Source organism: Rousettus aegyptiacus, unplaced genomic scaffold, assembly GCF_014176215.1.
Source record: "Rousettus aegyptiacus isolate mRouAeg1 unplaced genomic scaffold, mRouAeg1.p scaffold_m13_p_3, whole genome shotgun sequence".
NCBI lineage: Eukaryota > Metazoa > Chordata > Mammalia > Chiroptera > Pteropodidae > Rousettus > Rousettus aegyptiacus.
Genome location: NW_023416306.1, coordinates 149,855,094 through 149,999,272, shown reverse-complemented (window position 1 = coordinate 149,999,272; position 144,179 = coordinate 149,855,094). Strand labels below are relative to the sequence as shown.

At 38.3% G+C, this 144,179-nt stretch overlaps 5 protein-coding genes, 1 long non-coding RNA gene and 3 pseudogenes across 6 annotated transcripts; 6 read left to right on the top strand and 3 right to left on the bottom strand.

Annotated features, from left to right (window-relative positions):
- Positions 1–4,382: 4,382 nt before the first annotated feature.
- Positions 4,383–4,501, bottom strand: LOC118601297 (annotated as a pseudogene).
- Positions 4,502–17,846: 13,345 nt separating this feature from the next.
- Positions 17,847–20,157, bottom strand: LOC107508213 (disintegrin and metalloproteinase domain-containing protein 21-like). Its single transcript, XM_016139889.2, has one exon. It carries the CDS (start codon positions 20,030–20,032, stop codon positions 17,867–17,869), a length of 2,166 nt encoding a protein of 721 aa, XP_015995375.2. The 5' UTR covers positions 20,033–20,157; the 3' UTR covers positions 17,847–17,866.
- Positions 20,150–25,932, top strand: LOC107508209 (annotated as a pseudogene).
- Positions 25,933–39,555: 13,623 nt separating this feature from the next.
- On the top strand, positions 39,556–41,837 carry LOC118615106 (disintegrin and metalloproteinase domain-containing protein 20-like). The gene has a single exon (XM_036239550.1). It carries the CDS (start codon positions 39,556–39,558, stop codon positions 41,755–41,757), a length of 2,202 nt encoding a protein of 733 aa, XP_036095443.1. The 3' UTR covers positions 41,758–41,837.
- A 3,171-nt stretch (positions 41,838–45,008) lies between these two features.
- On the bottom strand, positions 45,009–45,750 carry LOC118600397. Its single transcript, XR_004950034.1, has 2 exons — positions 45,523–45,750; positions 45,009–45,411 (listed from the first exon to the last, which is right to left on the bottom strand). It is a non-coding gene; the product is annotated as an uncharacterized LOC118600397 (long non-coding RNA).
- A 15,783-nt stretch (positions 45,751–61,533) lies between these two features.
- On the top strand, positions 61,534–96,309 carry LOC107507043 (synaptojanin 2 binding protein). Its single transcript, XM_016138033.2, has 4 exons — positions 61,534–61,720; positions 81,167–81,303; positions 90,510–90,605; positions 91,921–96,309. Exons 1-4 carry the CDS (start codon positions 61,657–61,659, stop codon positions 92,053–92,055), a joined length of 432 nt encoding a protein of 143 aa, XP_015993519.1. The 5' UTR covers positions 61,534–61,656; the 3' UTR covers positions 92,056–96,309.
- Positions 96,310–104,566: 8,257 nt separating this feature from the next.
- On the top strand, positions 104,567–118,242 carry LOC107507045 (cytochrome c oxidase assembly protein COX16 homolog, mitochondrial). The gene is made up of 4 exons (XM_016138035.2): positions 104,567–104,775; positions 106,663–106,734; positions 115,126–115,188; positions 117,867–118,242. Exons 1-4 carry the CDS (start codon positions 104,707–104,709, stop codon positions 117,981–117,983), a joined length of 321 nt encoding a protein of 106 aa, XP_015993521.1. The 5' UTR covers positions 104,567–104,706; the 3' UTR covers positions 117,984–118,242.
- LOC107507041 lies at positions 113,180–115,117 on the top strand (annotated as a pseudogene).
- A 9,297-nt stretch (positions 118,243–127,539) lies between the features above and the next one.
- LOC107508530 (disintegrin and metalloproteinase domain-containing protein 21-like) lies at positions 127,540–130,049 on the top strand. The gene has a single exon (XM_036217995.1). The coding sequence runs from the start codon at positions 127,701–127,703 to the stop codon at positions 128,970–128,972; it is 1,272 nt and encodes a 423-aa protein (XP_036073888.1). The 5' UTR covers positions 127,540–127,700; the 3' UTR covers positions 128,973–130,049.
- Positions 130,050–144,179: the final 14,130 nt, after the last annotated feature.

Genomic DNA, 144,179 nt, shown 5'->3' with positions numbered 1-144,179 from the left:
TGTTTTTTCCTGCAAAAACCGAATTCCTCCAGGTGAGAAATGCCTAGATTATAGCCCAGTTGGTGAACAATGACCACTACAAAATGAAAGAAATTATGAGGAATTTATAAACTGTTGGTCCAAATCCAAGGGTAGCATATTCCTGAGATCCAAGCCAATCCAAATATATTAGAAATATCCTTGCCCACAAACAGATGCCCAGAATAATGTGTTAAACAGAGATAAAAATGAACACTTTTTCATTCATCGAAACTGTCAAGTAGTTAGTTGACTTATGTCTTATTCAATATTGAAAAGATTTCCCTAGTTCTAAATCTGAAGAAATATGAAGGCCTATCTGTAGATAGATGGATTCTACTAAATTGATTACATTTAATATTCTGTTGCCTTTGAGACATTTCTATTTGAGTAATCAAAACTATAGTTGTTCACCACTAGGATCAGCTCCATTGTGAGAATTTTGTGGTGGTTTTGAATTCTCTGCCTCCAACTCTTGCTTCTGATGTTGTATTTCCTGTTCCCTTAAACCACATTTTATGGGTGGGAATTGAGTCTTGTTACTGTCTCTCATATAATTAATGTTCAGACATGGTAGAGTACCTCATGGGTTTGATTTCATAAGTGAAGTCATTCATCTGTAACATCCCTTGAAAGGCCCCAAACAGGTACAGACAACCATGAACTCAGGACCCCTTCACATAATCATGATAGTGGTTATTCTGGACAAAGTCTGATTCTCCTGGAGGGCATACTGCTCTGTGAAGGTGAACACTGACAGTTGTCTGGACACCAAAAGGTTCTTAGGCTATAGACAGATGCTGTGGGTGCAGCCCTCTAAACAGGCTTTAGGCTAGCTGGCACTGGGGGCCTTCCCCGTAATCACCACTTGGGTGGGGCTTGAGTACCTTTGAACTTGATAAGAATTATGCAATTGTTGGATATGTTTTATTTGTGGGTTATGTGTAAGGTTAATTTAATTAACTTTAAATCTTTTATTTCCTTTATTTTTTTACTTTTTGAGGTGGTGTCCTTTATTTTTTTACTTTTTGAGGTGGTGTCTGATTGTTCTATTAGTTTGTGAGAGGAGTGTTTACTACAAGTAGATTTTGGATTTTTTAATACCTTCTTTTTGATCTCTTAGCATTTGCTTTATATATTGTGAAACTATTAAGTAGATACATATTCCTGTTAAATTTTATCACGTTAAATATATATCTTTCTCTGTAACTACTTCATCTTTTCTATTAATATGGTTTGTTTCCTTAATTTTACCAATATAAATTAGTAAAATATTGTCATCATTTTGGAGTAGAAGTTCATTCTTTTCAATTTAGACATTGAACCTTGTACCTCTGGAACATGTTGAATTAGATTCTGATTTCCATTTAGAGCCAATAAAGGGTGGCAGGAGTGTGTTTTGAGGAGACTGTGCATCCTCTTGCAGGATAACTTCCTCAGCTGAGAGAATTTCAGGGTCTCAAGCCAGAGGAACCAGACTTCTTAGACAGGAGAGGTCTGGGTTCTCTCCCAGGTAAAGGAGAATCGGGGATACTTGAGTGGCTCTAGATATTCAGAATCAATCATCAAGTCCAGCTGGCATTCCCCTTTGCAAGCGTCAAGGTTTTGTCCTTCTCAATGTCCTAACTTTCCCACTTGAGTCTTGGCAAATCTATGTATTCATTTTACATTGTGATTCTGTAACTTCACAATTAAAATTTGATTTTCTCTGAGGTTGACCTTGTGTTTAAAACCATAAGAGATTTTTTTAGGTCCACCATTATCAGTTCTTTGAGCTGAGAATTTAGAACCTTGAGCCTCATTGTGCAAATGCTCCAGTAGAATTCAGTATAGCCATGCTGTCTTTTAGTCCTCGAGGTACTTATAGTCATCAGCCCTCGCTTGGTCCTCCATATACTTGCTTCAGTAGAGCATTTCATCACAGTCAATATTGCATGGTAATTTAATTAATTGTGATGCTGCCGTATGCCCGTTGCCCATCGGACAGGAGTTCAGCAGTGTGTTAAAAGCCATGGACATGCCCAGACCAATCCCAGAGTCCCATTTTGTTTGTCTCTTCACAGCACTCTTGGTACTAAGTCCTATGTCTGTCAAGATCTGGTTCAGAAAAGAGAAAAACCCACCAAGAATAATTAATATAGGGATTTTTTTTTTAAAGGTGCTAGAGACCTGAAAGATAAGAAAGGAACACTGAGATACACAGAGATATGAGTTGCCATAAGGAGTTTTCCACCCTTAAAAAGGGAAAACAAGGGGAAGAGGTTGGGATTGTCATAACCTAGAAACTCTCATAATGGGCCTCACAGAGCTAGACTTGGACTGTAGAAAATATGACACTGCTCAGGTGTTGCTGATAATTAGGAACTCAGAAAAAGGGCATTATGGAGCTGATAGCTGTACCTCTCATAAGGTAATGCTGAACTGGTGGCCGTTTCTTAGGGACTTGGAAGAAGTTCCTCCAAAACCATGACTCAGTTCCTAAAGAGAGATGCTATATATGGGGCACTTTGTGGTGTGGCCTGGAACATCTGAGAAAGGGCTGGTGTGAGTTGCCTAGGGTACTGGAGCATGACTCTCTCTATATATTTGGTAATCAGACTTCTGAGGAGTGTATACAGTCCACCAGGTACTCATACCTTTGATAGAGCTGGTTCTGGAATTGTAACCAGCTCTCACCACCAGAGCAAGGCACCATTGCTGGAGATTCACAGAAAGTAACCGCAGGCAAATAGGTAATAACAAGTCCCTTTTCCTCTTTTAGCCTTTTATTCTCCCTCTAGTGCCTTTTTTTTTAATTAAGTTTATTGGGCTGACATTGGTTAGTAAAATTATATGTTTCAAGTGTACAATAATACGTCATATGTATATTGTGTTGTGTGTTCACCACCCACAGTTAAATTTCCTTTCATCAGCATACATTTGACCCGCTTTACCTTTACCTCCACTTCCACCCCCGCTTCCCTCTGGTGACTACTCTTGTCCATGTCCATAAGTCTCTGTTTTTGTCATGTTTGTTTATCACTTTCAGTTTTCTATCCCACATATAAGTGCAATCATAGTACCCTCCTTGTTAAACCTTCAAGCTAAATAGCAACGGAGAAGTAACACCATGCAGAGTCTCAGTTCCAGCTTCATAGACAAAGTATAAATTTTATTTTAGAAAATATTTCATAATCAGCATAAGAAGTGTCAGCAAAACACTGTTAATAGCTTCTGTGGTGACAAGTAATAGCAGGTCATGACATTATCTGTGTGAAGCTGTCTGATATTATATATTTTTGTGATTCATTTAGCTGTGGCTCACTAAATCAATTTCACGCTCTCCTATGGTGTAAAACCCAAGTTTGAGAAACACTGAGTTAGGCCATGACCGAGAGTTAGTAAAGACATGATAAGGTAAGAGCTTTAAGGAGTTTCAAATAGCTGCTGGAAATATGAAAGAAAGACTGATGCAGAGGAAGATTCATACACCGCTTGAAGTGCCATTAATGTTAGAAGGAAGGCCTTTGGAGTAATACCAGTTTGCATAATTAATGGATATGTGATGTTCCTTCAGAGCTTGTCTTGGGAGTAAAGCAGTGGTGAAAAGACTGGTGTTTATTGCCAAGAATCAAGATTGGCAATGAACTTTTCTCTTACTACCACATCATATGTCTGACAAAGCGTAGTATAGTTTACTCTTTATAACTTGATTTTTAATAATCCTCTTCCAGCAAATGCTTTCCCATCTTAATATCCCCAGATTTGTAAGAAATACCCAAGATATCATGCAAAGAGACATGGAGAGGAAATCTGGTAATTAGGATTTCACCTCTGTCAGACATGCTTTCTCTAAGAGGTTTCACCTATTTTTCTTGGTTTTCAGTAACCCTCTATTAGTTCTGGAAAAGTATCCAAATGTACACAAGTGTTATTTTATCTTAAACATTAGGATATACTTTATATTGAATATAATTCAGTTTATATTGAATATAAACTGAATGTAATTCAGTTTAATGGTTTTTAGCATATTTACAGAGTTGTATAATCATTACTATAATCTAATTTTAGAACATTTTCATTATGCCAACAAGATATCTCTTTAGCATTCACTCCCCATCCCCTGACCCTAGGCAACCACTAATATGTCTTTTTTATTGATTTGCTTATCCTGGATATCTTATATAAATATAATTATACAGTATGTGCTCTTCAGAGATTGACTTCTTTTACTAATAACGTTTTGTGATTATATTAAGGTAGTAGTTTTAGAATTTTTTAACATATAATTTTTATTTCACTTTATTTTATTTTTAGGCAAGGCAACCCTTGGTTGACCTCACAGATTGCAAGGGCCTTATCAGCTTACAATCCCTTATTTTTTATGCCTACAGCACCTGGTCTTCCTAGGTGGTCTCCCATCCAAGTACTAACCAGGCCCGACCCTGCATAGTTTCCAAGATTAGACAGGATCGGGCTTGTTCAGGGTGGCATGGCCATAGACTAACATATAATTTTCAAAAGAAAATTAAAAACGCTTCTATCAAATCACTCCTAAGAGAACAACTTTAAATAATTTTGAAATTTTTCTTTAGTCTTTTTCTATTTGTTTGTTATTTTATTCATTAATCTGTTTAGCAAACATTTATTGAATATGTAGTATGGATCAGTCATAGTGCTGAGCACCGGCCACGTGGAGGTACATATCCAACAAGCAACCGTTGATGGAATAAGTATAACCATTGTAGTGAGTGCTACAAATGAGAAGTATAGACTCCTCGTACTATACAATGTGAACTTAATTTAATTTTTCTAAAGTTATTTAATACATGCCTGTGTATATGTAATATGTGCCTATGTATATATGTGTATTTTATTTTTTAATTTTTTTCAATTACAGTATTAGTTTCAGGTGTACAACATGGTGACTAGACATTTATATAATTTATGAAGTGATCACTCCAATAAATCTAGTACCCATCTGATACCATACATAATTGTTACAATATTATTGACTATATTCCTTCTGCTGTACTTTACATCCCCTTGACTGTTTTGTAACTACCAATTTGTACTTCTTGATCCCTTCCTCTTTTTTATATCCCCCAACCCACCTCTCATCCGGCAACCAGCAAAATGTTCTCTGTACTTATGAGTTTGTTTCTGTTTGTTTATTTTATTCTTTAGATTCCACATGTAAGTGAAATACTATGGCATTTGTCTTTCTCTTACTTACTCTAATCGGCACAATGTACTCTAGGTCCATTCATGTTGTCATAGATGGCAAGGTTTTATTCTTTATTATTGCTGAGTAATATTCCATTGTGTATATATTCCACCTCTTCATTCATCCAATGATGAACACCCAAGTTGCTTCCATATCTTGGCTATTACAAATAATGCTGCAGTGAACATATAGGTTCACATGTCCCTTCAAAGTGGTATTTTGGGTTTCTTGTGATAAATACCTAGAGGTGGAATTTACTGGGTCCTTCCTTGTCTCTTGTTATAGCCTTTGTTGTAAAGTCTATTTTGTCTGGTATAAGTATTACTACCATAGCTTTTTGTTTGTTTCCTTCTGTTTTCATGAAATATCTTTTTACATTCTTTACTTTCAGTCTGTGTGTGTCTTTCAATTGAAGTGAGTCTCTTGTAGGCAGCATATGTAAGGGTATTTTTTCTTGTCCATTCTGCCAGAAAATGTGGCTCAACGTTGTTTTCCCTAGCTCCATGTTCAGGCTACGTGACCAGAGACCATAAACCTGGACCAAAGAAACTTAATATACGATTTAAGTTTTAGGATGTCCTAGAATAGTCCAAAATATGGGAATGGAATTTAAGTCAGTAGTGACCTGATTAGGGAATGGAGGAATGGAGGGAACTTTCCGAAGTGATAGAAAATATCTATGTCTTCACCGGGGTGTGCCAGAGATCAAACGTTGGTGTCCCTCCAAAATTCATATGTCGAAACTTTAACCATGAAGGGAATGGTATTAGGAGGTGAGGCCTTGGAAGATGATTAGCTCATGAGGGAAGAGCCCCCATGAATGGGAATATCGCCTTTATAAAAGAGAATTCAGAAGGCTCTCTCACCCCTCTTGCCATGGGGGTTTACAGGAAAAAGGTGCCATCTGTGAACCAGGAAGGAGTTTTCACAAGACACAGAAGAGGCTGGTCCTTGGTCCTAGACTTTTAGTTTCCAGTGCTGTGAGAAATAAAATTGTCTTCTTCATAAGCTACCAAGTCTACAGTATTTTTTTATAATAGCCCAAACGGACTAAGGGTGGTGGTTACAAAGCAAACCTCATCAAGCAGCACCCTTAAAAATTTGTGTATCTTTTTTATGCTAATGTGACTCAAAGAAGTTAATTTTTTTTTAAAAGTTCTGACTTCACCTTTCTTTTGACCCACTCGAGAATAGAACACATCATTACGTATTCACACACGCCATTTCTTTACCTTTCCAAAAATCATTTCAACATTCAATTGCATGTGACTGTACTCAACTCAATATAAGGAAGTTACAGAGAATCCCTTATCTCATCTGCTTTCTTCTCTTGTGGCTCACATCTTTTAGTTGGGAAGAGTAACACCACATTAATATTTAGAAAAGAAGAACATACGGAGGAAGTTCTCGTTCAGATGGCAGGAGAGGCGAACGCTGTGCTCGATTCCTCTCATGAACACATCAACATTACAACTAATGTACAGAGCGACCATCATTAAGAATTGTCAGAAATGTAGCTGAGCCTTCAAAGTCCCACAACTAAAACCATACAAAAGAAGCAACCAGCAGTTTCAATGTGTTTCATGCAACACTGGAGGATTTTATAACATTACTGCAGTGAGGAATATTTGCAAAGTTACAGGCAAGCCTTGATCTCAGCCTGAAATGAATTGGGCCTGATGAAAACAAGTGATTTCTAAGTATATCCAAAAAGTGATTTATGAAAGCTATAAAGGCGAATAAAACTAATTGTAATGGTAAATATTCGAAAATCGATCAATTCAAACATTGGAGATGTCTTTAGGATTACTGGGAAATGGAACAAATAGAAAGGACCAGCCATTCGGGAAAGAGTAATAGTAAGTTAACCATGTACATTTTATGTGACTGGGAAATGTCGATTGTGAGGGTAGCTGTGAGGATAGGGGTGACACTAGGATGGTCGCGTTTGAAGGGTAATTAAGCTGCTTTTAGCGTTCAGGCCCTGGAACACTACAGCCAGCAAAGACACGAGGCAGAATGTTGCATGAATTCATAAGGCACCTGAATGACCTGAGCAGGAGTGTTTCTGAACACAATTCGGAAATGAGCAGGTTTCGCGTAGTCACGTGTGTATCTTTACCCTTTCAAAATTCTCCTTCACTGTAATTGATTTCCTGTGTCTCACCTCACAAAACTTGTGCTGACTTACATTATCTCCCGGCTTCAAGCAGGGTGGGGGTGGTGGGGGCCTTTTGGGAGGAGAAGGAGGTTGGTAAGTGTAGGTGTCTTTGATATGAGTGTAGAGACATTTGGAGGCTGTTTCATTTAGTTAATTGGAGAACTTCATGAGATCTTTAATCGTGGTTGTAAAGTAAGTAAGGCTCTTAAGAATGTCATGGATTTGAATATAAGTTACTATTTTATAAGCAAATATATACTTATGGTAGAAATAGTTTCTACTGCTATAACAGAAGGACAAAAAAAAAAAAAAAGGAGCAAGTGATACAGGAAGCCAAGCAAAACAGGACATGTGTAAAGAGGTCTGGCTGTATATGGAAATGAGACAGGATTTCATGGATTTTGTAATCATTATAATTCACACCATTGTCTATGGCAAAAAGTGGAATGTGACCATGTTTGCTCCAAAGTGGCAGTCCTGGAACAATTTGAGGGTTTTAATGAACTACCCTGTGTAGTACCCTGTGAAGCCGTGCTGATTTTGAAAGTTGCATGTTCAGAGTGACGTCAGTAAAATGGCAAACTGGGAAGCTTCGAGCTCTCTTTCCCTCACAGTAAACTGAAAAGACAACTAGAACTATCAGAACCAACTTTATAGGAGATCGAGGGAGGAAAATCAAAGGTCCACAACGACCAAGGAAAGGCCCGGCCAAGAATAACCTATCTTCACATTGCTCCAGGAAATCCACAGAAACCTCTGTGAACCCACTCCATTGGCTATGACAGGTCAGAAGGTCAGAGCCTTTGGCTCTAGTGCACCATCTGTGATGCGATAGGGTTAGGCTTGAGTATCGCCTGTGTGAGATGTCGGGCTTGCGTGGGCCTTACAAGGTGGGATCGTCCTGCTTACCGGCCCCTGCAGATAGTGGCTGGCACCCCCGGTTTGCGACCTTCCGATCACACCTTAAGGGCATTCTCCGTCCGTGCAAGTTGACATCACTGTCATGGCTCCCATGGAATCCACTTTGTAAAGACCAGAAAGGCCTCGTTCCTTTACGCTCAGTACACCTCCTCATTTCCAGGTCCTCAGTTTGAGGATGGGTATGTTTATCCTGTCTCACCACTGTATTCTGGAAGCACACAAGTTGTCTGGTTTCACAGGTTCAAAGCTGGAGAGGAATTTTGCCTTAGGATGAAACATACCTTCAGTGTCACCCGTATCTGATTCAGATAATGTTTAGATGCGCCTTTGGACTTTAGAGCCAATGCCGGAATGAGTAAGACCTTTGAGAATGTTGGGGTGGAATGAATGTATTTTGCATGCAAGGATGCAATTTTGAGGCGTCAGGGGTAGAATGTTACAAACCGAATGTTGGTGTTCCCCCAAAATGTATATGTCGAGGCTCTAACCCCCCAGTGTGGCTGTATTTGGAGATGGGGCCTCTAGGAAGTAATGAGGTTTAAATGCGGTCATAAAGGTGTGCCCCTGATGCAGAGGCCTCATAAGCAAAGACACCAGAGAGCTTGTTCTTTCTTGAGCAAATACCGTGTGCAGACAAAGGGAGAAGGCAGCATCTGAAAGGCAGGAAAGGTGTTCTTACTAGAAACAAAAAATCAGCCAGAAAATCGACCTTGGACTACTGGTGTTCAGAACTACGAGAACATAACTTGTCGTCGTTTATGTCACTCAGGCTGTGCATTTCCGGTGAGAATGTAAAAGAGAAGAGCCACAGTGAAAAACAATTGGGGCGTTTACAAAGTTAAATATAGAATTCCATATGATCTAGAAATTCTATTTCTAGTTATATACCCAAATGAACTAAAACCAGGGACACAGACCCTTGTACATCAGTGTTCGTAGGAGCATTACTCGAGATAGCCGAAAGGTGGGGAGAACCCCAACATCTGCCAACAAACGAATGGTTAACCAAAGCGTGCTATGCACATACAGTGAAATATTATTCAGCCTTAAAAATGAAATTTTGACACATGCCACAACCTGAACAATCCTTGAAAACATTAAGCTAAGTGAGATAGCCAGTCACAAAAGGCCCCATATTGTGTTAATAGCACTCATATGAGGTGCTGGCAATAGGCAAATTCGAAGACACAGACGTGTACTAAAGGATACCAGGGAGGGAGGGGAGATGGGAAGTTATTGTTTCACGGGCACAGAGTTTCTGTTTGGGATGGCGAAAAAGTCTGGGAAGTGGATGTTGGCGGTGGATGCAGAATATTGTTCTTCTACTTAATGCTAAGGAATAGTACACTTAAAACCAATTTAAATGGTTTTTAAAGTTCGAGTGGACTTCTCTGTGATTTAGCCTCCTTCTTCATACTTTTTGACAAAATAAGTAGTTCTAACTCCATGAGCCATTGCTAACAAAGTGAATGACCTAACATTAGTATTTTAGGTCAGGAGAAATTGTCAATGTTTTCTCAGCTATCCGACCTAGTCATGCTTTTTAAACGGCCATAGAAACACAATCGACTCACATTGCACTGAGGTTTTGGTGTCATCCTGTGCAATCGATTAAACGTCAGTGGGTCTGATGCAGATAGGAGGCTGCCAGATTCCTTCCTCCTTTCCTTTCCTCCCTTCATCTTTTTGTCAAAGATCGTTATTATTTACTTCTTTCATTATTTAGTTATTCTTACTACATTTATTGGGGCGGCATTGGTTAATAAAATTACATCACTTTTCAAGTGGACGATTCAGCCGCTGCACTTTCAAATGTGCTTTCACGTTCGTTGCCTTAGGTAGCGATTGCCCATCTCCTCTGGGTTCCTTTTGGCCAGTTGTGCTAATTTTGCCTTTCTACCAGCTCCTGGGGGTTCTGAAGCCAAAGAATCAGCAACATTACAGTGCTAACGTCCACAGTACGGAGAAGAGTGTTGTGATTATGGATGCACAGGGGCCAGAAGTACTCAACCTTTAAGGCAAGGTTGACCACACTTGATGGTCATATGGTTTTCATTTTTTGCTTCTGAAAATGGGGGATTACACGATTGAGTTTTAAGTGCTGTAGAACCCTTCCTCCCTACGGTAAACCCCATGTGCTGATGAAGTATTCCACTCTCTACGTATCATTGGATTCCTTTTGCTAATGCGTTATTAATGATGTTTCTTCCCGTATTCCTAAGGGACAGGTCTGGATTTTTCTTGCCTTATAATGTTTTGTCTGCTTTCGGTGATAAGGTAATCCTGGCTTGAAAAATGTGTTGAGAAGTTTCCCCTTTGCTTTTATTTCCTGGCAGACTTCGTATACATTTGGTATTATTATCTGTTATTTAAATTTTTGGTAGAATTATTGGTGAAGCAATCTGGACCAGATGTTTCTGACCATAAATCCAATTTCACACACATATGTATTACACACATATATATGTATAAGCATTTATTATGCTTATGCATACATACATAAATTTATGTTGTATATATACTCATATTTACATATTATATGTTTTCATATTCCATATACACATTATATTTAGATTATTAGTATGAGCACTTGGATTATCTCTTTCTTTGGTGATCTACGAACGCTTGTTTCAAGAGATTTGTCCATTTCATTAAAATAATCAAATGTGCTGATATCTGTTCATAATATTTTATTATTATTGTTTTACTAACAAGGATCTGTGGTAGTGGATGCTTTTTCATTGTGGATAATGGTGATTTGTTATCTGTTCTTTTTTCTCAATTTCTCGGGCCAGGCACTTATCGACTGCACTCACCTTTTTTAAAAAAAAAACAGCTTTCCGTTTTTCGGATTTTTCTCTACTGTTTTCTATTTCCTCTTTTCTTTATGTCCATTATGATCTTCATTATCACCTTTCTTCAGTTTACTTAGGGTTTTACACGTTCTATATTTTCTAGATTTTTAGGGTGAAAGCTCTGATGTTGACTTGAAACCTATCCTCCTTTGTAATATACAGCTTTTAGCGATATAAATTTACATCTAACCACCATTTTACTGCATCTCTCAAACGTCGATGTGCTGCTTTTGCTTTCATTGAATTCAAAACATTTTCTGTTTCCCTTGAGATTTCTTCTTTGTTCAGGAACGTGTCGCTCGATTTCTAAATATTTGCTTTCTGCGGCTGATTCCTTGTTTGATTCCATTGTATTGAATGAATGTGATGGGCATAATTTCAGTTTGTTTCAATTTTCTGACATTTGTCATTTAACCCAGAACATGACCGATCTGATCAATGTTGCGCGTGCACCCGAATATATAGATGTAGTCTGTCATTGTGTAGCATGCTCTGTAAATGTCAAGAGGGTCAGTTTGGTAACATTGCTCATGTCTTCCAGATGATTTTTGTCTAGTTGTCCTATCAGTTACTGGGGGCAGAGTGTTACAATAGTCACCTGTAGTTGTGGACCAGTCTATTTCTCCTTCAGTTTTCAGATTTTGCTTCACATACCTCAAGGTCTATTATTAGGTGCATATACAATATATGCAGGATTGTTATATCGTAAAGAATTAAACCCTTCGTTGTCGTGAATTTTCTCACTTTATCTCTGGCAGTGTCCTTTGTTTTGAAATCTAGTTTTTCAACACAAATTTCACATTTCCAGCATTCTTTGATGAAGGTATTCATAATGTATCTTTTGCATATCATTTTAGTTTTAACTGGTACTTTATTTTTCTTGTTTTTCTTGTTGATAGCAAATACCTGGTTCTCGATGGTTTCATCCAAAATGATCACATCAGTTTTTCAAGTGGAGTGTTTATTATGCAGTTTCCACCCCTTTTTGGCTACAGCGTAAGAGATGCTTCACCAGTGTGCTATGAAGAAGTGAATATAGGGGTGACCAATCTGGAAACTGGGGAGAGGTTCAGACGATCATGCCTTTTGTGGAATGCTACACTGGGATGGTGTCAACCAAATTCCTGGTGGAGGTGCACACACTACATATCATCATATAAAAGTACAAATATCAACAAGAAAACCGCTTTAAACACAACGCCCATCTTGGGACGTAACTGCCAGAAATGGGGCTTGTGGTGTATAGTGTAACATGTGGCCTAGGAAAATACTGTTTTGAACAAAATGGTACTTCTTAAAATCAAGATATGAGTATTGTACGTGATGTGAAGAAATACAATTTCAGAGAGGAGTTCGACAAGAGCAACCGCTGTCACTGTCAGTGTGTTTGGAGACCATCATTATGTGAAGACAGAGGACTGGGTGGTAGTAGTGATGCTGCCCCCTGCCCCTTACAGAGAACGTGGTATCTGTGTCAACATACTTGATAATGTGAAGGATGCACTAGCTCCATGTCTGTTTAATTCTCTTACTGGTTTCATTCATCAGTGGAAGTGTTTCACAAATGCAACAAGGTACACAGATGAGAAAAGTGAGAAAACAGGTGAGCAGACAGTACCCTTTAGTGTGCATAAATACGAACTGGAACCCACAAAATGGTGATGCTCACAATGGCACTTACTAGGAGAAATGATCAATAATCGCTCTGATAATTACATGATGTAATAGCTATTCCGAGGTTGCCATCTTGAAATAAAATAAACTGGCAATTTAAAAAGGGTCTCTGTGTTTACATTCATTTAACATTTCACGTCTACTCATAAACTTAGATGTACAAAAGTATATGTATATGGCATCGGGACTCTCATATTCACTAAAGAGGACCTGTACTTATTTCACTGTTACTATTTGCACATGAAACCCCAAGACTCCACCCCAAAACTGTTTGAACTAATAAATGAATTCAGTAAAGTCACAGAAAAGGAAATTAATATACGAAAGTCGGTTGTGTTTCTGTACACTATAACAAACTATCAGAACGAGAAATTAAGAAAGCAATCCCACTTAACGATTGCATCAAATAGATGAAAATACCTAGGAATACTTAAACCAAGGAGGTGAAAGACTTGTGCGCTGAAAGCTATAAGACATTAATGAAAGAAATTAAGGAAGACACAGATACATGGAAAGCTACTCCATGCTCGTCAACCGGAAGAACTAATGAGGTGAAAATGTCCGCACTACCCAAAGCAATCTACAGATTCAATGCAATTCTTATCAAAATTCCAAAGGCATCTTTTCAGAGAAGGACAAACGATCCTGAAATTTGTATGGAAATAGAAAGTTTCTGAATAGCCAGAGCAATCTTGAATAAGAAACAGAGCTGGAGGAGTCACACTCCCTGATTTCAAAGCGTAGCAATCCAAACAATATGGTATGTAGTGGTTACTAGAGGGAAAGAAGGGACGGGAGGAGGTAGGTAAGGCTAACAGGGGACAACTATATAGCGATGGAAGGAAATTTAACTTTGGGTGTTGAACACACGGTGCAAAATACATATGATGTATTACTGAATTGCACACTCGAAACCTATATCACTTCATTAAGCAGCGTCTCCCTCATAAATTTAAATGAAACAGTATGGTACTGGCCTAAAAATAGACACACAGATTTGTGGAATGGAATAGAGAGCCCAGAAATAAACCCAGTAAGTTGCCTTTTTGTTTTGTTGATGGTTTCCTTTGCTGTGCAAAAATATTTAATTTCATGGAGTCCCATTTGTTAATTTTTTCTTTCGCTTCTCTTGCACGAGGAGATATATCAGAACAATATCACTAAGAGCACTTTCAGAGAGTTTATAGCCTCTGTTTTCTTCTAGGAATTTCATGGTTTCAGTTCTCACACTTAAGTCCTTAGTCCATTTTGGGTTTATTCTTGTATGTGGTGTAAGGAGGTGGTCCAGTTTTATGGTTTTTTGCATGTATCATTTCCAAGCCTCAAAGATACAAGAATTCCAGCAGCGCGTCAGGATAAGCCCTGAACATCTTTGCAGTAATGTTAAATGCTGAACACGCCCTTACAAAAAAAAGCTTTCCCCCCTGTCATCTTATATTGTTTCTCCCGAGACCATATCCTCAGGATCTATTCCTATATATTTTCTCCCGGCTCGTGATGGCGTTATTAGCCAGGTGCCAAAGCTCTCATGATCAGTGATGTAGTTCCTCTCATGCCAAGAACTGTACTGACTGTAGTTATTGGTCTAGATGCAATGAGGGAAAGTTAAGAACAGATCTTCAGGAAGATAAGCATCATCTTTGGTGAAGCAGGGTCGCCAGGTGATCGGAGGCTGCTGTCTTCTAGCAAATGGTAAGGAGTGAGTTCTGCCGGCCCAGGGTGTTCATGAGAATCTCAAGCTTCAAATTTTCAAATGCATCTACTCAAACGTTCTCATCCAAAATCTCAGGATAGCACTTCTTGCCTAATAGAACCTTTGGTTTTTACATAGGAAACATACTAGAGCTCTAAATTCTGTAATTTTTACACGAAAGCTCCGCATACTTACGACATGTCTCGGGCATTATTTTCAACACAGCCTGTAGGATGAGGTTCTCTTCAAACACTGTCATACAGGTCGTAGGACTTTCACACCATACTCATGTTATTTGACCTAGCCGGTCATTTTCTTTTTCATGTCTTCTTCACGAGTTACCTAACTTCATAATTCTCATACTTGTAATTGAAATGCGAGAGCTATTATATAAGCCAGGGCACCACTTCCATCCGTACCTCAGAGTCTCAGTTTCTGATGTTACAGCACACCAGTTGTCACAAATCTGCTGGCTGCAACTATGAGTCCTAGTTGCCATCAGACAACTGATCCAGTCCTAGAATCTCACGTCTTGTGGATCTGCCTTTTCAGGAACACTTCTGGTACCACCTGTCCCTGACCCTGAGGCACTGAGGCAAGGATTTGTGTATGAGCAGTTTATCTGGGATATAATAATTCCAAGATGGGAGTGCATGGTGAAGGAGTGGAAAACTGAGACGGGGGAGGCTTGAAGCAAATCCGGCTTACATTGATGGGTGAGTGACCTCGTGGGCAACCAGGATATAATTCTACGGTGGCCTCTCTGAGAGACACTGTCAGGTACCTCAGAATTCTCCCCTGAGGACAGGGGAAGCTGGGAGGTGTCTTCGCGAAACATCTCTCATTGGTTAAGAGTGGCTTCCAGTGACATTAACTCCCTCTGGCTCCTAGCTTGCTCTCTGAACGGGCTAAGCACCGTCCTGTAAAGTAGAAAGCCAGTACGCATATAGGAATTGTCACCAGTACAACAGAAGACACATTTACATGTAATCCCTGCCTCAGCATCTGTTTTTTCTAGGGAACCTGGGTACAGTAGACCTTTATGACTCACCTACATGCCCTAGTCCCACCTGAAGTCACTGGCAGCTGCAGTAGACACTGCCCATTCTTTGACGGTTCCCTACTTCAAGTGTTGTATCTCACTTTTTTCCTGACAGCTTTCTCCTGTACCAAGGAGAAATATTCTGAGGTGTGTTTCACACAACTTCTTAGAGAGTCCACAGGGGATGACCCCAGCAGCCCACAGTGGAAGCTTGCTCATTAATATACTCCTCTTTGTGCTTCCAAAGTAAACTAACCTCATCTAAAGCCTGGTCTCAGCATCTGCTTTTTGGGGAATCTAAATTAAGATAGTACCTAAGACTCTGTGTTCGTAATAAGGAGGCTAATTCTACAATATTAAATGTACATAAAAACATAAAACCCAGTAAATATAAAAGAACATTATATTGATAAATCTAACTATAGTCAAATTTAATTTTTTTAATTTTTATTTTATTTTACATTGTTTTAGGAAAGACAACTTCAAAAGAGAATAAATAAATTGGAGCATCTGCCTTTTGTCTCTGTATGGCCACATACGCTTAAAACATGTAGATCTTTCTCCAAGTTTAATCAGATCGTATTCCTGGCTCACATTTCCCTGTTCCTATGGCTCCACTAGACGACCTTTTCTTCTTTCTATCGGTGGCTGGTACATCGTTAGAGTCTCTCCTCATCTATTCCTCGAGTGGATCAAAGGGAGGAACACAAACTGACAGGAGCACACAAGTAGAACACATTTCACAAGGAAATCCTTTCCCAGAGGTATGATGTTCGTTTAACTTCTATTGTGAGAAAAATTGGAGTTTTTCAGGGCTGGGTGAAGGCACGCGGGACAGTGGCAGTGCAGTAAACAGCATTTTGGCAATGGGAACTGCACGTACAGATGGGCCGGCGCGCAACACAGCCAAGTATATTCAAAACAGAAAATAGCCAGAGGATGCAAAGTGTGCAAATCATAATGTAAAATAATAGCAAAAAGGCCATTTGACTCCATTTACAAAGAAGCTATGTGGACCCTATAGAGAGGGTATCTGCTTAGATCTGTATTTTCAAGAGAGGATTTCCAAAAGCACTAAGAATAGGCTGAGGAGAAGACAAGTGGGAGACAAAGAGATTGATGAAGGGCAGGTACCAAAGGGACCATTATAAATAAATGTGTGTATTTTAAACTTTTAGTGTTCAATTTTGAGCAAGAGCTGCAGTAGTTTTACAAACAGGATGAGGGCTTATTTTTACCTTTCCGAATAAATTTCATGTCTTAATTAATAATCCATTTATGTGAATTACTTCACTCAAATATTTGCTGCATATTAGGCACTGTTCCATGTATTGGGACACAACAGTGAGCAAAGTGGATGCAAAGACCCCTGCCCTCGTGGAGAATATTTTCTAGTATTCAAAGAAGGTACTCCAAGCGGATACCCAAACTTCCAGATTAAGGCAAAGAGAGCAGACGGGCTTGGGTAGAGAGTGCAGAGGGGACAGAGTCAGGAGTTGGCATTAGACACACCACGATTTGTTTATACCGTAAGTAGAATTTCTTTCTTTCTCTCTTTCGGTTACCAAAGAAACCCAAAAGGTTGGGTGAGACAAGCAATATTATCATCCTCGTTTTTAGCTTTTGGAACAGAACGTTAGACAATTTAAGCCATTTTCCCAACTTTATTACATCTCTTTTGACAGCAGTGGGGATTCCAGTTCTGCACATATCCATCTCCTGGGCACCGATGTGATGTCTTATTGTGCCCCTCTAGAAGGTCACATTCATTGACCTGATTTCTAGAATTTTCCTCATGGCATGGACTTGCAGTCTGTCTTGACTTGTTCTATGCTTATCATAGGGAAAACATTTCCACGATTGCAAATCTCAGACCCAATCAAAATCGCAACTGCTGGCAAATGGAATCCACTGCGTTGGCAACAAGACATGCGTCCTCTGCACCCTTGAGAATTTACTTTAGGAGTAAATGAAAAGAGGCAAGGCTCACCCTGAGTCCTCATAGGTCTGTCTCCTGCCCTTTCTACGCGTCATACCTGCGCTCAAGAAACACAGTGAGGACCTACGCAGAGGGAAAGCGGAGCTTTATTTGCTGCTTACAACAATGGACAGTAGTTAGTAAGATGTGAGGAATTACCTTTGCCTGACGGCAATGTTTCCGACACTGACGAAAGGGAAGGTTTCTTCATTTTTCCGTAAGCTGTCAGAAATGTGCTCAGTTTCAGGCATGCAATATTTCTACCTCCAAGAAACTAAAGCTTAATAATGCATAGGATATTAAGTAAAAGGCGTTTTCTTAATCTGAAGGGTGAGCCTTGGTCTCCTTGGGAGCAAAGTGCTTTCGAAGGTACATGAATACAGTAGTCACCAGTAAAATCAAAACAGACAAACTAAGAATCATAACTAGTGGAAAGAAAGCTCCTCTTCTGGCAGATGTTGGGCCACTGTCAACACTACCTCCATAGCCTCTGTGCAGGCAGGAGGGTGGGGACCATCCATAGCCACAGTGGCAATGATGTTTATTATTGCAGATCCCCTTCATGTTGCAGGTCTCAGGCAGGCAGATTTGTGACGGGCGAGAGAGACTGACACACTTCTTGCGTATGCAGATCTTCCCTGAACCACACATTGTGCCATCTTTCACTTCACCAACATCAGGTACGTCCACCCCTAAATGATAACCGATACCCCAGCAGGTGACGCCATTGCGGTGAATATGCTGCAAAGCAGAGCCATCTCTCAGGTGGGGAATAGCAACCACGTTTTCACACTGAACTCTCCCACAAAAGATATCAGCGGTATTACACTTTAGGTATGTCGTGCCATTTATACCGCAGTGGCCAAAACGGTTTCCCTGTGAGTTGATTTCTTTATAGCAATTCCGAGATGCACTCTTGGCCCCCTCGCCGAAGATCTCCCTGCACTGTTCGTCATGGTTATTACATCCCTTTTGATAGCAGTAGGCATTGTCACTACAGGGAACCCCGTCCTGCACATATCCATCTTCTGGGCACTGATGGGATGTCCCGTTGCACCACTCTGGAAGATCGCATTCATTGACCTCATGTCTACAGAGTGCCCCTGATGGCATGAATTTGCAGTCTTTGCAACAAAGCCCAGAAGCACAAGCAGCCCCGGGCCTCAGAGTGCAGTTCGACAGACAACAGGGATCTCGTTCACACTGCTTTACAGATCCACAGTCGCACTCCTCTTCTCCTTCGACCACACCGTCCCCACAGCGCTTCAGCATAAGGACCTCCCCTAGACTTGGAGGAGTGTGCAGACATGATCCCTGGTTGAAAGTGGTCTTTGCAAAATCCGCATAACTGCAGTTGGTGAATCTCTCTGCTGGCACTCTGACAGCATTCATGATGCAACCCCTTTGCCCACACAAACAGAATTCTTCATCATGCCGCATACCCAAAGTATGGCCTAACTCGTGGGCTACTGTGAGGGCAAAAAGAGACCAGGGGTCTCCTTGGAAATTATCAACTCCACAGTCAATAGGAGGACGACATATTCCTGCAACATAGGCTATACCAAGTGTACTTATAAGTGCATTTTTTATGAAAATATGTGCCGCATCGTATTGTAGTCGGGAAAGTCCGATTTGTTTCCACTGAGAAAAATCCTTCAGAACCTGCTCTATGGTTATCATTGGGAAAACATTTCTATGATTCCAAATTTCAATCCCAGTCAAAATCATATAAGTACCTAACTGCTGATAGATGGAATCTACTATGTTAACAACAAGAAATACATCTTCCTGCACCTTAGAGAAGTTCCTTTGGGAGTAAATGAAGAAATTTTCATCTACCACCACAACCAGCTCCAGAAACCATGAGTGGATTCTTTGGTTGTCAGTAGAAATATGTTTCAGAGTTTTTTTCTCAGCCTCTTCAAATTCCAACTGTTGGTGTGCTATTGCCTTCTTTGTTAAGCCACATCGAATAGGTGAGAATTGTGTCTCATTGTTGTTTATCTTATAAACCAGGTGTTCAAATGTGGTAGAGTGCCCTATGGGTTCAATTTCATAAGCAAGGTTATTTATCTGTAGCATTCCTCGAAAGCCCCCAGAACAGATACTGAGAGCAACTAGGGATTCCCGTACCCCCTCCACATAACCATCATAGAAGCAGTCATCAGGAACAAAAGGCTGATCCTCATTGAGGGCATGCTGGTCTGTGTAGGTAAACACCAGGAAGTGTCTGGGAACCAAGAGCTTCTTGACCCTCATGAGGACCACATGTTTCCATCCTCCAAATTGAATGCTGTAGGAGAGCCAGCCTGGATCTTTAGCATCTCTGCCACTGCTGGGAACCTTCAAGGGGATCACCACTTCTGGAGAACTTAGGTGTTGGGAGGGCCTAGCCTGGGATTTGCCAGAGGGCGACAGAGATACTCCAAGCCAGAGGAGCAGGATAACAACTTTTGTGGACACCCTGGTCTCACCAGATACCATTATGGAGCTGCCATTCTGGAGTCATCTGTCCAGAGATAAAGAGTGTGAGACTTTGCTGGTCTGGCTCCTTCCTCTGAGCTGTTCATTATGTAGAACTGACCTTTAAGGATCTTAGTTATGGCAGAGTTGGCCATCAGAGCTGCAGTGCTGAAATTAAAAATAAAAATAAGGGTGAAGAAGGTGGTGGAACTGGGTAAGGAAGGTAGGTGAGAGAAAGGAGTAGAGAAAAAGTGATTAATGAATCACAAAAGTGCTTTTTATTTGCTTTCAATAGATGAGGGTAGGAAGTTAGGAGGTTATCAATAAGAAAGTATTGGCCATACATGGATAATTGTTAAAGTTGGATGACAGGTACTTGGGTTTTCATTTAACCTGAGAAGCCTTGCATAGGAGATATGAAATGAAAATGTTTGACCCATTACCATTAATCTCCTGACTCTGAATCCATTCCTAGCCAATGCTTCCTTTACTGATTCAAATTCCTCTATATCCAACCCCTTTACAGAGCTCTATATCTACTTACCTTATGAAACTTGAGCTTCGGGAGAATTTATTGCTTTTCATAAAGCTGATTCTAGAAAAACCCTATTCTCAAAAGTCGATGGACCTCATGTCAAAAGGCTGAGTTCCTGTTCTCTACAGCTCATGAAGTCATGTCTAAAACACTAATTTTTAACCTTTCTTTATCACTCTCCCCACTAACCACTCCCTATCATTCTTGTATAAACTTCAAAGACTTTGACACCTAACTGAAAGACTTATTATTCTCCACCAAAAATCCTACCTTCATCACAAATAATGACAGCAAGTATACAGAAAACTCATCTGAAATCCAGAAGGGTTTTTCAATGTTTTTTTTAACATTGAATGTATTTCAGTTTACCTAGTCACAGTCAAAATCTATACTTTGTTATCACCAAATCAAACAAAAACAAAATCATTTCTTACATCCTAAGCAATTTGCCAATAATTTTAATTCAGCTTTTCCTTACTCCTATACCTATTCCTCAAACTCAGAGAGAACCCAAATGCTTTTGTATTCCATTATCTCCCATTTCTCTCAATCTTATCCCTCCCTCTGTGTTCAGGTCCATTTCATTTCAGTCTAGGCAACTAGTTCCATCACTTCACCACTTTATGCCAAAAACCCTGATTCCCTAAAGCTCAATTATAATACTAATTTTCAAAACAAATGGATAAACAAAACTGGATTAATTCTGCCACATACTTTTTCCAATTTTACATCACAACTACCAAAAACATCACTTGGGTGGTGGGGGGCGGGAATCTCAAAGCAATGTGTTTGTGAAAATCTTAAAAAGGGAATATATAATCGGAACTGGAAAGATTTGTGCTGCCTCCCCACCCTAAGAGATGGAGACAAGCCAGCTGATATTTCCAATCCTCCCACGTGTTATTGCTCTTTTCTTCATTCATTCTCCTGTGACATTATATTTACACATCCCTGATATTCTGAGTTCCTCATTTATATATAGTGTCTGGAGTAGAGACATTGGATTGCCTTTCAATCACAGAATCAAATACTTAACCAAGTAGGCTTCATCTTTTCCTTTCTAACATACAGCATTTAAGCTTATAATTTATTCTAGATTTGCTATGTAGATGCTGTTAGATGGGGAGGACTTGTCTCAGTCTGAACAACATCCTTAGCATTAACCAGCCTAGATAGCTTGGATCCATCTCAGTACATTCCATTGTGAATGAATAGGCACTTTATTCCAGGTACAAGTAGCTTACAAGAGAAAGGCAAAGTTTATAGACAAATTCAACTATATAAAAACTTCCAAGGATAAAGATCTTTTTATCCTTGGGTGAAATTCTAACTTCCAGATTTACTCTGTATCTCTCTAGATATGTTTGTTGCTTATTATCAAGTGGGAGCTGTGGATGAGAAGGTGGAAAGGTGGAAGGGCTAATAAGCTATACAAACCATGTCATATTATTTTTCTTAGAGCTCATCATGAGAGCAGGCAATAATAGGGAAATGCTTCAAAGAATCTTCGAGCCATACTCTTTGCCCTCATTATATTATTCCTAGGACCCCAGAGACCCAAACTCCTAAAGGAATATTATTTTACCATTAATACCATAAAGTGATGTTGTTAAAAATCCATATACTCTAATATTATGGGAATCTCAAAGTAGAAACATCCCTCCATGTTTTATCAACTTTTCCTTCTTTCCCCACAGTTATTTCAAATTTCTCAAGACCTCTACATACCCATTTCTCCTCTTATTTTATCATGCTCAAATGCACTGTTTTCCTACCTGTCACTAATACTGACTCATTAGTGAGTCACAAAATCAGTTTAATAGGTCATGAGCTACAGTTTTTCTTTAAGGAAATTGAATAAAAAATCAGAGGATATTCCTAGAAATTCCTTAGCAACTCTTAAACATCTGGTGCCAAAATTTGGGGAGTGTTTGTATGTGTGTGGCTACTGGAGCACAATATAAAATGTATTTCTTGCTCTGTAACATAGTAAAAAAAAAAATTATATATATATGTGTGTGTGTGTGTATGTATGTGTGTGTATGTATGTATGTATATATATATGTGTATATATATATATATATAGCGATGGCAAATTCCAAGACAAAATGTTTTCTGGGATTTACACCATTACGAACCTTTCTGAATCCACGCCTATTTCTACTTCTCTTCTCTACTCCTCATCCCGGTCTCAGTGGAAAAGTGATCCTCCCCCCAATTCAGATGGCAGCCTTTGATCTGCTGTTCCAGGATCACATCTCCTACCTATTCGAAGACTGATCCTGTCAATTTTTCCTACTTTCAACTCTATTTTCTCCTATTTTACCTGTTATTACTTGGCAATTAGAGTAAGTAAATCATTCTGGTCGGCCCAGGACTGTCCTAGCTCCTGGTTTTTAAAGTGCAAGTCTCATATTCCAGCAACCCCTTCAGTCCTAGGTAAACTGGAGCAGTTAGCCATCCTACCCACAATACTTTACCCTACCCATGCTCAAGTCTCTCCCATCTTTAAAAAGTAAGACAAAACAAAAAATAAGAAACTTCACATTATCCAACATACTATTCTGGATACCAGCTGATACATAGAGCCAAACTTGATCAATGACTTACCAACAGAAGAAAGAGTATTTTCCATGGCCATTTCAAATGATATGGTTTGTACTATACTTATCAGTGAACAAAGATTGGTAGTTGAGACCTCACATAACAAAAGGAAACTTAAGGCCACCCCCTTTTGTCTCTCAGGTGACTAAGTTCTAGATTTAGCTGCTTAGCAACAGGGATCTTTTCATCTCTCCTGAAACAACTGGCTCTCAAAGGATATCTTGCTTTGGCTCCAACATTTCTATACAACTTAATATCTGACTTCATTATGATTAGAATTAGATAGCCTACTTAGCTCTATTCTATGTCCTCCTACAGTGTAGATTCATCATCATAATTTTGCTCATGTTATTGCACTGGCCTAGACTATTAATCACTTTTAACTCTTGGACTGAATTATAATAACTTTCCAGGTAAAGATCAAATTCTATATCCAGCTTCAAGTCTTTTCTAAATAAAATGACATTGATAGTCTGTAATTTCCTTTATAATTACCATATTCAATAAATTTTTGTATAACACAATTTATAATCTTGCTATTTTGTTTTATATATAACTTTTTAAAATTACGTATCCTATTAAACATCAGTGTTTTTGAGAAAAATATGCTCAAAATCACTTGGTAGAGAGTTTATGGTATAGTGTTTGGGAAAATATTTATCCATAATATTTCAACTATATAAATATTGCATAGAATAAAAACTAATTCAATAAAATATTAACTCTAACTCTGGATTGATTCTGCTTTAAAGGGTTCCTTGGCTCATGAGCCTTGCCACCTCATTATTTAACTAGTAGATTCAGAGCTCTGTGAGATAACTCTGAATTAGAAGCATTTTTAATGACAGACTCCTTGTATTTCCTCTCAGAAAAAGTTTCTTCTATCCATGCTGGTTTCCTCTTAAATCTGGTTCGAGGTTCCTTTTCATAAAATATTTTATTTATACAAGCAGAACTAGAGATACTTCTTTCTTAGGAGGAGGTAGATTTTTTAAAAAGAGGCCTCCTGCAGCTAAACTCAGTGGATGAAATCTCTTTCTATACCAGAGATGATTAGCAATGAAGAAAATGTTCCCCAAGAAATGAGAGTGGGAAACTACAAAAGCCCACTCCCGGAAAAGATTTAGTGGCAAGCCAAGTTAAACCACTAAGGAAAGCAAAGAAACTCAATCCAGGAAGATAGATAACTAAGGAAGACTTACATCCCTGCTCCACATAGATTAGCATCCTGGGAATTCTAAAGGTGGAAAAGGATTGAAAGCTTCCGAAAGTAGACTTGGCTTGGTTTATCTTGTACTAATTTAAGCAGTACTAATTATTTCTTTTTCAAAAACTATTAGGAATTCTAGTTATAGAGAGAGAGTAAACACTCACTACTATTGCCCCTACTAAGTGCAGATAAAAACACTATATTTTATTTAAAAACAAACATTAAAAGGGTCAGAAAGGGGGAGCAAAGAATACAAAAATATGCAGCACATATTTTCATAAAAAAATGCACTTATAAGTACACTTGGTATAGCCTATGTTGCAGGAATATGTCGTCCTCCTATTGACTGTGGAGTTGATAATTTCCAAGGAGACCCCTGGTCTCTTTTTGCCCTCACAGTAGCCCACGAGTTAGGCCATACTTTGGGTATGCGGCATGATGAAGAATTCTGTTTGTGTGGGCAAAGGGGTTGCATCATGAATGCTGTCAGAGTGCCAGCAGAGAGATTCACCAACTGCAGTTATGCGGATTTTGCAAAGACCACTTTCAACCAGGGATCATGTCTGCACACTCCTCCAAGTCTAGGGGAGGTCCTTATGCTGAAGCGCTGTGGGGACGGTGTGGTCGAAGGAGAAGAGGAGTGCGACTGTGGATCTGTAAAGCAGTGTGAACGAGATCCCTGTTGTCTGTCGAACTGCACTCTGAGGCCCGGGGCTGCTTGTGCTTCTGGGCTTTGTTGCAAAGACTGCAAATTCATGCCATCAGGGGCACTCTGTAGACATGAGGTCAATGAATGCGATCTTCCAGAGTGGTGCAACGGGACATCCCATCAGTGCCCAGAAGATGGATATGTGCAGGACGGGGTTCCCTGTAGTGACAATGCCTACTGCTATCAAAAGGGATGTAATAACCATGACGAACAGTGCAGGGAGATCTTCGGCGAGGGGGCCAAGAGTGCATCTCGGAATTGCTATAAAGAAATCAACTCACAGGGAAACCGTTTTGGCCACTGCGGTATAAATGGCACGACATACCTAAAGTGTAATACCGCTGATATCTTTTGTGGGAGAGTTCAGTGTGAAAACGTGGTTGCTATTCCCCACCTGAGAGATGGCTCTGCTTTGCAGCATATTCACCGCAATGGCGTCACCTGCTGGGGTATCGGTTATCATTTAGGGGTGGACGTACCTGATGTTGGTGAAGTGAAAGATGGCACAATGTGTGGTTCAGGGAAGATCTGCATACGCAAGAAGTGTGTCAGTCTCTCTCGCCCGTCACAAATCTGCCTGCCTGAGACCTGCAACATGAAGGGGATCTGCAATAATAAACATCATTGCCACTGTGGCTATGGATGGTCCCCACCCTCCTGCCTGCACAGAGGCTATGGAGGTAGTGTTGACAGTGGCCCAACATCTGCCAGAAGAGGAGCTTTCTTTCCACTAGTTATGATTCTTAGTTTGTCTGTTTTGATTTTACTGGTGACTACTGTATTCATGTACCTTCGAAAGCACTTTGCTCCCAAGGAGACCAAGGCTCACCCTTCAGATTAAGAAAACGCCTTTTACTTAATATCCTATGCATTATTAAGCTTTAGTTTCTTGGAGGTAGAAATATTGCATGCCTGAAACTGAGCACATTTCTGACAGCTTACGGAAAAATGAAGAAACCTTCCCTTTCGTCAGTGTCGGAAACATTGCCGTCAGGCAAAGGTAATTCCTCACATCTTACTAACTACTGTCCATTGTTGTAAGCAGCAAATAAAGCTCCGCTTTCCCTCTGCGTAGGTCCTCACTGTGTTTCTTGAGCGCAGGTATGACGCGTAGAAAGGGCAGGAGACAGACCTATGAGGACTCAGGGTGAGCCTTGCCTCTTTTCATTTACTCCTAAAGTAAATTCTCAAGGGTGCAGAGGACGCATGTCTTGTTGCCAACACAGTGGATTCCATTTGCCAGCAGTTGCGATTTTGATTGGGTCTGAGATTTGCAATCGTGGAAATGTTTTCCCTATGATAAGCATAGAACAAGTCAAGACAGACTGCAAGTCCATGCCATGAGGAAAATTCTAGAAATCAGGTCAATGAATGTGACCTTCTAGAGGGGCACAATAAGACATCACATCGGTGCCCAGGAGATGGATATGTGCAGAACTGGAATCCCCACTGCTGTCAAAAGAGATGTAATAAAGTTGGGAAAATGGCTTAAATTGTCTAACGTTCTGTTCCAAAAGCTAAAAACGAGGATGATAATATTGCTTGTCTCACCCAACCTTTTGGGTTTCTTTGGTAACCGAAAGAGAGAAAGAAAGAAATTCTACTTACGGTATAAACAAATCGTGGTGTGTCTAATGCCAACTCCTGACTCTGTCCCCTCTGCACTCTCTACCCAAGCCCGTCTGCTCTCTTTGCCTTAATCTGGAAGTTTGGGTATCCGCTTGGAGTACCTTCTTTGAATACTAGAAAATATTCTCCACGAGGGCAGGGGTCTTTGCATCCACTTTGCTCACTGTTGTGTCCCAATACATGGAACAGTGCCTAATATGCAGCAAATATTTGAGTGAAGTAATTCACATAAATGGATTATTAATTGCATGAAATTTATTCGGAAAGGTAAAAATAAGCCCTCATCCTGTTTGTAAAACTACTGCAGCTCTTGCTCAAAATTGAACACTAAAAGTTTAAAATACACACATTTATTTATAATGGTCCCTTTGGTACCTGCCCTTCATCAATCTCTTTGTCTCCCACTTGTCTTCTCCTCAGCCTATTCTTAGTGCTTTTGGAAATCCTCTCTTGAAAATACAGATCTAAGCAGATACCCTCTCTATAGGGTCCACATAGCTTCTTTGTAAATGGAGTCAAATGGCCTTTTTGCTATTATTTTACATTATGATTTGCACACTTTGCATCCTCTGGCTATTTTCTGTTTTGAATATACTTGGCTGTGTTGCGCGCCGGCCCATCTGTACGTGCAGTTCCCATTGCCAAAATGCTGTTTACTGCACTGCCACTGTCCCGCGTGCCTTCACCCAGCCCTGAAAAACTCCAATTTTTCTCACAATAGAAGTTAAACGAACATCATACCTCTGGGAAAGGATTTCCTTGTGAAATGTGTTCTACTTGTGTGCTCCTGTCAGTTTGTGTTCCTCCCTTTGATCCACTCGAGGAATAGATGAGGAGAGACTCTAACGATGTACCAGCCACCGATAGAAAGAAGAAAAGGTCGTCTAGTGGAGCCATAGGAACAGGGAAATGTGAGCCAGGAATACGATCTGATTAAACTTGGAGAAAGATCTACATGTTTTAAGCGTATGTGGCCATACAGAGACAAAAGGCAGATGCTCCAATTTATTTATTCTCTTTTGAAGTTGTCTTTCCTAAAACAATGTAAAATAAAATAAAAATTAAAAAAATTAAATTTGACTATAGTTAGATTTATCAATATAATGTTCTTTTATATTTACTGGGTTTTATGTTTTTATGTACATTTAATATTGTAGAATTAGCCTCCTTATTACGAACACAGAGTCTTAGGTACTATCTTAATTTAGATTCCCCAAAAAGCAGATGCTGAGACCAGGCTTTAGATGAGGTTAGTTTACTTTGGAAGCACAAAGAGGAGTATATTAATGAGCAAGCTTCCACTGTGGGCTGCTGGGGTCATCCCCTGTGGACTCTCTAAGAAGTTGTGTGAAACACACCTCAGAATATTTCTCCTTGGTACAGGAGAAAGCTGTCAGGAAAAAAGTGAGATACAACACTTGAAGTAGGGAACCGTCAAAGAATGGGCAGTGTCTACTGCAGCTGCCAGTGACTTCAGGTGGGACTAGGGCATGTAGGTGAGTCATAAAGGTCTACTGTACCCAGGTTCCCTAGAAAAAACAGATGCTGAGGCAGGGATTACATGTAAATGTGTCTTCTGTTGTACTGGTGACAATTCCTATATGCGTACTGGCTTTCTACTTTACAGGACGGTGCTTAGCCCGTTCAGAGAGCAAGCTAGGAGCCAGAGGGAGTTAATGTCACTGGAAGCCACTCTTAACCAATGAGAGATGTTTCGCGAAGACACCTCCCAGCTTCCCCTGTCCTCAGGGGAGAATTCTGAGGTACCTGACAGTGTCTCTCAGAGAGGCCACCGTAGAATTATATCCTGGTTGCCCACGAGGTCACTCACCCATCAATGTAAGCCGGATTTGCTTCAAGCCTCCCCCGTCTCAGTTTTCCACTCCTTCACCATGCACTCCCATCTTGGAATTATTATATCCCAGATAAACTGCTCATACACAAATCCTTGCCTCAGTGCCTCAGGGTCAGGGACAGGTGGTACCAGAAGTGTTCCTGAAAAGGCAGATCCACAAGACGTGAGATTCTAGGACTGGATCAGTTGTCTGATGGCAACTAGGACTCATAGTTGCAGCCAGCAGATTTGTGACAACTGGTGTGCTGTAACATCAGAAACTGAGACTCTGAGGTACGGATGGAAGTGGTGCCCTGGCTTATATAATAGCTCTCGCATTTCAATTACAAGTATGAGAATTATGAAGTTAGGTAACTCGTGAAGAAGACATGAAAAAGAAAATGACCGGCTAGGTCAAATAACATGAGTATGGTGTGAAAGTCCTACGACCTGTATGACAGTGTTTGAAGAGAACCTCATCCTACAGGCTGTGTTGAAAATAATGCCCGAGACATGTCGTAAGTATGCGGAGCTTTCGTGTAAAAATTACAGAATTTAGAGCTCTAGTATGTTTCCTATGTAAAAACCAAAGGTTCTATTAGGCAAGAAGTGCTATCCTGAGATTTTGGATGAGAACGTTTGAGTAGATGCATTTGAAAATTTGAAGCTTGAGATTCTCATGAACACCCTGGGCCGGCAGAACTCACTCCTTACCATTTGCTAGAAGACAGCAGCCTCCGATCACCTGGCGACCCTGCTTCACCAAAGATGATGCTTATCTTCCTGAAGATCTGTTCTTAACTTTCCCTCATTGCATCTAGACCAATAACTACAGTCAGTACAGTTCTTGGCATGAGAGGAACTACATCACTGATCATGAGAGCTTTGGCACCTGGCTAATAACGCCATCACGAGCCGGGAGAAAATATATAGGAATAGATCCTGAGGATATGGTCTCGGGAGAAACAATATAAGATGACAGGGGGGAAAGCTTTTTTTTGTAAGGGCGTGTTCAGCATTTAACATTACTGCAAAGATGTTCAGGGCTTATCCTGACGCGCTGCTGGAATTCTTGTATCTTTGAGGCTTGGAAATGATACATGCAAAAAACCATAAAACTGGACCACCTCCTTACACCACATACAAGAATAAACCCAAAATGGACTAAGGACTTAAGTGTGAGAACTGAAACCATGAAATTCCTAGAAGAAAACAGAGGCTATAAACTCTCTGAAAGTGCTCTTAGTGATATTGTTCTGATATATCTCCTCGTGCAAGAGAAGCGAAAGAAAAAATTAACAAATGGGACTCCATGAAATTAAATATTTTTGCACAGCAAAGGAAACCATCAACAAAACAAAAAGGCAACTTACTGGGTTTATTTCTGGGCTCTCTATTCCATTCCACAAATCTGTGTGTCTATTTTTAGGCCAGTACCATACTGTTTCATTTAAATTTATGAGGGAGACGCTGCTTAATGAAGTGATATAGGTTTCGAGTGTGCAATTCAGTAATACATCATATGTATTTTGCACCGTGTGTTCAACACCCAAAGTTAAATTTCCTTCCATCGCTATATAGTTGTCCCCTGTTAGCCTTACCTACCTCCTCCCGTCCCTTCTTTCCCTCTAGTAACCACTACATACCATATTGTTTGGATTGCTACGCTTTGAAATCAGGGAGTGTGACTCCTCCAGCTCTGTTTCTTATTCAAGATTGCTCTGGCTATTCAGAAACTTTCTATTTCCATACAAATTTCAGGATCGTTTGTCCTTCTCTGAAAAGATGCCTTTGGAATTTTGATAAGAATTGCATTGAATCTGTAGATTGCTTTGGGTAGTGCGGACATTTTCACCTCATTAGTTCTTCCGGTTGACGAGCATGGAGTAGCTTTCCATGTATCTGTGTCTTCCTTAATTTCTTTCATTAATGTCTTATAGCTTTCAGCGCACAAGTCTTTCACCTCCTTGGTTTAAGTATTCCTAGGTATTTTCATCTATTTGATGCAATCGTTAAGTGGGATTGCTTTCTTAATTTCTCGTTCTGATAGTTTGTTATAGTGTACAGAAACACAACCGACTTTCGTATATTAATTTCCTTTTCTGTGACTTTACTGAATTCATTTATTAGTTCAAACAGTTTTGGGGTGGAGTCTTGGGGTTTCATGTGCAAATAGTAACAGTGAAATAAGTACAGGTCCTCTTTAGTGAATATGAGAGTCCCGATGCCATATACATATACTTTTGTACATCTAAGTTTATGAGTAGACGTGAAATGTTAAATGAATGTAAACACAGAGACCCTTTTTAAATTGCCAGTTTATTTTATTTCAAGATGGCAACCTCGGAATAGCTATTACATCATGTAATTATCAGAGCGATTATTGATCATTTCTCCTAGTAAGTGCCATTGTGAGCATCACCATTTTGTGGGTTCCAGTTCGTATTTATGCACACTAAAGGGTACTGTCTGCTCACCTGTTTTCTCACTTTTCTCATCTGTGTACCTTGTTGCATTTGTGAAACACTTCCACTGATGAATGAAACCAGTAAGAGAATTAAACAGACATGGAGCTAGTGCATCCTTCACATTATCAAGTATGTTGACACAGATACCACGTTCTCTGTAAGGGGCAGGGGGCAGCATCACTACTACCACCCAGTCCTCTGTCTTCACATAATGATGGTCTCCAAACACACTGACAGTGACAGCGGTTGCTCTTGTCGAACTCCTCTCTGAAATTGTATTTCTTCACATCACGTACAATACTCATATCTTGATTTTAAGAAGTACCATTTTGTTCAAAACAGTATTTTCCTAGGCCACATGTTACACTATACACCACAAGCCCCATTTCTGGCAGTTACGTCCCAAGATGGGCGTTGTGTTTAAAGCGGTTTTCTTGTTGATATTTGTACTTTTATATGATGATATGTAGTGTGTGCACCTCCACCAGGAATTTGGTTGACACCATCCCAGTGTAGCATTCCACAAAAGGCATGATCGTCTGAACCTCTCCCCAGTTTCCAGATTGGTCACCCCTATATTCACTTCTTCATAGCACACTGGTGAAGCATCTCTTACGCTGTAGCCAAAAAGGGGTGGAAACTGCATAATAAACACTCCACTTGAAAAACTGATGTGATCATTTTGGATGAAACCATCGAGAACCAGGTATTTGCTATCAACAAGAAAAACAAGAAAAATAAAGTACCAGTTAAAACTAAAATGATATGCAAAAGATACATTATGAATACCTTCATCAAAGAATGCTGGAAATGTGAAATTTGTGTTGAAAAACTAGATTTCAAAACAAAGGACACTGCCAGAGATAAAGTGAGAAAATTCACGACAACGAAGGGTTTAATTCTTTACGATATAACAATCCTGCATATATTGTATATGCACCTAATAATAGACCTTGAGGTATGTGAAGCAAAATCTGAAAACTGAAGGAGAAATAGACTGGTCCACAACTACAGGTGACTATTGTAACACTCTGCCCCCAGTAACTGATAGGACAACTAGACAAAAATCATCTGGAAGACATGAGCAATGTTACCAAACTGACCCTCTTGACATTTACAGAGCATGCTACACAATGACAGACTACATCTATATATTCGGGTGCACGCGCAACATTGATCAGATCGGTCATGTTCTGGGTTAAATGACAAATGTCAGAAAATTGAAACAAACTGAAATTATGCCCATCACATTCATTCAATACAATGGAATCAAACAAGGAATCAGCCGCAGAAAGCAAATATTTAGAAATCGAGCGACACGTTCCTGAACAAAGAAGAAATCTCAAGGGAAACAGAAAATGTTTTGAATTCAATGAAAGCAAAAGCAGCACATCGACGTTTGAGAGATGCAGTAAAATGGTGGTTAGATGTAAATTTATATCGCTAAAAGCTGTATATTACAAAGGAGGATAGGTTTCAAGTCAACATCAGAGCTTTCACCCTAAAAATCTAGAAAATATAGAACGTGTAAAACCCTAAGTAAACTGAAGAAAGGTGATAATGAAGATCATAATGGACATAAAGAAAAGAGGAAATAGAAAACAGTAGAGAAAAATCCGAAAAACGGAAAGCTGTTTTTTTTTTAAAAAAGGTGAGTGCAGTCGATAAGTGCCTGGCCCGAGAAATTGAGAAAAAAGAACAGATAACAAATCACCATTATCCACAATGAAAAAGCATCCACTACCACAGATCCTTGTTAGTAAAACAATAATAATAAAATATTATGAACAGATATCAGCACATTTGATTATTTTAATGAAATGGACAAATCTCTTGAAACAAGCGTTCGTAGATCACCAAAGAAAGAGATAATCCAAGTGCTCATACTAATAATCTAAATATAATGTGTATATGGAATATGAAAACATATAATATGTAAATATGAGTATATATACAACATAAATTTATGTATGTATGCATAAGCATAATAAATGCTTATACATATATATGTGTGTAATACATATGTGTGTGAAATTGGATTTATGGTCAGAAACATCTGGTCCAGATTGCTTCACCAATAATTCTACCAAAAATTTAAATAACAGATAATAATACCAAATGTATACGAAGTCTGCCAGGAAATAAAAGCAAAGGGGAAACTTCTCAACACATTTTTCAAGCCAGGATTACCTTATCACCGAAAGCAGACAAAACATTATAAGGCAAGAAAAATCCAGACCTGTCCCTTAGGAATACGGGAAGAAACATCATTAATAACGCATTAGCAAAAGGAATCCAATGATACGTAGAGAGTGGAATACTTCATCAGCACATGGGGTTTACCGTAGGGAGGAAGGGTTCTACAGCACTTAAAACTCAATCGTGTAATCCCCCATTTTCAGAAGCAAAAAATGAAAACCATATGACCATCAAGTGTGGTCAACCTTGCCTTAAAGGTTGAGTACTTCTGGCCCCTGTGCATCCATAATCACAACACTCTTCTCCGTACTGTGGACGTTAGCACTGTAATGTTGCTGATTCTTTGGCTTCAGAACCCCCAGGAGCTGGTAGAAAGGCAAAATTAGCACAACTGGCCAAAAGGAACCCAGAGGAGATGGGCAATCGCTACCTAAGGCAACGAACGTGAAAGCACATTTGAAAGTGCAGCGGCTGAATCGTCCACTTGAAAAGTGATGTAATTTTATTAACCAATGCCGCCCCAATAAATGTAGTAAGAATAACTAAATAATGAAAGAAGTAAATAATAACGATCTTTGACAAAAAGATGAAGGGAGGAAAGGAAAGGAGGAAGGAATCTGGCAGCCTCCTATCTGCATCAGACCCACTGACGTTTAATCGATTGCACAGGATGACACCAAAACCTCAGTGCAATGTGAGTCGATTGTGTTTCTATGGCCGTTTAAAAAGCATGACTAGGTCGGATAGCTGAGAAAACATTGACAATTTCTCCTGACCTAAAATACTAATGTTAGGTCATTCACTTTGTTAGCAATGGCTCATGGAGTTAGAACTACTTATTTTGTCAAAAAGTATGAAGAAGGAGGCTAAATCACAGAGAAGTCCACTCGAACTTTAAAAACCATTTAAATTGGTTTTAAGTGTACTATTCCTTAGCATTAAGTAGAAGAACAATATTCTGCATCCACCGCCAACATCCACTTCCCAGACTTTTTCGCCATCCCAAACAGAAACTCTGTGCCCGTGAAACAATAACTTCCCATCTCCCCTCCCTCCCTGGTATCCTTTAGTACACGTCTGTGTCTTCGAATTTGCCTATTGCCAGCACCTCATATGAGTGCTATTAACACAATATGGGGCCTTTTGTGACTGGCTATCTCACTTAGCTTAATGTTTTCAAGGATTGTTCAGGTTGTGGCATGTGTCAAAATTTCATTTTTAAGGCTGAATAATATTTCACTGTATGTGCATAGCACGCTTTGGTTAACCATTCGTTTGTTGGCAGATGTTGGGGTTCTCCCCACCTTTCGGCTATCTCGAGTAATGCTCCTACGAACACTGATGTACAAGGGTCTGTGTCCCTGGTTTTAGTTCATTTGGGTATATAACTAGAAATAGAATTTCTAGATCATATGGAATTCTATATTTAACTTTGTAAACGCCCCAATTGTTTTTCACTGTGGCTCTTCTCTTTTACATTCTCACCGGAAATGCACAGCCTGAGTGACATAAACGACGACAAGTTATGTTCTCGTAGTTCTGAACACCAGTAGTCCAAGGTCGATTTTCTGGCTGATTTTTTGTTTCTAGTAAGAACACCTTTCCTGCCTTTCAGATGCTGCCTTCTCCCTTTGTCTGCACACGGTATTTGCTCAAGAAAGAACAAGCTCTCTGGTGTCTTTGCTTATGAGGCCTCTGCATCAGGGGCACACCTTTATGACCGCATTTAAACCTCATTACTTCCTAGAGGCCCCATCTCCAAATACAGCCACACTGGGGGGTTAGAGCCTCGACATATACATTTTGGGGGAACACCAACATTCGGTTTGTAACATTCTACCCCTGACGCCTCAAAATTGCATCCTTGCATGCAAAATACATTCATTCCACCCCAACATTCTCAAAGGTCTTACTCATTCCGGCATTGGCTCTAAAGTCCAAAGGCGCATCTAAACATTATCTGAATCAGATACGGGTGACACTGAAGGTATGTTTCATCCTAAGGCAAAATTCCTCTCCAGCTTTGAACCTGTGAAACCAGACAACTTGTGTGCTTCCAGAATACAGTGGTGAGACAGGATAAACATACCCATCCTCAAACTGAGGACCTGGAAATGAGGAGGTGTACTGAGCGTAAAGGAACGAGGCCTTTCTGGTCTTTACAAAGTGGATTCCATGGGAGCCATGACAGTGATGTCAACTTGCACGGACGGAGAATGCCCTTAAGGTGTGATCGGAAGGTCGCAAACCGGGGGTGCCAGCCACTATCTGCAGGGGCCGGTAAGCAGGACGATCCCACCTTGTAAGGCCCACGCAAGCCCGACATCTCACACAGGCGATACTCAAGCCTAACCCTATCGCATCACAGATGGTGCACTAGAGCCAAAGGCTCTGACCTTCTGACCTGTCATAGCCAATGGAGTGGGTTCACAGAGGTTTCTGTGGATTTCCTGGAGCAATGTGAAGATAGGTTATTCTTGGCCGGGCCTTTCCTTGGTCGTTGTGGACCTTTGATTTTCCTCCCTCGATCTCCTATAAAGTTGGTTCTGATAGTTCTAGTTGTCTTTTCAGTTTACTGTGAGGGAAAGAGAGCTCGAAGCTTCCCAGTTTGCCATTTTACTGACGTCACTCTGAACATGCAACTTTCAAAATCAGCACGGCTTCACAGGGTACTACACAGGGTAGTTCATTAAAACCCTCAAATTGTTCCAGGACTGCCACTTTGGAGCAAACATGGTCACATTCCACTTTTTGCCATAGACAATGGTGTGAATTATAATGATTACAAAATCCATGAAATCCTGTCTCATTTCCATATACAGCCAGACCTCTTTACACATGTCCTGTTTTGCTTGGCTTCCTGTATCACTTGCTCCTTTTTTTTTTTTTTTTGTCCTTCTGTTATAGCAGTAGAAACTATTTCTACCATAAGTATATATTTGCTTATAAAATAGTAACTTATATTCAAATCCATGACATTCTTAAGAGCCTTACTTACTTTACAACCACGATTAAAGATCTCATGAAGTTCTCCAATTAACTAAATGAAACAGCCTCCAAATGTCTCTACACTCATATCAAAGACACCTACACTTACCAACCTCCTTCTCCTCCCAAAAGGCCCCCACCACCCCCACCCTGCTTGAAGCCGGGAGATAATGTAAGTCAGCACAAGTTTTGTGAGGTGAGACACAGGAAATCAATTACAGTGAAGGAGAATTTTGAAAGGGTAAAGATACACACGTGACTACGCGAAACCTGCTCATTTCCGAATTGTGTTCAGAAACACTCCTGCTCAGGTCATTCAGGTGCCTTATGAATTCATGCAACATTCTGCCTCGTGTCTTTGCTGGCTGTAGTGTTCCAGGGCCTGAACGCTAAAAGCAGCTTAATTACCCTTCAAACGCGACCATCCTAGTGTCACCCCTATCCTCACAGCTACCCTCACAATCGACATTTCCCAGTCACATAAAATGTACATGGTTAACTTACTATTACTCTTTCCCGAATGGCTGGTCCTTTCTATTTGTTCCATTTCCCAGTAATCCTAAAGACATCTCCAATGTTTGAATTGATCGATTTTCGAATATTTACCATTACAATTAGTTTTATTCGCCTTTATAGCTTTCATAAATCACTTTTTGGATATATTTAGAAATCACTTGTTTTCATCAGGCTCAATTCATTTCAGGCTGAGATCAAGGCGTGCTTGTAACTTTTCAAATATTCCTCACTGCACTAATGTTGAAAAAATCCTCCAGTGTTGCATGAAAAACATTGAAACTTCAGGTTGCTTTTCAATGGTTTTAGTTGTAGGACTTTAGGGCTCAGCTACATTTTCGGCAATTCTTAATGATGGTCGCTCTGTAGATTAGTTGTAATGTTGATGTGTTCATGAGAGGAGTCGAGCATAGATTTCACCTCTCCTGCCATCTGAACGAGAACTCTCTCCGTATGTTCTTCTTTTCTAAATATTAATGTGGTGTTACTCTTCCCAACTCAAAGATGTGAGGCAGAAGAGAAGAAAAGAGGTGAGATAAGGGGTTCTCGGTAACTTCTTTATATTGAGCTGAGTGCATTCACATGCAATTGAATGTTGAAATGATTTTTGGAAAGGTAAAGAAATGGCGTGTGTGATTACGTAATGATGTGTTCTATTCTCTAGTGGGTCAAAAGAAAGGTGACGTCAGAACTCTTATAAAGTTCTGACCCTAAGTTTTTTGAGTTACACTTAGCATTAAAAAGGATACACAAATTTTTAAGGGTGCTGCTTGATGAGGTTTGATTTCTATCCACCACCCTGCCTTAGTCCATTTGGGCTACTATAAAAAAGTACTGTAGACGTGGTAGCTTATAAACAAGACAACTTTATTTCTCACGGCACTTGAGACTACAAAGTTTAGGATCAAGGCACCAGCCACTCTGTGAGAGCTTATGAAACTCCATACTTGTAAACGTTGAGAGGGCACATTCATTCTCTTTCGAAGTGCCCTCCTTTGGTGCAACAGGCTATTCCTTTTATTTTATTTTATTTTATTTTATTTTATTTTATTTTATTTTATTTTATAATGTAACAGTACATTTATTTTACAAAATATATCCAAAAGATTATTGCAACATGTAATCAATATTATTTTTTTAGATTTCACTTTTATTACTTCTACTTTTTTAGAATTAATTTTTTTTATGATGACATTGCTTAACGCAATTCAGTGTTTTAAAGTACACATTAACAGCAAGGCATATATAGATTTATACTGTGTATTCACCTCCTATTGTAAGATTTCTTTCTGTCACCACATATTTAACTCCCTTTACCTCATCTACCTCTTCCCTCCTCCTGCAACCCCTACCCTCTGGTAACCCCTAGTCTATTGTCCATGTCCATGCATCTCTGTTTGTTTGTTTTTTTGTTCATTTGGTGCTTTTAGTTTTATATCCCACATATAAGTGAGATCATCTAATTTTCAACTTATTCTGTCCAGCTTATTTCACTGAGCATGATTTTCTCGAGGTCCATCCATGTTGTCACAAATGTCAGTATTTCATCTCTTCTGTGGCTGAGTAATATTCCATTGTATATACGTCCTACAGCTTCTTTAACCAATTATCTATCGTAGGACACTTCAGTTGCTTCCATATCCTGACCACTGTGAATAATGCTGCTGTTAACATCGGCGTGCAAATATCTTTTCAGATATGAGTTTTCAAGTCTTTGGCAGTAAATAGCCAGTAGAGGGGTTGCTGAATCATATGGTAGATCAGTTGTTAGTTTTTTGAGGAGCCTTCATACTGTTTTGCATCATGGCTGTACCAATTTGCAGTCCCCCCAGCAGTGTACGAGGGTTCCTTTTTCTCCGCATCCTCTCCAACAATTGCTATTACTTGTCCTGTTGATTATAGAGATTCTAACTGGTGTGAGATGGTATTTCATTATGATTTTGAGTTGCATTTCCCTAATAGCTAGCGACGTTGAGCATCTTTTCACATATTTGTTGGCCATTTGTATGTCCTCTAGGGAAAGCTTTAGCTTTAATAAAACATTTCTCTGCAAAACTTTCGCCCACTCTCTTGATTTTTACCTTGAAAGGGAAACGTATCCCTGCTCTAGTAACATTATCTTTCCAACATCATGTCTGTGAGATACATTCTTATTACATGCATCAGAAGTTTGTTCTGATGGTCCAAGGATTATTCCACTGGACAAACGTACCAATTCCTTTATCTAGTGCTGGTTGTTTGTTTCCTGCTTGTGGAATAAATTTAAAAACAATACTGCTATGAACATTCACATACAAGTCTAGAAAATCTGGATTGGAACAACTGGGACATAGGGAGGTGCAAGTTTCACTCTACAAGAAACTATTATTATATACTCTAATTTTTCTACTCACGACATCTATTTACTCTATTTCCATCAGTCACCTACAAGTGCATTCAACTTTTATAAAGTATAAGAGTATATAATCCTCTCCTTAAAATTCCACTCTCCTCTCCAATTGTTATTTTAATTACATGTAGATCCTTTACCTTCTCTAGGCTTGAGAGGAAAAAAAACAATAACACCAAATTGTTAAAACTGCATGGAAACCACTTATTTCTTCCCCTGTGGTGTTTCCAAAGCAAGGGGATCTTTAGGCCCAGATCCCAGAGCACTGAGCACAGCCTCTCCCAGTGAGCACACCATTGTTATGTAATAGCTGCCCCCTCCTTCCTCCACCCCGTATGGGGGTGCCCAGTACCCAGCCTCTCTCTGCTCTCCTCCTGACTACACTGCTGGGAAGTTGCTGTTTCAGAGTTAGTCTTCCCTGCCTCCCACTGGACTGAAGTTTCTGTGGTAAGAGGCTCCCTCTCTCATGGGGCCCGCCTGGGCCCAGGCCCACCTGACTGGTAACCTCAGGCTGCCTTTGCTCTGGCTGCTCCTGTCCCAGGTTTGCTGCTTCCATGAACTACCAGGCTGGCGCTTCACTTCCTCTGAAGTTGTGATCCCCAAGAAGGTGTCTCACAGGGTGGGTGGAGCTGGGGTACCAGCCCAGCTCTCCTACAAGATTCGCTTCAGGGGCCGCAGACATGTGGTTCACATGAAGGTCAAGAAGAGCTTGCTGCCCAGGGAATTTCCTGTTATCACCGATAATGATCAAGGTGCCATGCAGGAAGACTACCCCTTTGTTCCTCGAGACTGTTACTACTACGGCTACCTGGAAGGGGTTCCTGGGTCCCTGGGCACACTAGACACTTGCTATGGGGGTCTGCATGGCATGCTGCAGGTAGATGACTTTACTTATGAAATCAAACCTCTGGCGGCTTCGTCCAAATTTGAGCATGTGATTTCTCTGCTCGTGTCAGAAAAAAGATCATCGGAGGTTGAAAGGTGTAACGTTAAAGCGGGATATCCAAACCAAGCATATGAAGAGGCAGTACTTGCTGAAACCTCTAGAGCAGGCCCCGTGTATTTGTGGTGGCCGCATCGGAAATTCTTAAAACTTCACTATACAGTTTCTAACTCATTATATAAGATGAGGCCTAATATGACACAAACGATAGAGAGTGTGGTGATGCTAAACAGCATATTACATACCATTTACCAACAAGGTCTTCTAAATGTCTACATACGTGTTTTATGCATATGGACAAACAAAGATACGATAGACGTAACATCGGGAAATGCTTACAGCGTTACAGAACAGTTCGGTTTGTGGAAATGGCACTCGTGGTATAATAGCATTACTCATGATACTTCAGTACTTCTCCTAGGACACAGACTTCCTGGAGGTATATATTATGGACATAATGATGGAATATGCAACCCCAACTGGGGGTCAACATATGTATATGTAGGAAGATATCATATATTTTTTGCTGCTGGTATTGCAGCGCATACATTAGGTCATAGTATGGGTTTCCGTCATGACAGCCCTGGTTGTATATGTTTTCGAAGAGCCTTCTGTGTCATGGCTCCTACGCCTGGTCTTAATGATATGTTGAGCAATTGTTCTTATGAGAGATTGCATCGACGGGTTAACATGTGGGATCCTTGTTTGAGTGTGAAAAATGTACCATACAATAATTTTCCTTATGTAGCTCCTCGTTGTGGTGACAAGATCATAGATCAGAATGAAGAATGTGACTGTGGCTCCCTAAGAGAGTGCGCTGAGGAAAAATGTTGTGAGACTGATTGTACCCTCTCCTTTGGCAGTAGTTGCAGTGAAGGAGATTGCTGTATTAACTGTAAGTACGCTGCAGCTGGATGGATTTGCAGAAACGTACTTGGCATCTGTGACCTACCAGAATACTGTACCGGTGAATCTCATATTTGTCCAGATGATTTCTACATCCAGGATGGAACCCCATGCTCAACATTAGCAGTTTGTGTGAAAGGAAACTGTACTGATCGTAATACGCAGTGTCAGTCCCTGTTTGGCTACAAAATAAAAGACGGTTCTCCAGCGTGCTATAGCACATTGAATGTGCTGGGTGACCGATTTGGAAATTGTGGGGTGAGATTGTTACGAGGAGGAGGAAAAACTGTTAAATGTGAAGCAAAAGATGTTTTGTGTGGAATGTTGCACTGTAGTGGTGTCAAAGAAGTTCCTGGTGTAGGTGAGCACACTACATTTCATCAACTACTAGTACAAGATGCTCAACAAGAAAAATGCTTTGGGTTCGATGCACATTTCGGGACTGAAGTGCCAGAATTTGGGCTTGTAGTGGATGGTGCAACCTGTGGACCAGGACAATTCTGTCTTAGACAGAACTGTACTTTTTATCAAGACATGGGTTTTGACTGTGATGTCAAGACATGTAATTTCCGAGGGGTGTGCAATAACAAGAAACATTGTCACTGTCAGCGAGGATATGGACCACCAGAGTGTAACAGAACAGGACCAGGTGGTAGTATAGATAGTGGCCCTCCTCCACCTGTCAGAGAACGAGGTTTCCGCGGCAGAATCATTTCTCACGTAAACCACTTACTAGTCCTGATGTTTATTCGTTCAATGCTTTTACTGCTTTCAGTCATTGTTGGAGGCCTTATACGATTAAGTATAGAAGATGAATAGTGAACATTACACCGGGAAAGAAACATAAACCATTGAACCTGACTCAATGCTAACTGGAAGCAACAGAATTGAGAAAATCACACTGGCACTTACAGGTAGTAATAATACTTGCTCTATTAATTACTGTATTCTATAGGTATTCTGAGGTTGTCCTCTTGAAATAAAATGACTTGGCAATTTAATAAGGATCTATGCTTTCAATTTATTGAATATTTCATGTGTGGTCACATTGTTCATATTCTTCTAGATGATAGTAGGAACTCTTAGATTCACTAAAAATAGGACCAGTCCTTATTTAAGATGTTGATTCAAAGTTTTACAGATGCACGCATAGCAAATCTTGTATGCACTTTTTACAAAAAGTTCTCCTAAATGATTATGTGCTAGATTTTTGTCATTTGCTCATTTTATTTTCATGATAGATAAGTAGCATACAAAGTAACCATTGGCAGATACCGTAGGAAGATCATATTTTGTGTCATAGGCACCTGAACTTCAACATATCTACTGCTTGGTAAGTATATGACCTCGGACATTCTCCGTCGAAGTTTTTGCATCAAAATGTTACATGGAGGGGTGAAAGGCACTTATCCAGGATTTTGTGATGATAAAAGAAAGCAGCAAAGAAGGGCAGTTAATACATGCCAGCTGTCAACATTCCCATTATTCTCGTTATTCTTGGATTGTGCTAAACACAGGTATTAAAATATGATGATTTTAGCACTTTATCTTTATCGTAAAACAAAAATATAAAAAGCCATACATTACTGATATATCACATCATAAAACTTCTGGTTATTAATGCCGTAGTATCTCACATGTAAAATCTCAGTAACTGCCTAAGCACAATAGGTCTATAAATACAAGAAACTGACTGATATATGCACAGGGACAAAAATGTGGGTAGAAAGAAACAGGAAGCAATCACTTCAGAGAAAGTACACTACACCAGAGGCTGATAAATGATCAATGCTACATTTATGCTATTTAGATGCCTTGGGCAGTTTGAAAATGTGGAGTCCAGATGTGGGTAGCCGCCAATAAGAGGGATGCAGCAGTAGAAAATCAATAGGATGGACACTCTGTGACACCGCAACTTGTCCACCTTGTATCGAGCTCTCGAGACCATCACTTCTTGTCCAGGTAGCTTATCTGGTGGAGTGATCAGGATCTTCATCCAGGACAGGTCAGAACCCCTGTTTACTGTGTCCGTGTCAAACACGTATTAATGCCCTTACACTTGGTACCATGATCTACAAAAATCGGAGCCTTTCAACAAAGGCAATTTTCGAAAGTAGCCAGGAAGGGAGTCATTTTGTTTCTGTTTCTACAACCTCTTTGATAACTGGACCAGTGACCTTTTTTCTCTTTTTCACTTTGATCTAATCTGTGTTTGAATCTGTATTAATATGTTGTGCATTTGTGAGGTCACTTTTGTTTTTCTCGGGCTGTTTAATTTGTAGTGCCATAAATTTGAGTGTGTGTGGTTTTGTCTTTATGACTTTGTTCCAGAAACTGAACAGAGATCGTGTTTTCATATTGGTGCAACCGTTCCCACCTCCTGGTCCTCCAGTTTTGCTTCCTTCTGATTGTAGATGGCAAGCAGTACACTCTTTGATTACTCATCTGGGTGCCACTGAGATCCCATGCTCTGTCACCACCTCAAAAGTGTCTATAGGCAATACCTTTAGCTGCCTCTCCAACTCTGACAAATTTTATGGTAATTGTGGTCCCCTAGATGCAGTTTATAAAGGTACAGGCACTTGACTTCTGCTACCATGGGAGACCTCGTTATTTCCATAGCTGTTAGCAAACCGATCTGTGAAAATATGTCCTAATGTCGAGCTGGACGACAGATGAGAGATTCAGCTGTACTTTAGAGATGATATTGTCCTTTGCGCCAGTGCGCTTTTCAAAAGTTTCGCTAAGGTATAGTTGACATGTAAGGTTTTATCAGTTTTAATTATAATGATTCGGTATTTGTGTATTTTGCAAAATGATCACCACAATAAGACGACGTAATACCTGTCAGCGTCCATAGTTACAATTTTTTTTTGTTATTGTAAGGAGAACTTTCACTTAAGATCTAGTCTTTTAGCAACTTTAAAATATACAATATAGTATTATGAATGATAGTCACCATGCTGTATGTTATACCTCCTTTATAACTGGAAATTTCTTTTTGTATAACTTATTTTATTTTATTACTGGAAATTTCTACCACTTGTCTTCCTTTACTCATTTTTCCAAGCCTCAAAACTCCACCTTTGGCAACCTCCACTCTGTTCTCTTTATCTTTACCAGTGTATTCGTGATGGGTCCTCTGTTTTCATATAATAGATGTAATGAGCAGGCCTACTTCTCTCAGCCTTCGTCTGCCACTTCCATGGAAGAATAAGCATTTACAGGAGCCTAGCATAAGCTGTTCTTTATTCCTCTTCTAAAATTCACTTTAGAAGTGAGTACACCCCATCTCTTAGGATGACGTCTTTGGCAAGGTGATTCTTGAAACTACCTGTGTGTAATCTCATTTCTTTCATAGCAAGGCTTGTAAGTGTCCAGCCTGGTAATGCCCAGTATGGCACAACGGTTCAGCCACAGAAGAGCAGCCAGTAAGAAAAAAGGAAACTCCTTGTCAGAGGTAAACTCTGAGGGTTCACAAGGATCTGCAGAACCAATATCTTCATGGGCAGCTACTCAGGTGTCACCATCTCTTAAAATATCTGTGTTTTTGAAGCATGACAGACTAGCTCTGGATGTGCATATAAAGTCTCTGGAGCCCTTGGACTCTGTATAATCCTGTGATTGCTCCTCAAGTACAATAAATCTTCCCTACCAGGAGACAGAATCTCTGATACGCAACCAAACAGCTTTCTAAAATTTACAAATAACCTTGAACTTTCAACAAACAAGGGTAGTTACCCTAGTTCTCATAATCTTTTACAGGGTATCAAACCAACTTAGTATTAACCAGTCAAGTCGGCCATTCTTGTAGGCATTGTTATTTTCATATCTTTCAAATGTTTATACAAGTACACATGAAAGAGTATTGCCCTGTCCCTGAAACTTTTCCTATGTGATCATTACTACATTCTTCAGCATTGGACTACCACTTTGTGCCCAGGATTAACATTTTCTCACAATCTTCTTTGATAGGGCTGTCGATGTCAGCTGAATTTTGATGTCAGACCACCCTCAGCACTGCTATGTGAATCCAGGTGTTTTGAGAAAGAGATGCCAAAGAGAGTTAGACATTCAAGATGTTTACTGAGAGAAACATATATGAAGATAAAGGGGAAGGGGAAAAGACTTTGGTAAAGATGGCAGAGTAGGTAAATGCTGTGCTTGCCTTCTCTCATGAACACATCAAAAACACAACTAAACTACAGAAAAACCATCACTGAGCATTTCCTGAAGTCTGGCTTCACACAAATTTTCCAACTAAGAACATGTAAAAGAAGCTGCTTCGAGACCAGCAGGAGAAGTGGAGATGCAGAACACGTCGGTCCCACATCCGCATGTGGTGGTTAAAAATTGGGTGGTATATGTCGGGTATGGAGATCCTTCTGAAGGAGGAAGGGGTCCTAGCCCAACACTGGGCTCTCTTGACCAGAGTTCCAATTCCTCGGGAGGAGAAGTCCCCACAACTTCTTTCTATGAAAAAGAGAGGACATTGTGGATGAGTGAGTTAGAAGGCACCTGGAATCCCAGGCAATCCTCTTAATAAGCCCATGCACAGACTTACTTACTGACAAGCTCTCTCACACTGAGCTTTAGTGCTGGAGAACTAGGTACAAAGCACCAGGGACACACAAGGAGGAACTGAATAGTCTGGCTTCAAGATGAGGGCTGGAGGAGCAGCTTTCTCCCAGACAGAAGTTTTGGCACAATCCATTGTCACTCGTTGAGCTCTTCATGCTCCCAGGATGCAGACCCAGGCAGCCACCATATGTAAGTCTCCATCACCCTGGCTAACACTGGTGATTCCCTAAGACCGCACCCAACTGAACTAAAGGGCCCATCTGTGCATCTTTCAGTGGCTTTTTCATACAAATGACCTGTTTTGGCTCATGTTGCCTCATGCTGTTGATTTCCTCAAGTCTCTCAAAGGCTCACAAAATGCCAACAAATAGCATCTAGCCTCAGCGTGCCCCATAACTCATGCAGTGCAGCCCCAAGCCTATCATTAGTGGCAGCGTCCTTGGATCATGGCTTGGACTATTCAGGAACCTCTAAGCCCAGAATGGGTGGTGGTTATCTGCAGATTGCTTGGTGGCTCATGTCAGGTTGCCCTGGAGTATGAAAAGTTTGTGGGTGAACTTGGCCTGAGCCAGGGTCCCTCCCAGGAGACCTTATGTCTGGTGTACTCTATCGCCGGATTTTGACTACACAGGGGTCCAGACCAGAGATCAAATAAGGATGACAACCAAAGGGCACACTGGGCAGGCACCAGAGATCTGCTAATGTGAATCCTATTCCACAGGACCCCGGGCACAACAGCTCCTCCATTGTAATCCCTGGCCAGTCCTTACAACCAATCAGCTTGATTGTAAATCCTTCTCATGGACAGGCAAACAGCAACGGAGTCTCAAAGACAACAGGAAGGCACACAAGATCCACACAAGGAACACACCTGGAGCACCCTGCTCTGGTGACCAGGGAGACTGCTCTTGTGTCTCCCACATGACACCTACTACATAAATCCACGCTGCTAAGCCTGGGAGACTCGGCAGCCCTACCTAATATACAGAAACATAGGGAGACAGCAAAAATGAGGTGGGCAAGACACATGTCTCAAATGAAAGATCAGAATAAAGCTCCAGAAAAACAACTAAACAAAATGGAGATGAGCAATCTACTCGATGCAGAGTTTAAAACCCTGTTTACAGGGATGCTCAATGATCTCAGTGAGTATTTCAGCAAATAGATAAGAAACATGAAAATGGAGATAGAAACAAAAAAAGAAGCAGTCAGAAATAAAGACTACAATGACTGAAATGAAGTCTACATTACAGGATCCATCAACAGGAGGGTAGTTTAAGGGGCCTCTGGGACAACATAAGATTTCCCATATTTCCATCACAGAAGAACCAGAAAGAGAAGAGAGAGAGCAACAAATGGAAAACCTATTTAAAAAAATATTGGCAAAAATTTCCTAAGCTTGTGAAGGAAATAGACATACAAGTCCAGGAAGCTCAGAGGGTTCCAAAGATGATGAACCAAAAGAGGCCCACATCAAGACACATCATAATGAAAATGGCAAAAGTTAAGGACAAACGGAGAATCTTAAAAGCAGCAAGAGGAAAGCAATTAGTTATGCTAAGTGAAAGGAGTCAGAAAAAGACAAGTACCATATGCCTTCACTTATATGTGCAATCTACAGAACAAAATAAATGAACTCTAAAATGAAAACAAATTCATAGAGACAGAGAACACAAAGGTGAATGCTAGATGGGAGGGGGTGTGACAGGATGAAAAAGGTGAAGAGATTAAGAGGTATAAATTGGTAGTTCCAGAATAGTCTTGGGGATGCGAAGTACAACGTAGAGAATATAGTCAGTAATATTGCCGTGATTATGTATTGTGCCAGAGGGGTGCTGGACTTACTGGGAGGAATCACTCCGTAAAGTATACAAATGTCTTATATTTATGCTGGACACCTGAAAGTAATATAGAAAAAATTTTATAGGAATTAGTTACATCAAAGAGAGTTTTCATAAGACTATTAGTTGATTTGTTAACATAAACTTTGCAGGCCAGAAGGGATTGGCATGAAATATTCAGAGTGATGAAAAGAAGGACCGACAGTCAAGATTACTCTGCCCCGAAAGGCTATCATTTAGAATCAAAGAACAGATAAAGGGCTTCCCAGAGAGGAAATAGCTAAAGGATTTCATCACCACCAAACCGATATTACAAGAAATGTTAGAGGGACTTAAGAAGAAGAAAAAGAAAAACTATGAAAAATAACATGGCAATAACTACAGATCTAGCAACAATTAGTTTAAATGGAAATGGATTAAATGTTCCAATCAAAAGATAGGTGGCTGAATGGATATGAAAATTAGAACCTTACACATGCTGCCTATGAGAGACTCACTTCTGATCCAAAAACACACAGACTAAATGTAAAGGATAGAAAAAGATACTTCGTGAAATGATTAGCATACAAAGAAACAGGAGGATAGCAATACTCCTACCAGACAAAATAGACTTTAAAACAAGAGACAAAGAAGGATCCAGTTTTCCACTTCCAGGTATATATCCAAAGAAACCCAAAACACTACTTTGAAGGAACATGTGCATCCATATGTTAAATTAGGCATTATTTGCCGTAGCCAAGCTATGGATACAATCTGGGTGTCTATCAGTGCATGAATGGATAAAGAAGAGGTGGTACATATATACAGTGGAATATTAGTCATCCATAAAAAGTATAAAATCTTGCCATCTGCTATAACATGAATCGACCTAGAGGGTATTATGCTGAGTGGAGGAAGTCAGACAGAAAAGGACAAATGACATAAGATTTCACTTACATATGGAATCTAAAGAACAAAATAAACAAACAAACAAAACAGAAACAAACTCATAGATACAGTGGACATTTTGATGGTTCCCAGATGAGAAGTAGGTTACTGGGTAGATGAAAAAGGTTAAGGGCTTAAGAAACACAAATTAGTAGTTACAATGGGAAGTTACAAAATCGTCCTGGGGAATGTAAAGTATAGCACAGTGAGTATAATCAATAATATTGTAATTCTTGGTGTCTGATGGGTATTAGATTCATTGGTGTGATCACTTTCTTAGTTATAAAAATGTCTAATCACTATGTTGTATGCCATAAATTAATATAATATCATGAGACATCTATAATACAAAAAATGAAAAGTATTGTAAAGCTGAAAAGAAAGATAAAGGTGAAAGGGTCAGAGTAGATGGGGGGAGACGTAAAGGTGCAATGCGTTTCCTGAGAAAGGAGGGAGAAATAGCAAGAATTGTGTTGGAAGAGTCTCAGATCAGGAAGTAGGTTTAAATCAGATTCATCTGGACTGGGGAAGAGCCCTTGAGCCACAATGACCTATTATACTTCCTACGATGGGCAGCAATGGCCCTGTTCCAGTGCCACATGCTCAAACATTGGCTGGAGCTTCCCAAGAGAAACACACCCTGGAGTGAATGTCTTCACGTGTGCAAAAGTGTGACAGCTGCGCTCTGGTCAAGATGGCAGAGTAAGTAAATGTTGTACTCATCCTCCTCCCATGACCACATCAAAATTACAACTAAATTATAGAACAAGTCAATTCAGCAATACATTAAAAAGATCATCCACCATGATCAGGCGGGATTGATTCCTGGGATACAAGGATGGTTCGATATGTGCATATCAATTCATGTGATACACCACATATTTAAAATGAAGGATAAAAATCATATGATCATACCAATAGATGCAGAAATGCATTTGACAAAATCCAGTATGTATTTCTGATAAAACTTTCAAGAAGGTGGGAACAAGGGGGACATACCTCAACATAATAAAGGTGATATATGACAAATGCACAGCTAACAGCATTCTCAATGGGGAAATGCTAAACACATTTTCCGTAATATTCAAAACAAGAAAAGGATGCTCACTTTCACCACTTTTATTCAATATAGCATTGAAGTCTCAGCTACAGCAATCAGAGAAAGAGAGAAAAGTCATTCACATTGCAAAGGAAGAAGTAAAACTGTTGTTATTTGCAGGTGACATGACACTACATATAGAGAACCCTAAAAAATCCACCAGAAAAAAACTATTAGAACTCATAAATGAATTTAGTAATGTTGAAGGATACAAAACTAATATTCAGAAGTTGGTTGGATTTTATACACTAGTAACGAACTATCAGAAAGAGGAATTGGGAAAACAATCCCATTTACAATTGCATCAAAAAGGACCAATTTCCTAGGAGTAAATTTAACCAAGGAGGTAAAAGACATGTATTCAGAAAATTATAAAACATTGAAGAAACTAACTGAAGAACATACAAATAAGTGGAAGCATATACCATGCTCATGGATAGCAAGAATGAAATCGTTAAAATGTCCTCACTACCAAAAGAAATCTACAGATTCAATGAAATCCCTAACAAAATACCAATGGCATTTTCACAGTACTCAAATGTAATCCTCATTTGTAGGGTACCACAAAGAACCTGAATAGCCATAGCAATCTTGAGAAAGAAGAACAGTGTTGGAGGTATCAATCTGCCTGATATTAAACTATTCTAAAAGTCTACAGCATTCTAAAAGTCTACAGCATAAAAACAGACCCATAGATCAATGGAACAAAATACAGAGTCTAGAAAAACCCATGCTTCTAGGGTCAATTAAACTATGACAAAGGTGGCAAGAACATTCAATGGGGGTAAAAACAGTCTCTTCAATTAATGAGGTTGGGAAGACTGGGTACATAAAGGCAAAAAAAAAAAAAAAAGGGAAAAAAAGGATAAAAAGGAACCAGGCCAATTTATTACACCATCTACAAGAATAAACTCCAGATAGATTAAAGGCTTACTATGGGAAACCTGAAGCCATAAAACTCCTAAAAGAAAAAGTAGGCTGTAAACTCTTTGACATTGCTCTTAGCAATATTTTTGTTTTGTGTAAGAGACCTTGGGCAAGGGAAACAAAGAAAAATTAAACAACAGGACTATATCATCTATAAAGTTTTTGCACAGCAAAGAAAACCTTCAACAAACAAAAGACAACCTACTCAATAGGAAAAGATGTTTGCCAATGATACGTCTGATAGGGAATTAATATCCAAAAATATATAAGGGACTAATGCAACTTAACGCCTAAAAAATGAATAAATAAATAAAAACCCAAAACAATCCACTTTAAAAATGGGTAGAGGACCTGAATCGACATTTTTCCAAAGAAGTTATCCAAATGGCCAAAAAGCACATGAAAAGATGTTCAGCATCATTCATTATTAGGAAAATGCGAATCAAAACTACAGTGAAATAGAACTTTTCATTCACTAGTAAGACTCTGATCAAAAATCAGAAAGTAACAAGTGTTGGTGAGGGTTGGGACATTGCCATTGGGAATGTAACATAGTGCAGTAGCTATGGATAGCAGATTGGTGGCTCCTCAAAAAGTTAAACTTAGAATGATCAGTCCTAAGTATATACCCCAAATAATTGAAAACAGGTATTCAAACAAATGCATGTACATGCCTGTTCATACCAGCATTATCCACAATAGCCAAAGTTGGAAACAACCCAAATGTTCATCAGTGGATAAACAGACTATGGTCTTTCCATATAATGGACTATCATTCAGCCATAAAAAGAACGAAGTACTGATACATGCTACGACCTCAAAAAGATTATGCTAAGTGAGAGCAGTCAGACACAAAAGCTTATATATTGTATGATTTCATTTATATGAAATAGAATGTGTAAATCCATAGAGACAGAACGCTCGGTAGTAGCATGGGGCTTTGAGTGGGGATTAACTGGCTTAACTGGACAAGGTTTCCCTAAGGATGTTGAAAATCGTTTGGAACGAGAGAGAGGTGATGGTTGCACCATATTTTGAATGTCCTAAATGCCACTGACATATTTATTTAAAATTTTTATTTTATGAGAATTCCACCTAAAAACATTTTTTTTTAAAAAAAAAGAGATATAGTTCATTAAAAAAACAAAGTCACTCGCATTGACCGTGAATAAGTCAACTTCTTGCTTTCTGCAGATGGCATAATTCCGTATACAGAAAACCCTAAAGGCTCCACCAAAGAACTATTAGAAACAAGAAATAAATACAACAAAAGTAGCAGGATACAAGATCCATGTATAACAATTTATTGCATTCCCATATGCTAACAATGAAATTTGAGAAAAAAGAAATTAAAAAAAAACAGGCCCTTTTGCAATTGAGAAAATAAATAAATTAATAAGTAAATACAATATGATACAACACGACACGACACGACACAACACGACACGACACAATACAATACAATACAATACAATACAATACAATACAATACAATACAATACAATACCTAGGAATAATGTTAACAAAGCATGTGAAGGACCTATATGCTGAAAACTCCAAGGCATCATTAAAAGAAATTGAAGAAGACACTAAGAAATGGAAAGATATTCGTGTTTATGGATTGGGAGACTCAACATGGTTAAAATGGTCATATTATGCAAAGCAGTATACAGATTTAATAGCATCACCTTCAAGACCCCATTAGCATTTTTAAAAGAAAAAGAACAAAATGGTCGTCAGATTTGCATGGAATCACAAAAGAACCCAAATAGCCAGAGCAATCCTGAGAAAGTAGAACCCTGGAGGTATCACACTGCCTGGTTAGAAATGTGACTACAAAGTGACAGTAATCAAAACAGCATGATATTGGTAGAAGAACAGACACACAGACCAATGGAACAGAACTGAGTACCCAGAAATAAACTCACATGTATGGGAAAATAATTTTTGACAAGAAAGCCAAAATCGACAATAGAGAAAAAAAGTCTCTTCAATAAATGGTGCTGGGAAAATTGGAAAGCCACATGCAGAAGAATGAAGCTAGATTGCTATTTGTCACCGTATACCAAAACTAACTCAAAATGGATCAAAGGCCTAAATATGAGACACAAAAAAAATAAATCGCATGGAAGAAAACATAGGTACTAAGCTCATAAACCTTGGATTTAGAGAGGATTTTATGAATTTGACGTGGTAGGCAAGGGATGTAAAAGCAAAAATAACTAAATGGGACTATATCAAACTAAACTAAAAAGCTTCTACACAGCAAAAGAAACCGTGAACAAAGCAAAGAGGCAAACAACTGACTGGGAGAAAATAGTCGTAAGTGATGCTTCCAATAAGGGGCGAACCACTAAAATATGTAAAGAACTCATAAAACTCAGCAACAAAAAACAAACACTCCAAATAAAAAATTGGGCAGAGGACCCGAACAGGAAGGCACATCTTCCAAAATATGAAAATGGCCAACAGATGTGTGAAAAGATGCTCAGCTTCACTAGCTATTTAGGGAAATGCAAATCAAAACCACAATGAGTTACTGCCTCACCCTTGTTAGAATGGCTACCATCAACAGGACAAGAAATATCAAGTGTTGGAGAGGTTGTGGGGGAAAAGGAACCTTCAAACGCTACCAGTGGGAATGGAAATTGGTATAGCCACTATGGAAAGCAGTATGGAGGGTCCTCAAAAACTTAAGAACAGAATTACCATGTGACCCAGCAATCCCTCTTCTGGGTATCTACCCCCGAAATTTGAAGACATTCATACATAAAGATATATGCACTCGCATTACTCACGGTGTCCCAGACATGGAAACAACCGAGGTGTCCTTTGATAGATGATTGGGTAAAGCAGATGTGGTACATATGTACAATGGAATCGTACTCAGCCATAAGAAAAGATGAAATACTGCCGTTAGTGACGACACGGATGGATCTCGAGATTATCATGCCAAGCAAAACAAGCCAGACGGAAAAAGTTGAGCACCACATGATGTCACTTATATGTGGAAAATAAAAGGAACAAGACAAATATAAACACATAGACACAGACAATAGTTTAACGGTTACCAGAGGGAAAGAGGGCAGTCGGGGAAGTGGATAAGTAAAGGTAAAGGGGTTCAAACATATGGAGACAAAAGGAGATTTGTTTTTGGGTGGTGAACACACAATGCAATCTATAGCTGATATATTATCTCATTGTACACTTGAAACCTACATAATTTTGTCAACCAGTGTCACCTTGGTAAATTTAATTAAAAAATTAAAATTAAAAAAATAATACTCTTCCCGATGATGAACAGCTAGGAACCTGGTTTATCCACGAACTCCTTCCTCTCCGTGGTCGCTGGCTGCTGCTGGGTACACTGACTCCATAGCCCGTGCTGGCCTGTATTTCATGCACACTGAGCAATCTTCTGTAGCTTTAACAAACACGACAAACAAACTAAGCTCTTAGGCAGAGAATCACAGTTAGATGCCTACACGTACTGAAAAAAAAAAAGAGAGACAAAAAGAGGCTAGGAATGAAGCATAGACCTACTGATCTGAGATATCACCATTATCACATATAATATTTCCTTATGAATTTAATTTTACTTCTGAATCTTCTATACTGACCAGGGATTATCTTTCAGACTATTCATTTGCCATTCTGTTTTAATTACAAATGCTTTATTCAGAATTTGTTTTAATACCAAGTAGGGCTATCCTCCCCCTCATTATCTTCTTCAGGAATTTTCTAGCTGGTTTATATTAATTTTTATATAGATTTTTCAAAGTTTTTTAAATTGGTTTCAAGTACTGTACATTGGTTAGACATCTATATAGTTCATAAAATGATCCCCCCAATTGCTCCTTCCCTTCCCGACTCTCTACCTAGCCAACATATTAATGCTAACTGCATTCCCTATGCTGTGCTCCTCATCCCCGTGACCATCCATCAGTTAGTAATTTGAACTCCCGGCCCACCAGCTCCCTCCCCTCCTTCTGTCACCAGATTGTCCACTCTCTCTGTGAGTCCATTTTGGATTAGTTTGTTCTTTTTATTCTTTAGATTTTGCATATACGTGAAATCATATAGTGTTTATCTTTCTCTGTCTGACTGAAATACCTTCTAAGTCCATCAAAGCAATATCTTTTTCCATCCCCTTCTTTTTCGAAGTGAGTCTCTTGAAGGCAGCATATGTAGGATTCTCGTTTTCTTATCCATTCAGCCACTCTACCTTTGGTTGGAGCACTTAATTCTTTTCCATTTGAGGTACTTATTGATAGAAATGCAGTCGTTACCATTCTTTATTCCTGTTCTTCATACATGTTTTTTCTTCTTAAAGAAATCCCTCCAACATTCCCTGTAATAGTGGCTTGGTGGCGATAAAGTCTTTTAGCATATTTTTGCCTGGGAAGCTCTTTATTTGTCCTTCAACTCTAAATGACAGCTTTGCTGGATAGTGTCCTCGGTTGTAGATACAGGGTCTTCATCATGTCGAATATTTTGTCCCAGGCCCTTCTGTACTGCATAGTTTCTTTTGAGAAATCAGGTGCAAATCTTATGGGTCTTCCTTTGTAAGTAGTTATCTGTTTTTCTCTTACTGCTTTTAATATTCTTTCTTTGTATTTAGCCTTTGGCATTCTAATTATGATGTGTCTAGATGTGGGCCTGGCTTTTGAATTCACCAACCTTCCTGGGGTTTTATGTCCATTTCCTTCAGCAGGTTAGGGAAGTTTTCCATCATTATTTCTTCAAACAGCTGTTCAACATCTCGATTTTCTTCAGTTACACCAATCAGACGGATATTTTGAAATGTAAGTATGTCCCATATGCACCTTAAATTATTTTTATAGTCTTGGCATCTTATCTGTTGCCATTCAGATTGCACGTCCTTGGCTTTCCTGTCCTCTACATAGGGCATTTGATCCTTTTCTTTATTCACTTTGTTTATTCTATTTAATATACGTCTCATCTCAGATAATGTGTTCTTCATTTTAAAGTGGTTCCTTTTTATAATTTCCATTTTTTTTTATGGTTTTTATCTCGTTGTCGGAGTTCTCTACACTTCCCAAAAGTTCTTTGAGCAAATATCTTAATAAACAGTGTCTTGAACTCTGCATCTATTAGATTTCTTGACTCCATTATAACTGGATCTTTGTTCTCTTCTCTCATACAGTTTCTGCTTCGTTGTCTTCCCATTTTGGCTGTTTTTCCGTGTCCATTTCTATGTACTAAGAAAACCTCCTAAATGTCCCAGTCTTAGTGTGGATTTGTGAAGTAGGTGTCCAATGGCGCAGTCCGAGAGCGGTTTAACTGTAGACCGTACTCAGCCCAAGACTGTGCCGCTCTGAGTCCACCCGTTAAGATTCAGCAAGCAATCCAGAGATGCTGTGCTTATAGTTGCCTCAAAAGGCCACACCAGAAACCGAGGCCAACTGCTTCCAGTGTGAGTGTAGGTGCTGCAGAGCAAAGAGCACCTGACTCGCAGAGAATATACCTGGATGTGGCTTGGGTTGGGGCTGCGAGATGGGGAAGGCCGGGTTTCAGGGAATCCTCTGGGTGGAGCGAACTCTGTTACCCACTTTGATGACATTACAGCTGTGGCAGCGCTTTGTGTTTGGCGCACTGGTGTGGAAGAGGGCTAAACAGGGAACAATGAATATAATATATAACCATCTTTACATATTCGGAATGAAATCTACTTGATCATTCTGATTTTATTTTAATAAACAGTGAATTTTAGATTGCTCACTTTACAATTTTTGCACTGACATTCATAGATTAGACTATTTCCTTTTGTAAAATTTTCATCAGGTTTAGCTACTGATACTCTATTTACCGTTTTTTTTTATCAAATAAATTGAGGTATAATGTACATGAAATTTAAAACATGAATATTTCAGTGTGTAATTTTGTGAGTTTTGAAAAAAATGTATACCCATGTAACAACTACCCCAAATAAGATAAAGAATATGTCAATCACCACAAAAATCTCTCATGCTCATTTTTACGCAACCTCCCCTCTCTGACCCACACAACCACCGATATGATTTCTTTTGTGAAAGATTAGTTTTTCCTGCTCTAGAAATTAGTGTAAATTGATAACTTGCATGTAATAAAATTTCTATGAGATTCATCCATGTCGTGTGCTTCCACAATTGTTCATTGTTATTGCTGTGTTATATTCCATTTCATGGATATATGATGTTCTGCTTAGCATTACATTTTTGGTGAACATTTTGTTTATTTCAGTTTTTGTTAATTTTTCCTGGAGTTATCATGAGGATTCTGCATAAGATGTATTTGAACATACGTTCCTATGGCACAGACTGTTGCGTCATAGGGTCACATAAGTTTAGCTTTAAAATAACTGTCAGCTTTCCAAAGTGGTTGTACCAGGTACAGTCCCACAGAAATGTGCGTGAGTTTCATTTGCTCCACATCCTCGCCCAAAACAAACTAATGTTAGGCATGCTAGAGGATGGCAAGGAGTATCTCAATTGCACTTTTGTCTACGGGTTTATTGCTGGACTCTCTTTTTGTCAGTTGACCCGTTTGACCATTCTCATGACAATATGCATCTTCTTGATCACTGTGGCTCCACAGTAAGTCTTGATATCAGCAATATGCGTACAAGGGATTACTGTGAGCATCTGTGCAAACTACCTCCCTCAGTGGTAATGTAAAAGACATTGTTTATTAAATTAAACTTTCCAAATGTTTATTATAAGGATGTGGAAATACGGTGTTTTATATTATACTCAGCTCGGGCAAAATTTCCTTAGAAAGTCAATGAATTTTGAATAGATATCTTAGGGTTTCCTGAACAAATAATCATGTCGTCAGTGAACGATAGCAACAACAGTTTTACATGTTCTTTTCAATCTCCACGTTATTTTTATTTATTTTTCTTGCCTTTTTACACTGACGATCTTCCCAGGAAAATGTTCAATAGATGACATCCTTACTGTTTCCAGTCTTAGAGAGGAAGCATTCAATATATCTCCATTTGTATAAAGATCGCTGTGTTTGCTTGTTTTGGATGCATGCCCTTCATCAAATTGAGAAAGCTCTCTTCTATTCCTAGTTTGCCAAATCTTTTTAAACCATGGCAAGTGCAGAAATTTTTCAAACACTTTTAACGCATTTCAGAATTTTATATGATTTTGTTCACCTTGAAGCGTCCTATCGTTTTGTAGCATATTTTGAATTAATATTGTATCGTGTCAAAGGTAGGAGAACTATATCAACATGCTTTCTTTCTTTTAACCACTTCCACCATTTGTGTGATTGTGGCTGTACATTTCACGTCTTCATACTTTATGAATCACATAATGTTGTTAATATTTATTGGAATAATCAGATGTTTTCATAGAATGTTAAAATGCAAAATAGTCAGTCCTCAATTTTTACCCTTCTGATACACTATTCATTCTTGGTATCATTTCACTTCCAGTAAAGAAATTCCTTTAGCATATCTTGTAGTACAGATTTTCAAGTAACAAATTCTTAGCATTTATTTACATTAAAAAAACTGTTTATATACTATTTTATCCTTGGTTTTATTGAGGTATAAAATAGATATGATAAAACCACTCATTTATAATATACAAGAGAGAGAGTGAGATCATGCAGTATTAATCTTTTTCTATCTGACTGATTGCACTTAGCATAATGTCCTCCAGGTCCATCCACATTGTCACCAATTGCAGAAAATGGCACTCTCAAGAAGCAAAGGATCATACATCTGGGTCTAATATTGGAATAATAAGATTTTATCCCCCAACAGCAGATAAGGTCAGTTACCATGAAAGCATGAAATGGTGTCAGAAGTGACCAGAAGCAACAAGCTCTAATTTTAAAGAGACTGTTGACAGTGTGTATAAAAGGTGCAAACAAACGAAGGTGCAGAATATATACATTAACCAGTTGTTAGCACTGGGACAAAATTTTCCTCTTTGAAAAATGAGGCTGAAAAAATGAGGCTGCCTTTTGGAGGCGAATTTTCTGGATTCATTTGGAGGGCATTGGCACATCAGTGGGGATAACTGAAAGGTAAACTGGCAGCAGAGCTAGGGCACAGAGTTAGTGGCTGCAGCAGGTGACAAGACAGCAAATGACAACTGCAGTGTGACCTCCAGCAAGTGACTGAGTTTTAGTTTTGATCATCACTGAAATACATTCATTCATTGAATGCCTGCTACCAACTCTTCTAGGTAATGTAGACAATGCACTGAACAAGAAATATTGGGAGCAGGTGGCACAGCAAATGCAAAGATCTAGAGCAAAATCAAATTTATTTGTTTGAAGAGTAGAGAAAAGTCCAGGGAGTGTGCAACGTAGTGACTGGAGGAAGAGGGTTGTAGTGCTGGATGGATGGGAGAGCTAGACAGAGGCCAGATCATGTGCGGTCTTGTGGGCAATATTAAGGGCTCTGACTTTTATTCTAAGTCAGATGGAATCGATGGAGGGATTTCAAGCAGGGGCATGACACTATCTGATTTACACTCTTGCAAGGTTGCCCCAACTTCTATGGGAAGAATGGATTGGGGTGGGGAGTGGCAACAGGGCAAACTGTTAGGAAGAATAGCGGAGGTCCAGGCAACAAATGCTGGTGATTTTGAATAAGACGGTAATAGCAGAGATGGTATGATACAAGCTATATATTTTTTGTCTTTAGAGACAACTGGACCTTCTGACAGGTGGTATGTGGATTAGGAGGGAAACAATATGATCAGGAAGGATTCTGGAGGCTTTTATCTGAACCGGGTAAATCAAGTTCCCCGAGGAAGGGGAAAGACTAAAGGAGGGAGGTATAGGTTTGGAGGCGTGGGGATTAGGAACTCTATTTTCATACCTTAAGACACCCCTAGGCATCCAAATATTGAGATGGCAACTAAACAACTGGGTTATACAAAACTGTTGCTAAGTGAAGAGGTGAGTGCTGGCATACCAGTGGCATTTATAGCCTGGGGACTAAGCTAGGTTCCTTGTGAAGAGGGTGTATGTATACAATAGAATGGAGAGTGCCGACCAAAATGGCAGCGAGAGGAGGAGATGGTTGTAAATGCCTTGCTGATACTTGCTGTTATCAATAGAGAGGATCTGCAGGCAATTTTCTTCAAAATTTGGAAGTTCTAGAGATAATACTGCTATGAGGGTTAATCTACAAAACTAACATATAATGGGCCAGAGCAGCTATGCCGTGCCACCTTAATGTTATAGAACAGTCCTAAAATCTGTAAAACTTCACTGTAATGTGTGTTATGGGATAAACTGTGTCCTTCCAAAATTTATACATTGAAGCTCTCACCTGCAGTATCTCAGAATGTCATAGTTAGAGATAAGGTCTTTTTTTTTTTTCCTATAGTACCTGGTCTTCGTAGGTGGTCTCCCATCCAAGTAATAATGAGGCCCGACCGTGCTTAGCTTCTGAGATCAGACATCAGGCTTGTTCAGAGTGGAATGGTCACAGGTCATGAAACACAGCTCCACTTAGGCATGAACTAGGACCTCCTGCGTGTAAAGCAGACATGCTAACCATTACACTATGGAACCATATCCTAGAGATAAGGTCTTTAAAGAGGTATGTGAGTTAAAATGAGGTCGTGTGGATGAGCCCTAAATCAGTATGACTGGTGTCTTTATAAGAACAGGAAATTTGGACACAGATATGTACCCACAGAAGAAAGATCATGTAAACACAGTGGAAGACCACAGACATCTATAGGCCAAGGAGAAAAGCTTGAGAAGAAACCAGTACTGCCAACACCTTGGACTTCTGGCCTCTAGAACTGTGAGAAAATAAATATTTGTTGTTGAAGCCACTCAGTCTGTGGTATTTGTTATGGTAGCTCTAATGAAAGAAGAGAATATTGGAGTAGGAGAAGGCAGGAGCAGACAGATTAGAAAGAAAGTGAATATATGATGTGACTGTGCAAAAATAGAGCAAGTTGTGCGTAAAGTACTTCAAGGTATGAGGCAGTTTCCACCAATCGTAAATATTAGGCTGAGCTCACCAAATTTTATATTTTTCCATATCTCAAGGTTATAAGGCCTTAAGCAGAAAGGCTAGTTCAGACAGACAGTGTCACTTCGATGTTTCAGAAGCTACCAATGGTCCGGTTTCACCTTTTAAATTATATTAACCCTGATTTTTTTTTTTTTTTTAGTTGGCATAGTTCCATCCCATTAATATATAACATATTTAGGCCTTCCTGATAGTTACATATAACCATAAGACCATGTTTCTGGCCAATGAGTTAGAAAGAAGTGTATAAAACTTCCTAAAGATCTCCAGAAAGGCTGATCATTGACTTTTCTTCACTACTTGCTTGGAATGTGAAAATGTTGGTTGACGTTCATCCACTAGTCTTACTGTAAGAATTTTTTTTAAGTTTGAATTTTCCCTATCACCCAAATTGAGACCTCTACCCCTCTTCCCTTATAGGATTTTCTTGGGTAAATTTGTAATTATAAATCCTTTCACTGTCCCTTTTAATATGTATGTAAATCTTTTTAAAAGCTAAACAAGCCCTGCCTCAGGTACAATTCAGCAAAGTTTTTTTCTAGGTCCTGGGAGCCAACTCTTTGAAATGTAAATATCAAGGAAGATAGTGCTCCACCTAACTTCACTGTAGTTATTACCCTAGGCGTCTTGCTCTAAGCTGTAATTACTTGCTTGTCATGGAGAAGTTTTTTCCTTTGGCTAATGGCAATTAACTAACACTGATGGCGACTCCAAGGGCGACCTGTCAAAGAAGGGTATAGCAAACCGTTTGTTTGTTAAGTCCTCTTACAGGAAACTATGCACGGAATGAATTTTATCTCCTTGGCTATAAAAAAGGGGTGACAGTTCTGTCTGCCTTTGCAATCGCATTAGCAGACTGCCTGAGACATCCATCCCAGTCTGGGTTAATGCTTACTGAATAAGTGAGCTCGCTCTTTTTCCTTTTTTTTTCCTTTTTTTTTTCTCCCCCTTTTTTACATTTGTGGAGATTTTCTGAGCTGGCAGATTTTATTTTTAATTTTTCCTCGACAACATCAATTTATTTATGTCTTTTACCTTTAGTATCCTTTCCTCCCTCACCGCCAAGGGTAAATTAAGGCGGTAACTTGCTCTTTGCTTACCTCGCAATGTTTTGAGGACCGGGTGAGACAAGACAACGCGCCCGCCGCCAGACCTACGACTCCCAGCATTCCTGGCGCTCCCAGCTCTCTCGACTTCCTTTTCCGGTCAGAGGACCGCTGAAAGCGAAAGCGTTGTGTTTTGAGCGCCGCGTGGAGGCTGATTCACCTTCACTTGTGAGAGTCCTAGTTGACTCAGGTGGGAAACCAGACAAGCAGTAAAACATGAACGGAAGAGCGGATTATTCGGTCACCGAGGAAGAGATTAATCTTACCAGAGGACCCTCAGGTATGTGCGGAACAGGTCATCTCTGAGAGTAGGGTACTTGAGGTGTAATTGCAGAGCAGACACCTCTTCTGCTGAGCCAGATTCTTTTGCTTTCGGAGCTCGCAGGCCTCAACTTAGAGGTTTCCTGCAACGCTTCTGAGCACGTAAAAGGATATATTGGCATCCGTCGTTAGCCAGACATGGACCCGAGGAATCCACCTCTTTTTTGAGTCGGATACCACATAAACAGTTAGGACGGGCCTCCTTTCTGCTGATGGTATCAGAAAATCCTGGGAGAAAGCCTGCTTTTTAGCCAGCACACGGTGAACATCACACCCGTCATTCCATTGCCTGCTCTATACCTACCTGTTCCTATGAGAGACTGTTTAGTAAAATTGGGAGCATAAACGGTGCGGACAGTAAATGCACCGCTGATTTCTTGGTGCTAGTATCTCCCCCCACGCTTTTATTCTGGGAAATTCATTTTATGGTGTCAGCTAGAATTTTAAAGCAGAAAGAGACCTTCAACACCTTTTACAGCAGTTCCCAAACCTGCTTCTGCCTCAAAAATACCCAGGTTTTTTTGGTTTCGCTTAAAAAAAAAAAAAGTTAATTCCTAGATTCCATCTCTAGGAATTTGGATTCAACGGAGGTGTTTTATTGTTTGGATTTTTTCTTTCTTTCATTTTCAAAGAAGCGCATCATGCTTCTGGAGTTCTAACAATTTTTTGTTTCTTAACTGGTTACCGGATACCGATACGGCCAAACCCTCACATCCCTACAGCCTCTTCCTCCTGATGCTTTGCACCCACCAGGCTCTCATTATTACTCTGTGCTGCCTGCCTTGAATTTTGTTGCCTTTCTTTTACAGCTGTCTCATGTATCCATTCAGAGCTTTAGCTTTGGAATTACGTAAATCCAAATCTGGTATCTAATCTACTAGTTCTTTGATATTTATTCTCTGACCAATTTTACTAATGTAAGCCTTAGTAAAATGTGCATGATAATTTATAGGGTTATGAGAATGAAATGAGTTAATCTATGTAAAACATTTAGAGCATTGCTTGATGCATGGTAAACACTAAGTAATTGCTACTATTGCTGTTGTTATTGTTAATAGATGAATGGCTAGATTACCACAGTAAATCCCACTAAATACTGTTATTCCAAGAGTCATTAGGTACCATGAGATCTGTCTCTGAAATGTTTCTGTAAGCCTTCCATTCTTTTCTGTTCCCATCACCACTACCTAGAACAGTCCATCATCTTTTTTAATCTGCAATAGCTTGACCACCATTCAGGGATTGGTTTTCAGAATCATCCATACTTTGTCTTCTTTCTTATAAAAATTGGAAGTTGATTTATAAGATTATAATTCATTGCTAATGTGCATGGTTAGTGTCATGCTCCATATGAGCTTCTAAACTTTTCATCAAAAGCTCTATGCCCAAGTCTCTTAGATTCACTTTTCCTATTTTATCTAAATTTCTTCTTATCTTCCCCTTCATTTTGATGTTTCAGGCTAACATGGAAATTTATTATTAAACCAAAATTTGTTTTTCTCTACTTTTCGTCCATTGGTACTTGTTCTTCTTCTAGGGCCTATTAAAATAATGGTAGTTCTTTTCTAATTGCCCTAAAAATATTTAAAGGCATCTAGTTGTTCTGTCTTTTCTTTCTGAAGCCTAAATATCTCTAGTTATTGCTTTAGCTCTCTTGTGATGTGGTTTGGGGTTCGATTCTTGTCCCTTACTTAGGAATTTAAGGTACTTTGACATAGCCTTTTTGCTATGGCATCCAGCAATATTTCCAGGATCTCCTAACTAGAAGAAAGCAGAACTCTGAGATTTTCCTGCATGTTCTAGTCATTAAATATTTTTAAAGTGCAGTGTAGTATCACTTCACCTTTTTTAGTATTTGCCTAACAGTGTTGCTTAACGTTCAGCTCACCATTCACTAAAATTTCTGATCCTTTTGCTCTTGCAGACCTAAAGTTCCTAGTGTTAACATTTTTCTGAATCATTGGAATTAGGACAAACTTCAAGGGACTAATGAAGAAAAATAATTAGCTAATATTTTTCACCTAAAAGTGGTTTAATTTCTGCATTGTATGTGCATTAATGCAAAACCTATTTGATTTATTCACTGGGTAACATCTTTAATTCTCCAAAGCACGTTCATGTCTTACTCAAAGAAGTTGATAAACTTAAGATTTTAGGAGAGTAGAGCCATACATTTTGAAATGAACTTTGGTTAAAACAGTCATTTGAAGTTTGGTTGCTTCAGGTAACAAGAAAAAGTATCAAGTTTCTGTTTATCACTTCACAGAGCTAGGTATCTGGTATTTGGTACTCCTAAGAAGTCTCACAGTCAAATTCAGCTTTTCCTCACTGTGTCATCATGAAGATACAAAGGGAAGAAGTCGGTTATCATCACTAGAAACTTCCAGTAATTTTGATAGTCTCATAGAGATCTTTCTTTCTGTAGAAGAGCTGTGAAAAGCTTCTAGTTCTCAGTATGCATTTCTGTTTGTAGGCAGTATTGTCACCCTTTATCTGTGTACAGCTTCCTATGTAGGGACCTGGTAATTTAATTGAGTAACTACAAGAATGTATATCCCTTTGCTTTTTTGGACCAGTGTATTCTCATGGGCAAGTGTTGAATATTCCAATGTTTGGGCCGATTTTGCAAGGCAAATGAATTATTCTGTTTGATCCTGCTTACTGCGAGGGAAATAATGAAATCTTAGGAAAATTAGGACAATGAAGTGAGTATCTGGGGAGGCAAAAGAAGCTTGACATGTAGCTTGGCTCCTCTTATATACCAACTTCCTCAACTGTGTAAGGAGAGGCTTAGGCCAGATGACTTTGGAGGTTTCTTCCACTTGCAAGAGTTCAGGATCCTTTGGCTCATTTCACATATTATTTTCTGATTCTTGCCATTTTGGACTAACAGTGGGTGCTTGAAAATCGTCTAAGGCAATGTTCTCAATCTCAAATGACTTCAAAGGTTTGAAGCATTCACCTTTTATGTTAGGGAAAACTCTTTTCTTTCTTTCGGAATTCAGCTTGATAATAGTCTCTAAGCCTCTTACTTTTTCCTTTGTTAAATTAAGAGTTTTGGAAAGACTAAGTTACTCTTAAGAAATATGACAAGAATCTAATCTAGATTTTTTTCACTGTAACAGGTAGAGATTTGCCATAAAGACAACCCTACTGCACACTGGGTATTAGGATTAGGATTCCTTCTTGTTCAGGACTGAGGCACCAGCAAGTTGCTCCTGATACACTGTCTTTAAAGAAGGAAGAAAATCTCTATTTTTCTACTTTTAAAAAGTGTTGCAGAGGATAAATGGATTGGTATAATGTTTTAATAATAAATAATTAAGCAAGTACTATCTTTCTGGCACTGTGCTAGTTACTTTACATTGTATTAACTCATTTAATTTTCATAGCAATCCTGAGTGGTAAGTAATTAATCCACATTATTAACTGAAAAATCATCTCAGAGAGGTAAAAAATTTGCCCAAGTTATAAAGTCTATAAGTTTCAAGAGTCCAGAATTTAACCCAGATCCATTGATTCTACTGTTCTATATACTACCTCTCAGTATAGTAGCCGTATCTAAGGAGTTGACTGCCAGCCTTTCTCCTGACCTTTATTTTGTCATATCATGCCTTATTCTCAGAATGAGGCATCTTAAATGACTTACATAATCCACCATGGAAAGTTTTTATAGTTTGCTGTTGATAGAGCTGAGGGCATGTCAAGGTGAGAACCTAAAAACAAGGAACCCCATTAAGTCCAAGCATTTGAGCCTCTACAGACCTGTCACGTGGTTTATGCTCAACCCCGAGACTGTTGCTGTTTTCTGATCTGTTCCTTCATGTATCAAATAGATCTGAGACTAAAGTGCTATATCCTTGCCCCATTTTCTCTTTGATTATATGAAGTCTAGCCTTCATGGAAATTATATTTCAATGGAAACAACGCATTCACATGTAAAAAGTTAAATCTCTGTGCAAAGGTACAGATGGTTACACACTATGACAAACATGTACATGGTGGGAAGGCAAAGGAAATATAAGGGGAGTGTGTTAATCTGACCCTGTGATAGAAAAGTTCAACGAATGGAGCCATTCATAAGGTCTAAACTAATCAATTACAGGAAAGTGGAACTTATGTTGGTTTTATAGAGAAGCTTTAGGCTAGTGTCAGGAACAGGCATGGGTATGGCCTAAGCAATAATAGAGAAAAGAAAATAAGTTAAGCATAGTTTGAGGTCAGTGAGTAAACCAGCCCTGATAGAAGGAGAGTTAAGAGAAATGAGGTTGCTGAGGGAGGTAGAGACTGGATTGTGAAAAGTTCTCAATACTATGGAAAATTAATCTTTCTCTAAGGTTCCATCTTGATTCCTTCCCCTTTCTATTCAAGATTCAGATCAAGAGTCATCTCCTCCAGGAAGCCTTCCTGACCTAGGCTAGATACCCTCTTGTTAGGACTGTCATACACCTCTTATTGAGTGTCTGTAATGTATTGTCATATTATGCACTTTTGTCTCATCTACTCCCAACAAGGAACAGATGAAACTGTTATTATTCCATTTTACAGATGAGAAAACCTTAACACTCATGTTACACAACTGTTTAGGTGGCAGAATTAAGAATGAATCCAGATTTCTGTGACTTGAAAATAAAGACTCTGACCATCATTGAAAGTTTGATTTTCTCCTTTTGCTCCCAAAGAACTCTGTGCATATCCCTATCTTAGTGTTTATTTTTATATTTGCTTCCTTATTTGTGTGTTCTCCCCCTACTTTACTCTGAACTCTTCCCATTCAAAGGATATATATTTCATCTCTTATTTTCCTAACACCTTGCCTGGTACATGACACAAAATGGTCAGCAAATGTTTATGAAATGACTAGGCATGTTGTTAAGTAAAGAAAACCAGTAACATGGTCTGTTTCAGCTTTTAAAAAGCCAAACATTGCTCTCCAATAAATACAATTTAAGAATGAAAGAATGAGTTTTGATATAATGTGTTATAATGGAAACGAAACTAAGATACCAGAAACAAGGGGATGAAATATATGGAAAACCTCATAGAGTAAGAAGAGTATGTGGTACAAGTCTTAAATATTACTTCAAGGATTAGTCTTACTAAGATTTTTTCAAGACAATCCTTAAGAATAACCATAAAGTATAAAATAACTAGGAATTACTCCGAAGAAGTAGAAAGGCAAGGCAGTACTCATTGGTAGAAATATTTTGTAAAGCCATGTAACTAGGCAGCAAAAGTAGCCAATGACTGTATTTGAATAAATGCAAAATTTTTTATTGAGGAAAAAATTTATATACTTAGACTATAAAATCAGAACAAACTGTTGGTTTCAGGAGACTCCGAAATGAAGGGAAGCTGCTTTTTAAAATATTCATTTAGTGTTTATTATGTGCCTACATTGCGATTAGGAATCATGAATACTAGAATAAAAAATAAGAAATGATCCCTATTTTTAAGAACGTTGCAATCCAATAGAAGGATAATCATTACAGGCATATGTTGAGTACCTTCAAGAGGTAGAATAATGAAAGAACTATGGGCCTTTATAAGATATGTTTTCTTTGTACAGTCCGACTCAATGGACCATTACAGGCAAGCCACCCAGAAAGATATTAAATTCCTTTAGGAAGTGCTTTGGAAACAAATTGGATAATGTCATTATCCCCTTGTGCAAAACAGGTATATTCAGACCTCCTACAAGGTACAGTTTACCTTATGTTGGCTAAGAAGCAGTAGAGTATATTGAAAAGAGGGCAATGGAGAGTGTACATATTGTAATATGAAGCAACAAGGAAGAGATTGAAATATTTCAAAAGCAAGGGAGCAAAAGGAAATAAGATGTAGCAAAGACCAGGCATTTATATTCAATACTTGAACAAGGGCTTATTCTGGAATAAGAGAAGAAGAATGCCTACCTAGATATTTGAAAGAGAAGTTTAGGTGCAAAAATAAATAATATAAAATAAAAAAGCTGTGATGTACATCCTGGCAGGTACTGCCTGAAACACCTTTGGTAGGCCATATTCATTGTTGCCCTCATCTGATGAAGCACTGAGCATGGGTACAGTACATTATTTTTTATTGTTACACCTGTGTGTCTTTTTGTTCCTTTGAGAGGAAAGATTTTCCCTCTTTCTGTATTTGTCATTGCATATTTGTTCTTGTCTTTTGATGAGAAATGACAAGTGACATATCTTTGGACCAGAGAGTTTCTCCAAAGAACATAATAATTTTGGGTGAAAAGATGCCTAGTCATTTAAACTCTGGCGTCACTCATTTGAATCATTCATTCTGTCAGTTCTTACATATTTATTGACCAATGAATGAAGGGCAAGTTTCTGTGCTAGGCACTGTGGATGCAAAACAGAATTGAATTTTAACATAATTGCAGTGAGCAGCAGAGTATAGTGATTAAGAGCCAGAATTCCTGAGTTAGTAGCTCTGTGACCTTGGGCAAGCTACTTTGTTTCTCTATGCCTCAATTTTTTTAAGCTTTAAAATGAGAGTATTAATAGAACCTACTCATACAGTTGGAAAGTTAAATGTTTTTATTTTGTTTTGTTATACAAATACTTTTATTGCATTGACTTTGTACCAGGCAGTGTTCTAATCATTTTACCAAAAGATAACTCACTTGATTAATTTAAAGTCCTTGGATAGAGGCAGTCAGTCAAGATGGTGGAGTAGGTAAACACTGTGCTCACCTTCACCCATGGCTACATCAAAATTACAACTAAATTACAAAACAGTCAACCTGAAGAATCATTGAAGACTAGCTGAACAAAAGTCTTATAACTAAGGATAGAAAGAAGCAGCCCAATCAAGACTGGTATGAAGAGTGGAGATATGAATGGGCTGGCCCCACATTGAAAATTTGGAGGGATATCTCAGCTGCAGAGATCCTCTACGAGGAACAAGGTTTCCTAGCCCCACAATGGGCTCCCTAGCCCAGAGCACCAGTGCCAGGAAGAGGATCCCCCACATCTATCTGTGAAAATCCACAGGGATTCTGTTTGTCCAGGTGAGATGTTTGTCCAGGAAACCCCGGCATCTCTTCAACAGTCCGTGCACAGACTCACTCAGAGGCACTCGCCCTGGGCTCGAGGAGGGACAGTGGCTCAAGGGGCACCAGGGACATACAGGGAGAAACTCAGTCATGTGGCTTAAAGGAGAGGGCTGGAGGGACAGCCACCATTGTCCATGTGTTGAACCTTCCTCCCACACGGCCAGCATGTTGGTGCCATCTTTCCTGTGTGAAGCCCCACCCCCACACAGCCAAATGTGAATCGGCCTGATAAACACCACTTGACCCACCCTGATGACTCTCTGAGATTCCTCCTCCCCACTCCCCCCTCCCCCAATTCATACTGCTAGAGGCACTTTCAGTGACAAGCAGCCATTCCTTAGCCCATGCATCATTGGAGACTCTTGATTGGTGGGCGGCTGACCTCAGTGTGCCATGTTCCTTCCTCTAACTGAGTGGACCCCAGGTTCAACATTTAATCTGCACTAACCAGGTGAACACTACTTACCCCACCCTGGTGACTCCCTGAGACCCTGTTTCACTCAACTTATGTACTTCAACAGGCTTTTCCAGCAGCTGAGACTTATAGACAGCTGGCAGGTAGTGGTAGGCCTCAGGGTCCCTTATGCCTTTGGCTAGGCAGACCCAGGCTTGGTACTGGTGGCAATTCAAAGTGTGGCCTCTCCCATGTACATACAATCTTCTAATACTGAATAAGAAACAAAATATGAACAGATCTATGACTACTAATGAAATTGAAATTAGTAATCAAAAAACTCCCAACAAACAATTTCTAGACTGGGTAGCTTCACAGGTGAATTTTATCAAATATTCAAAGAATCCACACCTGTCCTCAAACTAGTTCAAAAAATTCAAGAAGAGGGAAGGCTCCCAAGCTCATTTTATGAGTCCACCGTTACCCTGAATCAAAAATCAGACAAAGACATTACAAAAAAGAAAATTATAGGTCACTGTCCCTGATGAACATAGATGCAGTAATCCTCCACAAAACATTAGCAAACCAAATTCAGCAATACATTAAGAAGATCATACACTGTGAGCAAGTGGAGTTTATTCCTTTCGATGCAAGCATGGTTCAATGTCTGCACATCAGTTAACATGATAAACTACATAAAATGGAGGAGAAAAATCATATCAATAGATACAGAAAAAGCATTTGAAAAAATCCAATATGCATTTATGCAAAGTGGGAATAGAGGGAATATACCTCAATGTAATAAAGGCCATATATGACAAATGCACAGCTAACATCATACTCATTGGGGAAAAGTAAAACACTATTTTTAATATCAGGAACGAGAAAAGGATGTCCGCTTTCACCACTTTTATTCAACATAGCATTGAAGTCCCAGCCACAGAGAAAGAAAAGGCATTCATATTGGAAAGGAAGAAGTAAAACTGTCATTATTTGCAGATGACATGGTACTACATATAGAGAACACTAAATAATCCACCAAAAACTATTAGAACTGATAAATGAAGTCAGTGAAGTTTCATGATAAAAAATGAATACTCAGAAATTGGTTGCATTTTTATACACCAGTAATTTCTCTCAGAAATTAAGGAAACAATCCCATTTACAGTTGCATCAAAAAAAAAAATTACCTAGGAGTAAATTTAGCCAAGGAGGAAAAAGACTTGTACTCGGAAAATTATAAGACATTGAAGAAATCGAAGATATAAATAAGTAGAAGGATACACCATGCTCATGGGTAGGAAGATGTAACGTCGTGAAAATGTCGGTATTACCTAAGAAATCTATAGATTCAGTGCAATCCCTATCAAAATACCAGTGGCATTCTTAACAGAAGTAGAACAAATAATCCTACAATTTTTATGGAACCACAAAGACCCCGAATAGCCACAGCAATCTTGAGAACGAAGAAGAAAGATTACATTACCTTATCTCAGTCTATACTTCAAGGTTAAAGTAATCAAACAGCATGGTACTGGTAAAAACAGACATATGGATCAATGAATCAGAATAGAAAGCCCAGAAGTAATCTCATACCTGCATGTTCCCTATTCAATAAATAGTGTTTGGAGAACAGGACAGATACATACATGCAAAAAAAAAAAAAAAAAGAAAGAAAATGGACCACTTCCTTACACCATATACAAGAATAAACCCCAAATGGATTAAGAACTTAAATATGAGACCTAAAGCCAAAAACTCCTAGAAGACAACATATGTAGTAAACTCTGACATTGCTCTTAGCAATATTTTTTTCCAATATACCTCCAAGGGAAATAAAAGATAAACAAATGAGACTACACCAAACTAAAATTTCAACACAGTGAAGGAAACCAACAAAACAAATAGACAATCTACTTAATGAGAGAAGATATAAGCCATTGATACATCTGATAAGGGGTTAATACCCAAAATTTATAAAGAACTCAACACCAAAAACCCAAACAATCCCAATTTAAAAATGGGCAGAAGACCTAAATAGACATTTCACCAAAGAAGACATATAGATGGCCAACAGGCATATGAAAAGATTCGCAATGTCACCAATCATCAGAGAAATGCAAATTAAAACCACATTGAGATTTTATTTCGCATTTGTCAGAATGGCCATCATCAACAAACAACATGTGTTGGCAAAGATATGGAGAAAAAGGAACCCTAGTGCACTTTTGGTGGGATTGCAAATTGGTGCAGCCACTATGGAAAACAGTATAGAGGTTCCTTAAAAAATTAAGAATGGAGCAACCGTATGACCCAGCAATTTCTCTTCTGGGTATCTACACCCAAAATTTGAAAGCTCTTATTTGTAAGGCTACATATACTCCTATGTTCATTGAAGCTTTATTCACCATAGTCAAGACATGGAAACAACCTAAGTATCCTTTGTGATTAGATAAAGAAGAGGTGGTACATACATACAAAGGAATACTACTCAGTTATGAAAAAGATGAAAAATGCCCTTGTAACAACATAGATGTATCTCGAGAGAATCCTGCTAAGTGAAATAAGTCAGACAAAAAGCAAATACCATGTAATTTCACTTAGAATCTAAAGAACAAAATAAATGAACAAACAAAAACAAACACTCATAAGATGCAGAGAACAAACTGATGGTTGCCAAATGGTAGGGGAGCGGGGAGCTGGGTGAAAAAGGTGAAGGGATTAGGAAGTACAAATTGGTAGTTGCAGAATAGTCATGGGGATGTGAAGTACAGCATAGGGAATATTATCAGTAATATTGTAATAACTGTATGGTGCCAGGGGCATACTAGATTTGGCGGAGGGATCACTTTGAAAGTTATATAAATGTCTACTGCACACCTGAAACTAATATAAAATTATATCGAATGTCAATTATAATTGAAAGTTAAAATTAATTTTAAAAAACAGTGTTTGAATGGTGCCTGTCATTACTGCTGTTGTGTAGGTAATAAACTTTAGTGGGACAGGAGTTGAGTCATCTAGGAAAGATAAGGTAACCTGTGTCAGGAATTTTAAGGATATTGGGCTTCTATATTTTCTTTCTTTTTTTTATGCCTTCTTTTTCAGGTTATGAAAAAGTCTGCTAAAGGCTCAGAGGAATGTTTTTAACCTTGTTAGATTTCTGCAGAACTAGAAATGTAAGGAATTCCTGGCCTAGGTGTTATTTCCAAAGGCATTAACAGTCACTTGACACCAGCCGAGGTCTGTATATATACTAGATACTATATAGACACAGGGAATATAAAAATGAACCAGTGAACATACATCTGCCTGTGCATGGATGTTGATAGCAGCTTTATTCATAATTGGCAAGGAGATAATGAAACAAGGAATTTCAGTGAAGTAAGTTTATTTTAGCTATTGTAGTGATAATCTATTTTGTAATTCTAATATTGGTAATTTGTAAATTTCATTTTTTTTTTCTGGATTAGTCATGCTAGCTGGTCATCAACTTTATCCTTTCAAAGAACCGTATTTTGAGTCATAATTATTTTTTCTATTTTATTAATTTTGTACTTATTATTTTTTACCTTTTTACCTTCTACTCCCTTTGGGTTTAATTTGCTTTTTTTCTTGCTTCTTAAGATAGAATTTTAGATAGTTGATATTACACCTTTTTATTTCTTTTCTATCATGAGAATTTGAAGCTGTAAATTTCCCTCTAAACACTGCTTTAGCTGTATCTCACATGTTTTAATATACTATAATTTCATTGTGATTTAAAAGATTTTGTATTTTCCTTTGTAATTTTATCTTTAACTAATGGGTTGTTTTCCAAACATTTAGGGACTTTAAAATTTTGTCTTCCCAGAATTCATATATTGAAACCTGTAATGTGACTGACTGTATTTGAACATAGGGCTTTTACAAAAGTAATTATGATGAAATTAAAGTATAAGGATGGGACCCTGATCCTATAGAATCACTGTCTTTATAGAAAGAGACCTAGAAAGCTTGCTCTCTCTATATACATGCACAAAAAATCGTATGAGCACACAGGGAGATTGTGGCCTCCTACAAATCGTATGAGCACACAGGGAGATTGTGGCCTCTTACAAGAGATTGAGGTCTTGGGATGAGATCTGTGTTGCTGGAACCTTGATATTGGGCTTCCCAAACCTCCAGAACAGAATTTCTGTTTAAACCACCCAGTTGTGGTATTTTCTTTTAAGAGCCCAACAAGACTAAAACAGTTATTTTTACTGATTTCTAATTTTATGTTTTGAAATTTATCAAGACTTACTTTATGGAACAGCCTACAGTCAGTCTTTTTGAACATTACTTGTGCACTAGAAAAAAAATGTTTATAGTTGTTGAGTACGTTGTTCTGTAAATGGTGAATTAGATCAAGTTGGTTCTTAGTGTTGTGCAAGCATTCTGTATTTTTACTGATTTTTCTGTTTACTTGTTCTATTACTGAGAGCAAAGTGTTGAAATATGCCACTATCATTTTGATTTGCCCTTTTCTCATTTTAGTTTGCTTCATTGATATTCAAGTTCTGTTATTGAATGCATTCCTACTTAGTGTTTTAATGTCTCTTAATGAATTGATCCCTTTTTCATTAAGAAATGTCCCTTATTTTTGAAGAGATTATACAAATTTTTATTTCTTAAAAACTTTTTCAAAGGTCAGCAGTGTTACACTTTCCACAGGAAGTATTTTAAACTTTTACTCCCAAAACTACCTAATTATCTGTGAAATATCAAGGTACATGAAATGTTTGAGTGCACATTAGCACATAGCTTCCTCGAAAAACAACAAAATCAGAAAACAAATTGTCTGTCATAGGTTTCAGGCATCTTAAGAAAGGAGTTTCAGATTTTCCTCTAAAAGATTGTTTTCTATTTTCGCAACATAAGAATTGTCCCTTTTTATCTCTTGTAAGACTCATTATTCTGAAGTCTACTTTTTATGATCTCAGTAGGGCCAATTCAACTGCTTAGTATATCTCTGTTCATCCTTTTAATTTTAACTCGTATTTATCCATGTATTTATTATTTCTGGTGGTGTTCAATTCTTCATATAGATCTAAGTTTCCATTTAATATTTTTCTTTTGCCTGAAGAATTTCCTTTAACATTTATTATACTGGAGATTTGCTTTGCAACAGATTTTTCCAGTTTTTATTTTCCAGATAAGGTATTTATTTTGCCCTACATTTTGAAAGCTATATTCACTGGGTGTAGAATTCTAAGTTGACTTGTATTTGTCTTTTAGCATTTTAAAGATGATGTTTCATTAACATAGCTTATTGCATAGTTTCTGAGGGGAAATCTATTGCCATTCTTATTTTTATTCCTTTGTACATAATGTGTCCTTTTTTCACCTACTTTTACGATTTTCTTTTTATACCTGTTTTTGAGTAATGTGATTATGACATGCCTTGCTGTTGTTTTCATTTGTGTTTATCCTTATTGGAGTTTGTTGAAACTTCTTGCATCTGTTTATATTTTTCATCAAATTTGAGGCATTTGTTTTTTCAAATATTTTCACTATTTTCCTTTTTCTTCTCCTGGAACTCCAGCTACATTTATATTAAACCACTTGCTATTATTACCCTTTACTAAGGTTTTCTTAATATGTCTTTAAATTTACTAATCGTTTCTGCTATAGTATCAAATCAGATGTATTTTTCCTTTCAGATAGTTTTCAAATGTATAATTTCCGTATTTTAAAATAATTTTCCATTTTCATACATAGATCAATGGAACAGAATATGGAGCCCAGAAATAGACTCATGTATGTATGGTCAATTAATTTATGACAAAGGAACCAAGAATATACAATGAGGAAAGGATAGTCTCTTCAACAAACAGTGTTGGGAAAACCGGACAGCCACATGCAAAAGAATGAGGCTGGACTATTGCCTTACACCATACATAAAATCAACTCAAAATAGATTAAAGACTTGAACAAAATTTTCCATTTTCTCATTCTGCTTGACTTTAATTATTTCCACTGAGTTATAATAGCCTTTTAAACATCCTCATCTGCTAGTTTCATCCTTTATTATTTCTAGTTCTATTTCTATTGACTGAGTTTTCTCTTGTTTATTATGGTCATGTTTTCTTCTTAGCATGTTAAGACTTTTTAATTAGATTCAATGTCACATTAATTGTTGAGTGTCTGCATTTTTCTTTTCTTACATCAACAGTGTTAATGTTACATTATTGAACTTTGTGTTGGTAGGCAGTAAAGTAACTTGCAGGTTAATTTAACCTCTTTAAGGCCCCTTTGTAAATTTTTCTAGGGTGGTTCTAAAGTACCATTCACTTCAGGAATAGTTCAGCCCTACAAATGAGGTATGTTTTAAATGAGTCTCTACTGAATTTCCAAGTGGATCATTGAGGATTTCCATTCTGGCTGGTCAGAACATGAAGGTCTCCTTGGCTTGTGTGAGCTCTGAGAATTATTTAGCATAAAAGTTCCTAGTTTTTGTTTCTCCAGTCTTGTTGAGTTTCAGTACATATATTCATGTACTAGAACTTGGTGAAGACATATGTAGGTAACTGGAACTCTTTTTTTCTGTCTTATTTCCTCCTTTCCAGAACTTTGCCCTATAAGTTCTAGCAATCTCACCCTCCCCAGATTTCGATCCCCATTTCATCAACTCAGTGAAGCTATTAGGTTCTACTTGGGCTCTGCTTCCTGTGGTCATGATCCAGAAATTGCTTCCATACCAAAAGCTAGACGATGATCATAGAGCTACATTGTTTTAATTCAGGAGCATATTAAGAGGACTAGATACCATGACAAAGTGGGATTTATTCCAAGAAAGCAAAGATGATTCAGTAGAATAAAATCAATCAGTGCAATACAGCATTAATAGAATGAAGAAAAAAACCCCACATAATCATATCAATAGATACAGAAGTATTTGAGGAAATTCAACTCTTTTCATGTAAAAACAAAAAACTAGGGATAGAAAGGAACTTCTTCAACATGATAAAGGCCATATATGAAGAATCCACAGCTAACATCATACTCAATGAATAGGAATGAAAGCTTTTCTCCCAAGATCAGAAAGAAACAAGACTGCCTGCTTTCATTACTTCTGTTCAGGATGCTGTTGGAAGTTCTAGTCAGAACAGTTAAGCCAAAAAGAAAGGAAGGAAGGAAGGAAGGAAGGAAGGAAGGAAGGAAGGAAGGAAGGAAGGAAGGAAGGAAGGAAGGGAGGAAGGAAAGAAGAGGAAGAGAGAGAGAGAGAGAGAGAGAAATAAAATGGTCTCTATTCACAGATGACACAACCTTCTTATATGTAGAAAACTACTATGTAAAGATTTTACACGTACATATATCCATACTGTTAGAATTAATAACAAATTCAGCAAAGTTGCTGGATACAAAATCAAAACACAAAATCAGTTGTTTCTGTGTGTTCACAATGAACAATCTGAAAAGGAAATTAAACAATTCCATTTACAATAGCATCAATAAGAATAAAATATAGGTAAATTTAAGCAAGGAGGCAATAATTTGTACTTTGGAAACTACAGAATTTGGCTAAAAGAAGTTAAAGACGTAAGTAAATGGAAATAACATCTCACATTCATGGAATGGCAGACTTAATATTGTAACAATACTATCCAAAATGATCTGCATATTCAATGTAATCTCTCTCAAAATTTTATCAGCCTTTTTGCAGAAATAAAATCCCCAATCTAAAATTCATATGAAATCTCACAGGACCTCCTAATAGCCAGTGCAATCTTGAAAAGTAAGAACAAAGTTGAAGGACTCTCAAAACAGACTACAAAGCTAAAGTATTTAAAAAGGTGTGGTATTGATGTAAGGACAGATACGTAGAATAATGGAATAGAGTAGAGAGCCCAGAAATAAGCCTTCTCATGTATTGTCAGATGATTTTTAACAAGGGCGAGGGGAAAGACAATATTTTGAACAAATGGTGTTGAGAAAACTGGATATCCACATGCAAAAGATTGAAGTTGGATCCTTGCTGTATGTTATTTATAGAAATTAAAAATCCGTCAAACACCGAAATTTAAGAGCTAAACTATAAAACTTAGAAGAAAAGATAGGGCAATTTTTTTTTTCATGACATTGGATTTGTGGTGATTTCTTGGATATGACACCAAATGTGCAGGCAACAAAAGAAAAAAATTAGGTTTTAGCAAAATTAAAATTTTTGTGTATCAAAAGATACCTTAAAGAGAATGAAAGATAACCCACAGAATGGGAAAAAATATTTGTAAATCACATATCTGGTAGTGGATTTATATCCAGAACATATAAAGAACTCTTACCACTCAACAACAACTACACACACAATTCAAAAATAAGCAAAGAACTTGAATAGATGTTTCTCCAAAGAAGTATACAAATGGCCAATAAGCTCATGAAAAGGTGAATGCAATATCACTAGTGTTAGGGAAATGCACATCAAAACCAGTGAGGAATAATTCAAGGACACAACCACATTAAAATAATTATTATCCAAAAAATCCAAAAGAAAAATAAATAAATGACGTAAGGATGTAGAGTAATTAGAACCCTGGACATTGCTTGTTTGAATATAAAATGGTACAGCTGTTTGGAAAACTTTCCTCAATGGTGTGGACAGTTCCTTAAATTGTTAAACATGAAATTATGTGATCCAGGAACTCAATTCTGAGATATTAACTCCGAAGACTTGAAAGCAGGGAATCTAGCAGATACTTGTACACCAATATTATAGCAGCACTATTCACAATAGCCAAATGTGGAAAGAGTCAAACGTACATTGACAGATAACTAGGTTAACAAAATGTAGTATATACATACAATGGAGTATTATTCAATCTTTAAGTGGAATGAAATAATTCTGATGCATGTTACAAAATGATGAACCTGGAAGACATTATGCAAAGTGAAATAAGCAAAACACAAAAGAACAAATATTGTATGATTCCACTTATATGAGATATATGGAATAGACAAACTCATAGAAACAGAAAGTGACATGGAGGTTACCAGAGGCTAGGGGGAAGGAGGGGTAAAGAGTTATTTTTTAATGGGTACAGAATATTTGTTTGGTATGATAAAAAAAAGTTCTGGGTATGTATAGTGGTAATGGTCGTACAACATTATGAGGGTACTTAATGCCACTGAATTCATGTCACACACCTAAAAATGGTTAAAATGTTAAATTTTATGTTACATATATTTTACTACTAAAACAGTTGATGTGGGAATGCTCCACGGGTCAGGTGTCCAGGGAACCCTGACCTGGAGCTCCAATGACCAGGTTCTTGTCTTATGCTGCAAGAAAGAATTCAAGGATACAGCAGACCAAAAAGTTTTACTAAAGTGAAAGCACACACTTAAGAAAAAAGTGGGGTCAACTCAGAGTTTGCCCCTAAGCTGTCTGAATTAATGGGCTTTTGTTTTCTGGTTTTGTTTATTTTTGTTTACGGGTTTTTATTTGTTTTCCTGTGGGTGTGGGTGTCCCAAGGCCATCCATCCTGCCCACCCCCAGGTGTTGGCCTGTTTCTCATGGCACTTGGAAGGGAGGGGGTGGCCCAAGGCCATCTATGTTGTCTCCTGATCTTGGCACTTGAAATCAAAACCGGGAGAGGCCTGAGTAAGGGGCAAGGGAGAAATTCCAGAGCCTCAGGGAAAGGGCTCAGTAAGAGACTAAGGCAAAATTCCAGAGCAGCATCCTGGAGGGGAAGGGGAACTTCCCTAGGCTACTTATCCTGCCTTATATACATGTCCTTAAATATGCATGCATTTTTGTAAATAGGCATTATTATTTTGTGCGCATGTGTTTTTAATTTGTAAGAAGACAGTGTACTATTAACACCAGCATTACGTTTTAAAATTGTTACTTTATATATGATTTTTCAATGCTTCTAACTTTTAACTATATTTTAGTTATCTATTCCCCAAAGGATGGACACCTAAATTATCATCAGTTCCATACTGTTATAAAACATACTGCAATTAACATGTTCTTATGTTACCCTTTATAGATAGGATAATCACAATGGTGCAAACTGAGATGCTTTTGAAATTGAAGTGGAATATGTTGATTACACTGGGACAACAGGTGTATATCAAGACTCCCAGACAAACCAAGATATGTGGTCCACCCTGTTTATGGAAGATTGTCCTAGGACACAGCCGATAATCAGCAGATATGTACTGAGATAACCCCCTCTCCCTCTGGTTGTTTCCAGCTGATGTCTGTTACAGTTGGTTGGTGCATATTCTAGACTGATTGTTGCTTATTTTAAATATTACCCTTGCTAGAAACTACTCATGAAAGAGGATGTCTGGGTCATAGGTTATAGACATACTTAATTGCAATAAATTTGAGTTCTAGTTCAGTCTTGTCCTATTAGTAGATAGACAAGCTTTTTAATCTGTCGTCTTATATTTCAGGACTTCTCACATTTATACTGTATATTTATTCATCATTTCTCCATCCCGCTATCTGTTTTGGGTATGTAGCAGGTACTACTAGTTTATTAACAACTATTCTTAGTACAGCTACTAAATACAGCAACCACTATGAAGTTTATAAGGATTTTTTCGGATTTCATGTAATTGTTCCCTAACAATTACCTTTTGAGATAGGGCAACATTTGTAACCCTTATGTTACAGAAAAGGAAGCTGAGGATCAGAGGTATACTGAAACCAGTAATAGGCTAGTGATTATGGTTCTTCTTTCCAGTTGTGCAACCAGATTTTTGTTTTTTAATTTTTTCCAAACTATCTCTTTCCTCTTTGCACTGTGGCTCTGAATTCTACACTACCAGACATAAAATCCTAGGAAAACCTAGGGAAATTCCTTTTTTTTTTTGTCAGTGCATAGGTAAAATCTCTTCATAACAATGGTTTTCGTAAAGTGAAATCCTTCCTACAATGTAGTGGTTAGTCCATGGAAATAGTATTTTGGTGGTCGGTTTTCTTTTTTAAAAATATTTTATTTCATTGTGGTAAGAACAATTAAATGATATCTACTCTCGACTGATTTTTAAGTATATCATAATACACTACTATTATATATAGGCACAATGTTGTACATCAGATCTCTAGAACTTACCAATCTTGTGTAACTGAAATTTTATGCTTGTTAAAATAGTCACCCCTAGAAGCAAAGAATAGAATGGTGATTGTGAGGGGCTAGGAAGAGGGGAAAATGGGGAGTTGCTAATCATTGAGTAGTCAGTTTGCTACTGTAAGTAAAACTTGGCAGTTACTATACCCAAGTATGTGGTTTGCACTTGAGATAGAAAAGGAAAGAGGAGCGAATTTAGTCCTATTATGAAACATCAGTTACTTTTTTGTTTCCCAGGATTCCTGCCAGCACCTATACGACTGCTCCCGCAACTCAAAGTAGAAAAAAATAAATGAAACTTCCAAGACTGTTTCTTCCAAAACACCAGCATACACAAATTCTCCGAAAGGTTGGGAGAAGAGAAGTATGGGGGGGAAAGTTTGATTAGAAGTAGTTCATTTGCTAATTAGTTAAAAGCATAGTTTTTTCTCATAAACACAGCTAACCCCGTTACATTATTGGCAGGAAGGTCAAGAACTCTGATTCTGAATGCCACAAACAGAATCAGAATTAAGTGTGAGTAGACACTCATCTTATAAGAATCACCATTATTCTTTCTCTGAGTTAGTATAGATCTTTCTTTTTATATTCAACAAACCATATAGATTGCCACGTTTGTACTTTTAGTTCTACCTGATCTGAATGGGCAACTCTAGGTACTCTGGACCTCTATGGCGATACTATTCACTGACCTTGTCCACGACTACTTACCAGCTACATCAGTCTGACTCACCAGCCTCTCCTCTCCACCAGGACTTTCTTCTTTCTTTTTCTTCTTCTTTAATCCCCTTCTTTTTCTTCATCTCTATCTCCTTCACAACTCCTCCATGATTTTCTCAGGGCTGGGCTTCAACATCGTCGGTGGGACAGATCAGCAGTATATCTCCAATGACAGTGGCATCTACGTCAGCCGCATCAAAGAGAATGGGGCTGCGGCCCTGGATGGGCGGCTCCAGGAGGGTGATAAGATCCTCTCGGTGAGAACTGGCTTCGGCCTCCTTCACTGTCCCTTGCTCCCTAGACCCTTAGTTCCTATTTCTAATCCTTTCCTTGGGAAGATTCTTGCCTGCCTTTTTGGATCTGGAAATATCCAAATTGTAGAGTTCAATGGAAGGGACCTTGATCAGTCATCTTCTCCAGCCCTACCATAGCATATGGAGGATATTACCTCACTCAATAGACAAAGCAAATTAAGTCCAGAATGTGAAGTTACTTACCCAGGTTCAAAAACTGTGAAACAGGAAAGGTAAGGGATTGGCAGGCAGGTGGGGGAGGCATTTAAAACCTACAATTTTTGTCATTCCATTATACTTATCACCTGTCTTTTGTTGATTAAAATACTAATATGTATTCCTTTACGCCATAAGCAGCAAAAAAGGAAGGTCTTTTTAGACTCAAAGCCCATTTTCACCCATTATTAAGATAAAAAAATTAAAATGTAATCTGATTTGGATGTCTCTCCACTGTGCTCCCATTTTACTCTGCTAATGTATCTAGTAATACCCTGATTACACGGTAACCATTAATTTTATTATTATCTGGAAGTCCCTCAAGGACAGGGACCAGATCTTTTTTTAACCTTTTACATTCTAGCACAGTACTCAGTGTATATTTAACAAATTACAAATGAAGGCAAACCCAGCAAGGGTGGCTGATCCAGAATATAGAGTATCACGGGTGGTAATATCACATTTTAGTCCTTCTCACTGACCCTTTTGCCGCTCTCAGTACAGTAAGCTTCTAGACCGTATTTATTAATCCATTGAGATAGAGACAATAATAATCTACCTTTTATCTCAAAGGACATTGAGAAGTTAAGAAGCAGATTATATCCTATAGCTCCCAAAAGAAGGACATTCTAAAAACATGAAGTTAAATTGAATGGTACATTAAGGAAAATTCGAGAGTAGATTGTTAAAATAAGATATAGCATGTAGTTAGGAACTATGCATTCTAATATTTTGACACAAGAGAGACTTAAAAAGTATAAGGGTTAAAAAAGAGCAGTATTATTCAAAAAGCTTTGGTTAAAGGTAGGTTATTGAAAAATGAGAATGGTTAGAAGTTTTTGAGCACTATATGCTAAACAATATGCTGAGAACTTTAAACTTATTTATATTGTAGTAACCCTATGAGGTGGGTACAATTATTATGCCTGTTTTGCAGCTAAAGAAGCTGAGTCTTGGTAAGATTGGGCAGGTTGCTCAAGGTCACACAAATAGTAAGTGGCAGAGGACTAAAACTTTGGTCTATCTGAATTTGGAACCTATACACCTAACTGGTATTCTATACAACCTCCAAAAAGGTAAATGAGGAGCTAGTATTAGTTATCCTAAACAGAAAGTTACATGGTGAATTAATAGTAGATTTTATGTGTGGTTTTATATAAAAGCTGAAATTAATCTTTCTATAAAGGGTAGAATTAGAGGGGAAAAGGACACAAACCTCAATGTGAAAGAATTTATTAGACATAAGCTGAGATGAGGAGCCTTTCTTATGTCGGTTATTGTCTCATAGAGAAAAAAATAATTGGAAGACCACTCAAGTTTTTAAAAAGGGTAGGAGATAAATGCCAATGAGGAGAAAAGTGGATGTCTAAAAAGGTCATCTTACTTGACTTTAAAATTTAAAGCAAAGAGAATTTCACTTTATCAAAATACAAGAAGTATTACAAAGGTCTATAGAAGATATTTACTATTACAAATATATATATAACATATTGCAAAAAATGATTTGTTTATGTTCTGGCCAATTAAGGTAAGGACATGTGAAAGAAGAGGGGAAAATGCAAGTCAGGTGTGGAGAGAAATAAAGAAGACAGAGAAAGAGAATAAGATGGAGCATGTAGAAGGAAAAGGCCAGCATATTCTCTCCATTCTATCCAGGTCTATATTCTTTGACTCCAGTTTCCTTTCCAGGAGTTTGCTCCAAAATTCTTCTTCCTAGATCCTTAAGAAATAATGCCTCTCTTGTCTCGTCATCCTATTCCCTCTCTATTCTTAAGTGAACTTGTTAGGCATTAACCATTAAATGATTACAACCATGCTTTAGCTCATTTAATCCCTTTGATATACTTGAGTATTCACTTATTGGCTTTGGAGTCTCTCTAAAGTGATGCTAAATTATTTATTAGTTTATATTTCCATTGATTCTTTATGATCTTTCTCATTCTCACACAGGTTATTTTTCCATGTTATAAAATATGCCCCATATATTTAAAAGATACATAAAATATATCTTTTCACTTTTGTTAGATAATCAAACTATATCCCTTCCTTAGCACATACACATTTAGATAACTAATAGAAGTAGCATTAAGTGATCTAGATTTCTTGGGAGTTATTTACTAATCTTTCTATTTCTCCCTAAATGCCCATGTTTTGTCTTAATTTCAAGTTCTAAAATTAAATAACTGCATGATTTATTATGTAGTTTTTCCTTTCTCATCCAATGTGAAATTTAAATTTTTGTGAACACTGGTTGGTTTAAATGGAAAAAAAAAATTCTTTAATGACCGTAAATGATATTTAAGGCCCTGTTACACCTGATAACCATGAAATAAATACAGATGCTACATATAGCAGAACAGACCTGAAATTGAGATGAGGGCTGAGGATTTCTCACTCAGAGTTCATTGTGTTTGATGGTGAGGATTGTATAATATTGTATAGATTACCAGGGAACCTGGGGAAATTTTATTTTTGTGAAAAAAAAAAAGTAAACCGTCTAGGTTTCTTACTTTCCCCATGTGTCTGCCTAAATGAAGGGAAGTGGATAGCCAAGAATAGTCAATCCTCAGTGAACTATACATTTTTATGAAGAGTGAGCATCTAGTAAGTTAGTTGCTCTGTGAATGAATTATACCATAACTGACTTTTTTGGTTGGGCCTGATGATTAATTGGAACTGGATAATTTTTTTTTTCTTTCAACTTTGTTAAATAAAAGAGACCCTCTTCCCCAAAACTGCAGTTCATTTCAGGATCTTGGTAAAAAATTAAAAATATCCAGAGTGTCATCTGAGGTTATTGCTTCTTAAATTGAGCCCATTCTTCACATCTTATACATCTACATTTATATTATCCTATATTTAGAGCTCCTGGAACTCTTAACATTATCTCAAGATAATGTTAGATTATCCTGAAGCAATTCGAAATTACTAATCATCAATGAAAACAAATTTTAACTCAGTTTACTCATTACCTAAAGCAAGAAACAGAAAACTAATTTCTAAAGACTGTTACCAGCCATAGTTAATGCACAAAAATTATTTGTTTCCCCTTCGGCTTACTAGAACATCACCAGCCCAAGTTTCTGAACATTTTAGTCAGCAAAATTTTCTAGCATATTGCAAATCTGCCAGAGCTTAGGTTCAATAGAACTTAGTATGCCATGCATTAAGGAAGCTAAAGTAGCAAGTTTAGTAGTGTTCTGAGATTTCTCAGTAGCTTTTAATACTAAATGTGAGGTCCAAGGACCATCTGGCCATCACCTGGGAACGTGTTAGAAATGCAGTCTCAGAAACCTTCCTTAACCTGCATTATAATCAGATCTCTGGGTAAGTGTGAATAAAGTCTGAGAAGCACTACTGAAGGCTACTGTCTTTCAGACCTTTTAAATTATGACCTGTAATAGGAAGTAGATGTTTACACACACACACTCGAAGCAGAGTTTAACAAAATAATTCTTATTTCTTCTACATGTGATGCTTTCTGATGTTGTGTTTTCTTCTGATTTCACTTTCTAAAAATTAAATACTGGTCTTGACCCACTGAATTGACTTCACTATCTTCTGTAATGGGTCAGTAGACCCATATTTGAAAAATCACTTCTCCAGTAAATGGAAAATCACAGATGAAGTTTGCGGATGCATAGAATATGTATTAAATAGGTTAAGTAGGCTGGGTGTGGAGACCAGTTAGAAGACCATTTCAGGCAGTTTAGGTTGAGCTAACTCAAACTTCAGAATCCCCTGGAGGGCTTGCGAAAGCATAGATTGGTAGGATGGGGCCTAATAATTTTCACTTTTAACAAGTTTCCAGGTTAGTGCTAATGCTGCTAAGTCTGGGACCACACTTTGAGACCCTCTGGTCTCTATTTAAAAAGATAGTGATAAAGAGAATGGATTCTACATGTATTTAGGGATAAAGCCTACAGAACGTGGTGGTTATTCAATATGACCTGGAATGTGTAAAAAGGCTAAGAAGAGGTAGACGTTGGAAAACAAATTTGGCTCTAGAGCGAGATGACATTGTCAAGAAAGAAAGAATGATAATTTCTTTTATGGGGCTGGTTTACCTCAGGTAAAGAGTGAGAAATGGTTCTTTAAAAATGAAATTCCATTTATATTTTTAAAAGGCCCCTTGTTTGGGAGTTTTATTTAAAAAAAAAAAACAACAATTAGGGTGACAGTCCTCTTATGTTAGAATACCTTTAGGCTTAACTAGGAGTGTCAGAAGGCATAATTGGAATAATCTGCCTATGCCCTGTATAGCACCTTCTTTCCTTAGCAGAAGGAAGCTCAGGTGATGACCAAGATTACACACTGGGTCATCGGTGGATAAAGCTGCTAATAGACTATAGGCCTTTCCGCTTTGTGTAATATTGAGAATATGTCAGTCAAGCTTTGTGTAGTTATGGCTTGTGGGGTATACTCTTATGGGAGATCTTATAATGTGACATTATACTTGAGTGTTGTTCAAGCACTATTCAGATATTATAGGTGTTATAATGATGAGTTGAGATACAGTCTCTCCAAGTTACTTACAGTAGAATGTAAAGTGATATTATATAAGGCAGAGTTCAGTTCAAGCTTTAAGATGGTTACATAGTATGGAAATTTAAAGACACAAATTAATCACATTTAATAGAGTTATTGAGAAAGGCCTTATCAGTGAAGTGGCAATTAACTAAATTGCTTTTTAATTTTTAATGCTACTTCAATATATACAAACAAATAAAAATATTAGTATATAAACACTTTATAATTTTTACAACTCAAAATTTTAATGTATTAAATAATAGATACAAATAAAACTGCAAAAACAATAAAAATTCAATTTACAGCATTAATATGATAGTAATATGTTACAAAAATAAAATCCTTGCTTACAATGTAAATTTCTATAGTTCATTGTTTTGAAATGAAGGTTTTGGGCTGAGCAGCTTGAGTTTGAATCCTGGCTTTGCTTCTTCCATTCTGTATGCCCATATACAAGTTGCATAGCCTCTCTAGTTTTATCACCTATAAAATGGGGCTCCTAACTTATAGGAGGACCATTGTGAAGACTAAATAAGTCAGTACATGTAAAATGAATAGACAACTACAGAGATGATAATAAATATGCAGTGGTTGCTGGCAATTATTACTGACTACTATGGCAAAGGTGATTTTGAACTCAGTATTCCTGCCATTGAGTTTCATATTAGTGACTCAGTTCTTCCATTTGCATTCATATAACTGTGAAACCTGGCTCTGATATTGAGCTACTACATCTTTGGCATTCATTGACATGAATGCATCATTACCTTATTTGTCTCTGTGGGAAAATAAATACCAATTTTTTTTTTTTACAATGAGAAATACAGTTTTCACATGGGCTAGATTAGTTGAGTATTTCATTGCAATCAGCAATCTCACACCTATTCTTCCCTTCAGGAATTAACTAGAAAATTGAGTCACTGAGAATGACTCAGTTGAGAAATCCTGAAGTTCTTTTTCTATGATACATCTACCAAAAAAGAAAAGAAAGAATCAGAATGTGGCTTGGTAGCACAAAATCAAAGTCCATTAACTAGAAAACCATGTATTCATTCCTACACTATGGGTAGCAGGACTGACTCTAAGATCAATCTTGAAAGATGAATAGAACTTTTTAAAAGGGAAGGGTATTCAGATGTTGGATATAGCTTAAGCACAGGTATGAAAGTAAGAATTTATGTTTTATATCCCAGGATTATGAGTTATATGATTTGGCTAGAACAGAAGATATATGAAAGGGAGTAGTGAGAGACTAAACTGGGAAGATAGTTTCAAGCCATTTCCTTTAAGACTCTGTATACCAGAATGAGAAATTAGACGTGCATTCTTTCTTCTCTTGTTCCTATTTTTATTTTTAATCATAAAGTGATATAAACAGAATTGTACTTGGGGAAGATTGGTCTGGAGACATAATGTTTGAATAGGTTAGAATGGGGAGGACTTAAAAGAAAGTAAGTCAGAGAGGTGATTACAGAAGTTCAACTAAAAGTATCCACAGCCTAAAGAGAGAGGTAATAAAAATTAAATAGCCTATGAGGAAAGTCATTATTATTAGACTGCAGGATTTGACAGTATATTGTATGTGAAGATTGACAGTGGAGAGAGTTTTAAAATATCAAAATTTTAGTCTGAGGACTAAGAAGGAAGTTGGGATAGTCTGGTTTTGTGGGAAGAAATAAAGAGACTTTGGATATGTTGAATTGGGATATAGCAGAATATTCAAGTACAGGCAACCAGGAGGAAATTGGCAAATCCAGAAGAAGAAGGGATAAAAATTTGAGGGTTGTCTTGCAGACTACAGTTGAAATTGTGCAAGATCACATGGGAGAAAAGCTAAAGAGGACAAAGCACAACTGACATTAAGGAATACTTACTTACTTTAAGAAGGAAGTAAAAAAGAATCAGGAAAGGAATAGTTCAAGACCTAAGAGGGTTCAGTATTCATAAGCTAAGACAGGAGAGAACTGCAGAAGGGAGGAGATGGTCTGAAGACTGAAAAAGGGCTATAGGATCTGGTGATTGGAATTCACTGCTGTCCTGCAGGACAGCATGTTCTTCCCTCTGATTTCATATATTATGAGGTTACAAGAGAATAAAGAGAGAGGGGATGCTGAGGAAGTGGAGGCAGTGCATACAAATAGTTCTTTAAGCAAGTTTTGCAATGAAAGAAAGAGGAGAGAAGATGAGAAGAAGGTGCAAGAAATATTTGTATTTTCTTTATAGATGAGGATAATTTTAGTTGAGAAGGAGCAGAGGGTGATGATAATTAAGGACTTGAGTAAGTGACTAAGTTCTGTATGGAGGCTAGAAGGAATATGATCTAGAGCACTAGTGGATGATTTAGCTTTGTAAAGGAAATAATTCAGACACAAGGAGGAAGTGGCAGTGAGAGGATATCAAGAAACTTTTAGGGGGAAGGAAAAAAAAATTGGGAAAGTGTTTGTAAGAAGTTCTCAATATTCTCAAGAAAGATAAGGCAGTCTACAGCCATGCCACCCTGAACAAGCCCAATCCTATCTGATCTTGGAAGCTAAGAGGGTCGGGCCTGGTTAGTACTTGGATGGAAGACCACCTAGGAAGACGATGTGCTGCAGGTGTAAAAAATAAAAAATAAGGGATTGTAAACTGAAAAGGTCCTTGCAGTCTGATAGGTCAACCAAGGGTTGCCTCACCTAAAAATTAAAAAAGAAAGAAAAGGCAAAGGAATCTGCCTAGAGAGAGATGGGATTGGAGCTGGAGTTTGATAGTAGAAAAGGTCTGGAACAGCTACCACTGGGTACTTGTTAGAGAGTTCTCCAGATGAGTGAAGGGTGGTAAGAGTGTAGCAGAACTCATCTAGCATAGATCTGTGGTGGAGTGTGTGACTGTCTATTTTTCTCTAGGATTATTAAACTCGATAACAAGGTAAATGCAGTGTGTTGCCCAGGACTGGAAAGATGGCAGAAGATCATGGGGACAAGGAATTTTAATAGTTTCCAAAGTGCTTTGTTGAAATAACAATAGGAACTCCTAGATGGGTAAGGATGCAAGTAAAATCTGAAAAGGTTAAAGGCATCGATGAGGATAAAGCGGCTCCTCAGGAGAGGAATAAGAAGTGTGAGGGGAGTAGAAATTATGGTCAGTTTTTAAGAGTCTGAGATATTGGAATTGAAGCAAGCCTAATGTTGAAGTCCAAGGCTTATGCTAGTTGGTGACCGATATAGAATAGAGCTAGAAACTATTAATTTGGGAAGGAAGACAGTCTACAAGGCCAAAGTGTTGGTAAATTAATTCACCAAGGATACTGGCAGGAGATAGAGCGGAGGGGCTATTATGAACCTCTAGGAGAAGGAAGACTGTGGCAAGGAAGGTGAGAGTTGAATAAGTCAATGGCTCGAGTTTCAGCTGAGCAGGGAATAGTGAGTCATGGTGGAGGAATAGTGCAGAAGGACAGTAAAACGCAGGGCACTTTGATCTTCCTTCTGGTATTTAAAAACCCTAACCCTAGCTCCTACATTTATTATGTCCTTTTGTAAATTACCTAAACTTGCTAAGCTTCAGTTTCTTCATCTGTGAAAACAAGATAATAATGTCTACCTCATAGGATTATTGTGAGAATTAAATTAGATAGTTCCTAATGTAAAGCGTATAGCACAGACCTACCAAATAAATAGATGTTCTTGCTGCTGTCGTTGTTGATGAGATTGACATGTATAAAAGATATGTAGATCTTCCATAAAGTGGAAGTGCTCTGTCACTGAGCGTGGCATAGGATAGATACCACTTGTGGCCAGTGTCAGTCCTGACACTGAAAAAGTGTTAATACCAGTAGTCCTTCATATCTCTCACTTCTAAATAGTAGGACTGACCTACACTGAAACATTTTTTAGGAGTTTGTGTTATCACAGGAATATGGTTTTTAGTAAACTCAAGAAGGATAGGAGAATCCATGGAATCAAGGGAAATTGTTCACAATAGAACAAGAATGATAGAATGGGATGGTAGATTTGTACCACATCAAAATAAATAGTGGGAGAGTTTCATAGTTATATTTCTAGAGTCGTAGCTGGCAATGCCAGGGATTAGGAATAAACCTAGACCATGTTATCCATCAGGAACCAGGCTGATGCTCATGGAAGACATACAGAAACAGACTCCTAAATGCCAAAATAAGACGGGCTGTAGGAGCTAAAATGAAAGAGCAACTACTTTTTTTTTTTCTTAGATGCTCTTCAAATGGCCCATGGAACCTACGTTCTGGGAAAACATAGCTTTGGAAATGAAAAGTTACACTGAGTTCTAAGTGACTTTACCCATTCTCCTAACCCTTGGGATTTGCTCTGTAGGAGTTTGTTTTTTAAATGTTTGGTCACATGAGAGTAAATCTTTGACTTAAGAGAGTTTGTATTCTGCCTCTTACTACTTTTCCTTGCTGTTTTTGACAGGTAAATGGCCAAGACCTAAAGAATCTGCTGCACCAGGATGCTGTAGACCTCTTTCGTAATGCAGGCTATGCCGTGTCCCTGAGAGTGCAGCACAGGGTGGGTGTCATTCGCAGCCAGCAACCCGGCATCAGGCTTTTGTACTGTTCTGTGAATAAACCCTGTGGTATAATCTTCAGTGGTATGTTTGGGCTTTTTTTCTTTCACTCTCTTTTGAAGAGCTTGACTGGCCCAGGCAGGGGTCTTCTGGGACTTATGCTTATCATCAAAGGGAATTCATAACAATATTTTTGCAACCCAGGTCCTAGCGTCAAGGTAATGTGCCTTTAAAATAAAGCTTGACAACCAAATTAAAATAAATGGGGAAAAGTTACAACCAGAATCTTTTTTTTTTTTTTTCAGTATAGAAGGAAACATGTTGCTGTCTAACATTCTTACTTATAAAACTCTAAGGACAAAGATGGTGGGTTTTCACATACCCACTCACTATGTGTTTTTCCCTATCACTCCCATGAACCCTTTACTTATCACCTTGGTGACTCTCCTGACCAAAGCTCTAATGCTCAAAGGTGAGCTCCAGGAAAACAGAAATGGAATTCGGAATTCAGTCAAGGCCACACCTTTCCCTATATCCACTTCTTAGTTCCCAGTGTTTTATAATTTGGATGATGGGAAAAGATTCCTGGCTAGACGTAATTCTTCCCATAGCAAGGATTTTGGAATGTGTTTGCAAAACAGGTTCAATGTGCCTTTAAAGTTTTCCCTCTTAAATTGATGTTTGGATGTGATTTCTTTATGCTTATTTACCTGTTCCATACAGGTTTCACCTTTAGCTATATCTAGTACTACAAAATAGGAGATGAAGGACATGACCCCATCTTAGGAGGGAGTGAGTGCCTTTTGAGATATGGAAAGTATTTCTAAATAATGGCATTACCTAGGTGCAGTTTATGCTTAGATAACAGATACTTTAAATAACATTGTCCATACCTGCTTTTATTGCACTCCAATGACTGATAATCTTTCTAAGTCAACATTTTTAGGAAGATGGATGTCTCCAACTCTGCTTAATAACTTCCAGGTTTCCTATAGGATCAATAAGCTTTATCACATATCTTCATATTCCTGATATGATACACATAGAGCTTGGTGGAGGCAGTACAAAAACAGAAGGAAGTTATCTGACTTGCTCTCAGGGATCTCTTTTTAGATCAGTAGCACATTAAGGTTAAAAGCCTCCCCATCAGACTTATTTTATTTCTAAAGAATCGACACCGATGTCAGTTGAGGACAAACAGTGAAGACGCCTACTGCTAGATAGTTCTTGTGTTTGCAGCTTTGGGTGATCTAGAGACTATAGACCCATATAATGTGTCAACCAGAACTAGAGTTCACATTTTTCTTTTCTTTCCAGTTACAGGTGCAGAATGGGCCTATCGGACATCGAGGTGAAGGAGAGCCAAGTGGTATTCCCATAGCGATGGTGCTGGTGCCAGTTTTTGCCCTCACCATGGTAGCAGCCTGGGTCTTCATGAGATACCGGCAATGATTTTGAAAAGCTTGCTTTTCCTCTACTGCCCAATGAAGATACATTTCTTCCTTTCTTTCACCTTCCTCCCCTGCCATTTCCCATATCTTTCCCTCTGCATAGCTAACACATGACTTAAAGAGACTATTTCCTAGCTAGAACCTTGCTCTTCAAAGTCTCCAAGTCTTCGTATTCTTACGGGAGAGTAAAGGCATTGTTTGAAGGAAAGCTGAAGAAAAGATTCAGCACAAATGAAGAGTTACATATTTTACTACGACCACCAATAGAAGTTCAGCTACAACCCAAAGAGGGAAAGGTCCAGTCTTCCCATCACCTTGGGTGATATCTGTTTTCTTAGCTGGCATACCTCAAAGGCCAGCTGTGTAATATAAGAGGAAGAGAGGATTTTTCTTTTTAATGATCTTCCTTGGGAAGTTTTCGTGGCCTTTATTTACTTTCTGACTACATACTTGGGTGCCTATATCAAACAAAAGATAATGAAGAGAGCATTTTCATGTTTTAAAACACACACACATGCATATATACATTTATATGCATATATATGATAGTATAATAGTAATGCCATATGGAGAATTAAAGAGGTAGGATGCTACTCTGGTTTCTAGGTTTCTGATGTAAGCAGTATTCTTAATTGAAGAATTTCATATACAGTGGGAGTGAGAGAGTGAGTCTTATGGGACACCCAATCTAAATCTTTTTTTTTTTAAAGGAAACTGAAGCAACTAATTGAAAATCTTAGAAATCTTATTTCTTTTCAAAATAGCTAAGGTGAAGTTGAGGTAAAAATGCCATAGTCCTGCTTTGCACAAGTCAATCTTCAAAAAACAGATTTTAAGATAAATTTTACCAATCTATGGTCTACCTTAGTGACTTTTTTTGATACCTCACATTCCTGTTAAAGGGTCGGCTGGAATGATTGTGGTCAGAGCTGTAGTGATGGGGCCAAACCAACCCAGTGGAAAAAAACTCAAAAGAAAAAGGATAGTGCCTCCAAGGCGGCACGTAAGCCCTCAGACTATCTACCAGTCGTTTTGGTGTCTAGTAACAGGCAAAATTAAAGAGAAGGAACTGCGTCCTGTCAGAATAGGCAGGAAACAGCTTTGTTTTTGATTCAGTTAAGTTTAGAGAATTTGGATTGCTAGTTTTTTAGAAAGCCTCTACACACTGGTTGTGGCTTTTAGTGAATAAACCATTTTGCAGGGATGGGGGAAAAAAGTTTTGTTTCTTTAAGGGGGTAGGGAAGTCTGGTGGATGTTTCATAGGGAAACATAGAGAAAAGGATATAAGTGAATAGATGCTAGAGAATACTAAGGTTATTAATGAGGTAAGAACCATCATGTGCATGTGGTATTGAAGGCTGATTTTAAGACACTAAAGAGGGCTGAACCAAGACTAATTTTCTGGCTTTAAGAAAATCATTTAAAAAACAAATTACTTCCATCCTACAAAGATACTGGTTGGACTATAGGCCCTATATAATCTTGACAGCGAGAGTGTGAGCATTTTCCCTCAGGCAACCAGTTGTGTCTGACTTTTAGCATGGGTGATCTTATATTTTACAAATGTTGATTGGACATCAGCTTTGTTAAGATACTTTTACAAAGTAGTGAAACACATATAGCCTTCACCCCAAAGGGTTTTTTTTTGGGGGGGGGGGGGCGGGTTCCAGTTGGGAAGAGAACACCTATGCATATAAAAATGGAATAAACTGTATAGGCAGGGCAATATAAGTTGGTGTCGAATTTATATTGCAGACAGCAAAAGGGAACACAGCAGTTACTGAGAATTGAAACAACTGAGAAAGTTCCATGGAATAAGGGGATAAATTAAGGACCCTTGAGGAGCTCACAGTGAAGTCAGGATAATTCATAAATAGATAAGAAGTTACAAGTGTATGATCAGGTTAGGTAAAAGCTGAAAACAAAAATAAATGGTACTATTGAGAACGCGATGCAGTAACAAAGACATGCAGACAACTATCACTTTCTTTTAGGAATTCAGAAAAAGAAAGCTGTCACATAATGACATGAGGCCAGAGTGTAAAGGGAGGCCTTTTAAAAATAAAAATCCCATTAAGATCTTGCCTCTGGGTTAACTATTCATATAGGGAGAAACTTGCTTTGAACAATCCTGATGCGATTTGGGCCATGCCTTTGAGACTCACGTAGACAATTGCACTTGTAGGTTTCACAGAGAAACACTGACTATTCCAGTTCTCACCTCAACCCACCCCACTTTCGGTGCACAACCTCTGATGCCTTCCCTGTATCTGAGGAATGTGCGACGACAGCTTCTGCAGTGTCCAGCCCAGATTCATCTCAGGGCTGGGCTGGACATTAACACCTGAGAGGACCCAAGACATACAAAGTGAAGCAAAACAAGCAGGAAGGAAAGCGAGTTTATTTGTAGGTATGTGTATACTAAAAGAACACCTATCCCATCGTTGGTGAGAGCTTTGCTTTGGTCGATAATAAGGATTCTGATGCACTTTAATAATTTAGGTTTTCTTTGTAATTAAATAGCATTTAAAGATCCATATACCAAAGTTTTAGGCAGATACACTATTCAATTATTTCTGTTTCTGTAGAAGACTGATAAGGTATCGGAGTCCATTATAGATCATTTAAAAATTCATACTCTTTATAAATTCAATCTAATATTGCTGTCACTTTATAGGTTGTGTCTACTATTCCTACCACCTAAATTACTATGTTCAAAAAATTTTTTAATGAAAGTATTTTTAAGACTATATTCTTAAAACACTTCTCTATGTTTATCCTGTATTATACGTATAATTTTAAAAAGACATTGTTTGCTTCAATTCTCTCTTTATTGCCAAGTTTTAATCTGTGCTATTGGTTTAACTTAATCACGCCATCTAGCCACATAATGGAAAAGAGAAATTAACATTTGTTACTGCATTCTGTGTCAGGTACTGTACTAAACCCTAATTGGTAACACTATTTGTTCATGTTTCACAACTCTGAGATCTAAGTATTGTTATAAAGACACTAAAGAAAAGAGAATAAAATTATTTTCCTAAGATTATGTAGGTAGTAATAATAGAATCAGGATTTAAACTCAAGACTTCACATGCACCTATAATGATATTTCCTCACTGCCAGTGGTTCTCAAAGTGAGGTCTCTGGACAAACGCATCAGCATTACCCGAGAACTTGCTAGAAAAGCAAATTCTTAGGCTTTACCCCAGACCTACTGAATCAAACTTAAATAGGGCACTCAACAATCTGTGTCTTAATAATCCCTCCAGGTGACTGACTGAGCTAACGTTTGGGAATCACTGCTCTATGCCAATAGTTGTCTCCTTTTTCTCAGGTTGGAATTACCCAGAATGCTTATAAAAATTATGATCTAGTCTGTGCCTAGATTAATTCAATACAATTTCTGGGGATAAGACTCAGGCACCAAGAAAATAAAGTTCGTCAGGTGGCTCCAGTGTTCAGTGTCAGTAAAAAATGCTCTATGGCATTTAAACCTAGACACTATTTAAGTTACATACAGGCATTGCTCCAGCCAAGAATGAGAATTTTACTTGGGACTTCTTTGAGCCCAGCTCTCCATAAGTTTCTGCCCCAAGAATAGATGTAGAATAAGAAGTGGAACATTGTTTGGCTTCTGATTTGCTAAGGACTGAGCAACCTCCAGCAAAATGTATTAGTGTTGCAGGTTATGAATCTGTTAAATTAGAACCAAATTGTAGGATGTTGGAGCAAAAAGGGAAGCAGAAAGATTCTAGGATGGAAACATTTATCCTACAGATGAGAAAATCAAGGCTCAGAGGTGAGCTAATAGCCCAGTTTAAAGAGTTTGTTGCAGAGACGGTCTTTCTCATATTTATGTCTGTGACTGTATACACTACATGAACATTTATGAAACTATTTCTTTTCTCTCAATCCACTTCCATCTTCTCTCTTCGCACCATAAGTAAAGACCAGAAACACTAATTGACAATGTAAGGGTATTTCAAGCATCGTGCAAAATTAGGGGTTGCCACAGAATAATCTGAGAAAGACCTAATATCAAGTTCAATTAAATGAACTTTCCTGAGATTACTTCCAATAGTTGTAGAGAAGTATGTTTTTTGATGTTGGACATTGTTTTTATTGTGTAAATAAGCAACTTAAGGTATATTTAAAGAAGTGGAACAACATATGGAACTTAAGCTGTCAAGTGTGTAGAGGAATGGAGTTTATATAATTTCAAATGGAGCCAATAAAGATTTTATTCTAGTCATCTTTTGTCAAAATTTATTTTTGGACAGGCAGGGGTTTTTTCTTCGACAAATGAGTGCCTACTATATGCTAGGTATTGAAGATACAAACATAAATAAGATACAGCTACTGTAAATTTAAATGGTTTATTATCAGAAAGTGGTGGAGTATTTATTGGTGATCTTGATGTTAAAGTACTTTTCTGACGTCACCTAGAAGTAGAAGATTGAGTTATGAAGCACTCCCTCTCACCTATAAGTTTAGAGTTGGTTACTAATCTTGAGGTAAGCCCCTTTGCTGTTTCTCCTATCTGCAAATCTTTCAGACCAGCACTCACATTCAAAAGGGCGATTGTGATCAAGTGGAAGACAGAATTTTAAGGAATTCTTATCAGAACCAGGTTCATAATTGCCATGTACTCTCTCCTGATGTTGGTATTTATTATACATAGACTCAAAGCACTTAAGCTGCTTACTTGTTGCACTTAATGATACTGTAATAACATAAGAAAGCATTGCTGTGTCTAAAAAACCAAGTTGTAGCAAACACTATGTCTTGTTTCTCAATGTCCTTCACTATTCATGTTCTCCTTTATGCACAGGGGAAAGGGAGAGGGCTGAAATGTGTTTTTAAATGGAAGTCAATCATTAACTAATAGAATCATTTACAAAAGAACTTTGTATTTACTATAATTAAATTTGTTGATCAGTCACAGGAACTGGGATGATCCTTATTTTCCAGATTTGCAAATGGAATCACAGAATTGAATCCTACTTTAATTCTGTCTTTGCTGTTCTGATTTGAATATGAACTTTTATTCCTGGATATATGTGCATTTTACCCCCAGGCCATGTTAGTTTTCATAAGCTTATTTTCCTTATGTACCTTATTTTATTTCGCCTCCTTTTTGCTTTGATTCTAAACAGCCTGGATTTTAACAGCAATCAGTTTCTCAGGTCAAATAGATCCCCTATAGCAACTTGGAAGATATATAGGCATAGAACTGTATCCTCTAGGGAATATCACTACAGATTAAATATGTTAATGAGATCATCAAAGTAGATGACCATCTCCTAAGGTTTTCTGTTTGATACCACATACAGCAAATGAGATAATAGTGTACCTCACCGTTCCAAGCTCAGTATTGGCGTTGAATAAAAACTTGTTGCATTTGTCAATGAATCTTTACAATTTTTTCCACCTTATTTTGAAGATTGTTGAATAAATTTTTTTGTCAACTTCTTAGAGTAGTACCTCTGACAAAACAATGGAAAGAAGAAAGAAATCTGATCAATTCGAGGCTTAGCTTTGACACAGAAATGGAGATAAGAATAAGGGCACTATCATACTACTAGTACTAATTGGCTAACAGTTACTGAGCTCATCAACATTTCAGCTACTGTTCTAAGCATGTGTTCATTTAAGCCTCACAACAGCTGGTGTCGTTATCTCCATTTAACAGATGAGCTAATCTAAGTGAGATGAGAGAGAGGAAGTAATTTGCCCAAGTTACACAGCTATTAAATGCCAGAGTTGGGATTTTTAACCCAGGTAGTCTAGCTCCAGAACCTGCATGCATAATGATCACACTATACTGTCCCTTTTCTCCATGGTGCCAGACACTGCATTGATGCACCCTTTTGTATAACTTAAAAAAAAAAAAAAAAAAAAGAAAGAAAGAAAAGCATATCCTTCAAGAAAGAGAAGCCAGAAAAAGGCCAACAAAAATATCCCCTGGTGCAATTTTGGAAATGAGGTGAAAAGTGACCACTGTCAGACTCAATAGAGCACCCATCATGGCCAGGACACCACCCAAGATTCAAGGATTCACACTGAAGAACCAAAGTGACTCCATTTTGTGACGGGCCTCCATTTTAGCCAATTCCTGGAAATTACTGTGTGAATGCATGTGTGACCATCACTATGGGGACGCTACCTACCTATTTTAAATACTGTGTATTAACAGAACACATGAGGTATAGTAAGGGTGAAAAGATCAGGAGACAACTGACATTGAAAAGATAGTTCCTCACTCACTGTTCTCAAGAGAAGGGGACACACCATGCTGTGGGGCACAGGGAAATACTGGCATTGGTCACAAGGCAGAGGGAGAGAGAGAAACTGCGGATAGAAGCCTTTATTGTGGTTACTGTGGAAAGCAACAGGCAAGGTCAGGTAACCAGGATTAGGATTGGCTAGTTTGAGCAATGTCGGTGGTCTCTGTGGCATAAGGGCCATCCCTAGTTGCCAGGTACCTGGTCTTGGGGGTGGTTAGGGCATGTGGATAATGGCCCTGAGAGTGAGAGCTCATTAAAGGAGGTGGTTGGAGTGTGGGTTCTGGATTGGTTGGTTTGTATGTGAAAAGTATGTTCATGACAGACTTATTTACTCTCTCTAAAAATTGGTTGATCCTGGGAGGGTCAGATGTCAGAGCATCAAAATACATAAAATAAAAGACGTAGTGAATATACTATTACTACTATTATAGTGGCTTCTCTGTCCCTCTGATTTCTACCTTTACTCCCAAACCTACAGAAGTGTCTGAGACAGCCAAAGGTAGTCTGAACTATTTAGAAAACAGCCAAGGAAAAGAAAGGACGCAAAACAATAAAAAATTTAAAAGCCCCAAGCAACCAAAATAGATACCATGACATTCATACACAAAAGTCATTAATTTTATTTTATATACCTTTCTAACAAGTTGATTGGCTGCTTTTCTAACCTGTAATGAATTACCAGTTAAAATAGTAACTAACTTTAGTGCATGATAGAGTCTGGCAATGTACCTGCCAGGGCCCCAAGCAGTTAATGGGGAGTAATTCTTCCATATCACAACTTTCATCCATCCTCAACCACAGTGGAATTGCACTTTGAACTTTGTACATGATGTCAGTGGTTAATAAGAAACCACTCTACAGAAATAAACATTTTAAGCCAACTTTTCTGGACAGCAATTATTACCTAAAGCAAGGGCTATTCGTTTGTCTCCCGCCACATCAAATGACCTTGGGTACCCAGTAGTCCTTGGGTCTATTAACTTCAATGACATGTTGCTTTAAGTGTTTTATTCTGTTTCTCACTATTCTCTATCTCTCAAATTGTTCCTTGAATCTTATCCAAACCACCATCCAATTTTTCTTGGACTACTACATTAGCTTCCTAACTACTCTCTTTACTATCCACTACTGGGTCTCCCTCCAATTTGTCCTCCAAAGGCTAGAGATCCTGGTAAAACAGAATCAGTCATGTCATTCTTCTGCTTAAAAATACCCCAAAGTTTCTAATTGCCTTTCAGATTCAGTCCAAAATACTTGGCATAACCTGTACGGCATCATATGATCTGGTTCCTGCCTACTTCTGCACACTCATTACACTCCACACCCCACCCCTTCTCTCTGATCCCTCTCCCCCCCAGCCTTTCACATAGAAATGCAGACTCTTTATCTCAGTGTCTTCCTACATACTTTAAAGTTTTTGTGTCCTATATCCCCTCCCAACTTGTTTTCTGGATAAATTCTCAACTTGGTGTAATTTCCTCAGAAGCTTTATTTTCAAGGTTATTTATGGCACCCTGGACTCAGTTTCCCTAGATACAGTCCCCAAACCCCTCTCCTGGTCACAATGTACTTCAGGTACTTTCTCCCAATAGCCCAATCTGCCTTTCACAAAACCATCTGCAAACTAATCCTTTAGCTTCTCCATCCATAAATCCACCCTAATACCAACTATGTACACATTTACTTTTGTTCTCAAAACTGCTTCCCCCCTGCCCCCGCCACCTCCCCACCCCCTGCCATTACTGCTCTAGATTCCGATCTTTGGGTTTCTAAATTTCTCTCTAGGGCTACACAGAAAATGATCATCTTTTTGTTTGTTTGAGAAACATTCAACATATATAGACAGTGAAGAGTTTTGTGCCTAGAGAAGACATTAAGGACAAGCCATAAGAACTAAAATGCTTCCAGAAACCTTAAAACAACTGGCAAAGGAGGTCAATAATAACTCTGTGTTCACACAGAAAATCAGAGGGAAAAGGCCCTTGAATTCATGAAATTGTAAATTCCTTTAAAGTACCAGTAAAAGCACCTGTATAATGATTGCCAATAAAATCTTAGTGGAGGAGTAATACAATTTTGCATGGGATTGGGGGTATAGGAAACAAGTGTATTTTAATCTAGCTTTAGGGGCACTGGTGTACAAGTTTAAGGAAATTTAATAGCATCACTACAAGTGTCATTTAATGATTGTCTTGGCTAGAACAAAGTGAATGACAGATTGCTGAGATAAAAAAAGTAAAAAGCTTTGCTTTCTCTGAGCATTATTTTAGGGGGTCAGGAAATTTATTTTAGACTTTAAATAAACATGGCTTTTCTGTGGATGTGCTAAATACCAGTTAATTCTTTCAGATAATGAGTGTAAAATTACAAAGTATCTTTCCAAGGGAACTTGTGCTGTGATTGATGTTGAGATATAAGTAAAATATATTTTATTTCCCCTGTTGTTAAACCTTGCCCAATTTTTCCAATCTGTTAAAACTGCCAGTTTTTTCATTGGATTATTGAAAGATAGTTATGGTTTGGCTCAATTAAGATGAATATTACTTCTTGTCACAACCACAGGCCTAGTCCTTTTTAATGGTAAATTTCCAATTTCCTTAGTAATTGCTATGTTTGACTTTTAAATTATCATTTGTTTTATCACAAAACCTGGCATTTCTCTAGCTAGTCAATATAACAGAATAAAAATTCAAATTTTTATATAATCCTTTTTACTTTCTTATATATGGTTTTTAGTGTCATTCCTAATAATTTATTTCTTAGTATATTGATTCTTTCTAATAACCGGCTTTTGGTTTTATATTAATCAGCCTTCTGATTTTGTTTGTTTTCCATTTCTTTTATTTTAGCTTTCATTTCAACTAATTCTGTATATTTTCTTTGGGTTCTTTTGGGGGGGTCTTCTTATTTTTTTTAAGTTGAAAATTTATTTTCTGTCATCTTAAGTCATAGGATTTCATATGAAGTTCTTTCCTTTTTAATATATAACTTATAATTTCTATTTTTATATCCTTGATTTGGGGGTTATTCAAGATAGTGTTACTAACAGTGTTATAGTAAATCTTGAAATTTCTCATCACAAGAAAAAAATATTTTTTGTAACTATGTGAGAAGATAGATGTTAACTAAACATTGTAGCAATCATTTCAAAATATACACATATGTCAAATCATGTTGTACACATTAACCTTATACAATGTTATATGTCAATTATATCTCAATAAAACTGGAAAAAACTTTTTGAGTTTGTAAAATAGTGTTACTTGATTTTGAAGTGGTTACTCTAGGAAATAGATTCACTTTTTAGGTGTCAAGTTCTAGTTTTATTGGATGTGTGTGTGGTTTTTTCAAATTAAATTTGCTGGGATAACATTGGTTAATTACATTATATAAATTTCAGGTGTACAACTTTATGACATCTGTATACTCTACTGTATGCTCACCACCCAAACTCTAGTCTCCTTCCATCACCATATATTGGACCCCCTTTACCTTCTTCCTCCTCCCCTACCTTTCTTCCTCCCTGGTAACCACCATTCTATTTTCTGTGTCTATGATTTGTTTGTTTGTTTGTTTGTTTGTTTTGCTTGCTCTTTTGTTGCTTTTTGTTTTATATATCACATATGAGTTCTTGTCCTCCATCTGACTTATTCCACTTAGCATAATACTCTCAGGATCCATTCATATTGTTGCAAGTGGCAATATTTAATCCTTTTTATGGCTGAGTAGTATTCCATTGTATAGATGTACCATATCTTTTTTATTTAATTATCTGCGGAAGGACGAATGATGTTTTGTTTCATAGAAAACTTTATATGTACAATGATATTTGACATTTTTTTAAACCAGTGGTGAAGAACAGATGTTACTCAAGTGCTTTAAACAAACCAAAAATACATATATAGATAGACCATCTCAAGGTTCTCAAATACTTATTTGAATGATTGAACCAATGAGAGCCTGAAGATCCGTATTCATTTAAATCGAATACATACTTGATCAGAAAAGGTTAATAGATTATCAGCTATAGCATTACCTAGAATATATGTATATTATTTAATCCCTTATTAACTACTACCTGAATACAAAGCTTTATTGGAGTCAGACCCAGTAAGATGATGTTTTATGTAGTTAAAAGGTAGGAAAAAGTCTAGACTTTTAGAATAGTGCCCTTGGCATCCAGGATCTAAAGGGGAATTGAGAAAAATAATTCACTTAACTAACCTGGATGCTGTATGAGTTCTAAAATATCAAAAGGATAAGAATAAGGAGAGAGGCAATGCCAGATACAAATTTTGCATACTTCACAATACATTTTCTAATAAACCCTATGGCCCTACATGATTCCTTCTCTGCTCAAAGATTAACTAAACACACACACAACATAAAACAGAAGTCAAAGAATCCAAAATAAAGTACAAAAGAATCACAACATTAAAGGAGACTATCTATAAATGATAGCAACCCTGTTTAAAAACTCATCTCTCCAATCCTAAATTCCTCTTAAATTATACAAATGCTCCAGACTCTTTCCCAAACTGCTACAATTTTTTTTTCCCAGCACTCCCAACTATATAGTTTGACTTCACTTCTCAGGTTAAGTTCTCCTACCTTTCTTACTGATCTAGTCTGCAGGTTTGCAAGGTGTCTCTTCCCTGAAGAGACTGGGTGAGGGAAGATTGGAGAAATAAGTGTAAGGGAAGAAATTAGTAGCCTTATTTTTATAAACCTTGTCTTGATCACTTCAAAATCTCTGTTGGCTCAGCTTAGGTGATGCTTTTTTTTTTTTTTTTTTTTTTTTTTTTTTTTTGCATGAGAGGGCAACTCATTTATTTAGTGGTAGAACCAAAAAGGAAACTCTACTCTCCTATTTCATTTTGCTTATAGGTTATTTGGAGAACAATGACTATACACTAACACTGATACAGGGAGGAGGCATGAGAACTACACAAATTGACTAAATATTAAATTGGGATGTATTCATAGCCTGCTACAAGATGCTAGACATGGGACCCTGGCTAATCAACCATACGGCCAGACCACAGGACCTACAGGAAGATTCCTGCTGAGATTCCTAACTACTTCCTGTGCTTTCAATGCTGCTTGCCCATAACCTGAAAGGAAAAAACAGATATAAAACCGAATCCCTCTAACACTAGGGGTCTCTCACACTCTCTTTGAGAGAAAACCACATCTGTCTGTGGAGCATTATTCCTTCTCTAATAAACTTTCCTTTTGTCTCTAACTCTGGCTTGTGCTTGAATTCTTTCCTGCAGGAAGTCAAGGCCTCTCTCTGTGTCTGTCCCTGTCTCTGTGTAGGACTTGAGTTCCCACTTAGGGGGATTTGCCATGTCCTGCTTCAGAAATATATAATAGCACTATGTTGCAATTATTAGTCAAAGGCTACTGGGACTCCCAGCAGGGAATAATTTACATCACCTATCCAGTAAGGGAGGCTTCAAGAACCTGGTGTCCCTGAAGCTGCATTTCGAAGATATGGAAATTTGTGCAATACTCAGGGAATAATATCTCCTCCAGGATGGAGTATGGAGTGAATGAGGAAAAATGGCAGAAAAGGCAGACCAAAGTATTATTACAAATTGCCTTAAATTCCTTGCTAAGAAAGTTGGAATGACTATGTACTACTTGGTAGGTGATACTTTCTGTGACTTACCTTTGGTGTGCCCATTAGATTGCCAACTTAAAGCGAGGATTGTATCTTTTCATCTCTTCTGTTCCTGGAGCATTCTGATTACCCACAAAAAAGGTGTGCTGAGTGAAAAATCAACATTCGGAAATGACTGAAGATTACAGGCTATTTCATAGTAAAAGCATTAATATTAAAGGTTCGGTGACAGCAAGACGTTACTCTGATTACCATTCAACCTAGCCTTTCGTGGCGATTTATTTCTAAAAATCTTTATTATAATCTGGTAAACTCTCCATCCCACAAATAGCCATAGAAGCTAGCCCCGCCTTCCTCCTCCTTAGCTAACTTGAGCGGCTATGTGTCAGGGGTGTTCTAACAAGATGTTGGTCAAGCCTCAGAACATGGGAGGTACCATACCATGTGACGATGAGTATCAATATGATTTAAATCCCTAAGTTTCTATTGCAAGCCAGCCTGGGGGAACCAAAGCTCCGACACTCGAATTTCCGGACGGACGAGCGAGTATGTTACGATGGATTGATTGGTTTTGCCTGGCGGAGGCCTCTCAGGAAAGGACCATACGGCCGGAGGCTGAGGAGAGGAGCTGAGTCTAAGACGTCCTTGGTCTGGGAGGGAGCTTGAGCCGCTGAGACTCGCGAGGCCGCCCTGGGCCTGTTTGGCGGGGCGTCCCAGCGCATCTGAGAGTTCAGTCATGTTTAGACAAGGGGTGACGCGCGCGTTGCGCAAGAACAAGACCCTTCGCTACGGAGTCCCCATGTTGGTGAGTGCGCTGAGGAAAAGGTGTGGGGGCGGGATTGCGGAAGGGGTGGGACTTCAAATTCGGCTGGTTGGATTTGTAAGGCGGCAACGGTAACCTGGGCTAGGAAGGAGCTGGCGATAGGCTGAGAGCTATTAGGCTGTTCTAGTCTTCTCCGGCCGGTAGTCGGTTATCTTACCATCCACCCAAGTCTGGATGATTACTAAACTAGCTCCCCCCACCCACCCCCTTCCCCTACAGCTTGAAGATACTCTGGATCGTTGGAACTAGATGTATTTACTTAATTTAACTGTACATTTTTGGTCATCGCCATACTTTAGCTTCCTAGTTTGTGAACTGGCTCAATTCTTCCAGGGTCGTTGTTGAGTAAAATAAAACCTTGTGAATTGAGTATTTAGCACAGCTCCTGCCACATTGTAGCAGCCTTCAGAGAGCTCGATGTATTATAGTGTATATTTTTAAAGCACTCAGGAAATTACATGTTAGCCCCTACCAGAAACCCAGGACAAAGACCAAACGATTTTTAAAATGTAACATGTGATTGTAACTTCTATGATGGCAGTAGCTCGGAAAAGCGATGATAATGGCCTGGACTACAGTATTAACTACAGCCTTAGAAGAGGATATAGTTAAAAATTTCAGATTCGAGAAATATTTTGAAAGTAGAGGGTTTTTTTTTTTTTAATCCGGTTAAATGTTAATTTGTGTATACCTTTCAAGTGGAAATGTTAAATAGAAAGGCAGATCTTCAGTGGGTTATTTCCCATTGAAAATGTACATTTGGAGGTTGTTAGGTTATAAAGGCCATATTTAAATAAGTGGGCATCACCAAGGGTCTCAGTGTTGGTTGTAAATAGGTGGAAGAAGTGTGAGGACAGTCTTTTGGGGCACTTCATCATTTTGAGGTTGAAAAGGTGAGGAAGAATGGATAGAGGGAAGCTGAAGAGTTAGGAAAACCAGGGGTGCATCTTTTTATTGAAACTAAGAGAAAAGTTATTTCACTTTACAAAGAATTCTTACATATTGACATTGCAAATATTAAGTGCTTTTATGTAACAGATATTTACCTGATTTATTGTCTTTAGATTTTATGTTGTTTTTACTTCATTTATTTGTCGGGATAGATATTTTCAATCTTATGTTGTCAGATTTATTGGGTTTTGAAATTCATACCCTCAAAGTTTTGTAACTTCAAGGTGTTTCAACTTCATCATTATAAAATTTTCTATGTTATAATGTTTTATACTTTTGTATTCCTTAACTGGTAATATTAATACATCGATATAAAAAGGAAGGTAAGGATGATACTTAATATTTTTCCATATTGCTGGACTTTTGCAGCTTTAGGATGAAGAAATAAAGCCCATTAGGTTATTGGAGGAGATGATAAAGCAGCAATCACAATTTGAGGGCTCTTTTAAGATTTACCACATCCTTAGAAGTATGGCATGTTTCAGGGGATTATTTTATCACTTGGTAATAAAATGAAGAAAAATGCTCTCCAATAGGCTTATTTTGTAAAATCATAAAATTGAAAGAATTTTGGTCATGAAGAAACAAGGCCAGAATTTTATTCCTGGCTTTACCCATTGTAATCATGGACAAGTCATTTAGTTGACTAATATAAAGCTTGTGATGATGTTATTTAAAGCATAAGGTCAAATACAGGTATGAGGTACTAATTTTGGTATTTGGCAATGTGCTAAAATATTTCCCAGTGACAGTATATATACTGCATGTACTCTGAAAGATGATGGTAACTAAACAGTAACAAAAATCTAGATAGGATTTTGTATAATCTGTCACTGTTGGCATTTAGATAAATAATCTATAAGTAGACTGAATTCTCCCCTTCTGTTTAGTTTAATTTTTTTTCTTTCTTTGTTTCAGTTGTTGATTGTTGGAGGTTCTTTTGGTCTTCGTGAGTTTTCACAAATCCGTTATGATGCTGTGAAGACTAAAGTAAGAACCATAATTGGAGTTTGACTTGTGTCTGTGTATATATATATGTTCTTGTTTAGGAGATGTATATACTCAGTATACTAAGTAGTCTGAGTATTCTTTTGTTTTTCAAGGCTGATGTATGGTCTTTAGGCTCTTAACATTAAGAATCACATGAAAATGAAACATGAAATGTAAAGAATTTAGTGATCTTTCTCCTTATTCACTAGAAAATTTGCAATATTATTAGCTTTCTGCTGCAGCATATGCTCTAGTGTTGTTTTTGGGATTTAGAGACGACTAAAAAGCATGAGACAAAAATTTCACTTTATTTTGTTACTTCAGTTATAAGTTAGTATTTCATATTAATACCAGTGATTTTATAAATTATATTGCTATTCATCTTTAGTAACTAATACGAAAAGAAAGGAAAATTATTTTTCATTATAAATAGTGGTACCTATCTTTTAGGTATCCTTTTTATAGGTATGCCTTTGTGGTAGGACTGTACTGATTCATTCATGTGTACACACACACACACACACACACACACACACAGTTGTCTTTATTTTACAGACAAGAAAACCAAGGCTCAGAGAGCTTAAGTAACTTGCCTAAGGTCACATGGCTATTTAGGGGTAGAGCTAGTGTTTTCACCCTATAGATTACACAATTACTTCAAATTCAGGCCAAGTGTTATGTAAGAACTTTGGTTAATTTCATTCATAAGTATGTAGTTTTGGTTTGTGACACACATCTACTATTGGAGGTTTTTTCCTTACGTTTATGCGTGCGTGTGTGTGTGTGTGTGTGTGTGTGTGTGTGTATTTTATGAGCAAACCTCTGTAATATAGGTAGAAAAGTAAAGAGTATTAAAGACATATTCAATTTTCTCAGTTAATTTTGTGGTTTAAGAGAAACATCAAACTCCAGCTAGTCTTAAAGACACTAGGTATTAGAATAAATATTACATTTTAAAAAAATATGTAGTTTCTATGAGGGACTAGAGCAATTATCAACTGAGTTAAAAAGTTTTTGTTAGCATGCCAATTTTTTTTTTTTATTAAGGAATTATTTCTTTTTTGCTTTAAGATGAAAGTTATAGGAATCTGACTTTCGGAAGTAGGATGACATGCATGTATTTGAAAAATAATTGAGTATTTGTCACATGGTTATAATGTGTTAGATCCTACAGGTAAAAATTTAAGAAACTGGTTCTTACAAAGCTTTTAGCATAATAGAGTCTGGAAGACACCTAATATAAACATGTACCTAAACATATAATATGACAATGCCCAGTAAAATGTTGTATTAGAATTTTGTATAAAAAATTACTAAAATTTCAAGGAGAGGCATAGAGTTTAGACTTGGTAAGGGGTATGTGTCTGAGAAGGCTTCCTAGAAGTATCAACATTTGAATTAAGGCATTAAGAATGATTAGGAGCCAAATGGTGGAAATGGTTAATATTTTATAACAAAGAAGGAGTGTTAGGCGTATGGTCATTTTCATTTTAGAAAAATCTCTCTGGCAACAGAGTGCAGGGTGGATGGGGATTGTGGGAGCAAGAAAGGAGAGAAGAGATTTTTTTCAATAGGAGGTGGAGAGACCTGTTAGGATGCTTTGACAGTAGTATAGATGAACAATAATGGAATCTGAAATAAACCATTTGCAATGAAGATAGAGAAAAATAAATAGGTTCCAGAAAAAAATTTAGCAGTGAATTGATAATATTTGATGACTAATGTGATGTATATAATATAAAAATATGAATAAATCTCAGATGACTCAAGATTTTAGTTTCGAGGACTGGATAAATGGTGGTGGTAATCATTCAGTTAAGGAAAGAGAATGCAGGAGATTGGGATAACAGAAGAGGTTTACTGGGTTAAAGAGGACTAAGTTAGGTAAAATTGAGAGAATGAGGTTGGTTGAAGTTGAGAGGACAAGATCGGTTGAAGTCATGATAACAAGGTTAGAGGTCTGGTTGGTAAAGGTCTATGGAAGGAGGAAGAGAAGACAGAGTTCAGGTGTGAAGGATCAGAGGGCAAGACCAACTGAGACTGAGAGGCTCAAGTTGGTTGATGTTGAGAAGTCAAACTCAGGTGAAGTGAAGAGCCAGTGTTTAGGGGAGATTGAGTTCAGACAGGGTAGAGTGAGTGAGGTGGACTAAATTTGAGAGGAATTGAGAGGATAAGATTGATTAAAGTTGATGGGGTTATAAAGGTTGAGAGATTGAGATCAAGGGGGGCAGTCAAGAGGATGAGATTGCTGAGGTCAAGACTGGGATTGAGAGGACAAATTTGGTTGAGAAGGAGTGAGAGAAGATGAGTTCAGTTGAGAAGTTTTGAGAAGGGTGGAGAAAGATGGTATTGATTCAGAGAGACCAGCCATCCTAGTTTTCCTGGAACTGCCCTAATTTTAGGACTGAAAGTCCAGAGTCTTAGCATACAAAAATTCCTGCTTTTCAGTCATATGTATAGAAGGTTGAAAGTACAGAAACCATGAGGTAGGGTAAGAAAATAAACTGGAAGCAATAGCTTGACAGTTTGTACAAGTAGGTGTGACATAGTTTATCTACCTTCCTTAGTAGCCATTACTCTTTTTTCTCCTGACTCCTAATGCCAACAACCATGGATCCACAATAATAGGTCATCCATTGTCACATCACTCCAAGTAATACAATATAAGTGTGCAAGTAAGTGTGTTGTAATCCTGAGCATTACCAGTCTTTTATGGCTTTGTGCTTTGCAAGGAAATAGTAATAGTTTAATTTTTAACATTGTAAATGTTGTGGCCAAGTTTTCTAAGATTTGAATAATGGAAATGAGAACAATTAGAATACCAATGTCAGTATGATCCAGACAACACTGAAAAAGAAAGCTAAATGACTGTTATTTTAATGACAGGTGGAAGGAGACAGAACTGGATTAGGGAGTTAAATAACCAAAACAGAGCATACTACAAAATATGCAAAACAGAACTTGAGATTGGGTATGGTGAGAACAGGGATGTCAAAACACATATGAAGACTGAATCTCACAAGTCCAGGATGAGACAAGCAAGTACTTTTTAAATCAGGTTTACTTGTCGCCCCCCAAAACACCAATGCTCAGCTGAAAATAGCAGTTGCTAAGTAACCTTGTATGTACTACACTAATGAGAACATGTGTTGTCATACTATGCCCTTGATTGCTCTGTGAAACTGAGAAAGTTCCATTTTTCTGATCCAGAGGTTAGAACTAAAATAATGCTGAAACAAAAGAGGAAATTTTGGTAACAGAAGTGTTGACCCCTTATAATAGAGAGCTAGTTCTATTAAATCTTACCAAGGATTGTGCTTTCTATAGTGTATCGAGTGATGAATTGAATCATGACAACAACAAAATGTTCATCTTAGGTCTTAGGTTCTCTGATTTGAAAATGGAGTTTCAAATTGTCTTCTGATTTCTTTGAAGATTTCAATGAAAAAAAGCACAGAAAACATAAATCAAAAAATTGTTACTGTCTTGTCACATGTTTATTTTGCCCAGTTTTCTCTCTGCTTCCTTTATGGGACTCCAATCCAGATTTATGTTAAACTCTTTAATTATGTCCAACATGTTTATTAGCTTTTTAATGTTTTATTTTCCTCCATTTTAAAAAAAATTTTAATTTGCATATTTTCTATTGTTATATCTTCTAGTCATTAAATGAATTTTTTGCTGTGTCTAATGTCTTATTAAAGTCATCCTTGATTTTGTAATTTAATTTATAGTGTTTTTTACTTCTGAAATGCACATTTAATTCTTAATTATATATTCTAATACTATGGGGAAATCGTCCATGAAGTCATATTTTTATTTTTTTCCTTCAGTACCTTGAACCCACATGTATTAGTTACTTTTAAAGCCTCTCTCCAACACAAAGATCAACTATAGATCTGCTTTTGTTGTGTAATTTTTTTTCTTGTTTTTTGGGTTAGATAGTTCTATCTTTGAACATGCCTTCTAATTTTTTAAAATTAAGCATTGGACATTGTTTGTAGACAACTGTGGAGGTTCCATATAATATTGTTTTTCCCCAGAAAAGGTTTATCTTTTTTCTGCCATGCGGATAGAGTTGGGGAGCTGATTTTGATACTATCCAGGAGTGAGCCAGGTCATGGCTTGGCTGCAGCTGAAATAACTCTGCTTCTTCTCTATACCTAGGGCATGACCCTATGTGATTTTCAATTGGGACTCCAGGAAATTCAGCTCTACTTTTTAGAAATTTCCAATCTTGCTGTGTATGCTTATGTTATGAGTTCAGAATTTAGAAACTATCTTGAGGTGTGTCCATGTTGGGTATGTAAGACCCTTGATCTGTATTTTTGTCACCACTATCCCTTTGTGATGGTTTCTCTAACACCCAGTAGGCAGCTCTCTACCTGGTTTCAAGCCTTTGTTCTTATCCTGTAGCACTTTCTGGCTTGACAAGTATACCCAGGGATAAAAATGGCCTTTCAGCTCTCAGCTCTTTATGTCACCTGCCCCTGGTGGCTCTTTAATCGCTGAAATCCTAAGAGAATGTAGATAATGGTTTCTTTGTTGTTGTTGTTGTTGATTTTTGATTTTGTAAATTACTTTTAAGCCATTGGATACATTTTAATCCTATTTTGTTTAGAAAATAAAGACACAGAAAGATGATTTATCAAAATATTATACAATACAGTGGTATCTGAGTTAGGGGTTTGTTTTTGATGTTTGTCAGTAAGGCAGAAATTACACAGTTGCACACTATCAAAATTAACACTGAAAATCTCTTTAAAATCACCCAAAGTACAGACATGTTATCTCTCAATAATATAGTCAGGTTTTTTTATCCTCACCAGCATTAAGTGACTTGCCATGTTCTCAGTCGAAAATGATGCAGGATTGGGTGAATCCCACTGAGTGGGGACTGAAGGCCTACATTGAGAAGTAGAGTTCTTGACTGCGAGCAGGAAGAAATACAAGCACATGCCAGACATAGAGACAAAAAAAATAGTTTATTAAAGGAGGAATAATGCTCCATAAACAAAGCGTGGTCTCCATTCAGAGACAGAGAATGAGACAGAGACCTGAACAATGAGAGGGACATGTATGAAATCCATCTATGTTCTAGCTCTAAATTCAAGGGTCAGCAAGCTTTTCCTGCATAGAGCTAGATAGTAACTGTTTTAGACTTTGTGAGCCATAGAGTCTTTCACAATTATTCAACTCTGCTATTGTAGCTTAAGAACAGCCATAGACAAACACAAATGAGCATGGCTGTGTTCAAATAAAACTTTATTTACCAAAAGAGATGTTTGTTAGACTCGTGTTTACCTTAAACACACATCTTAAACAGCCAGATATTTCTTTAGCGAAGTGGGTTTATTTAGGAACAACAAAGAATTGCAATTCAGGACATGTAGTCTAATGGTGAACCATGGGCAAATACTGAGAAACAAAGGAGAGAAAACTCTTCTATAGAGAAGAGGAAGTTGGGAGAGCTATTATAAACACAGAGTTCTTCCTTTTGGGTTCTGCGATCAATGTAGGTCACAAGAATTCTTCCTAGCCTTCCAACTTGATTTTAAATGAGGTTTCTTTCTATTAATTTTGACACTAGATTTGATCCATGGGCAATACTTGTTGACCCCATGATTTATTCATTGCTAAATGGTATTCCACTAAATATTACCATTATTTATTTATCCATTTTACTGTTAGACATTCGGATTCATTTGCAATTTTGCTTAGTGAAAATAATGCTGCTCCGAGCATTCTTACGTATTTCTTTTGTTCCACATGTACTAAAAAAGAATTGCTAGGTTACTGAGTATGTGTATCCTTTGTCACCTCTATTTCATAATTTCTAAACTATTTTTCAGAGATTGAATTCAGTGTTTGAATCAATTAAAGGGGAGGAAAAATAATTTTTTCTTTACTCTTTTATGTTACTTGGTTGAGATTCCCTGTTTAATAAAAGACAGATTTAGCAAGAGAAAAACAAAAAAAGTTTAATAACATGTTTAACTCCTATGTATATGAGCGATAATCAGAAAAACAGTAAAACTCTCCACAAAATGGTCCAAGCCATCAACTTAAATATCTTCAGCTAAAGACAAAAGAAAGGTGTTCGGGGTGCAGGGCAGTTATGTGAGGTTAATGTATGTTTTTGAGGAGACAATGGCAATCTAAATTTGCTGGGTGCAAAATTCTGTATATACCTAATAGAAAAAACTTAATTATTTTACTTACATTCTTCAAAAATCATGTTTAATTATAATTTGCTTGATCTGTTAGTTTCTGGGAAAGATATGTTAAACTCCTCTTGTATGTTCTGTGTATTTATTTCTTATATTTCTATCTATTTTGCTATGTAAATTTCAAAGCAATGTAGTCATGTAATATTTTATAATTCTAATATCTTCTTGAAAAACTGTGCCATTTATCAGTATAAAATGTACCTTTTTGATGCTGTTTGCCACCAATTTTTGGTCCATTAAAAATATTGCCGTGTGCCTTTTGTGGGTGGTGGTTAACGTGGCAAGAGAGCTATGAAGGCCTCCTGCACCCTGTGAGAACACAGGTGGTAGGATGCTGCCTGCCAAACCCCAAGTGCCGCCTGCCGCCCCTCTGCTGCATGCGCACCTTCGCGCCTAACCATGTCGCCAAGTCTCACTTCTGGTATTTTGTGTCTCAGCTAAAGATGAAGAAGTCTTCAGGGGAAATTGGCTACTATGGGCAGGTGTTCAAGAAATCCCCCTATGGGTGAAGATCTTTGGCATCTGACTGCGCTATGACTCCCGGAGCAGCACCCACAACGCGTACGAGCAATAATGTGACCTGACCGCTGCAGGCACGGTCACACAGTGCTCCCGAGACCTGGGGGCCCGGCACCTTTCCGGTGCCCACCCAATCCAGATCAGGAAGGTGGAGGAGATTGCAGCCAGCAAGTGCTGCCACCAGAAGTTGAGCAGTTCCACGACTCCAGGGTCAAGTTCTTGCTGCCCGCTGGGTCCTTCATTGCTAGCACAAGCCTTGCTTTACCACCAATGGGCCTATCACCCTCTTTTAGATGCAAGGCCTTCCTGTCCCCTGGTTTGCCTAAGTAAACTCCTTGGGAAAACCGGAAAATAAAAAAAATATTGCTATGTATTGAGTCCCCCAAATATTGCTATGTGTTGAGTCTTTTTTGTAACCCTCTGCCTTCAACCTTATGCTTTCATTTTCTAAAGTACATTGCTTGTAAGTAGTATATAGCTGGATTTCTAAAACTTTCAGTCAGAAAAATCTCTAATAGTTGAGTTCAACATTTACTGGGATTATTGGTATTTGTGTAGGTATTTCTACCAGTCGAAACAGTGACAGAAAAACTCCATCAAGTAGAAGCCAAGAAAGAAGAAATGAGAATATAGTAAAAGTAAAACTGAGGTTCAAAATAATCCTTTCTCAATATCAACATTGAAGATATAGTTTAATTTTAAGTTACTGATGAGTCTTTTTTCCTAATTCTCATCCCTTTGTAAGCTGTCTTATTTTTTCTTTTGAGATTTTCTTTTGATCCTTAATATTCTAAAGCTTTACAATTACTCGATTTCGAATGGGCTGTTTTTGTTTTTTTATAGTTATTTTTTATTGTATTCTTTTAGTCTGAAGACTCATGTCTTTTCTATATGTTATTCATTTAATTACTGATTTATTAATTATTGCCCTTATACCTTTTCTTTCATTCATCCCATCTCTTTGTGCATCATTCTAGTGGAATAATCCTCAGGTTGTATTTCTAGTGTACTAATTTGGTCTTCAGCTGTGTTCGGTTACAATTTAGCTATCTCTTTTAATCCAACTTGGGTTTTGTTGTAGTTATCGTTCATTTATTAATTTCAGGAATCACATCCTTTCCTAAAGACTTTGCTACACAGAGGAAATATGGCATCAGCTCCTCTTTACCACTATGGAATCCTAAGGTTTTCATGGATAACTTCTTTGTTTCTAGCATATGGAAGATGTTCCTTTTTGTTTCAAGAGCAGCATTCTATTGGTATTTTTTATAACGTTTCTGTGTAATAACAGTTTAGGGTGGTGGTTAAGAGCCAAGTTCTGCCTCTTTGACAAGTTATTCAAACTCCCTGTGTCCTGTTATTCTTAGTTATGATCATAATAATATTTATAGGCTTTTTTGTAAGGATTAAAAGAGGTAACATATGTCTAAATGCCTGGCACATACCAAGTGCTCAGGAACTATAAGCTGCTGTTGATAGTAGTACCATATCACTTATCGTTATGTGATTGGATGGATGGATGGATGGGGAAGATTCTGCCATACGTTTGTAATTTACCATACCATCCCAGCAATCCCTTATATAATATTTTTAAATCCAACAGACTTAAATAACATATGGCTCCTTTTTTTTTTTTTAACAGATTGATCCTGAATTAGAAAAAAAACTGAAAATGAATAAAGTGTCATTGGAATCAGAGTATGAGGTACAGTATGTAAATATAGTCTCTTTTATAACAGTCTTCCTAGTCAGTGACTGGTTCTGTCTGCCTTAAGGTAAACTTAAATTATTAACAGTGCAGAAAAAAATTATTTACCTTAAACATATGATATTTGGATAACTATGTAGTCATTTGAAAAGAAAATACAGATGGATCTATATTTCATATACTATAAAAGAGTAAATTATAGATGGATCAAGAATTTTAAAAAAAAAATGCTAAAACTACTAGGAAAAAAAAATAGGCATTCTTTTTGAGTCAGAAAAGCCTATATAAATCTGATAAAAAGCCCAGAAACTTTAAAAGTAAAGATTGATGAGTTCCTACTAAAAACTTCAAAAGTTTGGCCTAAAAAAATAATGTCTCTAAAATCACTAGTTAAATGAGAAATTGTAAAACTATTATTTGTCTTACTGTAATGAATTAATTTATTTAATTATGAAGAGCATCTGCGACTCAATATGGAGGAGGAGTTCAGCAATTCACTTGGTCAGTAGGAACATGGACAAAGCATGTTAAGAGTCCAGAGGAAGGGAAATAAATTTCTTTCTTAAACATATGCAGAGATGTTCAACTTATAGTAGGAACGTTACTTAAAATCATAAATGAGGCGTCATTTCCCACTCATTTTTTTTTTTTTTGATAAGAAAAATTCAAAGAGTTTTATAAATAGCACATTGTATTATAGAATGTGGTGAGGGAGGATGTTCTCTCTTTTCGTTTGTTCATTTTTTTGGCCATGGATTGTATTTTTTTGTTTCTTTATATGTTTGGTCATTTTGATTGAAAAGTGGACGTTGTGAATAATCAATTGAAGAGAATTAAAGTTTTAGCAGGCAGTTCAATTATTGGCTGATCATGTTGAACTTGGTTTTGTGCTTTATAAAGCAAGAACTGTGGAAAGGCTTTGGTGTTTCTCGAACCTTTCTCTTTGTGGGTCTTGTTTTCCAAATTGTCATCCCATAGGATCTTGTCAGGGTTTGGTTTTAAGCTTTGTTGGGTGAATATAAAGTAATATAAAGTAAGTCCTACTTTTGGAATAATCCTTACTCTTAAAGAGCAGCCTTTTTGGTGTTTCAGCTGGATGTCAGGATAGCAATTAGGTATTAAGTCCACTCTGACAGGGCTGAAAATCCAATATCGACTCTGCTTTCCCTTAGCCCTTCTTGACTCGGTTCCACACTCAATTCTGTAGCAATTGGCTGTTAACTAGTAATCCTTAGGGGGTCTTGCCCAGTACATGTACAGCTTACTCTTCAGGGACTCTGCGTATTTTACAGAATTAATGACTGCGTGTTTTGCAGAATTCTGCAGGGAATCTTTTCTTCACCAAAGAACTCTGAAGACTGGACCACTTTTATATAAAGTTCTGTCAACTTTAAATTCCATCTAAGAATTATTCTTACATTCTCTTAAACATATATGCTTTAATGTTATTTGGGTGAAGGCCATTCTTTCTTCAGACCTTTTTATAACTTTGAATCATTTCATAACTGTACTTGAAAATCATTTATCTTTTTCTTGCACATTAAATTAATAGAATTTTGTTCATCCATATATATTTATTACAAATTCCTGGTAAACCATGAGTAAAATTTAGAGAATGATTTCATTCACTACTTCCCCATTATTTTGTCCTGTAACTTGCTGCTTCTCAGTGAAAGCATTATTGTCAGTAGTCATGCCGTGGAGGGTTTGTCTAGGAGTAGATTTTCTGTTTTGTTCTTTTAGAAACCATAGAATTTGAGTACTGAAGAAACCATGTAGACCATTTGGTCCAGCCTTTTTGTTCTTAGGAGGTAATTAGTGCCCTGATGGCTTCAATCACGTGCCTAAGGTTATACAGCTCATTAGTAAAAGAGTAATGCTTAGAATCCATGTGTCAAGGTAAACTTAATATTATTTTTCCTGTCTCTCTATATAAGCTATTCTGTGTTCCCCGAGTCTCTTTTTCTGTCTTATTCACTCAGTTTTGCCAGAACAGTCAAAGCAGATGTGTGAAAGTAATTGTCAGAAGGGTGAAAAAACATTTTTGTTCTTCCCTTTTATCCTACCTTTATTCCTTGAAAAGCACTTCACACTGACTGTAAGTACAATGACCCAACTGTAATTAAACTAGTATTTATTACATGAAAGGGCCTTGTTTATGGCAGCTATGGGGAATGTCTTTTCATTCTTAAGCTCAGGCTCATTTTTCAGGTGACGGACAAATCATCTTTATTTCCCTCTAGTAGACTTTAGGGTTTCCACCTTTGTTCTTTTTCTCCCATTTACTGCCATTGCCTGTGCTAACCTATGCTAGTCATTATCATGCTAGATCAACCTTCAGAGTTTAACTTTTAATTTTCCAACTTCTTCCCTTCTTTGTGCTCTGAAAAACAAAGCATGTAGACACTTTTATTTTTATTTTCATAGTTTTATTCTGATGGAGGAAAAGATAGGTATTAACATCAATAGCAAGCAAGAAAAATTCCAAATCCTAAGAAATATGTCATTGCTTCAATTATTATGCTTGATATGCAGTTGATTTATTTGTTAAAATTATAATTGAAGACCTACTGGATTCTTTCCACTCGTTTAGTCATTCATTCAGAGATGTCCTAATCAAAGCCACAGGATTCCTATACTAATATATATATACTTTAATTTTTATGGCTCTATAGAAGATAAAAGACTCTACTTTTGATAACTGGAAGAATATTCGAGGACCCAGGCCATGGGAAGATCCTGACCTCCTCCAAGGACAAAATCCAGAATTTCTGAAGACTAAGACAACTTGACTATGTTGATTCTTTTCCTCCCTCCCTCCGTTCATAACATGTTATCAACTGGAATTCCCACTACATACTCTTATCCAGTGGAAAGAAAATTCTAGACCTGCAGAAGCCTGGATATGAGTGTTTTGATGACAGATAATCTTGATAAAATGTCAAGTACAGGTTTTTACACTTTCCAACTCTTCCATCTGCAAATGAAAGTAACAGTATTGACCACATATATCATATACACTCAATAAAAATGGGAACAGTGCTACACAAAGAGTGTCATTTATTCCACTAGCAACTACCTACCCATGTTCCTTTTCCACTAGCCGCAGGGTAACATTTTGATACTTCAGTCTGATACTTGATGAGAATAGTTGGTCTGGATTCAAATTCTCACAGTAACATCAAGCGGCGATTTTATGTCAAATCTATGTAGGAAACTAATATTGATCACAGTCTAATAAGAATCTTGATACCTCACATGGGATGCTAATCAGTCTCCAAAGCAGCACCTAATGATTGTACTGATACTGTTAAAACATGTTAAAATTATATTGTTTCCAGTTAAAGCAAAAGTCATGAAATATTACACATTATACACAGATATGGTAAATTAGTTCCGGTAATCCACAGATGACTACAGTTTGGAAAACAGTGATTTAAAGTATGCTTTATGCCTTAGCATAATTTATATGCCGAAAAACAAAATCCATGACTATTCTTTGATCCATGAGAGAGTTGAGGGTCACAAGACAAAACCACCATCCTGAACATGAGGCAAATACAGAAAATCACAGTTTACCTGGAAGAAAAACCACTTGGACTCCACCACTGGAACCAGCATCAAGTTGGGAATATTTAAAGAGTAATTGACTAATTACTAGACACTGAGCACTGACTCGAGAGTTAAAAACTAGAGACCAGGCTGGGAGCACACTTCTTTGAGTTTTACTTTCTGGAGTGCAACCAGATTCTCACAGTGAGTATCAGAAAATTTCTTGTGTTTTCAGCAGGTGACGGAGAAAGTAACCATTTAGAACTATGCCCCCCAAATTCTGTTCTCCTTAACAAAAGCCTGGCCTCAAAGAAAGTATTTTGCTAGAGCCAAATCACACTGGGTTTTACCAGAACGTAACCAAATGGGGTAAGGGAAATAGCCAATTCCAGCCCCCTCTAGCCTTCATGTCTCAATTGAATAGAGGTTTGGAGGAGGAAGACAGAAGCAGTTCTGAAGGTCACATCTCAGTGGTCCATGATCACTAAGGCTGAGACCTAATCAATTGTAAGACTATAGAAAGTTACCCTCCCCCTCCACAATACTGCCACAAAACTTAAGGCCTATTTACAGAAATAAAGAATGCTTTTGATGGAGTCATCAATAGAGTAGACATGCAAAGAAAGGAAATAAGGGAAGGAAAGGGAAGAAGGAAAAAAAGGGAGAGGGAGAAAGGAGTAGCTATTTCAGGCAAAGCAGACTTCACAGCAGGGGAAACTGTCAGGGTTAAAGAGGGATAAAGGAGAGATAAAGGAGTCAATTCTCCAAGTAGACAGAACAGTCTTTAATGTGTTCGTATCTAATGACAGTAGCAAAATGCATGAAGCAATGAAATGAAAATTTGTTTTTTTATTTAAAGAGATCAACAAAATTGACAAGGCTTTAGCTAGGTTTACCAAAATTTTAAAAATATATATTAAAATCAGAAATGAAAAAGATTAGTAGCAACCTTGTAGAAATAAAGAACTATAAAAGAATGCTATGAACATGTGTATTCTAATAAATTAGATGATTTAGATGAAATAACATTCCTGGAAAGACACAACCTACCAAATAAGGACTATAAATCTGAATAGACCTATAATAATTGAATTAATATTTAAAAAATACCCAAAAGAAAAGCCAGATTCAGATGGCTTCATTGGTGATACCTTTCAAGTATTCAAAAGAAGAATTGATACCAATTTTTCCCAAACTTTTCCAAAAAATAGAAGAGGATGGAACACTTCCCAAGTCATTCTTTGCGGCTGGTATCCAGACTGGAAAAGGTTAAGTAAAACTATCTCAATTTGTAGATGACATGATCCTGTGTATGGAACATTCTATGAATCCACTAAAGCTATTATAATAAATGAGTTCAGCACTTATGGGTGTATGATGCACAAGCATGGTTTTGAGATTTGGTTACACTATAAGCCTCCAGGGCAGAGAAAGTTTCTTTTAACTATCCTGCACAATCTCTCCTCTTCTCTCCACAACACCAAGGACAGTGCTTTCTGAGCAGACCTAATGTGCAAAGTTTTTTCCTAGTCTTTCCTGGTAAGAAATGAATATATCTACCTAATTGATATCTTTTGCCTTTGAGAATGCATGGGAGCCTATCAGTTTACAATGCAGTTGATCAGTAGTGTTCTGTCATTGCCTTTAAATTCTCCACCCTAAAGAAAACTCAGCTATCTGACACAAAGTATTAGTAATCATTGTAAAATTTACTGAAGATTATAGATCTTTGGAAACGTGGCAGAGTGAGAGACATACCCAGATCTCTCCCCTTGAAACAACAATAAGCTGAACATCTAAAACTCAACAAAAAACACCCAAACTGCCCACGAGCACATCCGAGCATGGGATCTGTACATAAGAGCTACCACAGATCAGAACCCCAGGTGTCAGACAGTGGACTGGGAGAAATAAAGAAGCTGCCTCTTACAACCACTGGAGCTCCCTGCATGAGGAGGGGAAGGGGTGAAAGAGTGGCTAGTTCCCTGAATAGCCCTGCCTGGGAAATCTGTGAGCTCTCCATGGCCAGCTGGTGGCAGGACCCAGTCATTAGGACAGAAGGCAGAGGTGTGGCTGGCAGGAAAAATATAAAATAAGGATGCAAGAGGCTTAGACACCACTACTGGAAACAAAAAGAAAAGTGCCTTCTTTGCAACAGGCTAAAGAGAGACCTTTATATAAAAAATTTTCTTTCTGGAAAAAGAATATATTTCCATTAATGCCCAGGTGGAGAAATAGTCCATTAAACACCATGACCAACCAGATGACAAGGCATCTGAGAAATAAAGAGAAAAATCTCGAGAAAATAAAGTTACAGACATAGAAATATGCAACTTAAATGATAGAGAATTTAAGGTGGTACTTATGAAAAAACTCAGTGCTGAAACGAGTCATATCAACAATTTCAAGAATTGAAAGAACAACCAGATGAGCAGAGCAAAGAGATTAAAACCCTCAAAAATAACAGAATAGATCTTCTGGAATTGAAAAACAAAAACAAAAACAAAACAAACACACTGCAAGAGTTGAAAAATGAAATAGCAAGCTTGGGAAATAGAGTCAACTAAATGGAGGAAAGAATCAGTGATATAGAAGACATAAATCTAGAAATAAATCAGAAGGAAGAAGAGAGAAACCAAACAATGAAAAATGAAATTTTTAATTAGAAATTCAAGAACTAGCTGATACCATCAGGAGAGGAAACATAAGAATAATGGGCATTACCAAAGGCAAATAGTTGATGAGAATTTCCCAAATCTAAGGAATGAGCTGGAGCTTGGAATTTAAGAAGTCAATAGAACACCCAGTTATCTCAACCCATAAAGGCCTTCACCAAGACACATTGTATTAAGATTATTGAAAAAACAACGACAAAGACAGAATTCTCAGGGCAATCAGGGAGAAGAAAACGGTAACTTACAAGGTAAACCCATTAGATTATCCTCGGACTTCTCAGCACAAACCTCCCAAGTCAGAAAAGGAACGGAATGAAATATTTAGACTATTAAGTGAAAGGAACTACCAGGCTAGAATAATGTATCCAGCTAAGCTCTTCTTTACATATGAAGGAGAAATTAAGACTTTTCCAGACATACGAAAATTGAGGGAATTGTCAACTACGAGGCCTGCATTACAGGAAATACCAAAAGGGGTCAGTTCACCGAAAACAAAATGAAAAAAATACATAATTAGAAATAAAGGGACTAACAGGCAGATAGAAGCAGAAGAGTGAAACTCTTACTAAGAACAGGGCATTATAAGCTTAAATAATAAGAAGAGAATTATTATAACAAGATAGTAATGAACGTTCACCATACATAGGGACAAATAGAGATAATAATGACTGAAAAGGGGGGGGGATACAAGGGTCTAAATTTGCAAAGGGGGATGGAGATAAGGCATACACAAAAGAAAATGGACAACTATATATATATATATATATATATATATATATATATATATAATGTATATATAACTATCTTTTACATAATCCTAATGGTGACCACATGCCAAGATTTAGACCTGTAGTGTGTGTGTGTGTGTGTGTGTGTGTGTATCATAATATGAGAACCAGATGCAAAATCCACAAAAGCCAACCAAAATAAAGAAAACAGAAACACAGGGACAAGAAAGTAAGGGAAACACCGAGCTACCAGAAAGCAAAAAAATAAGACTATAAGACCTCATATTTCAATAATCACTTTATGTAAATGGATTGAACTCACCAATAAAAAGGCACAGCCTTGCAGAATGGGTGAAAAAATAAAACCCAAACATACGCTACCTCCAGGAGACACATCTCAGCTCCAAAGACAAATATAGACTCAAAGTGAAAGAGTGGGAAATGGTATTTCAAGCAAATGGCATTCAGAGGAAAGCAGGAGTAGTGGTACTAATATCAGATGAAATAGACTTCAAACTAAAAAAATGAAAAGGAAGATACTGAGGGACACTTCATAATGATAAAGGAAATCATGTACAAAGAAGACATAACAATTATTAATATCTTTGCTTCCAATCCGGGATCCATAAAATATGTAAAGCAATTACTAGCAGAACTAAAGGGAGAAACAGACCAAAACGCTGTCTTCGTAGGGGACCTAAATACCCCACTGTCAGATATGGACAGATCATCCCATCCGAAAATCAAGGAAATCACATCCTTAAATGACACATCAGACCAACTGGACATAATTGACATTTACAGAGCCTTTTGTCCCAAAACAGCTGATGATACATTCTTCACTAGTGCACATGGAACAATCTCAAGGATTGACCACATACAGGGACACAGAGATAGCCTGAGCAAATATAAGAGGGTTGAAATCATACCAACCACATTCACTGGACATAATGCTTGGAAACTAGAGATCAACTGCAGAAAGAAATGAGGAAGAACCACAAATACATGGAGATTAAACAACATACGAATGCAGAATAACTGTGACAGAGAAGAAATAAAAAGAACAAGAGATACATAGAAACGAATGATAATCCTAGCACACCATATAACACTTTTGAGACATGGCAAAAGTGGTCATAAGAGGAAGGTTCATATCATTACATCACCAAAAACATAAATGAGCCCCAATAAATAACCTCTCTATCTTAAAAAACTAAAAAAGGATGAACAAATGAAGCCTGAAGTCAGCAGAAAAATTGAAATAATCAAAATCAGAGCAGAAATAAATGAAATTGAAAACAAAAATAAATAGAAAGATATATGATAGATGATAGATAGATAGATACATGATAGGTAGGTAGGTAAAAAATAAAAAGATCGATCAATCGATCGATAGATAAATAAATACAGCACCGAGCTAGTTCTTAGAGAAGGTTAACAAAATTGACAAACCCCTGGGTAGACTCACAAAAGAAAAAAGACAAAGGACACAAACAAAATCAAAGTTGAAAGAGGGGAAATAATGATGCACACTGCAGAAATAAAAGGATCACATAAGAATAGCATGAAAAATTAAATAACACCAAATTTAATAACCTGGGAGAAATGGACCAGCACTTAGAAAAATGGACCAGCACTTAGAATCAAGAAGAACTGGAAAATCTAAATAGACCGATCAGCAGTATGGAAATTGAAACAATCACCAAAAACCTACCAAAAAGTAAAAGTCCAGGACCAGATGGCTTCACCGGCAAATTCTACCAAACATTCAAAAAAGATTTAATACCGATTCTCCTCAAAACTCTTCCAAAAGATTGAAGAGGAAGGAACACTTCCCAACTCATTTTATGAGGCCAGTATTACTCTGCTACCAAAACCTGGTAAAGATAACACAAAAAATAAAACTACAGACCAATATCTCTCATGAATACAGGTGCAAAAATTCTAAATAACATACGAGCGAACTGCATACAGCAACACATTAAAAAGGTTATACACAATGATCAAGTGGGCTTCATCCCAGAGGCACAGGGATGGTTCGATAGATGCATATCGATTAATGTGATACGCCACATACACGAATTAAAAAATAAGAATCATATGATCATATGCATAGCTGCAGAAAAAGCCTTCAGTGAGATACAGCACCCATTTATGATCAAAACACTTCACAAAATCAGGATAGAAGGAATGTACCTTAACATAATAAAGGCCACATATGACACGCCCTCAGGCAACATTATACTTAATGGTGAAAAGCTAAAAACCTTCCCTCTATCATCAGGAACAATGCAAGGCTGTCCACTTTCGCACTGTATTCAATATAACATCGAAGGTCCTAATGAGTGCAATCAGAAAAGAGAAAGGTATAAAAGGCACCCAAATAGGAAACGAAGAAATCAAACTGTCACTATTTGAAGATGACATGATTCTCTATACAGAAAACCCTAAAGACTCCGCAAGAACACTGCTAGAAACAATAAGCAAATACAGTCAAGTCTCTGGATACAAAAATCAATGTTCAAAAATCCGTAGCGTTCCTATACTCTAATAATGAAGTGTCAGAAAAAGAAGTGGAAAAACTAATTCCTTTTGCAATTGCGACACAAAAGAATAAAATACCTAGGAATAAATCTAATGAAATGTGAAGGGCCTATATAAGGAAAACTACAAGATTCCATTAAAAGAAATCGAAGATGATGCGAAGAAACGGAAAGATATTCTGTGTTCTTAGATTGGAAGAACCAACATAGTTAAAATGACGCATTACCTAAAGCATTATACAGATGTAATGCATCCCCATCAAAATCCCATTAGCATTTTTTTAAAGAAATGGAAAAAATAATTATCAGATTTGTATGGAATCACAACACCCCAGATAGCCAAAGCCATCCTGAGAAAAAAGAATGACGCCGGAGGTATCACTCTGCCCGACTTCAAATTATAGTACAAAGTAGCGGTAATCAAAACAGCATGATACGGGCAACAAAACAGACACACGGACCAGTGGAACAGAATCGAGAGTCCAGAAGTAAACCCAAATTCATACGAGCGAATAATTTTTGACAAAAAAGCGAAAAACAAACAGTAGAGAAAGGAAAGCCTCTTCAATAAATGGTGCTGGGGAAACTGGAAAGCCACCTGCAAAAGAATGAAACGAGACTGTTGTCTATCAGCACAACCAAGATTAACTCGAAATGGATTCAGGACCTGAATATAGCCCTGAAACAATAAGATGCATAGACGTAAACAAGGGAACTGAACTCAAGGGCCTAGGACTTAAAGAGGATTGTATGAATTCGACCTCAAAAGCGAGGGAAGTAAAAGCTAAAGTAAATGAATGGGGCTACATCAAACTAAAAAGCTTATGATCGGCAAAAGAAATCATCAACCAGGTAAAGAGACAATCATCCAAATGAGAAAATATATTTGCAAGCCATGCCTTCGATAAGGGCCTAATATCCAAAACATACAAAGAAATCATATGACTCAACAACAACAACAACAACAAATGATCCAATCAAAAAATGAGCAGAAGACATGAACAGACACTTCTCCCTAGAGGACATACAAATCGCCAACAAATTTTGGAAAAGATGCTCAACATCGCTAGCTATTAGGAAAAATGCAAATCACACCCACAATGAGATACCAACTCACCCCTGTTAGAATCGCTAAGATCAACAGGACAAGTAATAACATGTTGGAGAGGATGCAGAGAAAAAGGAACCCTCATACACTGCTGGGGGCATTGCAAATTGGTACAGCCACTTGGAAAACTGTTTGGAGGTTCCTCAAAAAACTAAGAACTGCTCTACCACATGATCCAGCAATCCCCCTTCTGGGTATTTACCCAAAGACTTGAAAACCCATATCTGAAAAGACATTTGCAAACCGATATTGATAGCAGTATTATGCACAGTGGTCAGGACATGGAAGCAACCGAAGTGTCCTACGATGGATGATTGGCTAAAGAAGCTGTGGGTCGTATATACAATGGAATATTACTCAGCCACAAGAAGAAATGAAATACTGTCATTTGCGACAACATGGATGGAACGCGAGATAATCATGCTAAGCGAAATAAGGCAGACAGAAAAAGTTGCAAATTGCGTGATATCGCTTATATGTGCGATATAAACCTAAAAGCAACAAAGGAGCAGGACAAAGAAACAGAGACTTATGGGCGGACTATAGACCGACTAGTGGTTACAAGATGATGGGGAGTGGGGAAGGAAGGGGGAGGTAGATGCAGTAAAAGGGGTCAAAAAATGTGGTGGCAGAAAGAAATCTAACTATAGGAGGTGAACACATAGTGTGTGTATATATATATATATATAGTTGTATATATACACACATATATGTATATATATGCATATATACACACACACATATATATGTGTATATGTACACATATATAATATATATACATATATACACACATATATACATACATACATATGCTTTACTGTAAAGTGAACAGCTGAAACTTACTGGCTTTAGTTAATGCCACCATAACAAAGTATATTTACAAAAAGGAAAAAGAACAATGGCTGATCTAGGTAAAAAAAAATTACAGTAGTTTCCTTCCTTTCATTTTTTCTTTTCTTTCCCTGTAGTCCTGTAGACATGAGCAGTATTTGGAAATTAGGAGGTTCTCCTGTGGAGACCAATTAGGGACTACGTTAATAGTTGGAAAGATAATAAGAGATTAAATCAGAAATGTATCAGTGGCAACAGAGAGGCAAGGACAGATGGAAAGGTTTCAGGGATACCACAGGGGCATGTTACTCTATGTCACCTGCATCTATACTATTATGTCATCTCAAATAATACTTGACAGGTGAGGCTTTCACTCACTCACCCTGGCAAATGGCTCATGTGGGGTCTTTTGCTAAAGCTAGCGATGTACTTAGGCACGTTCATTTGTGTGCCCATTAGCTTGCCATCTTCTTTACAGCAGGGATAATTCCTTTACATCTTTGTGTTCCTCAAGCCGTCTAAGGACCCACAAAAATGTGTGCTTGCTGGTCTTTGAATGAATAGAAAATAGGACTTCATAAATGCCTGAAGATTAAAGGCTAACTGGCAGTAAATGTTCTAGCATTAAAGGTTCGATAATAGCAAGACAGTACTCTGTATACTACCATTCAATCTAACCTTTTGTAGCACTTCAGATTTGTTTTTTCAATTAACCAGGTAAACACCCTGCCCTCCAAATTGCCATAGAGGCTCTAGTACTAGCTTCAAAATAACTTTTTTCTTTGGCTGATTTTATCGAGTGGCTATATGGCAGGGAGTGTTCTAAGAAGACCTTAGCGAGTGAGAGAGAGCCAGAGAGAGAGAGAAAGAGAGAGAGACACACACACACAAAACAGAGACAGGGAGACAGAGACAGAGACAAACAGAGACAGACAGAGACAGAGACCGACAGAGACAGAGAGAAGAGAATAAGACGCAACTTACTAATAACCATAGAACAGGTTCTGAAGGATTTTGCTCAGTGGGAACAAATCAGTTTTCCCAGCTACAGAACTATGCTGTACATATTGTCATGAAAAATGCACTTATAAGTACACTTGGTATAGTTCATGTTGCAGGAATATATCATCCTCCTATTGACTGTGGAGTTAATAATTTCCAAGGAGACCCCTGGTCTCTTTCTGCCTTCACCATGGCCCACGAGTTAGGCCATACTTTGGGTATGCGGCATGATGAAGAATTCTGTTTGTGTGGGCAGAGGGGTTGCATCACGAATGCCGTGAGAGTGCCAGCAGAGAGATTCAGCAACTGCACTTATGCGGATTTTGCAAAGACCACTTTCAACCAGGGATCATGTCTGCACACTCCTGCAAGTCTAGGGGAGGTCCTTATGCTGAAGCGCTGTGGGGACGGTGTGGTCGAAGGAGAAGAGGAGTGCGACTGTGGATCTGTGAAGCAGTGTGAACGAGATCCCTGTTGTCTGTCGAACTGCACTCTGAGGCCCGGGGCTGCTTGTGCTTCTGGGCTTTGTTGCAAAGACTGCAAGTTCATGCCATCAGGGGCACTCTGTAGACATGAAGTCAATGAACGCGATCTTCCAGGGTGGTGCAACGGGACATCCCATCAGTGCCCAGAAGATGGATATGTGCAGGACGGGGTTCCCTGTAGTGACAATGCCTACTGCTATCAAAAGGGATGTAATAACCATGATGAACGGTGCAGGGAGATCTTCGGCGAGGGGGCCAAGAGTGCATCTCAGAATTGCTATAAAGAAATCAACTCACAGGGAAACCGTTTTGGCCACTGTGGTATAAATGGCACGACATACCTAAAGTGTAATACCGCTGATATCGTTTGTGGGAGAGTTCAGTGTGAAAACGTGGTTGCTATTCCCCACCTGAGAGATGGCTCTGCTTTGCAGCATATTCACCGCAATGGCGTCACCTGCTGGGGTATCGGTTATCATTTAGGGGTGGACGTACCTGATGTTGGTGAAGTGAAAGATGGCACAATGTGTGGTTCAGGGAAGATCTGCATACACAAGAAGTGTGTCAGTCTCTCTCGCCCGTCACAAATCTGCCTGCCTGAGACCTGCAACATGAAGGGGATCTGCAATAATAAACATCATTGCCACTGGGGCTATGGATGGTCCCCACCCTCCTGCCTGCACAGAGGCTATGGAGGTAGTGTTGACAGTGGCCCAACATCTGCCAGAAGAGGAGCTTTATTTCCACTAGTTATGATTCTTAGTTTGTCTGTTTTGATTTTACTGGTGACTACTGTATTCATGTACCTTCAAAAGCACTTTGCTCCCAAGGAGACCAAGGCTCACCCTTCAGATTAAGAAAATGCCTTTTACTTAATATCCTATGCATTATTAAGTTTCAGTTTCTTGAAGGTAGAAATATAATGCATGCCTGAAAGTGAGCACTTTTCTGACAGCCTATGGAAAAATGAAGAAACCTTCCCTTTCGTCAGTGTCGGAAACATTGCCGTCAGGCAAAGGTAATTCCTCACATCTTACTAGCTACTGTCCATTGTTGTAAGCAGCAAATAGAGCTCCGCTTTCCCTCTGCGTAGGTCCTCGTTGTGTTTCTTGAGCGCAGATATGACGCGTAGAAAGGGCAGGAGACAGACCTATGAGGACTCAGGGTGAGCCTTGCCTCTCTTCATTTACTCCTAAAGTAAATTCTCAAGGTGCAGAGGACGCATGTCTTGTTGCCAACGTAGTGGATTCCATTTGCCAGCAGTTGGGTACCTATGCGATTCTGATTGGGATTGAGATTTGCAATCATGGATGTTTTCCCAATGACAAGCATGGAACAACTCAAGACTGACTGCAGGTACATGCCATGAGGAAAATTCTAGAAATCAGGTCAATGAATGTGACCTTCTAGAGGGACAGCATAAGACATCCCATCGGTGCCCTTGTTGGGAGCCGTTATGAGGTACTGAATGTATCACATAGCTCAGGTGATTCACACACATAGAAGTGTACTTTGCCCTAAAGGAGTTGCTGACCATGCTTTGACCTTGTGCAAGAATGCTCTGTTTACCACAGGAGTTCATGGGAACTAGGATGATGTGATGTGGAACTAGGATGATGTGATGTGGAACTAGGATGGTGCAGCATGCTTAGAGCTAAGCTCATCTCTCTGTACTTAGATGGAAGTAGGCGGGGCTAAATAAACTCGAGGCTGCAGTATTGACTGTTAGTCCCCCCCCCCATCATCTCTTTTGTCTCTGTCCTTTTTCTTAATCCTCACTACCCATTTCAGGCACCAATTGACTTGGCCGGCAGGCTCCGGCATGCCCAAGAGATGGATATGTGCAGAATTGGAATCCCCGCTGCTGTCAAAAGAGATGTAATAAAGTTGGGAAAATGGCTTAAATTTTCTAACATTCTGTTCCAAAAGCTAAAAACAAGGATAATAATATTGCTTGCCTCACTCAACCTTTTGGGTTTCTTTGGTAACCGAAAGAGAGAAAGAAAGACATTCTTCTTACGGTATAAACAAATCGTGGTGTGTTTAATGCCAACTCCTGACTCTGTCCCCTCTGTGCTCTCTACCCAAGCCCATCTGCTCTCTTTGCCTTAATCTGGAAGTTTGGGTATCCGCTTGGAGTACCTTCTTTGAATACCAGAAAATATTCTCCACGAGGGCAGGGGTCTTTGCATCCACTTTGCTCACTGTTGTGTCCCAATACATGGAACAGTGCCTAATATGCAGCAAATATTTAAGTGAAGTAATTCACATAAATGGATTATTAATTGTATGAAATTTATTCAGAAATGTAAAAGTAAACCTTCAATCTGTTTGTAAAACTACTGCAGCTCTTGCTCAAAATTGAACACTAAAAGTTTAAAATACACACATTTTTAATGCTCCCTTTGGTACCTGCCCTTCATCAATCTCTTTGTCTCCCACTTGTCTTCTCCTCAGCCTATTCTTAGTGCTTTTGGAAATCCTCTCTTGAAAATACAGATCTAAGCAGATACCCTCTCTATAGGGTCCACATAACTTCTGAATGCCACTCTTTGTAAATGGAGTCAAATGACCTTTTTGCCATTATTTTTCATTATGTTTTCTAGACTTTGATAACTTTAATACAAAGTGTCCTGATTAGAGCCTTTTTATGTCAAGATAACTGGGTGTTCTGTTGTTTTCTTGAATTCCAAGCTCAAGCTCATTTCTTAGATTTGGGATATTCTCATTACCTATTTGTCTGAAAATGCTTTCTAATACTTGCTCCTTTTCCTCGCCTTTGATAATGCCCATTATTCCTTTGTTTTCTCTCCTGATGGTATCAACTAGTTCTTGACTGTTTCTTTTATTATTTTTCATTCTTTGGTTTCTTTCTTCTTCCTTCTGATGTATTTCTAGATTTCTGTCTTCCTTATCATTGATAATTTCTTCTTTTTGATCAACTCTATTTCCGAAGCTGGCTACTTCATTTTTCAACACTTGCAGTGTGTTTTTCATCCCCAGAAGTTTTGTTTCGTTCCTTTTATGAGCTTCAGTCTTCTTGTTCTCCTCATCTAGTTGTTTTTTCAGTTCCTGAAATTGTTGATATGAGTTGTTTTGGATCTCATTGAGTTTTTTCAGAAGCACCATCCTGAAGTCTTTGTCATTTAAGATGCATATTTTGATGTTTGTAAGCTTATTTTCTGGAGATTTTTCTCCTTCTTTCTGATATGCCTTGTCATCTGGTTGGTCCTGGTATTTAATGGACCATTTCTCCACCTGGGCATTAATGGAAGTGTATTCTGTTCTTTATCCAGGAAGATTTATTAAATAAAAATCTCTCTTTTGCCTGCTGCAAAGAAGGTACTTTTATTCTGTGGTAGCTCTTATGCGCCGATCCCACACTCAGAAGTGCTGGTGTGCAGTTTGGGTGTTTTTTCTTGAGTTTAGATGTTCAGCTTATTGTTGTTTCAAGGGGAGAGATCCAGGGATATCTCTCACTCTGCCAGGTTTCCCAAAAATGATTAGCCCACTTTGCATCCTTTGGCTATTTTCTGTTTTGAATATACTTGGCTGTATTGTGCACCTGCCCATCAGTACATGCAATTCTCATTGTCAAAATGCTGTTCACTGCCCTGCATACCACCGTGCCACCTTCACCCTGCCCTAAAAACTCCAATTTTTCTCTTAGCAGAGGTTATACATCATATCTTTATGAAAAGCAAATGTGGTCAACCTTGCCTTAAAGGATGAATGCTTCCTTCTGGAAATGTGCATCCATAATCACAACACTCTTCTCTATATTGTGGACTTTAGCACTGTAATAGCGCTAATCCTTGGCTTCAGAAGCCCCAATAGCTGGTAGAAAAGCAAAATTAGTAGAACTGGCCAAAAGGAACCCAGAGGAGATGGGCAATCGGTACATAAGGCAACTAAACGTGAAAGCACACTTGAAAGTGCAGCAGTTGAATTGTACACTTGAAAAGTAATATCATTTTATTAACCAATGTCACCTAAATACATGTAATTTAAAATAAAAATAAGTAAATAATGAAATAAGCAAATAATAACAAACTTTGTAAAACCATGAAGGAAGGGAGGGAGGGAGGGAGGAAGGAAAGAAAATATTTGGCAGCTTCCTATTGCTTCAGGCCAACTGATGTTTAACCAGTTACACAGGATGACACCAAAATCTCAGTGTGATGTGAGTCAGTTGTGTTTCTATAGCTATTTAAAAGCTCGAGTAAGTCAGATAACTGTTAAAACATTGAAAATTTCTCCTGACCTAAAAAACTAATGTTAGGTCAATCATTTTGTTAGGAATGGCATATGGAGTTAGAACTACTCATTTTGTCAAATGTATAAAAAAGAGGCTAAATCACAGAGAAGTCCATTCAAACTTTAAAAACCATTTCAATTGGTTTTAAGTGTACTGTTCCTTAGCATTAAGTAGAAAAATATTCTGCGTCCACCAACAATATCCACTTCCCAGACTTTTTCATTATCCCAAACAGAAACTCTGTACCCATGAAACAATAACTTCCCATCTCCCCTCCCTCCCTGGTATCCTTTAGTACACGTCTGTGTCTTTGAATTTGCCTATTGCCAGTACCTCATATGAGTGCTATTACACAATATGGGTCATTTTCTGACTGGCTATCTCACTTAGCTTAATGTTTTCAAGGATCGTTCAGGTCGCGGCATGTGTCAAAATTTCATTTTTAAGGCTGAATAATATTTCATTGTACGTGGATAGCACATTTTGTTTACCCATTCATTTGCTCACGGATGTTGGGGTTGTCCCCACCTTTCGGATATTTTGAGTAATGCTCCATCAAAACTGATGTACAAGGGTCTGTGTCCCTGGTTTTAGTCATTTGGATATATAACTAGAAATACAATTTCTAGATCATATGGTAATTCTATATTTAACTTTTTGAAACGTCCCAATTGTTTTCCACAGCGGCTCTACTCTTTTACATTCCCACCGGAAATGCACAGCCTGAGGGACATAAACAACAAAAAGTTATTTTCTCATAGTTCTGAACACCAGTAGTCCAAGCCTGATTTTCTGGCTGATTTTTTTTTCTGGTAAGAACACCTTTCCTGCCTTTCAGGTGCCACCTTCTCCCTTTGTCTGCTGCGCATGGTATTTCCTCAAGAAAGAGCAAGCTCTCTGGTGTCTTTGCTTATAAGGACAGTACCCTCTGCATCAGAGCCACACCTTTATGACCTCATTTAAACCTCATTACTTCCTAGAGGCCCCATCTCCAAATACAGCCACTCTGGGGGGTTAGAGCTTCAACATACACATTTGGGGGAACGCGAACTTTTGGTTCGTAATATTCTCCCCCTGACGCCTCAAAATTGCATCCTTGCGTGCAAAATACCCCAACATTTTCAAAAGTCTTACTCATTCCGGCATCAGCTCTAAAGTCCAAAGGTGCATCTAAACATTATCTGAATCAGAAATGGGTAACACTGAAGGTATGTGTCATCCTAAGGCAAAATTCCTCTCCTGCTTTGAACCTGTGTAACCAGACAATTTGTGTGCTTCCAAAATACAGTTGGTAAGACAGGCACAGGATAAACTTACCCATCCTCAAACTGAGGACTAGGAAATAAGGAAGTGCATCAAGTGTAAAGAAACGAAGCCTTTCTGGTCTTTACATAGTGGGTTCCCAGGAGCCATGACAATGATGTCAACTTGCATGGAAGGAGAGTGCCCTTAAGGTGTGATCATAAGGCCACGAACAGGGGACACCAGCTGCTATGTGCAGGGGCTGGTAAGCAGGACGATCTCACTTTGTAAGGCCCATGCAAGCTCAACATCTTACATAGGCGATACTCAAGCCTAACCCTGTCGTGTCACAGATGGTGTGCTAGGGCCTAAGGCGCTGACCTTCTGACCCGTCATAGCCACTGGCGTGGTTTCTCAGAGGTTTCTGTGGATATTCTGGAGCAATGCGAAGATAGGTTATTCTTGGCTGGGCCTTTCCTTGGTCGCTGTGGACCTTTGATTTTCCTCCCTCGAGCTCCTATAAAGTTAGTTCTGATAGTTCAAGTTGTCTTTTCAGTTTACTGTGAGGGAAAGAGAGCTTGAAGCTTCCCAGTTTGCCATTTTACTGACGTCACTCTGAACGTGCAACTTTTAAAATCAGCACGGCTTCACAAAACTACACAGGCTAGTTCATTAAAACCCTCAAATTGTTTCAGAACTGCCACTTTGGAGCAAATATGGTCACATTTCATTTTCTGCCATAAACAATGGTGTGAAATATAATGATTACAAAATCCATGAAATCCTGTCTCATTTCCATATACAGCCAGACCTCTTTACACATGTCCTGTTTTGCTTGGCTTCCTGTATCACTTGCTCCTTTTTTTTTTTTCTGTCTGTTATAGCAGTAGAGCCTATTTATACCTTAAGAATGCATTTGCTTATCAAAGAGTAACTTCTATTTGCGTCCTTGACATTCTTAAGAGCCTTACCTAGTTTACGACCGTGATTCGTTTAAAGATCTCATGAAGTTCTTCAACTAACTACATGAAACAGCCTCAAAATGTCTCTACACTCATATCAAAGACACCTAACACTTACCAACCTCCTTCTCCTCCCAAAAGACCCCCACCACCCCCACCCTGCCTGAATCCGGTAGATAATGTAAGTCAGCACAAGTTTTGTGAGGTGAGACACAGGAAATCAATTACAGTGAAGGAGAATTTTGAAAGGGTAAAGATACACACGTGACTACGCGAAACCTGCTCATTTCCAAATCGTGTTCAGAAACACTCCTGCTCAGATCATTCAGGTGCCTTATGAATTTATGCAACATTCTGCCTTGTGTCTTTGCTGGCTGTAGTGTTCCAGGGCCTGAACGCTAAAAGCAGCTTAATTACCCTTCAAACACGACCATCCTAGTGTCACCCCTATCCTCACAGCTACCCTCACAATCGACATTTCCCAGTCACATAAAATATACATGGTTAACTTACTATTACTCTTTCCCGAATGGCTGGTCCTTTCTATTTGTTCCATTTCCCAGTAATCCTAAAGACATCTCCAATGTTTGCATTTATCGATTTTCGAATATTTACCATTACAATTAGTTTTATTCGCCTTTATAGCTTTCATAAATCATTTTTTGGATATACTTAGAAATCACTTGTTTTCATCAGGCCCAATTCATTTCAGGCTGAGATCAAGGCGTGCTTGTAACTTTTCAAATATTCGTCACTGCAGTAATGTCGAAAAAATCTTCCAGTGTTGCATGAAACACATTGAAACTGTTAGTTGCTTTTTTTGTATGGCCTTAGTTGTAGGACTTTAGGATTCAACTACATTTCTGGCAATTCTTAATGATGGTCGCTCTGTAGATTAGTTGTAATGTTGATGTGTTCATGAGAGGAGTCGAGCACAGTGTTCACCTCTCCTGCCATCTGAACGAGAACTCTCTCCATATGTTCTTCTTTTCTAAATATTAATGTGGTGTTACTCTTCCCAACTAAAGATGTGAGCCACAAGAGAAGAAAGCAGATGAGATAAGGGATTCTCTGTAACTTCCTTATATTGAGTTGAGTGCATTCACGTGCAATTGAATGTTGAAATGATTTTTGCAAAGGTAAAGAAGATGGTGTGTGTGATTATGTAATGATGTGTTCTGTTCTTGAGTGGGTCAAAAGAAAGGTGAAGTCAGAAATTTTATAAAAATAATAACTTTTTTGAGTTAAACTAAACGTAAAAAAGATACGCAAATTTTTAAAGGTGCTGCTTAATGAGGTTTGTTTTGTCACTACCACCCTGTCTTAGTTCGTATGGGCTACTATAAAAATAATACTGTAGACTTGGTAGCTCATAAACATGACAACTTTATTTCTCATAGTACTGGAGACTATAGAAAGTCCAGGATCATGTCACCAGCCACTTCTGTGAGAGTTTCTGAAACTGCCGTACCTGTAAACCATATGAGGCCACATTCGTTCCCTTCTGGAGTGCATGTCCTTGGTGCATCTAGCTTTTGCACATAAAACTATTTATCTTTAAAACTTTTGCCTACTATCTGATTTCTACCCTGAGAGGACAGGTACTCCTATTCTCGTAACAGTTTCTTTCCATCATCATGTCTGTGAGATACTTTCTTTTACACACACACAAACACACACACACACACACACATATTCTTATTGCATGTATCAAAAGTTTGTTCTGATGTAGTAAGGATTATTGCATTGCACAAATGTACCAGTTTATTTATCCAGTCAGCTCTTAAGTACTGGTTGTTTGTTTCCTGCTTGCGGAATAAATTGAAAACCAATACTGCTATGAACATTCACATACAAGTCTGGAAAATCTGGATTGGAACAACTAGGACATAGGGAGTTATAAGTTTCACTCTATAAGAAACTATTATTATATACCTTAATTTTATGCCCATAAGATCTATTTACTTTTTCTTTCCATCAATCGCCTACAAGTGCATTCAACTTTTATAAAGTATAAGAGTATATAATCCTCTCCTTAAAATTCCACTCTCCTGTCCATTCGTTATTTTAATTACATGTAGATCCCTTACCTCCTCTAGGCTTGAGGGGGAAAAAAAACCACAAGTCTGTTTGAACTGCACGAAAACCACTTACTCTTCCCCTGTGGTGTCTCCAAGAGAACAAGGCGATCATTAGGCCCAGGATGCCCACACCACTGAGCACAGCCTCTCCCAGTGAGCACACCATTGTTATGTAATAGCTGCCCCCTCCTTCTTCCACCCGTATGCGGGTGCCCAGTACCCAGCCTCTCTCTGCTCTCCTCCTGACTACACTGCTGGGAAGTTGCTGTTTCAGAGTTAGTCGTGCCTGCCTCCCACTGGACTGAAGTTTCTGTGGTAAGAGGCTCCTTCTCTCATGGGGCCCGCCTGGGCCCAGGCCCACCTGACTGGTAACCTCAGGCTGCCTCTGCTCTGGCTGCTCCTGTCCCAGGTTTGCTGCTTCCATGACCTACCAGGCTGGCGCTTCACTTCCTCTGAAGTTGTGATCCCCAAGAAGGTGTCTCACAGGGTGGATGGAGCTGGGGTACCAGCCCAGCTCTCCTACAAGATTCGCTTCAGGGGCCGCAGACATGTGGTTCACATGAAGGTCAAGAAGAGCTTGCTGCCCAGGGAATTTCCTGTTATCACCAATAATGATCAAGGTGCCATGCAGGAGGACTACCCCTTTGTTCCTCGAGACTGTTACTACTATGGCTACCTGGAAGGGGTTCCTGGGTCCCTGGGCACACTAGACACTTGCTATGGGGGTCTGCATGGCATGCTGCAGGTAGATGACTTTACTTATGAAATCAAACCTCTGGCGGCTTCGTCCAAATTTGAGCATGTGATTTCTCTGCTTGTGTCAGAAAAAAGATCATCGGAGGTTGAAAGGTGTAACGTTAAAGCGGGATATCCAAACCAAGCATATGAAGAGGCAGTACTTGCTGAAACCCCTAGAGCAGGCCCCGTGTATTTGTGGTGGCCGCATCGGAAATTCTTAAAACTTCACTATACAGTTTCTAACTCATTATATAAGATGAGGCCTAATATGACACAAACGATAGAGAGTGTGGTGATGCTAAACAGCATAGTACATACCATTTACCAACAAAATCTTCTAAATGTCTACATACGTGTTTTATGCATATGGACAGACAAAGATATGACACAGCTATTGGGACCTGGTCGTCAGGTTACAGAACAGTTTGGTTTGTGGAAATTGCATGAGATGTTTCCAAAGATTCCTCATGATACTTCAGTACTTCTTACAGGACACAAACTTCATATAAATATATATTATGGACACTATGATGGAGTATGCAACCCCAACTGGGGGTCAACATTTGTATATGTAAAAAATTATCATATATTTTTAGCTGCCACTATGGCAGCACATGCATTAGGTCATAACATGGGTTTCTTTCATGACGGCCCTGGTTGTAAATGTTTTCGAAGAACCTTCTGTGTCATGGCTCCTACGCCTGGTCTTAATGATATGTTGAGCAATTGTTCTTATGAGAGATTGCATCGACGGTTTAACATGTGGGATCCTTGTTTGAGTGTAAAAATGGCACCATATGATAATTTTCCTTATGTAGCTCCTCGTTGTGGTGACAAGATCATAGATCAGAATGAAGAATGTGACTGTGGCTCCCTAAGAGAGTGCGCCGAGGAAAAATGTTGCGAGACTGATTGTACCCTCTCTTTTGGCAGTAGTTGCAGTGAAGGAGGTTGCTGTGTTAACTGTAAACATGCTAGAGCTGGATGGATTTGCAGACACGTACTTGGCATCTGTGACCTACCAGAATACTGTACCGGTGAATCTCATATTTGTCCAGACGATTTCTACATCCAGGATGGAACCCCATGTTCAACATTAGCAGTTTGTGTGAAAGGAAACTGTACTGATCGTAATACGCAGTGTCAGTCCCTGTTTGGCTACAAAATAAAAGACGGTTCTCCAGCGTGCTATAGCACATTGAATGTGCTGGGTGACCGATTTGGAAATTGTGGGGTGAGAGTGTTACGAGGAGGAGGAAAAACTGTTAAATGTGAAGCAAAAGACGTTTTGTGTGGAATGTTGCACTGTAGTGGTGTCAAAGAAGTTCCTGGTGCAGGTGAGCACACTACATTTCATCAAATACTGGTACAAGATGCTCAACAAGAAAAATGCTTTGGGTTTGATGCACATTTCGGGACTGAAGTGCCAGAATTTGGGCTTGTAGTGGATGGTGCAACCTGTGGACCAGGACAATTCTGTCTTAGACAGAACTGTACTTTTTATCAAGACATGGGTTTTGACTGTGATGTCAAGACATGTAATTTCCGAGGGGTGTGCAATAACAAGAAACATTGTCACTGTCAGCGAGGATATGGACCACCAGAGTGTAACAGAACAGGACCAGGTGGTAGTATAGATAGTGGCCCTCCTCCACCTGTCAGAGAACGAGGTTTCCGCGGCAGAATAATTTTTAATGTAAACCAGGCACTGGTCCTGGCGTTTACTCGTTCATTACTTATACTGCTTTCAGTCATAGTTGGAGGCCTTCTACGATTCAGTACAGAAGATGAATAGTAATCTATAACCGGGAAAGAAACATAAACCTTTGAACTTGACTCAATGCTAACTGGAACCGACGCAATGGGGAACATCACCGTGGCACTTACTGGTAGAATGATCAATAATCACTCTGATAATTACTTAATCCTATAGCTATTCTGAGGTGGTCCTCTAGAAATAAAATGACTTGGCAATTTAATAAGGATCTATGTGTTTCAATTCATTGAATATTTCATGTGTGGTCACGTGGTTAATATTCTTGTAGATGATAGTAGGAACTCTTAGATTCACTAAAAATAGGACCAGTCCTTATTTAAGATGTTGATTCAAAGTTTTACATATGCACCTGTAGCAAATCTTATACGTACTTTTTACAAACAGTTCTCCCCAAATGGTTATGTACTAGATTTTTGTAATATGCTCATTTTATTTTCTTGTTAGACAAGTAGCGTACAAAGTAAGCATTGGCAGAATCAGTAGGAAGATCATACTTTGTGTCATAGGCACCTGAACTTCAACATATCTTCTGCTTGGTAAGTATATGATCTTGGACATTCTCCCTCAAAGTTTCTGGATCAGAATGTTACATGGAGAGGTGAAATGTACTTATCCAGGATTTCGTGATTATAAAAGAAAGCAGCTAAGAAGGGCAGTTAATACATGCCAGCTGTCAACATTCCCATCATTCTCGTTATTCTTGGATTTTGCTAAACACAGGTGTTCCAAATATGATGATTTTAGCACTTTGTTGTCTTTATCGTAAAATTAAAACATAAAAAGCCATATATTACTGATATATCACATCTTAAGGCCTCTGATTACGTTTTGTGTGGAATGTTGCACTGTAGTGATGTCAAAGAAGTTCCTGGTGCAGGTGAGCACACTACATTTCATCAACTACTAGTACAAGGGGCTCAGCAAGAAAAATGCTGAGCTTCTTATAGCTGTTAGCAAATCGATCTGTGAAAATCTGTCCTAACATCAAGCTGGACGACAGACGAGAGATTCAGCTGTACTTTAGAGATGATATTGTCCTTTGCGCCAGTGCGCTTTTCAAAAGGTTCGCTAAGACATAGTTGACATGTAAGGTTTTATCAGTTTTAATTATAATGATTTGGTATTTGTGTATTTTGCAAAAGGATCACCACAGTAAGACGACGTAATACCTCTCACCATCCATAGTTACAATTTTTTTGTTATTGTAAGGATAACTTTTCATTAAGATCTGGTCTTTTAGCAACTTTCAAATATACAATATAGTATTATGAATGATAGTCATCATGCTGTACTTTATACCTCCTTTATAACTGGATATTTCTTTTTGTATAACTTATTTTATTTTATAACTGGAAATTTCTACCTCTTGTCTTCCCTTACTCATTTTTCAAAGCCTCAAACCTCCACCCCTGGCAACCTCCACTCTGTTCTCTTTATTCTTTACCAGTGTATTCGTGATGGGTCCTCTCTTTTCATATAATAGATGTAATGAGCAGGCCTACTTCTCTCAGCCTTCATGTGCCACTTCCATGGACGAATAAACATTTACAGGAGCCTAGCATAAGCTGTTCTTTATTCCTCTTCTAAAAGTCACTTTAGAAGTGAGTACACCCCATCTCTTGGGATGATGTCTTTGGCAGGATGATTCTTGAAACTACCTGAGTGTGTAATCTCATTTTTTCATATCAGGGCTTGTAAATGTCCAGCCAGGTAATGCTCAATATGGTACAACAGTCCAGCTACTGAGGAGCAGCCAGTAATAAAAGAGGACAACTCCTTGTCAGAGATAAGCTCTGAGGGTTCATATGGATCTGCAGAGCCAATATCTTCAGGGACAGCTTCTCAGATGTCACCATCTCTTAATGTTTCTGTGTTTTCAAAGCATGACAGACTAGCTCTGGATGGTCCTGTAAAATCTCTGGAGCTCTTGGACTCCACATAATCCCGTGATTGCTCCTCAGCTACAATTACTCTTCCCTACCAGGAGATAGAACCCCTGATAGACAACTAAATAGCTTTCTAAATTTCACAAATAACCTTGAACTTTCAACAAACAACTGTAGTTACCCTAGTTTTCATAACCTTTTTTAGGACATCAACCAAATTTAGTATTAACTAGTCAAGTCTGCCATTCTCGTAGGCATTGTTATTTTCATATCTCTCCAATGTCTATACAACTACACAAGAAAGAGTATTTCCTGCCTTCTGATCCTTTTCCTATGTGATCTTTACTACATTCTTCAGCATTGGACTACCACTTTGTGCTCAGGATTAATGTTTTCTCACATTCTTCTTCGATAGGCTGGTCGATGCCACCTGAGTGTTGATTTCAGACCACCCTCAGCACTGCTGTGTGAATCCAGGTGTTTTGAGAAAGAGATGCCAAAAGAAAGTTAGACATTCAGGACGTTTACTGAGAGAAACGTGTATGAAGATAAAGGGGAAGGGGAAAAGACTTTGGTAAAGATGGCAGAGTAGGTAAATGCTGTGCTTACTTTCTCTCATGAACACATCAAAAAACACAACTAAACTGCAGAAAAACCATCACTGAGAATTTCCTGAAGTCTGGCTTCACACAAATTTTTTGTATAACATATTTTATTTTATAACTGGAAATTTTCTACCTCTTGGCTTCCCTTACTCATTTTGCCAACCCCCAAACCACCTCTGGCAACCTCCATCTATTCTCTGTATTTTTACCAGTGTATTCATGATGGGTCCTCTGTTTTTATATAACAGATGTAATGAGCAGGCTTACTTCTCTCAGCCTTCTTCTGCCACTTCGATGGAAGAATAAGCATTTACATGTTGCCTAGCATAAGCTGTTGCTTTATTGCTTCTTCTAAAAGTCACTTTAGAGGTGAGTACACTCCATCTCTTAGGATGATGTCTTTGGCAGGATGATTCTTGAAACTACCTGAGTGTGTAATCTCATTTCTTCAATAGCAGGGCTTGTCCAGCCAGGTAATGGCCTGTATGGCACAACATTCCAGCTACAGAAGAGCAGCCAGTAATAAAAGTGGAAACTCCTTGTCGGGGACAAGCTCTGAGGCTTGACGTGGATCTGCAGAGCCAATATCTTCAGCGGCAGCTAGCTACTCATGTCATCATCTCTTAAAGTCTCTGTGTTTTCAAAGAGTGACAGACTAGCTTGGGATGTGCTTGTAAAGTCTATGGAGCTCTTGGACTCCATATAATCCTGTGACTGCTCCTCAGCTACAATTACTCTTTCCTACCAGAGACAGAACCCCTGATGCACAACCAAACAGCTTTCTAAAATTTACAAATAACCTTGAACTTTCAACAAACAAGGGTAGTTACCCTAGTTCTCATAACCTTTTATGGGGCATCAACCCAACTTAGTATTAACCAGTCAAGTCGGCCATTCTTGTAGGCATTGTTATTTTCATATCTCTCAAATTTCTATACTACTACACATGAAAGAGTATTGCCCTCTCCCTGAAACTTTTCCTAGGTGATCATTACTACATTCTTTAGCATTGAACTACCACTTTGTGCCCAGGATTAACATATTCTCACAATCTTCTTTGATAGGGTTGTCATGTCAGCTGAGTTTTGATGTCAGACCACCCTCAGCACTGCTATGTGAATCCAGGTGTTTTGAGAAAGAGATGTCAAAAGGGAGTTAAACATTCAGGATGTTTACTGAGGGAAACATATGAAGATAAAGGGGAAGGGGAAAAGACTTTGGTAAAGATGGCAGAATAGGTAAATGCTGTGCTTACTTTCTCTCATGAACACATCAAAAACACAACTAAACTGCAGAAAAACCATCACTGAGCATTTCCTGATGTCTAGCTTCACAAAAGTTTTACAACTAAGACATGTAAAAGAAGCTGCTTTGAGACCAGTAGGAGAAGTGGAGATGCAGAACACGTCGGTCCCACATCTGCCTGTGGTGGTTAAAAATTGGGTGATATATCTCAGGTGTGGAGGCCCTCCTGGAGGAGGAAGGGGTCCCAGCCCAACACCGAGCTCTCCTGACAGGGTTCCAGTTCTTCAAGAGGAGACGTCCCCACAACTTCAGTCTATGAAAAAGAGAGAACATTGTGGACGAGTGAGTTAGAAGGCACCTGGAGTCCCAGGAAATCCTCTTAATGAGCCCATGCACAGACTTACTTACTGACAAGCTCTCTCACTCTGAGCTTTAGTGCTGGAGAACTAGGTACAAAGCACCAAGGACACACGAGGAGGAACTGAATAGTCTGGCTTCAAGATGAGGGCTGGAGGAGCAGCTTTCTCCCAGACAGAAGTTTTGGCACAATCCATTGTCACTCGTTGAGCTCTTCATGCTCCCGGGATGCAGACCTAGGCAGCCACCATATATAAGTCTCCATCACCCTAGCTAACACTGGTGATTCCCTAAGACCACACCCCACTGAACTAAAGGGCCCACCTGTGCATCTTTCAGTGGCTTTTTCATACAAATGGCCTGTTTTGGCTCATGTTGGCTCATGCCGTTGATTTCCTCAAGTCTCTCAAAGGCTCACAAAATGCCAACAAATAGCATCTAGCCTCAGCGTGCCCCATACCTCATGCAGTGCAGCCCCAACCCTATCATTAGGGGCAGCGTCCTCGGTTCATGGCTTGGACTGTTCAGGAACCTCTATGCCCACGATGGATGGTGGCGATCTGCAGATTGCTTTGTGGCAGATTGCCAGGTTGCCCTGGAGTAGGAACAGTTTGTGGCTGAACTTTACCTGAGCCAGGGTCCCTCCCAGGAGACCTTGTGTCTGGTGTACTCTATCGCCGGATTTTGACCACGCAAGGGTCCAGACCAGAGGTGAACCCAAGGATGACAACCAAAGGGCATGCTGGGCAGGCACCAGAGATCTGCTAATGTGAATCCTATTCCACAGGACCCCGGGCACAACAGCTCCTCCATTGTAGTCCCTGGCCAGTCCTTACAACCAATCAGCTTGATTGTAAATCCTTCTCATGGACAGGCAAACAGCAACGGAGTCTCAAAGACAACAGGAAGGCAC

Excerpts from the sequence above, each read along its gene's own strand:
- LOC107507043 (XM_016138033.2), top strand. The coding sequence starts at position 61,657 with ATGAACGGAAGAGCGGATTATTCGGTCACCGAGGAAGAGATTAATCTT. Across the intron at positions 61,721-81,166 it reads TCTTACCAGAGGACCCTCAG|GGCTGGGCTTCAACATCGTC; the intron begins GTATGTGCGGAA and ends TGATTTTCTCAG. Across the intron at positions 90,606-91,920 it reads CCCTGAGAGTGCAGCACAGG|TTACAGGTGCAGAATGGGCC; the intron begins GTGGGTGTCATT and ends TTTTCTTTCCAG.
- LOC118615106 (XM_036239550.1), top strand. The coding sequence starts at position 39,556 with ATGGGGCCCGCCTGGGCCCAGGCCCACCTGACTGGTAACCTCAGGCTG.
- LOC107508530 (XM_036217995.1), top strand. The coding sequence starts at position 127,701 with ATGAAAAATGCACTTATAAGTACACTTGGTATAGTTCATGTTGCAGGA.
- LOC107507045 (XM_016138035.2), top strand. The coding sequence starts at position 104,707 with ATGTTTAGACAAGGGGTGACGCGCGCGTTGCGCAAGAACAAGACCCTT. Across the intron at positions 104,776-106,662 it reads GCTACGGAGTCCCCATGTTG|TTGTTGATTGTTGGAGGTTC; the intron begins GTGAGTGCGCTG and ends TCTTTGTTTCAG. Across the intron at positions 106,735-115,125 it reads ATGATGCTGTGAAGACTAAA|ATTGATCCTGAATTAGAAAA; the intron begins GTAAGAACCATA and ends TTTTTTTAACAG.
- LOC107508213 (XM_016139889.2), bottom strand. The coding sequence starts at position 20,032 with ATGGTATCTGGTGAGACCAGGGTGTCCACAAAAGTTGTTATCCTGCTC.